This window comes from Hibiscus syriacus, unplaced genomic scaffold, assembly GCF_006381635.1.
Source record: "Hibiscus syriacus cultivar Baekdansim isolate YM2019G1 unplaced genomic scaffold, ASM638163v2 tig00110332_pilon, whole genome shotgun sequence".
NCBI classification, from domain to species: domain Eukaryota; kingdom Viridiplantae; phylum Streptophyta; class Magnoliopsida; order Malvales; family Malvaceae; genus Hibiscus; species Hibiscus syriacus.
Window position 1 is genome coordinate 7,800,819 of NW_024062688.1, and position 144,179 is coordinate 7,944,997.

General features: G+C 34.8%; 7 protein-coding genes, 1 long non-coding RNA gene and 6 pseudogenes across 12 annotated transcripts in view; 7 read left to right on the plus strand and 7 right to left on the minus strand.

The window, feature by feature from the left end:
* LOC120119669 overlaps positions 1 to 980 on the minus strand; it is a 1,356-nt gene extending 376 nt beyond the window's left edge. Inside the window, exons 1-2 of the long non-coding RNA XR_005515855.1 lie at positions 940 to 980; positions 255 to 310 (exon numbers count right to left, since the gene is read on the minus strand). This is a non-coding gene — a long non-coding RNA (uncharacterized LOC120119669). The remainder of the gene's footprint in view (positions 1 to 254; positions 311 to 939) is intronic.
* A 1,850-nt stretch (positions 981 to 2,830) lies between these two features.
* On the minus strand, positions 2,831 to 6,020 carry LOC120119899 (endoglucanase 24-like). The gene is given in 6 exon segments (XM_039139692.1): positions 2,831 to 3,127; positions 3,129 to 3,601; positions 3,871 to 4,032; positions 4,257 to 4,556; positions 5,352 to 5,716; positions 5,719 to 6,020. Coding segments are annotated over 6 exon segments (1,467 nt in total). The 5' UTR covers positions 5,753 to 6,020; the 3' UTR covers positions 2,831 to 2,994.
* A 2,624-nt stretch (positions 6,021 to 8,644) lies between these two features.
* Positions 8,645 to 14,576, minus strand: LOC120120072 (annotated as a pseudogene).
* Positions 14,577 to 18,078: 3,502 nt separating this feature from the next.
* On the plus strand, positions 18,079 to 25,164 carry LOC120119670 (protein CHROMATIN REMODELING 35-like). 5 transcript variants are annotated; one of them, XM_039139474.1, is made up of 7 exons: positions 18,079 to 18,199; positions 18,337 to 18,402; positions 18,697 to 19,235; positions 20,308 to 20,520; positions 22,250 to 22,405; positions 22,990 to 24,743; positions 24,824 to 25,164. In XM_039139474.1, exons 2-7 carry the CDS (start codon positions 18,354 to 18,356, stop codon positions 24,825 to 24,827), a joined length of 2,715 nt encoding a protein of 904 aa, XP_038995405.1. In that variant the 5' UTR covers positions 18,079 to 18,199; positions 18,337 to 18,353; the 3' UTR covers positions 24,828 to 25,164. The 5 variants fall into 5 exon arrangements, with proteins under 5 accessions (XP_038995405.1, XP_038995408.1, XP_038995407.1 ...); XM_039139477.1 differs by having other exon boundaries at positions 18,712 to 19,235; XM_039139475.1 differs by having other exon boundaries at positions 18,091 to 18,154.
* A 1,420-nt stretch (positions 25,165 to 26,584) lies between these two features.
* On the plus strand, positions 26,585 to 27,799 carry LOC120120073 (protein HYPER-SENSITIVITY-RELATED 4-like). The gene has a single exon (XM_039139819.1). It carries the CDS (start codon positions 26,600 to 26,602, stop codon positions 27,797 to 27,799), a length of 1,200 nt encoding a protein of 399 aa, XP_038995750.1. The 5' UTR covers positions 26,585 to 26,599.
* Positions 27,800 to 52,933: 25,134 nt separating this feature from the next.
* LOC120119969 lies at positions 52,934 to 55,644 on the plus strand (annotated as a pseudogene).
* An 870-nt stretch (positions 55,645 to 56,514) lies between these two features.
* LOC120120074 lies at positions 56,515 to 61,132 on the plus strand (annotated as a pseudogene).
* A 6,611-nt stretch (positions 61,133 to 67,743) lies between these two features.
* Positions 67,744 to 69,177, minus strand: LOC120120075 (ribosomal RNA large subunit methyltransferase F-like). Its single transcript, XM_039139820.1, has 5 exons — positions 69,108 to 69,177; positions 68,844 to 68,917; positions 68,557 to 68,761; positions 68,033 to 68,311; positions 67,744 to 67,946 (listed from the first exon to the last, which is right to left on the minus strand). The coding sequence occupies exons 1-4, from the start codon at positions 69,175 to 69,177 to the stop codon at positions 68,244 to 68,246; spliced, it is 417 nt and encodes a 138-aa protein (XP_038995751.1). The 3' UTR covers positions 67,744 to 67,946; positions 68,033 to 68,243.
* Positions 69,178 to 70,013: 836 nt separating this feature from the next.
* LOC120119936 lies at positions 70,014 to 70,519 on the plus strand (annotated as a pseudogene).
* A 12,356-nt stretch (positions 70,520 to 82,875) lies between these two features.
* LOC120119307 lies at positions 82,876 to 86,825 on the plus strand (annotated as a pseudogene).
* A 23,908-nt stretch (positions 86,826 to 110,733) lies between these two features.
* On the minus strand, positions 110,734 to 114,285 carry LOC120119671 (annotated as a pseudogene).
* Positions 114,286 to 122,086: 7,801 nt separating this feature from the next.
* Positions 122,087 to 123,064, plus strand: LOC120120076. The gene is made up of 3 exons (XM_039139821.1): positions 122,087 to 122,204; positions 122,450 to 122,545; positions 122,793 to 123,064. Exons 1-3 carry the CDS (start codon positions 122,087 to 122,089, stop codon positions 123,062 to 123,064), a joined length of 486 nt encoding a protein of 161 aa, XP_038995752.1.
* Positions 123,065 to 125,253: 2,189 nt separating this feature from the next.
* LOC120119843 (translocase of chloroplast 120, chloroplastic-like) lies at positions 125,254 to 129,669 on the minus strand. The gene is given in 4 exon segments (XM_039139643.1): positions 125,254 to 126,678; positions 126,681 to 128,711; positions 128,714 to 129,086; positions 129,617 to 129,669. Coding segments are annotated over 4 exon segments (3,750 nt in total). The 5' UTR covers positions 129,653 to 129,669; the 3' UTR covers positions 125,254 to 125,368.
* Positions 129,670 to 135,747: 6,078 nt separating this feature from the next.
* On the minus strand, positions 135,748 to 138,724 carry LOC120119844 (translocon-associated protein subunit alpha-like). The gene is made up of 8 exons (XM_039139644.1): positions 138,626 to 138,724; positions 137,924 to 138,082; positions 137,787 to 137,837; positions 137,542 to 137,630; positions 136,938 to 137,015; positions 136,633 to 136,836; positions 136,145 to 136,216; positions 135,748 to 135,961 (listed from the first exon to the last, which is right to left on the minus strand). The coding sequence occupies exons 1-8, from the start codon at positions 138,705 to 138,707 to the stop codon at positions 135,923 to 135,925; spliced, it is 774 nt and encodes a 257-aa protein (XP_038995575.1). The 5' UTR covers positions 138,708 to 138,724; the 3' UTR covers positions 135,748 to 135,922.
* Positions 138,725 to 144,179: the final 5,455 nt, after the last annotated feature.

Genomic DNA, 144,179 nt, shown 5'->3' on the forward strand with positions numbered 1-144,179 from the left:
CAAATGGGCTGAAAAAAAGTAACATGAAATGTGAGAGGAGCAAATCTCAAATTGTATAAATACTATGAAACATATATTGAAAGAAACATATAAAGATAGAGTGCATGTCTACTCGAAAAGCAAGAAAGAGATAACTTACTGATGAATATTTCAGGGGGGAAAAGGCATAGAGTACAAAAAGAATCGCAAATAAGGAAACATGTGAAATGAAAGAAATAGCATATGGTTAGTTTAGAAGGGAGTTGAACAATTACCCCAGATGGCGGGACTGGGTTTCGAGTAAACTTGGAACCACCAGGAGCCCAGGGAACTACAAACGGAGAAAGATGTTAGCTTCAAACAGAATAATAGGTTGAAAACCAAAAAGTGCGCACATTATAAGGAAATCACAACCGATCGATCATGTGTCATAGCAAGAGCAAGACTTTACTAGTAATAACCAACTATTGGTGACCATTGACCAAGTGGATGCAACTAAGCAAAGAGAGGCAAAGTGACATAACATTAGTTTGGTAGCATTTCTCTTCACCTTGCTTAGCTCTCTGAAACTTGTTTCTCACAGTCAATGAAAGTTCACTAGTAATAATCAAGGTATAGTTTATCTGAGAAGAATCAAAACCCTAACTAAGAGTTAATAGGTTATCGGAAAGAAATAATCCCGTTTTCAAAATTGAGCTATATCCCTCTCAAATGTTTCACAAGAAAGTTCAAAAGAACATTATCCTGAACATATACAAATTCCTTCCACACAACAAGTACTGAGATGACATAAACATTCAATCTCCAGTCCATTAACTCTCCCCTTCTCCAATACGAGGGTCTCTTTGAGATAAGACATCGAATCAGCAAAAAGAGACAAAAATATTTCCATACCCCATTGATTGAAACTAAAGTCCCTTATAATACCAACAACATTGAACACACTACTGTAGTATTTACCAATATAAGGATCAGGATGCCTCCACTTTTTCCTATATTTTCATAATTATTATTGATAATCTAATCCAAATCAATAATTATAAAAACAATTCTTTCAGTCCAACTCATTCTATATAAAATCTGATTTAAATTAATCCACCAATAAAGTATAGATGATTATATTAGAAAACTAAAAAATGAAGATAAATGAAAACAGGCAAAAGCATTTTGTAAACCAGGTGGGCTACCATTGCCAACATATCACATTATAATTGAGAAGAGAAGATTAGGTTAGATGGTCACAGGTATTTCGAGCTCACAATCACATGTAATGGACATGAGCCCACCCCCATTAGTGCAAACCACCAAAAAGAGAGATAATGGCGAGGAAAATACGGATCTACGGATGCTTGTTTGCGATGTGATTGTGAAATTATTTAATATGGCAGGTGAGTATTGGACAGAAAAAATATAAGGGGTTGATGATGGGATAATTAATTTCGATGTGATTATGGTATTGGTAGGTGACACATAAAATCAATGTCCCAACTGCTAGGAAATTGGGGGGGGGGGGAAAGGAAGATTATTGGTTTGTTTTAATAATAATAATTAATCCTAGAATTGTATAGCGAGGCGTCAATCGATTAGGTTGATCTACATCTACATCTACGCAACCGGATCTCCTAATCACCTATGTGATGGATATAAAAAAATACATAACTCTCATAATTAACAAAGCAAAATCTATAAAAGTACATGATAAAATAAACAAATTTGTGAGGTATGCAAGCATACTATACAGTGGTATATATTATATCATCTTCGTAAAAACGACTTAATTTTATTTTTAACTCAATGTTAAGAATAAAAGATTTTTATACTTTTAGAAAAAGTAATGTGATTTCTAAATTTATTTTATAGTCAATGTCCCCATTAAAATGAGAGAGAAAATTTAATATGATCATTTGACCAACTTAAATCATCATTGATCATTATGATGTTGGTGTAACGAGTTTGGGTGTTAATTTGACAGACTTAGATGTTGACATGATGATTTACAATATTGATATGATAGTTTAATGTGGATGATGAAGTGGTAGAGGGGCTTAACCGAATCTTTTAGAAAGATGATGGTTTAGTTAATTCTTTTTAGAAAATTCTAGGACTTCTTTACTTTTTAAGAGAAAAAAATAAATAATAAGAAATTATTGAAAGTTTTAGAATACTTTAAATATAAAAAAATATTAAAATATTAAAAAAAGTAAATATAAAAATTTAAAATTAAAATATTTTTTTTTAAAAACACTCAAAACACTATTGAAGATTTCACAAAAATACAAAAACAAAAAAGCAAAACAAGCTATAAAAATGATAAATTATTAGAAAATAAAAATTCAAAAATATTTACAAATTATTACAAAAAAACACTTTTATTGAAAAATCTTTTCTAGTGTCTCGTGACCCTTAAATCTACTGCTATTTTTTTTTGTACAATTGAATCTACTGCTATTATCGAACATATTTTCAGTTAAAAATATAATTATATTTTTTATATTTTAAATTCTTTGAAAACTTTATATATCCATTTAGGCAAGCACAATGACAATATAATATCAAATGTTTATACTTTTTAATATTCTTGATGACCTCAAAAAATAACAACAATTCTTTTATCACTTGAATTATTTATTCATGCAAATATATCATTTACCTTAAGCATCATACAATAATATTATCAATCTACCGTATACAAATTAAAACATACTTACAAGCATGAATTCAATATAAACTAGATAAAATGAAACGATTGTTGAGTGCATTGAGTTATACACTTTAAAATTAATATATAAAAAACCTTTTATAAAATAATAATTTAAAATTCTTTAAGCATTGGATTTACCCTCTATCTTTCTAAAAGAATCACAAGGAGATGTGATTCAATATTTAACACAAAGATCATGAACCAATTTAGCCTCTTCCCTCTTTTGCCTCACTCAAGATGGGAGACACCATTTTCTATCTTTTTTTCTTTAAAAAATGATGGAATATGGTACAAAATCTAGTCGGATTTGGTGGTTAACTAGGATTGGGATTGGCTGCAAAATAAGCCAGCACACCAACAAATGGTGCATTGATGTAAGTAGTCGGCTCTGATTGCCTAAAATCACCTCTATCATCTCCATAAACATCATCTTCTCCAGGCCCTCCCTATAGCCCCAACCAAAACATTCGGGTTAGGATCCGTCGAGTTAAAATAACTAGAACCTTCCTTGCAGCCAATGAACTCAGGGTGATCTTTTACCGACGGTAACGATGAGCTACGGTGATGAATCCGTTGCGGGAAATAGTTGCTATAACCTACCATGTACGATAATCCCATTGGATTTTCACCTAAAATGTAATCAACCTGCTTCTTTGCCTGCATGCGAAGCGTAACCGGAGAGACAAATTCATTCCCACAGTTGACGGTTTGGGAGGTCCGATCCAGGTATTTAGCATAAACGAGGAGGATGAATGAGATTGTGGTTGCGTGTTGTAAGTTGCTGCCTCCCGGCTTGTAGATGAGGCCACCAGGGGTGTACTCGATATGGGATGAAGACGAATCAGGGATTAATGTGCACATGAAGCTATCGGCTGAGGCTTTATATGACTCAAGAGTGTACATGTTTCCCTCTAGCACTTCCTGAAAACAGGGAAACCCAAAGTGAATGCCAAAACAACAACTAATTCAATGCAATCAGGGACAAATACATGATTTTATATCAGGAATACAAACTTAAAATATTTTATCAAAGAATTAGGGAATGCTGAATTTCATCAACAAAAAATATATAGAAAATTTAGACAATATGAGGATTTAAATTTTTTAAAGATATGATCGTACTCCAACACTCTTCTCGATCCACCCCAAGTATAATGAGGAAAAGGGAAAGAAATGTAACGAGACATCACCTTGGAGACTAGAACGTTTAGTCCAGCATGCTTGTTGTCCCAACCGAATTCATTAATATTGTCACCAGCACCCAGGGTTTTGCCATTGTTTTCCAAGTAACTAAGGTATGAGTTGTCTTGGGAAGCCTTTCTTAACCATGCTGCTCCCCACAGCAATTCATCCTGACCCAATTAATAATGAAACCCATCAAACCTATTTAAATATATTTATTTATAAATTTATTGAATGATCTAAATAATAAAAAATAATTATTTAAAAAAATACAAGTTTAAATAATTATATAGGTCATGTATGTATTATTAATAAATAATTATTTTAAATAAATATTACTTTATAAATACTCTAGATTATATATATATATATAAATCATTTGTTTTTAACTTACTTGATATCCGCTAAAGTCACAGTAAAAAGGGCAGGCGCCATCCCTAATGTTAGAATTGTCACTATAAGCACCTCTGAAATTGTCGGCAAAATGGAAAGCCTGAACAGCATTCCGTAACAACGTATCCGCATATCCCGGGTCTACTGATCTAAACGCCATGGATGAAGCCGCAAGAGCGGCCGCCGTCTCACCAGCCACATCCGAAGCAGGGTTCGGTGCATCCACGGCGTAAACGGTCCTGGCGGTGTCCATATCCTCCGGTCTTTCCCAACAGCTATGGTCTATGTTTGGATCCCCAACCTATACACAGTTACATAAAATTAACCTTGTTTGAAAATGAACCAATTGCAAGAGACATTACATAATCATTATCCATACAAACGGAACATAGATGGGGACCAACAGCTTGACCCATGCAATTCAATGTCTTGAAAAGCAATAAAATATTGATTAAAGAAAAAGACATTATCTGCTCTCCCACTTTAACTTTTGTCTTTTTTCCTATTCCAGCTTTACATGATCACCCCAAAGCATCAAATAATAAACAAGAAGCTCTAATTTCTTTAATTTTAGTTACCAAGTGGGAAATTTGGCTTGCATTAGTTCAACCGAAAACGCCAAAAAGGTCCAAGTTCCCCTCTCCCACGGAAATCAAAGCGGACAGCAAATAAGGATTTAAATTAACGTTGTTGTCATATTTTTTATTACGTTTATCACGATTATGATAACGGCGGTCATTATGGATGTTTGTGTGTAATGACAATTTCAAACGATATTTTTATCTTTATGATTATATAAAAGTCATTGTTTTAATAGTAAACTGTTATTTAAATTTCCAATAATAAGGGTAGAATGTATAATTTATATTAGGGTATAAATTTACTAAATTAAATCAGAAATTTAAACAAATACAAAAATTACATCATTAAAAAATTATAAAAAAAATATCAATTTTGTAATTTTAAGAATACAATCCCATCCCAACGCCTTACACCCTGTCCATCTGGGAGGCAACCACCGTCACTACTCACTAGTAATGAAATAGCAGTGAAAAAGGAAAGAAAAGTAGACAATAAATTTAGTAGCAGTTAATACCTGGACGAAAATCCTGTTAGGCTGAGACACGGTTTTGAGTAAATAATCAGTGGCCCAACGAATCGCCACAAGCGCATTTCCCAGCTCATTCGACGGCATTAAATCTCCGAACTCGATCACACACCACGCCAGCATCGTCGTGGTAAACGCCATCGGAAACCCGAACTTAACGTTGTCACCGGCGTCGTAGTATCCGCCGGTCAAGTCCGTGTTGTACATCCACCCATCACTCAGTCCCGAATTACCCCTCCATCCTACACGTTGGTTTTCCGGCAAAAACCCCGACCGTTGCCCCTCGAAAAAGAGAATCGATTTCGACAATGCGTCGGAGTAGTTAAGGTAACTGGATTGAACCAAAGGGAGAGAAAGAAGATAATAATGAGAAGAGACGAAGGTCTCATGGCTTTGGCTCTTGTTCTTCCCTTTTAGTGGGAAATGTTAGTATTAGTAGGGAACGATTCACGAGGGAGAGTGAGGGGGAAAAGGTAAAGAAACGCCGACACTGATTTTTGGGGGTTTTGTCAGTGAACTTCACATGCCTTTCACAGAACGTGAGGACTTCACCAATTTTATTGTAAACTTAAATGGCCGAAAAGAGAATCAACGAATGGCTCTTTTGGAAATTGCAATAAAAGAAGAAGGTGAAACTGGGACAAGGATTTTGGTATTTCTTCTACTCTCAGCTTGAAGGATGTTTGCAATACTCGACGGTTTATTCTTTAAATGGGACAATTTTAACGCCTTGTTTGGAGACTCTTAAGACTATTGCAACGTGGCAAAGTGGGAGTCGCTATAGTTTTATTAGTAAAATAATAATGGATATATTGATAAAAATTATTGATAATATTTGTACAAATTATCATTTTGTTCTTTATTTTAAAATATTTAAATTTTAATGTTTTAAATTTTAGTTAAAATATACTTTATTAGATAAATAATTAGTTGATGTGATATTTTTATATATTCAATTGTCAACGTAACATATTTTATGTCACTCAAAAGTGATAATGTAATGTGTATCACATTATAAAAAATTATAACATAACATATGTTACATTAATAATTGAACACATATAAAAATATCATATCGGACATATGCATTGACTTAGTCAACTAAGAATTTGAAATGTTGGAAGCTAAAACACTCATTAAAATGTAATTTTTGTTATATCTCAATTAACGTTCTATTCAGGGATTAAAATGCGGTCTCGGTAGCGTTTACCGCGATTGCATCCATAGAGGGCGCTACTGCAAGTATATCGAAAGATAACACTATTATTATTTTGCAAAAGCTATTACGATAACAGACCGTTATTTAAAACTCTGATCATGATATTTCGGTTTTGTCTTTTTCATTCATAGAATCCTTCCATTTTTTTTTTCTGAGGGAGCAAAAGCTGCTTACAAAAGAGTAAACAGTGCGCTATGAAAACAACCAAGCAATCAATGGTGGCTCTTCTTCATAATCATCTTGATGGATGGCCATTCGTTGTGGATATGTGAGTTTTGTTTGAAGTAGTTGAGTTTTTGTACAATATGTCGAATTTTAGATGAGAATTAATCTTAGGGTAATTATTACGATCTTTACAACATAGTCACAATCTCAGGGTAATTATTACGATCTTTACAACCAATATCATACTCACGTCAGCTGCAGTACATCCCCCTCCTATACTATAATATTTACTCTACACAGAGTACTCTAAACAGAGTAGCATCCGGATAGACGGAAGGATTTGGCCAGACAGCTGTACCTCTAAAATTTATAATTTTTTATAATTTAAAATTTTTGTATTTTCTATTATAATCTATTATCATTTTTAAATTTTATAAATTCGTCCTACACAAGAATCGTGCATATGTCTTTTGAGCAACACCTTTCTACCTAAAGGAGCAACATGCTTAAAATCAAAACTTAGAGGTTCTCATAACTAAAAGAAACTACTAAAAAGTTTACAAGAGGAGTTTCAACAACGACAACAGCTTCACCAACAATAACAGGAGCTCTTGATAATTAAACGGAGATCCTGAAACCTTAGATGTGCTGGTATTTTCATTTCTGAATGACTTGGCAACAAAGCGAAGAAGTGATGTTCATCCTTGGCCACATCCATTCGCAACTTGAAGAGCTATCTTGACGTCCATGCCGATAGGACAGCACATAAAAACCAATGTCGGTTACCAGCAACCTAATGAGTTGATTAGAGTGATTACGCGTCGTTTTTGTCAAGCTCCATTTGAAGTTAAGGACCTGATGATGAATGGGTCATTTTTGCATACATAATAGGTTGGACTATGAACATTTGAAATATACCACAAATGAATTGTTGTGAGAGCCAAACAAGTATGCAAAACAAAAGTAGTCCGTGCGTTGAGTTTATTATTACTATATTTAATAAACAATTTATATTTAATTTGTATTCATTATATAAATCTTAACTATTTATTTTTAATATATTTTGCTCTTATTTTATATAATAAATGAAATTTGATATTTACATTTTTAAATTGAATATAAATGAAGTTAATGTTAAAATTTAGGGTAAGATTAAAGATGTTAATTGAACGAGTCATGCAGTAGAGGGATCATCCTACACTCATTCTCGCTAAAAAAAATTCATTTTATTCTTATATTGTGATCAATTACAAGTATAAAATTTAAAATTATTCTAACTTCGTGATCTATAAGATTAAACATCATGGGGTATTTATGTGAGTCTCGAGACTATCTCTTAATTTCTTGCGATCTACTTCGCAAATATATTATTGATATCAGTTAATAAATACAAACTATTTTTATGAAGAAAATATGATATATCTGCTTTTTGAACTTCCTATTTGTGCCTATTCCAATTGTTACAATTTAAAAGAAATAGTAAACCATCACAACTCTTTAATTAGTAAATTAAAATATAATTTTAACATGAATTTTAAAAGATTAAATTAAAATCTTTATAAACCGAATTACAAACAATGAAACATCTCAAATATATCATAATATCTTTAATCCAAGATAATGTAAAATTTTCAAAAATCATTCATACATAAACATAATACTATCAATATTATATTATTTTTAAATGTATTTATATATATGAGCTGATGGAGATTAAGAGGAATATTGGCATTTATTTTATAACCTATAATGAATTAATTTCTGTTTCTATCCTACTCCACCCATCTGTAAACCTATACTTCATGTCTAGTGAAGTAAAATAAAACGAATCTTCACTATAAGAGTGTAATTGTATACTTATCATTTTTGAAAGAAATTGTTAAATTTAATTGATATATTAAGAGAAGGGAAAAATAGAGTCATTTTCTTTGAAAAGTACTAGAATTTTAAAAAACCTATTACACCTTTTCTTCATGGTGAGAGATTCCCAATCATCAGATATTATAAGATCCTCATCTTCAACATCAAGCTTTTCGACTTGATTGTGATTTCTGCTTTCATCAGAAGATCGGGAATGGTGCTTGGGAAACCTCAGACGGTTTTCTTTTCCAGTAACATTTTCAGTCAGCTCAGAGGTTTCCTGATTTCAACATCCTTCTCACCCTCCAGAATCCCTCGTTGGCAACATTGGATGTACTTTCAGCATTTCCAATAGGGTTATTACTGTCCTTATCAGCAGGAGCTTCAACCCATCCAGAGAGAAGCATTCCATCAGGTCCTTCTCCTCATCAAATTCCTCGCTGTGAGCATGAGTAAATTTTTTAAATCGGTCTTCATATTCGAGGATAAATGCCCCAAACTCAGGAAAAAATTAATGCAAAGAGAGAATACAAACATCAGCCGCAAGCCAGCCATTCTGCAGCTACAGAAAATAAAATTAGGAAAATAAAGGAAGTCTATATCAAAAACTCATAATAATTTATACTTAGACGTCTAGCTAATCAAATAGTTAGACTGAAACACATTTCAGTTTAGCTAAATGAACGTGCCAAACATTTTTCACGTTTTGACCGTATGACACAAATGGCAGGAGCAAAGATGTAACAGTTATGCACAAGTTACCAAAAAAGGACCACAAGAAAAAATGATAAATTAATTTGACGAAACCAGTCCAACATTCATCATATTCTTAAAGAGCCTCTACAGAAATAATAAAAAGGATTTTTAATATTTACATGACGGTTAGAAACTAGACACAACCTATGCTTGATATTGATACTGCATTTGAACTCTTGTTGTAGTTCTTCTACAGTAAGCATAGTCCCACTTAACTGGAGAAGGCAGCTCAGATAAGGCCTGTTAAGCGAAAAAATTCACAATTATCACATTATCTGATGTGCTAAAGTGTAAAAGAATAACTCCTGTGGCTCCCAGACTTGAATCCAAGAATAATTAATGCAAAAAGGGAAAATATCATATTAGAGGATGTTTTTCTTTAAAAGCAAGAAAAGGGAGAAGATTTTACTTTCCCAAGGTTTGCAGCATAAATTGCCACCATATCCTCTTCAAGATCTTCACCAACTTCATAAAGAATACTTGCCCCTAGCATAATTAGTGGGAAATTCAAGCCAAGTTTGGCTTTAACAATCTTTTCAACAACATCCCTCAACTTAGTGCGACGTGTCTTAACTTCAAGCAATAGCTGTGTCTGTTTACAAGGTATTAAACGTGAGCAAGTGTGAGTTGTGTGAGTTGAAACATATAAAAAGAAATTCCATTCGGACATGCATTTTAGATATACCTCCGAACAAACATAGCAAAACTTGTTAGGTTCATTTCTACGGGCATTAGAAGCAACTTTCTTGAAGGATGTTCCAAACAATAAGTCATCCTACATAGGTATCCAACTCAGATTAGAACCACATAAAAAGAAAGCAATTTGCATTATGAAGCATGGGAAGAGAACAATAAATCCTAGCAATTACAATGATTGCTATAGATTACATCAAACTGAAATAAACATAAAGGAAGCATGGGAAGAGAACTATAATTCCTATATCCTAGCAATAACAATGACTGATATGGATTACATCAAACTAAAATGAACATAAAAACTAGTGCTTGATACTTGAGAAGAAACTGAACTACATGGTTATTAGTTACTTTGTATTTAAATATCTAAAATACTAAAAAATGGAGAATAAAGAAACTAAACCTGTAATTGTTGCTATCTTTTTTAAAAACTTTAATTGCTTCAATCACGATCAACCCAACTATGATAGCATATGTTGTTGCCACAGCATGCACAATATTACCAGCAATTCCTTTTGCTTCAAAAAGACTATGCAAATGGATCCCAGAAGAAGAGGCCCTAATATTCGCAGCAGCAGTAACAAATTCCACAGCCAATGATCATCTTTATCAAAAGTCAGATTTCCAATTTCCTGTCAAATTGTTAAATAAACTAGTATATCTTGGTCAGATGAAACGATCAATCAACTTTTTAAAAAGCAATGAATCAACACTGACCTTTCCTCTCTTCAAGAAAAATAATCTCAATGACTTGTGGAAAACTCTTGAATTTTCTGCAAGGCTCCATACATCCTGAGGATTCTTCAAGCCCAGAGATGCCATGGCAGATACATCATCAGTTGCACTACCTTTTTCAGTGCTTCCATTCTCTTTAGTTAGTTTCTCAGGCAATACGTCCTTATTATATAGGCCTTGGTTTGTTACGGTTTTTCCAAGTTTCTTCATTAGACAGAGCCACTTCTATGTTATGACCAAATACATGATCATATATTCTTCTTCCATATCGATCAATATCTTCATCTATTCTACATTCAAATACATCTTCAGACTGTTCCAATGAGTTTGTAGCATCACTAGAGTGCACATTCAAATCGTTTTCTTGATTCTTGCCCCAAACAACTTTGCAAAAAGCAGGTCCTTCGCCCACACGATACAATGAACAAACTACAATTCAAACAATATGATTAAGACTTCTGACATAGAAGTTCCTTGGAAACGACTAGATGTAAATAATAATTGTAGTGACTACTGGTTAACTCTGATAGAAATAAATGAACTACCACCCTAACCCCAGCCAAAAGAAAATTTCTCAATAATTAATGATTACCTTTGAGGGAGTGTTTGTAATTGTACAGACCGGATAAGTCTTTGGAGCAGGTTTTGGCTGACACTCATAGCACTCTGTTTTTCCCTTCAAATGTACAGTAACCTGCACCAGTATAGTTATACAATACGGTGATATGGTCGTCATTCATCACCACAAGCACAGACAAATTAATAACATAAAAGCAATGCTGAAGCCAAGTAAAAAGAAAAAGAAACAAGGTCAAGGAATAAGAACAGAAAATAATCTTATAGTGTGTATGTGAGAAAGTGCTAAATAAAAGAAAACACAATACTCATTTTTTTCAAGTAAAATAACCAACAAATTTGGTAGCCAAACATAGGTGAGACTTCAGAACCTAGAGCAATAATAAGATCATGTTACAAAACAAATAAAGGGAAAGGGAAATAATCAAGCAAACAGACACTTTGACGTCTTTTGTAAAATTAAATTGCTAAGTACACTTTCTTACACTGTCAAATTTGAATTATACAAGGAAAACAGTCATGTTTTTACACCAAATGAAGAAGATAAAAACAACTTTTCAAGCATATTTTAGAGCTGCATAAATGCATAGATAATATTAGTATAGGACTCATTTCATATAATATTTCATAAAGCCCTCAATAGAACTTAATAAGAAATAAACTCTGTCCAAACAGAAACTTAGGATGCTACTACTTGTATATAGGATAAATAGGTCACTAGCTCTAGAAGTGAGTTTCACCAATAAGTTTTTATTTGCATAAAATAGCAGTACTTCAGATTATCAGTTATATAGCATGAAAAATAAAAACACTCTGACTGGAATTGTACTTGCACAAACTAAGAAAAAATTGATGAAAAATAAATATGAGTAACCTAGAAATGTTATATATATACATGAAAAAAAACTAAATTACCTGTCCCGGGAACCCTGTGGTCCCGCTTTCAACTAAGGGAACATCAGCCGCCAAGCAAAGACGGTTTATATGGCGCTTTTTATCTAAGTTGTCCAGCCCATTCAGAACAACATTAAACTCTTTAAAGAAATCAACATTGAAACGAGACTCCTTAACATTTGCATGATATGGTGTAATGTTTATGTTGGGCCTGAATCTCAAGACTGCCTCTCGAGCACCTGATAGAAACATGATGAAATACAAATCATCAACTTATATAACTAACCCTGCAAGCAAACAGGAAAATGCTTGTGAATGTACTTGCCTTGGCTTTGGACTACCCAACATGGGATTGTCGTGTTGGGAAATAAACGAGTAATTTCCCTATAATCAGATTAGTGAGAATGTGAAATAAAAGCGGAAAAATAATACCCGAAATTGATAACGGAGTTCAGCCAATTATGCCTACATCTCCGGACTGCTGCAGATCTTTTACCAAAGAGAGAAAATTTATAGGTGTTTACAAAACACTCACAACTCACAAGAAAACTCTCTAAACTCTTTAGTAATGGGAGAAAAAAAATGATTTGAGATGATTTTAAAGCTAAATGGGTTATGGTATTTATAGTTGAAGCTTAAGAACTAATCTTATAAATACCCTAAATTCTAGTGACTAATTACAAAATTTACCCTTCTCACTTTCAAATATAACTGCACCGAAAATTGACAATTTATGTGCATTAATTTGCACTTTCAGCCCTTTCTATGACTTGTCCAGCCTCTTTTTATGACTTTTAACAATCTCTCACTTGAAGATTGATTTTAATATGTCTTCACACCTCGATCAATGTAGCAATATTCTAGTTTTGTTATTCTTGCATGCCAACTGAAGCTGAACACAACTTCAGTTTGTCTGTAGTCACCGCCCTGTAAACCCACTTATTATCGGGCAGTTTCTCCGTGGTTGCCTTGTCCCTCAATGTCTTGGCTTCCTTCGACTCTTGTCTACTAGTCTTTGAAGGATTGTTCCTCACTTGAACATCCTCAGCAAGCCCCTACTTCGACCCTTCTCTTAAGATGGTTTCTGAAGCCATGTTCTCTACACGAACATGCTCGACAAACTCCTTGGACACAGACAACTCTTCTTGCACTTGGCTTATACTTGCCTTGGCAGAAATGAACCTTATTGAGCCAACTCTCAACGCCTATTCGATCCTGGGGTCGTCCTCTTCTCTGGACAACTCGATCTTGGGCTCATCCATCATCTTGGATGACTCGGCTCCCCTTGGGTAATTTGGCAACACTTCTGGCACCTTAAGTCAGCGCCCCCTCGTTTGCTTGACTCTTACCCTCGGCTTAGCATCTTTGACACTCGAACTTGTGCCAAGACTGCACACATCTTCCCCATACTCACCATCTGGTTCATCATTGAGTGGACTTTCTCTGCCACTCGAGGAACAACATTCATCATCTTTTGACTTGCCTTCATCATGGATTCGCTTGCCACTACCCTCGGCTTTCGGCTTTGTTTTGGAAGTCTTGTTTTTCTTTACTCCAAATTCTTTGATAGACTCAGCGGTTGTCAAGGCTTTAGATAACTCATTGACTTCTCTTCGCTCGAACACTCTCTTTTCCCATGGCTTCAATCCGAACATGAAGGTGAAGAATCCATATTCTTCAGTCAAACTTGGGACTTTGAGCATGAGTTTTATGAATCGACTCACATATTCTTAAGTGTCCATTTATGCATGAGACGCCTCAACTTGGACCACGCCTCCATCCTGGCATACTGTGAGCAGACTTGCTCACTTTGCACCTCGGCTTGACAGCTTTATCTCTTGTTATCGCATTGGGTCCTTTCTTGTGCTCGACTACTTTGACAACTGCAGTCTCTTCACGTTTTCTTTTGGGTTCGGCTACTTCAACATCAACATCCTTGCCTCGTCTCGATCCTTGCTTGGCCACATTGATCCCCTTCAATCAGACCAAGTCTTTTTCCTGGATTGGTAGCTTTAACACTTGTAACCGCGCCAATTTCTGCTACTTCTCCTTCCCCTCATCTTCATGATAGTTGTAGGCGACGCTTCACGGGACATCCTCTAATCAAATGAGGACCATCACAGAAGTATCACTTAAGCTTTTCCTTGCTCATTTCTTCTTCACCCGGACTTAGCCTTGTCATTCTTTCCCGATGGCATTCCTTGGCTACGATCAGGCGATGACTCTCCTTGTCCATTCGAAGAGCTTTCTCTATCATCTCCATGCTGCACCTTTTCTTGGTCTCCACCATTGTTGCCACTGTCTCTTGGCATGGGCTTGGACGACACATCGCTACTTGGCTTGTCACCTGCAAGCTCAGTCAGCTTTCCAGCTACAGCTATGGCCTCTGAAAGTCTCTAAGCATCACTTTGCTCTCCCCCGAGCATCGCCCCTGGTCTAAGTCCTTCAAAGAAGATGTTGAGCGCATCCAATTCACTTATTGTTCCCTTGCATATGAGCAGCTCCCTCTTGAGCTCATCAACTTCTTTTCTCAAAGCCATCGCTCCCACTCGAATCTGGCTTCTTTGAATCGTTTCTGACAAATTCTTGCGAACCATCGTGTATTAGAACACCTCCGTCGACAAATTTGTATCACCGACCAAATTTTACTATTCACAAAATTCACTATTCATATGAATAGTAACCTCGCAAAAAAATTGACAAAATTCACAACCAAAATCTCTGATACTAGTTGTTGGAAAATAAACGAGTAATTTCCCTATAACCGGATTAGTGAGAATGTGAAATACAAGCGGAAAAATATTATCCGAAATTGATAATGGAGTTCAGCGAATTATGCCTACGTCTCCGGACTGCTGCAGATCTTTTACCAAAGAGAGAAAATTTATAGGTGTTTACAAAACACTCATAACTCACACGAAAACTCTCTAAACTCTTTAGTAATGGGAGAAAGAAAATGATTTGGGATGATTTTGAAGTTAAATGAGTTAGGGTATTTATAGTTGAAGCTTAAGAACTAATCTTATAAATACCCTAAAGTCTAGTGACTAATTGCAAAATTTACCCTTCTCACTTTCAAATATAACTGCACCGAAAATTAACAATTTATGTGCATTAATTTGCACTTTCGGTGCAACCCCTTTCTATGACTTGTGCAGCCCCTTTTTATGACTTTTAACGAAACAAAAACTGTCTATTCAGGTTGCTGACTTCTATAGTGTCCATGTCAATCTACAAGCAAATGTTTAAATGCATGAATAAATAATTTCCAAAAAATAAAAATCAGTTCAAACCCACACCACCTTGACCTCAAAACAAATGAAACAAACAATTTTACATTCATCAAATCAATAACTTACTATAAGCACTTTACACCATCTTAAAACTATGCATCCAACTTTTGCATCTTTGCAAACAATCCCATTGCTAGACAACCCTATATAATCACATATTCACACCACAGTAAAAATCAAGCATTAGCATAACTACCAATCAGGGGTGGATGAACTAAGCTCCCATATTGGCCAAGTGCGTCCCCATTATTTTGGAAAAATGGTTAAATTTAGCTTAATGTATTAAGGGAAAAAAATTTGCATACCCATTATTTTTAAAAAAAGAAAATTAAAATTTTGGACTTCATTCTTAAATTTATAGATCCCACGGCTACCAATCAAGTCAAACTAAGGGCAACACCAATACACCATACTCCAGCATTCATATTTACCATCACTATGAGCTTCTCTATTTCCAGCAATTCAGACATTATGCTTTCCCAAAGTTAAGACCTCCATGCTACCATAATTCCCAGTCCTATAACACGAAACAAAGCATCATAAGTTCCACCTTGTGTGCCACTACCACCACTACAAATCAATATTCCATTGTTAAACTAACTGTGCCAATTCCTTCTATAAATACCAAATATACCAAAGACTAAAGAAAAATTCGGACCATGAAAATCAAAGAATCCCTCGTTAACTTTACCAGAAACTAATGTATGCAACAAAAAAACTATATAATCACCTCAAGTCATTTTACTATAATATTTTACAACATATTTTAAAAGCTTTTAAAACTTAGAAATATATATATATCGAATACTTTTGAGGATTAATATATCTTTAAATGTTTGAAAATAATTTTAAAGTTTTTAAACATATGAATAATATTATGTGAAGAATATTTTAAGAAGGTTATAACATCTATTCAAGTTCCAGGATTAAGAGAACTTCATTGAATATCGAATCACGATTATGTTAAAAGTTTTTAATTTTATTTAAGTTTCTACCAATTTTCTTAAAATTCAATTTAGTCCCTTTTTAATGATTTTTAATTAATCAATCGATCTCATAATTAATATCAAATCTCGTCTCCATTGAAAATTTCACAATTAGGAGTAGAGATTATAAAACTCAAAGTTTACTGATTCAAGAGAAATGATTATCAAGTTTACATTTAGAAATTTGGATTCTTTAAATTAAATTAAGATATGATCAATGATTTAAACTGCGATTATAACTATTTTTCTTATAGAATTATGCTTACTACACTCGTGGACATAATAAATATTATTACAATTATTATGAATATTCCGATCTAAAATATATTTCTTTTATCTTATTTTATTTTTTATTGAAAGAATTATTTTACTTTTAAATTTTATCTTCATAGAATAATAACAAAAATAATAACTCACTATTGTTGCAATTGGTTGTTACTCAATGAATTATGGTCGCGATATGTTGTTATTAATGTAATTCTATTTCATATTACTATTTTTTACAATACTAATTGCGAACAATATTATTATCATTATATAACAACCGTTATTTTATTATTTAATCTTTATTTAAATTCTAAAATACATCTTCCGCAACACTGAATGTGGAAAAGAATATTGTATAAAATAAACTTAATATAAAAATAAGTATCCAAACTATACATTTTTCTCATGTGCCAAATTGTTTTTATCAGTTTAGGTGGCTAACGTTTTTAGTATTATTATTTAGCTGCATTGATCGTAACAAACGTTAAAATAGTGTTATTATAAGAAAAATATTATTTAAAAAACCTCAAAAATTATTAATATTTTAAAAAGTCAAAATATTTCTAAAATCTCAAAATCTTTAATCTCAAAATCTTTTAATCTCAAAGCATCCACCACACCAGTTAACTGTCCACCACCACTATCGTCTTCACTGATTGTGTTCCCACACGTCATCAACTAGCTATTCATTTCTGACTGTCAATCGTAACTTCAAAATCCATAAAATACAAATCTCAAAATCTAAACCCTAAATTCTAACTCTATACATCTTAATATGCATGTGAATAGTGAAAAGATGATTAGCAGGTGATTTGGCGGTCATAGTTGGTGATGGTGGATGATAAGTGAATTGGGAGTTTTGAAATATTTTATAAACGTAGAAAAAAGTTTGAGGTCTTTTTGAAAATTAATGAATTTATTTTTTGAAATTTAAAGAAGAAACAATCAAGTCATCTGTCAAATAATATTAAAAATATTAGATAATTAATCAAAAGAAAATTTAGACATTTATTTAAATGAGGAAAAAGATATAATTTATACTTTTATTTACCGGGAAAAGTTTAATACCCGCGGCCTCACTATACGCTGCATTCGTATTGGTCAATGTCACAATGTTCTGGTCCAACAAAACAATATCTAATTAGACCACGCCATTTGTACACACTCACACCTCAAAATATCCGAGCGTGATATACACAAGCATTCCCGAATTGTTTTTCTCGTTGTACAACCCAAAAAGTCCTCAAAAATCAAAAGTAAAGACGAGGCTTTACTCTGCTACTCTTACACATTCAAACTCGCTCAGCTGTTCGATCGAAGAAAGAAAAAGATTGTAACGGAGAGGTAGTGTGATTTTTTTATCTCTTCAATTGGAGCAGGGAAGAAAATGTGAGTTTTTTAGTTTCATTATTCTCTATTTTGGCCTATTTTAGGGTTCGAAACTTCCATTTTATAGTTTCAATTACTGTTCATGTTGTCATTATAATTCCTCTTATTTTCCCTCTTTTCTTTTCCCCCCTAATTAGCTGCACCATTTGATTGAATGGAGCCTCCCCTGCCGGTTTTGCCAACAAATTACGGAATCTCAAACGGTAATTACATTTTCATTTTTAATTGCCAAGGTTTGCCTTACATTTTAAGCTTTTGGTATACAGTCTGCTTTTTTCCGTTTAAATTTTGATTTTTTCCCAATCTTTTAATCTGTTTGCAGGGAATATTAACTTGCCTTTTGATTTTGTTATTTATTTTATTTGTGATTGTATGAGCGGATACAATATAAATTTCAGAAAAAATGTATTAATATTGATTTCTTTGATTTTTCTTGGATTTTGTTTTAGGTTTTCCCTTGTCATAATGTTATTTTCCTTCTTTATGATTGTTTACAGAATTCTGTTCTACAGGTTGTAAACGGACAAAATTATCTAGTGATTCAAAAGATTATGACAGCACCTTCTCTGCTGCAAGTTTTCAAGATGATGATGAAAAGAAGAAACTTAAGGGCTCAGCAAATGTTATTGATTATAGCGACCCATTTGCATATGCTAAAATGCTTGAAACTTTTAATTCTGGTGGTAAATATGGAAGTGTTACGAAAGATTTCGAAGCTCTTATTACTAGAAATACACAATTGGTAAGCAAGCTACTTGATTTGCATCCTTCTCTTTCAAGTTTGGTCGCAAATGTGGAAAAAACTCCAAGGAAAGAGGCTTCAAAGCTGCCAAGCCGACAACTTTCGCATTTGTCACGGAATAATTTTATCGATTTGGAGGATGACTCTGTTGGAAATGACACCACAACATCATCGTCACCGGTAGTGATTCTGGATTCAGATGATGAAGTCAATAGAAATCCAAGGCCTCTACATCCCGTTCAGGAAATTGTATTGAGGAAGCCATCCGGGAATTTAATATATAAGGAGATAATGGTATGTTCTTCTGCATATTTAGATTTTGAGTAGTGTGTCTGAGAATGAAGGTAGAGTATAAAAGTCAACGCGAGGATAAAGAGCATGAGCATTGAACTTTGTCCCACATTAATTGTATAAGATAATTTTAGAAAAAAAATTGGTTCCACATTTTCATTGATCAAAATCATGTAAACAATAATCTCACAGTTCCGTTATGTATGATTTCCTACTCTTATAATTTATTTTCACTTGCATTTAATCGGAAAAAAAAGGAAGAAGACTGCATTAAGATATTCATACTTTCATAGTAGCTATAGGCTCTGAAGTTTCTCTCCAGGCCTTTTTAACTTTTAAATAAGAGTTTTAATCATTTCAACATCCATGGAGTCTTGCAACTATTGCTACCATATAAAAAAATAAGATGATATTTTGTATTTGCAATGTATTTGTGAGAAAGATTAAGTTGCTTAAGTCTTTTCAACTCATGACAGCAATGGAACTTTCTTCCTATTCCTCATCACAAACAGCATGGTTGAGATGAAGCAAAATGAATAAAGTTTAAGAACTTGTTTCTATTGTTTTTTGCATCACTTGTTCAGGATGCTATAAGGGCAAATGGATTATGCAGGGGGAACTTTTTAGTTTTGTTGTTGATTTAGATGCAGTAGATGCTATGTCATGGTGAGAAACTAAATCAATTCCATTTAAATCCAATTCGTGAATAAAAAAAGTATGAATATAATGAAACAATGAAGCTGTAGAACCTCAATTGACCCTGTACAAACTATATTTTTTCAAAGAAAATTGATCTGCTACTAAGTGATGCATGATTATGTTTTTATACACATTCAACTTTCCCTTAAACTTTTTTTTCTGGTTTCATGTCAATCCAGTCTGAGGCATGATAACTGTAATTGTCACATTAATGGTTTGTTATGGGAATTTAGAATCTTTAATTATTACAATCTCTCTTTATGTGTATTTAAGTGAATTTTGTGTACGATGGTACGCTTCTAGCTCTAAATTGTATGTTTACTTTTCTTAATATATATTTTTTAATCCAATGATTGGTGTTACTGATGTATTTCAGGTTGGAGAGCCTAAATTGTTTCAGGTTGGGGAGTCTATGGGAACCCGACCTTACAGGAAAGAAAAGATTAGCCTAACCAGTGAAATTGATGTCAAGAAGGATAAAGGTGTTTATGTTGGTGTTGAAGATGATGTTGATACTCAAACTGAGAATGAAGATGATGGTTTGGGAGACATTTGGCAGGAGATGTCAATGGCATTAGAGTTCTCAAAGGTATTTTACTATGCTTTAAAATGTAGCTGGTGGATATTCTTTGTCTTCATTATTATTTATTTACTTTCTTTTTGAAAAAGCAGCTCAAGTGCCTTTTTCAGAAGTAGATTGCGTCTAGATGTTGCCAAGTCCTTTTTTCCTTCTCTGTTTGCTCTCTATTGAGTTAACAATTGTGCAAACTTCGGATCTTGCTGTTTTTTTTAAAGCTATAGAGACAACTAAGTGCTCTTTTTTTTTCATTTTTTTGAGAAAACTGTTGTTACTTTGGTCTCATTATGACCATATTGGGACCATTTAGGTTGAGCAAGGTGCGGTAGAAAAAAAAATGCCGAGCAAAACATGTAAGATTGAAGATTTTAGAAGTAGATAATTTTGCTCGGTAAAATTAGTTCATTATTTAATTTAACTCACGATTGACATTGTTTATTAGCACAAATAGACATTAAAAACTGTTTGTTTTTCATATTTTTCCTTCAAATTATTTCCCTTTTTAAGTTACACATGTTCTGAGTCTAACATCTTGTTCTCGTTCTTTGTGGTGTAAATGTCATTACTATTCTGGTTGTGGCAATAGGAAACAACTCCTTCGGCTGCTTCTATTATTTTTTGTCAGATTTTGAATTTTTTACATTCTTCTCATTGCCATGGAAGGATGTGAAAAATATTGTTTTATACACTGTTCTGATTCTAAATATCTTGTTCTCTGTGGTGTAAAATAATCACTCTTTCTGGTTGTAGCAATAAGAAACAACTCCTGTTGCTTCCATTATTTTGGGTCATATTTTTTGAATCGACCACATGCTTCTCACCATCACTGAAGAATAAGGAAAATCTTGTTTTATATACTGTAATCCAGGGATTTAAATTGTGGTTGTGGCCGTGTTTTTGGTCGCCTTGAGTTTACCGTGGTTGCAACATAACGAATGCTATTTCGGTCACTACGGGTATCGCGGTTGTGAATTTTTTTGAATTCTCACAACTTATTGTAAAACATAATGTTATAATTATAAAATGTCACTTTTAATGATTTTTAGAGTGCTTTCTAACACTTATGAACTTTATTAATATGAGAACACAACTTTTACAATCATTAATTATTCTTATATTTATTTACGAATTTTCTAAGAATATTATATTAACTAATAAAAAAAGTAAAAAAATAGGAAATATTAAACATTCATCATATTTAATAAGTTTGAGAGTTTTTATAGATAAAATAATTAAAATTAATACATGAGAGAGGTCTTCAATATTTCTCGACAGTTTTGAAGATGAAGATATCAAACCATTATATGCTGCAAAAGGAAAAAAGGAATAGATAAATGTATAGATTCTCATTAATTATTCCTATTTTCTACCACTTATTCTCACTCTCATTCAGCTTCCGTATAGAGTTTAACATGCTTCAATTCTCAATTATCTTTCTTTTTTTTTAATTTCACCGTAACGGAACAATAACGGGACTAGTGGCCTGTTATTGCCGCAATTGGTTGTTACCCGATAAATTGTGTCCGTGATCTACTGCTATTGGTGTGATTCCGCTTCACACAGCTATTTTCAGCAGTAGCGGTTTCGGACGGTGCCACTAACGCCATAGAGCAATCGCTATTCCGCTACCCGACAACTATTTAAATCCCTGCTGTGATCAATTAAATTGTTATAATTATTGAACTGTTGGCAACTATTATCCCCTAGAAAGAATGTGCTATATTTATGATGCTTTTGGCAGGATGCATTTGAGGACCCTTCCTGTGAACGCATGTCAGAAGATGATGAAGACTGCGATCATTCTTTTGTCTTGAAGGATGATCTTGGTTATGTGTGTAGAATTTGTGGGGTTATCGAGAGAGGAATTGAGACTATAATTGACATCCAATATAACAAGGTAAGTGAAGCTTATCCTATTGAGCATTATGATCGTCCTACATTATGTTACAAATTAGGTTTTTAAATATCTGTGATTTCATTCTAGATTTTATATTCTGTCGAAATTGAAGTGGATTTTAATGTAGTTTGCACCAGTATTAAACGTGAGGGATCTTTGAAGCTTTTCCAAAAATGAATGGCTTGCTTATAGATTTCTTTGGCTGAGATAATGTATTTTAGTATCAAAGCCAGTCTGTTGCAGGGATCTTTACCCACGGTACACTTGGTAGACCTGCTAATATAAGGTCAATTTGTGTCTAATAGATGCGGTGGATAATAAGGTTAAACTCTGGTATTTTGATTCTGCTGTCTCATGTGGAGGTGCCTTGTGTTGCCTCGTCTAATTTTGTTTTATCAGTTGAAATTCAAATTTGGATCAATTTCTTGGTGTTAAGATAGTGTTGTTATATGTATTAAAGAACACAAGCTCTAGGCTTTTCTCCACTTTATATTCAGGTTTGGTTAAATCCAACTAGTAGGACTTATCAGCTAGTCCCTGCCTGAAAACTTCGTTTTCTGAAGTTTTCCCCTTTACCTATGCAGGCCAAAAAGAGTACACATAATTATTCATTAGATGCACGAAATGGCAAAAATAGAGAGTCAATTGAAACAGGAGTTAAATTTTCTGAAGATGATTTAGCAGTAACTGACATAACTGCTCATCCAAGGCATATGAAGCAAATGAAACCTCATCAAGTAGAAGGCTTTAGTTTTCTTCTGAGCAATTTGGTGGCAGATAACCCTGGGGGCTGCATCCTGGCGCATGCTCCTGGATCTGGAAAAACATTCATGATAATAAGCTTCATGCAAAGTTTCCTAGCCAAATACCCACATGCTAAACCGCTAGTTGTGCTTCCAAAGGGCATCTTGGCTACATGGAAAAAAGAGTTTGAGACATGGCAAGTAGAGGATATTCCACTGCTCGATTTTTATACTGTGAAAGCAGATAATAGATATCAGCAATTGGAAGTTTTGAAGAAGTGGGTTGAATGCAAGAGTATCCTTTTTCTGGGATACAAGCAGTTCTCTACCATAATTTGTGAAGGTGGAACCAACCAAACTTCTAAATCTTGCCAAGAGATACTGCTCAGAGCACCTTCAATTTTAATTTTGGATGAAGGCCACACACCAAGGAATGAGAACACTGATGTGTTGCAATCCCTTGCAAAAGTGCAAACAGCTCGAAAAGTGGTACTTTCAGGGACTCTTTATCAAAATCACGTCAAAGAGGTATTTAACATATTGAACCTTGTTCGACCAAAGTTTCTTAGGTTGGATACTTCAAAATCAGTAATTAAGCGGATAATGAGCAAGGTGCATATAGCTGGAGTGAAGAAGCAGTTAAAAGGTGGAGCTGATGCAGCTTTTTATGACTTGGTGGAGCACACACTGCAGAAAGATGAAAATTTTGAGAGGAAAGTCTCCGTCATCCATGATCTACGTGAGATGACCAGCAAAGTCCTTCATTATTATAAAGGTGATTTCTTGGATGAGCTTCCTGGACTAGTGGATTTCACTATTGTGCTCAGTCTTAGTCCTAGACAGAAGGATGAAGTCCATAAGTTAACTAGGTCTGAAAAAAGGAGGTTCAAGATTTCATCTGTTGGCAGTGCTGTTTATCTTCATCCAAAACTAAATTCTTTCTCTGAGAATTCTGAGATGACAGACGATAAGATGGATGACTTGTTAGACAAAGTAGATGTCAAAGAGGGAGTCAAAGCAAAATTTTTTCTGAACATGTTAAATTTATGTGAATCAGCTGGTGAGAAACTCCTTGTTTTCAGTCAGTATCTCATTCCCTTGAAATTTTTAGAGAGATTGTCTGTGAAAATGAAGGGTTGGCAACCAGGAATTCAGGTTTTCTCAATCACGGGTGAATCGAGTTCTGATCACCGGGAGTGGTCTATGGATCGCTTCAACAATTCTCCTGATGCAAAAGTTTTCTTTGGATCTATTAAGGCATGTGGAGAGGGAATTTCTTTGGTTGGGGCATCCCGAATTATCATCTTGGATGTCCATCTTAATCCGTCTGTGACCCGCCAAGCAATAGGTCGTGCATTTCGCCCTGGCCAAAAGAAGAAAGTGTATGCGTATAGATTGATTGCGGGGGATTCCCCTGAAGAGGAGGATCATAGTACTTGTTTCAAGAAGGAATTAATTGCAAAAATGTGGTTTGAGTGGAACAAGTATTGTGGCAACCGAGATTTTGATATGGAAACTGTTGATTTGAATGAGTGCAATGATCTCTTTTTGGAAAGTCAGTTGTTAAGGGAAGATATCAGGGATCTCTACAGAAGGTGAGTCTGTTTATCCAACAACATTCTCATTTATTTTATCAAGTTCTTGCATTCCAACTTCTATTTTCCCTATATTTCAGGTAGATGTTGGGACCATGGGCGGAGGCTGCTATGGGAACTAGAAGAGTATTGGGCTGTTTCTTTGTTGTGCACATGTAATTTCTCACTTCTTTTTGTAGTCATTCTGATATGTTTCCTGGTTTGTTGTAAACTTTTGAAAGCAATGTAGTAGCTGGTGGTTGTCAATTGCTTGCTATAAAAATGACCTTTTTGACTGTTGGTGGTGACTTTCCCCTTCCTTGGATCTGTAATGTAGGGAGAAATCAAGTAGACGCTTACTATTTAGTACATAGTAGGTGAAGTTTGTCTGCTGGGGTTGGAATGGGTTTAAGCTGCAAGTCTTCCTGAATCTGCTCTTACACACATTTGATGTAGGCATGTGCATGTTTCTTCAAATTTTAACTAGATGACATATGTAAATTCTACATTGAAAATTATGTGTTTAATTCCACAGAATCTTATAAGGTGTAAAATTTATGGATGAAAATTTCGAGTTTTGGGTTGGATTGTGTTTGACATTTTTCATGCAACAAGTCACTCAATTATTAGTCAAATTACAAATGGGTTATTTTCTTTCTAAAAATTATAATTTAGTCATTTAATTAAAATATTGTTATAAACAGATCATTTGATCATTAAATATTAGATATAATAGTTTAGTGGTCTAGTATAATAATGATAATTTTAGCACTCGAAGTTTTTTCATTCTGTCAATTCATGCTTAATTCAAAATTTAGTCTTCTTCTCCAAAATTTCTTGGCCTTTAACGTTCATCATCATCCCTACTTGAGTACCCTTGTTAACACTAGAGTACTTCTTTCGAAATCATTAATTAATCTAATGAAAAATTTATAAATACAATGATATTTATAGTTAATTTTTTTAATGTTATATCTTTTATTAGCATAAGTACTAATTTGATAATAAAAGAGGTTAAATTCATTGAATTATAATCTAATTAATAGAGTATACAAGTTTTTAGGACTAAAGTTATTATATCAACGCATATAACTATTCTGTCTAATTTGTATGGCTCGATAATATAATAATATTTTAATTGAATAATTAAATTGTATTTTTTTTAAAAAAAAATATGACCTATTTATAACATAATAACTAAATGAGCACGAACAAGTAACTTCAATAGTTAAGGGTTGATTGTTGTACTTAGAGATTACGGATTCGAGCATGTCATCTATTTGATAGTGTTCATTGTTATATGATTGAGTCTATCTCGAACCTATATTACCTTGTAGCTAGTAAAAATAATAATAATAATAATAATCGAATGACTTGGAATGTAGTTATAACTTCTTTTAAACTTGCCAACTGACTTAACGTTTTCAACAAGATAAAGAACAGTGTTTCTTGATCGTGCCTTGCAACATATGAAAAGAAAAAAACGAAGTTTGTCTTCCTTTCCACTTTAAATTTCAGCAACTCCTCCATCATCTTCATTCTATTCTAGTGTAAAAGAAATGGATACAAAGAGAAAACCCAGCGTTGTTTCCAATGCCCATGATAACCAAGTCTCCTCTGCCAAGTCCGTCTTCTCGGCTTCCGCATCAGTTGCCGCCACCGCCATATTGGCTCGATCAATTGCCCAAGAATTCATCCCTTCAGAGCTCCGAGACTACATATTCTTCCAAATCAAGAACCTCCTCCTCTCTTTCAGTCCATACACCACCTTAGTCATCGAAGAATTCGACGGCCTCAACGATAACTTCCTTTACAAGGCAGCACAACTCTATCTCGAGCCCACAATCCCTCCCGAAACCAAGAGGATCAGACTAACCATGCCAAAGAAGCAAGGCAAGATTTCATTTTCGCTCGAAAACAGCGAACAAATCATCGACGACTTCAATGGGATTCGAGTGAAATGGAAGTTTGTGTCCAAAAACTTCCCTTCCAAAAACATCCCACCCCATGATCCCTACAACCCTCCGTTGCTCACCTGCGAGACTCGGTGCTTCAAGCTAAGCTTCCACAAGAAACACAAAGAAACGATCTTGAACAGCTACATGCAGCACATAATGGCCAAATCGAAAGAATTGAAGGAGAAAAAGAAGACCCTGAGGTTATTTACGTTGAAATCCGATAGGGTTTATGGGAGGAGAGGGGATATGTGGCAGTCACTGAATCTTGATCACCCATCCACTTTTCAGACCCTGGCAATGGATTCTGATCTGAAGAAGAAGTTGATAGAGGATTTGGACAGATTCATGAGAAGAAAAGAGTACTACAAGAGTGTAGGCAAGGCTTGGAAAAGAGGGTATTTGTTGTTTGGTCCACCTGGTACAGGCAAGTCCAGCTTGGTCGCTGCCATGGCCAATTATCTCAACTTTGATATATATGACTTGGAGTTGTCTGAAATCAGAGACAACTCTGAGCTGAGAAAGTTGCTGATTTCAACCGGGAATAAATCAATACTCGTTGTGGAAGATCTTGACTGTTCATTGGATTTGCATAGGCTTCCTCAATCCAGGCCTGTGTTGCCTCATCGACCTAATCACTCATCTCATATGACACTGTCGGGATTGCTCAACTTCGTCGACGGTTTATGGTCGAGCTGTGGGGATGAAAGGATCATCGTGTTCACAACGAACCACAAGGAGCGGCTCGACCCGGCTCTGCTACGCCCCGGTCGAATCGATGTGCAGATCCACATGTCCTATATAACTCCATGTGGGTTCAGAATGTTGGCTTACAACTACCTCGGGATAACAGAGCACCCACAGTTCATGGAGATCGAGGAATTGCTGAAGAATAAGAAGGTGACGCCCGCAGAAGTGGGTGAGACGTTGATGAAAGAGGAGGATATTGAAGAAGCGTTACAGGGTCTGATTCAGTTTCTTGAAACCAAGATAAGCGATGGCCGAGAATATACAGCAGGTGATGTGCAACCGGAACAAGTGCAAGCAGTAGATGAAGAAGAAGAAGAGCTGATGATAGAAACGGCGGGAACCTTGGTCGACATGATTCATTTAAGTTGCTGAGGAAAGGCAACTGTGGAACAGTGAAGACTAATAAAGAAAGATGTGCAAACACTGGTTTGCATGATGGAATTTGGTTTAGTATGATAGCTTAGCTTGTTAATCTGCAAAAAAAAAAAAAAACAACTTTGGGTTTATTTGTTTCATACTTCTGAGCACATGTGAATGTTTTGTTTTAGGTTTCCAAATATCGATCATTACGAAAAAAGGACAGATTATCACACACACAAGAATAGGATGCATAAATATAAAGCTGATTTGAAAAAAAAACCTTACCGAAATCAACAGTTTATTCAACTACATAATAAATAACAAGGTTGTTCATCAATTGGGTACTCTGCTCTTCTGGTAGTTAAAATTATTGTTCGTCCTCAATATCAAATACTCTCTATTTGAGTATTCCTAAAAATCGAATAGTCACATTTTATAAATAGTCGTTTCATATTTATATTGTTATTCTTCAGAAGGTTAACTACGTAATGTTTTATTTTATTATTGATTTTAAAATATTTTCGTTTTTATTTAACTAAAATATGGTCACCGCGAGTTAACCATCGCTTACAATTAACACATTAGGTGATGTGACAGATAAATATTTCAATATAATCACGTTTAGTCATATTCTCTCAATTTAGTCATATTTTAATAAATTAAATAAATTTAATCATCCAATCGAATGATTTCTCGTGTCATCGGTACCATGTTTCGTGTCATGTGTCACGATTCAGTTTGAGGACTAACTTTATTTTAATTTGTTTTAATTTACTATATCTATTTTCTACCAATCAAAATATGACATGTGTCACATTGTCGTTGAAAGAAAACAAATCAAATCAAATTGAGGCCAAAGGATTCAAATGTGGGTCATTTAGAAACCAAACATGTATCCAATCATTAAGTCAAGACCAACACTTAGTCTAAAATAGACACCATGATGTAGATATTTTATAAATTAGTGTATAAATACTTAAATTAAATTCATAATATTATATATATTTTAACATTACTAAATATATTTTATTATTAACTTAATATAAAAATATTTTATTTATTTTAAAAATATATTTTATGTTAAAATGTTTTTAAGTTAAGATAAGAATAAAAATATATTTAATAATTTAAAATAATAATATAATATATTAATAAATTTAAATAAATATATATTCTGGAAAGTTAGAATAATAATAATATAATTTTAAAAGTTTATATGAGAACAAAATATATATTTTAAATAAAAATAAAATATTTTTAAATTAAGTTAATAAAAAAATATTTAATAATTTAATATAAAAATATTTTAAAAGTTAATATATAAAAATATATGAATTTAAAATTAAGTATTTATATACTAAGATACAAATATATATATATATCATGTTGTCTATATTAGGTCAAGCATTGATTTTGGCTCAATGGTTAGGTATATGCTTAGTTTTCCAAGAGACTTAAGTTTGAATTCTTTTAGGGTCTGTTTGTTTAGCTGTAATTGGTTTTCCAGAAAATGAATTACTGGAATTTGAATTACTGGAATTTGAATTACTGGAAAATGAATTACTGGAATTTGAATTCTGGAAAATGAATTACATTTCTGTAAAATGAATTACATTTCTGGATAATGAATTACATTTCTGGAAAACATCTGGAAAACGTTTTATGATGTTTGGAAGATGTTATTTAAACATTTTTTCGGTATATTTTAGTGAAATAAATTTTATAAATTATATTAATTATTTATTAAAGTAATAGTACTATATTATATTTTAAAAATATTAATTAGTATATTTTAATATCTTTACTAAAATATTATTGAAATATATAAATAATATTATTCATTATTAAATATAAAAAAAATTATTATATATTATTAAAATAAAAATATAATATCTTATATTATTATAATATAATTGGTTATTTTATATAATATTAAAAATATAATATTATATTATTATAAATATTAATAAATATATTTTAAATATTTTAATAATTAATATTTTGATGAAAATGATATTAAAATATTTTATTAATATTAAATTCATAAAATAAAATTATTTTGAGTATTTTTGCTTTGAAGTGAAAAGTTCGGAAAATGACTTACGGAAAATGAATCCGTAAGTCATTTTACAGAAAACACAAAGGAAATTCTGTTACTAGGAAAATGAATTACATTCCGGAAAACGAATTACGTGAAACAAACACGGGAAAACGTTTTCCGGAAAACGAATTACGTGGAACAAACACGGGAAAACATTTTCCGGAAAACGAATTACGTGAAACAAACACGGGAATTCGGGGAAAACCAATTCCGTAATTCCAATTACGGGAAACAAACAGTTAGTTCTAATTTGCTTTGTTGTGTTTTCTTTCAACAAGAGGGTGACACGTGTCATTCTCTAATTGGTGGAAAATAAATATATTAAATTAAAATAAAGTTAGTCCTGACACGTGGCACTAGTCACATGTGATTTATTTTAATTTATTAAAAGTATGACTAAATTTTGAGAATTTATACATAATTGGGACTGAATGTGTGATTGTACCAAAATATTTAACTGTCACGTTACCTAATATGTTAACTGTTACTGACGGTTAACATTTGGTGACCACATCTCAATTAAATATAAATAAAATTGATCATATTTTAATTAAATAAAAACAAAAGTGAACATATATTATATTTTTTTCGAAATTAGGAAAAGTTCACAGAACACAAACATAAGTGATCAATACGTAGTTAACCCATTTTCAAATTATATTATTCTTAAAAATATTCACATAAAAAATGGTACATAATCCAAACATATAATTTAAAAATTTAAGTTATTTACACAAACCAAACTATCTTAGTAGTTATATGGATGGTGGTTGTTATACCTAGAGGTAGAGGTGTGTAAAAAAATATGATTCGATCGATTTGATCTGTTGATATGTTAATCCAATCCATCTTTTTATTTTTGGATGATTCAAATTGAATATCCAAAAAAAATCATATAATCATATTGGATACAAATAGAGTAAATTTTAATTTTAGATTATCCGAAAATCTAATAAAAAAGTGGGCCTTTAAAAATTTTACCTAGACCCAAACAACCAGGCCACTGCTAGTCTGAAATGCCCAATTCCACGAACTAAGATAAAAAAAAAGTGGGCCTTTAAAATTATGTTTTTTTTTTCAATTTTAGATTATTTTTTAAAATAATTTTAATTTTATTACCCAATGCTGCTATATAAAAAATCTCATCATTTGGTTTTCAGACTCAAACATATTTTGATAAATATTTATTGGAGAGTATAGAATATATTGTTTAAAGTTATAAAATATTAATTATTTATTTTAAATTATTTAATTTTTAAATTATTTATTTTTTAAATTATTTATTTTTAAGCCTATAAACGAGATATTAAATATTTATTTTAAAACCATTTCGATATATTTTTTATAAATATATAATGGATGTATAAAATATATTGTATAAAATTATAAATATTAAATTTATAATTAACTTTTTATTAAATTAAAGTTTATATTCTTATATCCAGAAATTTAGATATCCGGTTTTTTTGGATCAGATACGGATCACAATTTTAGTGATCGAAAATTTTTGGATATCCGAAATTTTAGATTGGATAATATTTGTATCCGAAAATGTACACCCCTACTTAGAGGTTTTTGTTCGAGCGCTATCAACTGCAAGATATTTAAATAAAAAATGATTAAGAGTCTTTGAAACATGTAATCGTCCTATATTAAAAAAAAAAAGAAATTCTGATTATTTAATCCAAAGGTAAAACTTAAAAGTTCAAAAAACAAAAATACTCCATGGTATCTCCATCAGATTTATAAGAAAAAAATGAATATTTATTTATTTTGTTTCTTTTATCTTTACAAAGACTAAGGGTCAGTTTGATAGAAATTTTGAAAAGTGATTATTAAAAGTACAGTATAAAATATTTTTTAAAAGTGTTATTTAAAAGTCCAATTTAAAAATTAACTATTTATGATTGTTGTTAAAAAATAAGTTTAAAAAGATAAAATGTTCATTATAGACATTATATTGTAAATTTAAAATTTAAATTATATTTACACTTATTAATACAATTGTATATAAAATATATCAACTTAAACTATAATAAAAATATGAAAAATAGTTTAAGATAACCCATTAACAATATTTTTATAAATTAAATATTTTATTAAAAAATATTATCAATACTTTTTAACATGTGAATATACAAATATACGAAATAATAATTTAAATATTTGTTTTGACAAAAAGAATATTACAAAAAATTACATTAGTGCTTGCAAATTAAAGTGAATTTTAATATAAAAACTATTAATTTTATTTAATTTTAAGTAATTAAAATAAATTATTAAGTGTTGAGTTAATCAATCGACGAAATCGGCCAAGAGGGGGGGTGAATTGGCAATTAAAAATTTCATGGAAGCTTTTGCAGAAAATTGAAAGTAATTGCACAGCGATTTACAGTTGTTCGACTTTCTCAAACAAAGTCTACGTCCACTACCTTAGCTATCCACACTAAGGATTTTCCAACAAATTCACTAATTTGTTCTTTCTTTTGAGGCCAAAGAGATAACCTTACAAATCCCTCAAGAGTATACCCCAACTCTTGAGAACACTCTTTTTCCCAAAGAGAAGATTACAAATTTGCAAACTTACAAGAAAACCTCACAAGGTAAGATGTTTGCACAATTCTAGAACAAGAAAAGAACACTTAAAGATAATTACAAATGAGCACAAATGGTGTTCTTGAAATCAAAATGAATATTGAAAGGAAAATTGGCTTGATTTGCACAAACTTGGTGTTTGATGCTTTCTCTCTTGTTTCTCTATGATTTCTTGTTGATCAAGGGCTTCATAACTTGTTTAAATACACCTTGAATCACTTCTGAACGTTGGGAATGATTAGTGAAGATCATATAGCCGTTTTAGTGTGAAAACAATTAATAAAACAGTTTGGAGCGTGGGGGGAATCGGTACCCCCTATGGGGAATCGGTTCCCTAAGTGTAAAATTCAAATATTTCGACCGTTGAACAGGGGGAATCGGTACCCCCTATGGGGGAATCGGTTTCCTCCGAGCATTCTGGAAATCTCAGAGCCAAACCATTCAGGGGGAATCGGTTCCCTCTGAGCAATCTGGAATTTTTTACTTTGAAATGGTTCGAAATACTTTGAAAGATTATTTTGAAATTGTTTTAAGATTAAAACTTAATTTTACACTTAAGTAAGGATTAAAAATGATTTTTGAAATATTTGGAGTAATGTTTTGATATTCGAATAATTATATCGAATATACTTAGAAAATCATTTTGGAAAATCTTAAAATTCATTTAACTTAATTTGTTATATCGAAATATCAAAAAGTTTTCAACAATCTCCCCCTTTTTGATATAACAAAACATTTTAGTAATTTTAAGATTTTGAATTCAAGTTTTGAAATTACTCCCCCTTACTTTAACACTTCTCTCATTTATCATTTTAAAAACACACTTAAAACACACTTCTCCCCCTTTTTGTTAAATAAAAAAGATTCAAATAAACGTGAAAAATAGTAAGCCAATTGATTAGGTATATGTATGCATAAGCTGCTAAGATCACAATCAAGAGAACCGTTAGCCATTAGTTCCATAATCAATATTCATAAACAATGTGATATGGTAAAATTGGTCATATTTGCTAATAATGATGTAAATGATGCAATAATGAATAAATCACACCAAACATATAAGTTCACACCATCCATAAATTCAAACATTCCAAAATATTCAAAATGTTAAAACAATAAGTTTGGAAAACAAAGTAAAACATTTAATCATATATCCGGATCAGGAGGAGGAAAACGAGCTCGCATAGCGGCCATTTCGTTAGTGAGGTCATTAATACGTGCGTTGGTTGCTTCATTATTTGCACGCATTTCCCGAAGAATTTCTAATTGTTGAGCTCCCATTGTGGATAAATGGGACTCTATAGAATTAAAGCGCGAATCCATGGTCGCATATCGGTAATCAAATGTCTCCATAAAAGATTGAAAATATGGAGGCATTTGAGTCGATTGTTGTGCTTGCTCTTCGGGCTGCTCCTCGGCCTGCTCAGGTTCATCTTCAGGTTCATCGATGTCTCGCATTAGTTGCTCAAGCTCGAGATCTTCGTCAGCTTCGGGTGGAGCTTGTGAAGAACTAGCTCCCGGAGTAGTTGCAGAAGATCGAACCCATTCCCTGGTTTCCTTATCCTTAATCCATCCCGCTCTCGTTAAGGAAAGAAGGTTAATTTGTTTCTTAAGAGGAAAAACGGCATCTAGACCGACTCTAAGCCCAGCTTTGGAAAACAGATTACTCAAAATACAACCGTAAACAAGAGATGAACAAAGTTTTTTATTAGGAACAAGATTTACGGTTTCAACAATTTCAGCAAAAATAATCCGAGGTAGGTTGATTTTAATATTGTTTTCGAAATAATGTAACCACCAAAGATCTAAGGCTCTAAGAGTAGAATAACGACCTCCAGATGGTCGAAACCACCAAGAAATCATTAGATGAAGAAAACATTCATGAAGGTCTAGGACACTTGCACTATCCCTTCTTTTATAACGAGAACCTAAAACCTGTTTTTCATTTGAAATCCCTTCATTATCTAATCCGAATGTATTGGCTATGTAAGCCGAGTCAATATATAAGAATTGTCCTAGAAGGTAGGAACGAATTCCTATGGTTTCGGTTTCAGTTTGGTCTTTAACAGAAACGGCATTAGAATAGAAAATATGAACAAGTTGATGGTAAACGATGGGTTCAAGGTCAAAGAGTTTATGAAATTTCCACTCTTGTAAAAGAGGAAGATATTTAAAATTGATAGCTAACATAGCTTGACGAGAAGGAATACGTTCTTCCCGGATTTTGTAAGAGTCGAAATATTGATAATACCAAAAACGATGATTTCTAGGACCAGGATGATTGAAACACGAATTTTGGATAGTCAAATTAGGATCAATAGGATTAGGATTAGAAATTGGAATAGGTGGAGGATTTGGAGGTGGATTTGGTTGTCGGTGTGAATGACTAGATGAAGACTAGCACGTTAGGATTAGACATGGTGAAGGAAATCGGAATAGATTGGATAACCTGCAATTTTAAAAACAAATGTATGCAATTCAATTAATCCCAAAACTCAATTGAGTCCTCAATATTTCAAGGTTCTCTAAATCAATCCTAATGGGCAAAGTTTTTGAAAAACTTTTGAAAAAAATATGGTTTTGAGAAACAATATATGTATAGTTTTCATAACAACAACATAATTTAATCAAAACACAATGATTTGAAAAACAACATTTTTTTAATTTCGAAAATTTAAAATTTTTGGAAAATTTTTGTGTTTTTGATGAAATTAGTTGTAACATCTAGTTTCTAATCACTAAACAATCAATGCCCGATCACTATTTCAACCTAGAACTAATTAAAACTAATCCTATGTTCAAAATCAATGAAATAGAGAGTTTAGAAAAATTTACCTTGAAAGATGAAGATTGAGGGGATTTAGATGTTGTTTGTACGATTTTAATGATGATTGCAAGTTAGGAGATGATATTTGAAGTGATTTCCGATTAAAATCAACGATTTGAGGCAAGAATGGAGATTTGAGTGTTTGAGGGAGAAAAACGGCGGAATAGGTTTTGGGGTTTTGGGGTTTTGGGTGTTCTTGCCCGATTTTAACAGAACCCCAGTGGGGTATCGATTCCCCTGTGGGGGGAATCGGTTCCCCTTCAAAGGGGGAATCGGTTCCCTCATGGGGGGATCGATTCCCTCTGCACCAAAATGCTAAAATCCGACTTTTAAGCACATAAAATGCTAAATTAATCTTCTCTAGTGGTATATGCAACTCATATATTGAAAAATAATTATGTTCAAACAATTAAATTAATATTTAATCGATATTTGAACATAAAATTAATTTTTCATCAAGAATCATAAACTCCCCCTAACTAATAGCAATGAATGCAATCAAAAATTACTATTATGAGCATTTTTCAGTATTTATTAAAAGTGTTGAATTATTTTAAACACTAAGTGAAGATAGGTAAGTTAAACCTAATTCTCTCCTAAGTGTCCAAAACCTTTCCTTATCTAAGGGTTTTGTAAAAATATCCGCTAATTGATGCAAAGTATCAACATATTCTAGAACTACATATTCCTTAGTGACATGGTCTCTAATGAAGTGATGTCTTATTTCAATGTGCTTAGTTCTAGAGTGTTGGATGGGATTTTTAGTGAGACAAATAGCACTAGTATTGTCACACTTGATAGGAATGGTACCTACTTCAATTCCATAATCAAAAAGTTTGTTGAGTTAATCGATCGACGGAATCGGCCAAGAGGGGGGTGAATTGGCAATTAAAAATTTCGTGGAAGCTTTTGCAGAAAAATTGAAAGTAATTGCACAGCGATTTACAGTGGTTCGACTTTCTCAAACAAAGTCTACGTCCACTACCTTAGCTATCCACACTAAGGATTTTCCAACAAATTCACTAATTTGTTCTTTCTTTTGAGGCCAAAGAGATAACCTTACAAAATCCCTCAAGAGTATACCCCAACTCTTGAGAACACTCTTTTTCCCAAAGAGAAGATTACAAATTTGCAAACTTACAAGAAAACCTCACAAGGTAAGATGTTTGCACAATTCTAAAACAAGAAAAGAACACTCAAAGATAATTACAAATGAGCACAAATGGTGTTCTTGAAAGCAAATTGAATATTGAAAGGAAAATTGGCTTGATTTGCACAAACTTGGTGTTTGATGCTTTCTCTCTTGTTTCTCTATGATTTCTTGTTGATCAAGGGCTTCAGAACTTGTTTAAATACACCTTGAATCACTTCTGAACGTTGGGGATAATTAATGAAGATAATATAGCCGTTTTAGTGTGAAAACAATTAATAAAATAGCTTGGAGCGTGGGGGAATCGGTTCCCCCTCATAGGGAATCGGTTCCCTAAGTGTAAAATTCAAATATTTCGACCGTTGAACAGGGGGAATCGGTACCCCCTATGGGGGAATCGGTTCCCTCCGAGCATTCTGGAAATCTCAGAGGCAAACCGTTCAGGGGGGAATCGGTACCCCCTTGGGGGGGAATCGGTTCCCTCTGAGCAATCTGGAATTTTTGGCTTTGAAATGGTTCGAAATACTTTGAAAGATTATTTTGAAATTGTTTTAAGATTAAAACTTAATTTTACACTTAAGTAAGGATTAAAAATGATTTTTGAAATATTTTGAGTAATGTTTTGATATTCGAATAATTATATCGAATATACTTAGAAAATCATTTTGGAAAATCTTAAAATTCATTTAACTTAATTTGTTATATCGAAATATCAAAATGTTTTCAACAATCTCCCCCTTTTTGATATAACAAAACATTTTAGTAATTTTAAGATTTTGAAATCAAGTTTTGAAATTACTCCCCCTTACTTTAACACTTCTCCCATTTATCATTTTAAAAACGCACTTAAAACTTAAAACACACTTCTCCCCCTTTTTGTTAAATCAAAAAGATTCAAATAAACGTGAAGAATATTAAGCCAATTGATTAGGTATATGTATGCATAAGCTGCTAAGATCACAATTAAGAGAAACGTTAGCCATTAGTTCCGTAATCAATATTCATAAATAATGTGATATGGCAAAATTGGTTATATTGCTAATAATGATGTAAATGATGCAATAACGAATAAAACACACCAAACATATAAGTTCACACCATCAATAAATCCAAAATCCAATAATCCACAAAATCAAACAATTCAAAAATGTTGAAACAATATTCATTTTGTTCAAAGTTTTTTTAAGCTAAACACAAAATCAAGCATCCGGTTCTGTAGGAGGAAAACGGGCTCGCATAGCAGCCATTTCGTGAGTGAGTTCATTAATACGAGCGTTGGTTGCTTCATTATTTGCACGCATTTCCCGAAGAATTTCTAATTGTTGAGCTCCCATTGTGGATAAATGGGACTCTATAGAAATAAAGCGCGAATCCATGGTCGCATATCGATAATCAAATATCTCCATAAAAGATTGAAAATATGGAGGCATTTGAGTCGATTGTTGTGCTTGCTCTTCGGGCTGCTCCTCGGCCTGCTCAGGTTCAGATTCAGCTTCATCGATGTCTCGTATTAGTTGCTCAAGCTCGAGATATTCGTCAGCTTCGTGTGGAGCTCGTGAAGAACTAGCTCCCGGAGTAATTGCAGAAGATCGAACCCATTCCCCGGTTTCCTTATCCTTAATCCATCCCACTCTCGTTAAGGAAAGAAGGTTAATTTGTTTCTTAAGAGGAAAAGCGGCATCTAGACCAACTCGAAGCTCGGCTTTAGAAAAGAGACTACTAAGGATACAACCGTAAACTAGTGAAGAACAGAGTTTCTTATTTGGCACTAGGTTAACGGTTTCAACGATCTCAGCAAAGATAATCTCGGAAAGGTTTATTTTTATGTTGTGTTCAAAACAATGCAACCACCAAAGGTCTAAAGCTCTAAGAGTAGAATAACGACCCCCGAATGGTCGAAACCACCAAGTGATCATGAGATGAAGAAAACGCTCATGAAGATCTAGAACACTTGCACTATCATTCCGTTTATATCGTGAGCCTAAAACTTGTTTTTCGTTTGATAAACCTTCATTATCCAAGCCTAAGGCATTGGCTATGTAATCCGGATCAAGATGGAAATATTGACCTAGGAGGTAGGAACGTACTCCTATGGTTTTGGTTTTGTCACGATTTTTGATACAAACGGCATTACAGTAGAAGATACGAACAAGTTGATGATAGACAATGGGTTCAAGTTCGAAAAGTTTATCAAATTTCATTCGTGCAAGATAGGGAGATATTAAAGTTAATATCAACCATAGTTTGAAGAGATGGGATACGTTCTTCCCTAATCTTATACGAGTCAAAATATTGGTAAAACCAATAACGATAATCTTTAGGACCCGGTTGATTGAAACAAGAATTTTGGATAGTCAAGTTAGGATCAAGATTTGGAATAGGATTTTGAGGAATAGGAGGAGGATTTGGTTGACGACTAGAACGACTAGATGAAGACCTAGCACGTTTAGGATTGAACATGGTTTAGGAAATCGGAATAGAATTGATAACCTGCAATTTTAAAAACAAATGTATGCAATTCAATTAATCCCAAAACTCAATTGAGTCCTCAATATTTCAAGGTTCTCTAAATCAATCCTAATGGGCAAAGTTTTTGAAAAACTTTTGAAAAATATGGTTTTGAGAAACAATATATGTATGTTTTCATAACACAACATAATTTAATCAAAACACAATAATTTGAAAATTAACATTTTTTTATTCGAAAATTTAAAAAAATTGGAAAATTCTTGTGTTTTTGATGAAATTAGTTGTAACATTTAGTTTTTAATCACTAAACAATCAATGCCCGATCACTATTTTAACCTAGAACTAATTAAAACTAATCCTATGTTCAAAATCAATGTAATAGAGAGTTAGAAAAATTTACCTTGAAAGATGAAGATTGAGGGGATTTTGATGTTGTTTGCACGATTTAATGATTCCAACAGGTTTAGAAGATGATATTTGAAGCAAATTCCGATTAATATCGTTGATTTGAGGCAAAAATGGAGATTTGAGAGATTTAGAGGTAAAGAACGGCGGAAGAAGAAGAAAAGGAGGGTTTTGGTTTTGGGGGTGTTCTGCCCGATTTAACAGAATCCCAGGGGGTATCGATTCCCCTGTGGGGGGAATCGGTTCCCCTTCAAAGGGGGAATCGGTTCCCTCATGGGGGGATCGATTCCCTCTGCACCAAAATGCTAAAATCTGACTTTTAAGCACATAAAATGCTAAATTAATCTTTTCTAGTGGTATAGGCAACTCATATATTGAAAAATAATCATGTTCAAACAATTAATTAATCTTAAACATTATTTGAACATAAAATTAATTTTCACTAAGAATCATAAACTCCCCTAACTAATAGCAAGAATGCAATCAAAATTATTATAAGCATTTTCAGTATTTATTAAAAGTGCTATATTATTTTAAACACTAAGTGAAGATAGGTTAGTTAAACCTAATTCTCTTCTAAGTGTCCAAAACCTTTCCTTGTCTAAGGGTTTTGTAAAGATATCCGCTAATTGATGCAAAGTATCAACATATTCTAGAACTACATCTTCCTTAGTGACATGGTCTCTAATGAAGTGATGTCTTATTTCAATGTGCTTAGTTCTAGAGTGTTGGATGGGATTTTTAGTGAGACAAATAGCACTAGTATTGTCACACTTGATAGGAATGGTACCTACTTCAATTCCATAATCAAAAAGTTGTTGTTTCATCCATAAAACTTGTGCACACAACTACCGGCTGAAATGTATTCTGCTTCAGTGGTAGATAATGCCACACAATTTGTTTCTTTGAAACCAAGAAATCATCATATTTCCAAGGAATTGGCAAGTACCGGAGGTGCTTTTCCTATCTAATTTACATCCTCCATAATTCGCATCAGAAAAGGCATGCAAGCTAAAGCTAGAGTCTCTAGGATACCAAAGTCCTAAACTAGGAGTATCCCTAAGGTATCTAAAGATTCTCTTAACAACTAGTAAATGTGATTCTTTAGGACATGATTGAAACCTAGCACACAAGCAAACACTAAACATAATATACGGTCTACTTGCGGTTAGATAAAGCAAAGAGCTAATCATTGACCTATATAATTTAACATCTACACATTTACCTCCTTCATCTAAGTCAAGCTTTGTTGAAGAGCTCATTGGAGTGTTATGAGGTTTCCATTTCCAGTCCAAACTTCTTGAGCATATCTTTGACGTACTTAGCTTGATTAATGAAGATGCCATCTTTTCTTTGCTTGATTTGGAGTCCCAAGAAAAATGAGAGCTCCCCATCATGCTCATCTCAAACTCACTTTGCATTAGCTTAGAAAATTCTTGGCAAAGAACATCATTAGTAGAACCAAATATATATCATCAACGTAAATTTGAACTACTAATAAATCTTTACCTTTTCTCTTTAACAACAATGTAGTTTCAACCTTTCCTTTTAAAAAACCTTTTTCAATTAAAAAATTTGACAATCTTTCATACCAAGCTCTAGGAGCTTATTTAAAACCATAAAGAGCTTTTGTCAATTTAAAACATGATCCGGAAAATTTGAATCTTCAAAACCTGGAGGTTGTTCCACGTACACTTCTTCTTTTATAAAACCATTTAAAAATGCACTTTTAACATCCATTTGATATAATTTAAATTCATTGAAACATGCAAATGCTAATAACATTCTAATTGCTTCCATCCTAGCTACGGGAGCGTATGTTTCATCATAGTTTATGCCCTCTTCTTGAGTATAGCCTTGAGCAACAAGTCTAGCCTTGTTCCTCACTATATTACCACTTTCATCAAGTTTATTTCTAAAAACCCATCTAGTACCTACAGTAGATTTATTACTAGGCCTTTCAACTAATGTCCATACTTTACTTCTCTCAAATGATTTAATTCTTCTTGTATAGCCATAATCCAATGTTCATCTTTAATGCTTCTTTGATGTTCTTAGGCTCTATGCATGAAATAAATGCAACATAATTACAGATATTTCTAAGAGAAGATCGAGTAGTTACCCCTTTGATGGATCACCTATAATTTCACCATCCTTGACATAGTTATACTCTCTTGGAAAAGATACTTCCCTTTCTTCACTGGTTGAATTCTCGAGGGGATCATGAGTTTCCTCATCTTTTGTTTCTTCCTTTGATGATGATTCTCCAATGTCATGTCTAACGTCATTGCTTGTATAATACCTACATCATCATTAACAGAAGAATCCTTCCTCGGAAGGGGATTATCATCGAAACAACATGTATAGACTCTTCTACAACTAAAGTTCTTTTATTAAATACACGATAAGCTTTAGAATTTAAGGAATAACCCAGAAAAATTCCTCATCACTTTTAGCATCAAATTTGCCAAGGTTTTCTTTACCGTTGTTTAAAACAAACATTTACATCCAAAAGGATGAAATAACTAATGTTAGGCATTTTATTTTTGAGATTTCATATGGAGTTTTCTTTAAAATTGGCCTAATCATTACTCGATTTACAACATAACAAGCGTATTTGTGGCTTCCGCCCAAAAATATTTTGGCAAATTATTTTCACAAAGTATGGTTCTAGCTATTTCTTCTAAAGTTCGATTTTTCCTCTCAACAACTCCATTTTGTTGAGGGGTTCTAGGTGCTGAAAAATTATGGCTAATACCATTAGAATTACAAAACTCAATAAATCCAAGATTTTCAAATTCAGTTCCATGATCACTTCTAACACTAGTGATAGAGTAACCTTTTCATTTTGGATTATTTTTGAAAATGTGATGAAATTTTCTAATGCTTCATCTTTAGTACTTAAGAATAGAACCCAAGTGTATCTAGAATAGTCATCTACCAAGACAAATGCATATTGTTTTCCTCCCAAGCTAGTAGTTCTAGTTGGCCCAAAAAGATCTAAATGGATCAATTGTAATACTCTACTAGTTGATATATCATTAATAGATTTAAAAGAAACTTGTTTTGTTTTCCTTTAGCACAGCATCACAGATTTTATCATTATCAAGTTTAAGCTTAGGCAACCCTCTTACTAAGTCTCCTTGAATTAACCGTTGCAAAACACTCATACTAGCATGACCTAGCCTCCTATGCCATAACCAACTATCATGCTCATCCTTAGCAACTAGGCATAAATTAGTCATATCAATAGAATCTAAATGCACCATGTAAATGTTTCCTATTCTATGACCAACAAGCATAATCCGATTAGATGCAATGTCAATTACTTTACAACCATTAATTTCAAATAAAACATTGAATCCTTTATCGAATAATTGACTAATACTCAATAGATTATGCTTTAATCCATTCACATATAAAACATTCTTAATTTGTATGGAAGAGGTATTACCTATTGTACCAATACCTTCAATGTGACCTTTTGAATTGTCTCCAAAAGTCACTTCTCCTCCATTTTTGGCGTTAAGCTCAATGAACCATCTTTTGTCTCCGGTCATATGTCTTGAGCATCCACTATCAAGGTACCATGAATTTGAATTTGTTTCTCGTGCCTTGTAGCAATGCTCCTTTCCCTACAAACATAGATTAATTTTTGATTTTTGGTACCCAAATTCTTTTGGGTCCATATTCATTAGTTTCCAAAATCCTAGTCCCCTTAGGTATCCATTTGTGTAGGATATTTTTATCTTTAGTAGTAATGAGTTCTTAGGAACCCACATACTTCTAATGATTTTCCATTAGAGGTTCTTTGGGGACCCCTATGATTATAGTTTCTAAAACTTTTTCTAACAAAGTTGGATTTTGAATTTCCACCTTTTTCAAAATGTTTTGTTCCAACTTTATCAAAAGAAGTTTTAAGATCATCAATTTTCTTTTGATGATCATCATTGATCTTTGAAAGTAAATTTTGCAAATCTAAATTTTTCTTTTCAAACTCTTCTAGTTTGATTTGCAAATCTTTGAATTTACTTTCAAGATCGTTGTTGGTTTGGATATGAGTTTGTTTCATTTTTCAATTTTGAAACATTATTTTTATATTTAAAAACAATTTCTCATAATCCGAAGCCAACCCATTGTACTCCTCAAATAACTCATCATAAGATAAATCATCAAAATCGGATGAGTTAGAGGTTACCTTAGAATCTTCCCCGAATGCCATCAAGCACAAGTTTGCTACTTCTTATTCCTCTTCATCGGAACTTTCTTCATCGCTCCATGTAGCCACATGAGCCTTGTGCTTATTCTTTGATTGACCATCTTTCTTCAATTGTGGGCAATCATATTTGACATGCCCCGGCTTTTTGCATTCATAGCAAATGATTGAGTCCTTCTCTTTTGGTTCATTTTTGAGACCTTCGTTTCGTTTGAATTTTCTTCCTTGGTAAGGTCTCATCATTTTTCTGAACCGTTTGGCAAACAATGTCATTTTCTCGTCATCATCATCATTATTAGAATCACTCTCATCTTTGTGGATTTGAGAGCAACTCAATATTTTTCTTCTCCTCCTTTTCCTTTGGTGTCTCTTCAACTTTATCAAGGTCCACCTCATCTTCAAGCATCATCTCATGAGTGAGGAGTGAACCGATAAGTTCTTCAAGAGTTAAGGACGATAGGTCCTTAGACTCGATGATTGTCGTCTTCTTTGATTGCCATGATTTTGGGAGGGAGTAGACTAACTTCCTCACAAGCTTTTCATTTGAGATGATCTCTCCATATGATTTGAGACCATTGACAATCGTTGAAAATCTATTCGTCATAGCTTTGATGTCTTCATTTGGTTTCATCCTGAAATTTTCATAGCTATGCGTTAGAATACTAATTTTTGATTTCTTTACCTCATCTGTACCTTCATGTGTGACTTGAAGCTTGTCCCATATTTCTTTGGCGGTTGTACACGATGAAACTCTTCCGTATTATCTGGTCCAAGAGCACAAAAAATAATATGGATGGCTTTGGAGTTGAGCTGGAACATTCTTGTCTCTCCTTCACTCCACAACCTTGGATGAGTGAAAGGTTTGATGTATCCTTCTTCTACAGCATTCCATGATCCCATCTCACTTGCTTGAATGAAGTACATCATTCTATTCTTCCAATAGGCATAGTTAGCTCCATTGAAGAAAGGAGGCTTGTTGACGGGCATCGAATCGAGATCGGAGTCGAAATTTGAAGCGGAGGCCATTGATGACTTTAATAATCGATATAACTCTTCCCGAATCGACTCAAGAGGCGATTAAACCTTCAAATGAGTTAGGCTCTGATACCAATTGTTGAGTTAATCGATCGACGGAATCGGCCAAGAGGGGGGTGAATTGGCAATTAAAAATTTAGTGGAAGCTTTTGCAGAAAAATTGAAAGTAATTGCACAGCGATTACAGTGGTTCGACTTTCTCAAACAAAGTCTACGTCCACTACCTTAGCTATCCACTAAGGATTTTCCAACAAATTCACTAATTTGTTCTTTCTTTTGAGGCCAAAGAGATAACCTTACAAAATCCCTCAAGAGTATACCCCAACTCTTGAGAACACTCTTTTTCCCAAAGAGAAGATTACAAATTTGCAAACTTACAAGAAAACCTCACAAGGTAAGATGTTTGCACAATTCTAGAACAAGAAAAGAACTCTCAAAGATAATTACAAATGAGCACAAATGGTGTTCTTGAAAGCAAATTGAATATTGAAAGGAAAATTGGCTTGATTTGCACAAACTTGGTGTTTGATGCTTTCTCTCTTGTTTCTCTATGATTTCTTGTTGATCAAGGGCTTCAGAACTTGTTTAAATACACCTTGAATCACTTCTGAACGTTGGGGATAATTAATGAAGATAATATAGCCGTTTTAGTGTGAAAACAATTAATAAAATAGCTTGGAGCGTGGGGGGAATCGGTTCCCCCTCATAGGGAATCGGTTCCCTAAGTGTAAAATTAAAATATTTCGACCGTTGAACAGGAGGGGAATCGGTACCCCCTATGGGGGAATCGATTCCCTCCGAGCATTCTGGAAATCTCGGAGGCAAACCGTTCAGGGGGGATCGGTACCCCCTTGGGGGGAATCGGTTCCCTCTGAGCAATCTGGAATTTTTGGCTTTGAATGGTTCGAAATACTTTGAAATTTATTTTGAAATTGTTTAAGATTAAAAACTTAATTTTACACTTAAGTAAGGATTAAAAATGATTTTGAAATATTTGAGTAATGTTTTGATATTCGAATAATATATCGAATATACTTAGAAAATCATTTGGAAAATCTTAAAATTCATTAACTTAATTTGTTATATCGAAATATCAAAATGTTTTCAACAAAGTTGTTGTTTCATCCATAAAACTTGTGCACAACAACTACCGGCTGAAATGTATTCCGCTTCAAGGGTAGATAATGCAACACAATTTTGCTTCTTTGAAACAAGAAATCAACATATTTCCAAGGATTGACAAGTACCGGAGGTCTTTCCTATCTAATTTGCATCCTCCATAATCCGCATCAGAAAAGGCATGCAAGCTAAAGCTAGAGTCTCTAGATACCAAAGTCCGAAACTAGGAGTGTCCTTAAGTATACTAAAGATTCTCTTAACAGTTAGTAAATGTGATTCCTTAGGACATGATGAAATCTAGCACATAAGCAACACTAAAATATGTCCGGTCTACTTGCAGTTAGATAAAGCAAAGAGCAAATCATTGACCTATATAATTTAACATCTACACATTTACCTCCTCATCTAAGTCAAGCTTTGTTGAAGAGCATTGGAGTGTCATGAGGTTTCCCATTTTCCAGTCCAAACTTCTTGAGCATATCTTGACGTACTTAGCTTGATTAATGAAGATGCCATATTTTCTTTGCTTGATTTGGAGTCCCAAGAAAAATGAGAGCTCCCCCATCATGCTCATCTCGAACTCACTTTGCATTAGCTTAGAAAATTCTTGGCAAAGAACTTATTAGTAGAACCAAATATTATATCATCAACATAAATTTGAACTACTAATAATCTTTACCTTTTCTCTTTAAAAACAATGTAGTGTCAACCTTTCCTTTTGAAAAACCTTTTTCAATTAAAAAATTTGACAATCTTTCATACCAAGCTCTAGGAGCTTGTTTTAAACCATAAAGAGCTTTTGTCAATTTAAACATGATCCGAAAATTTGAATCTTCAAACCTGGAGGTGTTCCACGTACACTTCTTCCATTATAAAACCATTAAAAATGCACTTTTAACATCCATTTGATATAATTTAAATTCATTGAAACATGCAAATGCTAATAACATTCTAATTGCTTCCATCCTAGCTACGGGCGTATTTTCATCATAGTCTATGCCTTCTTCTTGAGTATAGCCTTAAGCAACAAGTCTAGCCTTGTTCCTCACTATATTACCACTTTCATCAAGTTTATTTCTAAAAACCCATCAGTACCTACAGTAGATTATACTAGACCTTTCAACTAATATCCATACTTACTTCTCTCAAATGATTTAATTCTTCTTGCATAGCCATAATCCAATGTTCATTTTTAATGCTTCTTTGATGTTCTTAGGCTCTATGCATGAAATAAATGCAACATAATTACAGATATTTCTAAGAGAGATCGAGTAGTTACCCCTTTTGATGGATCACCTATAATTTCACCATCCTTGACATAGTTGTACTCTCTTGGAAAAGATACTTCCCTTTCTTCAATGGTTGGATTCTCGAGGGGATCATGAGTTCTCATCTTTTGTTTCTTCCTTTGATGATGATTCTCCAACGTCATGTCTAACGTCATTTGCTTGTACAATACCTACATCATCATTAACAGAAGAATCCTTCCCCGGAAGGGGATTATCATTGAAAACAACATGCATAGACTCTTCTACAACTAAAGTTCTTTTATTAAATACACGATAAGCTTTAGAATTTAAGGAATACCCAGAAAAATTCCTTCATCACTTTTAGCATCAATTTGCCAAGGTTTCTTTACCGTTGTTTAAAACAAAACATTTACATCCAAAAGAATGAAAATAGCTAATGTTAGGCTTTTTATTTTTGAGAATTTCATATGGAGTTTCTTTAAAATTGGCCTAATCATTACTCGATTTACAACATAACAAGCGGTATTTGTGGCTTCCGCCCAAAAATATTTTGGCAATTATTTTCACAAAGCATGGTTCTAGCCATTTCTTCTAAAGTTTGATTTTTCCTCTCAACAACTCCATTTTGTTGAGGTTCTAGTGCTGAAAAATTATGGCTAATACCATTAGAATTACAAAATCAATAAATCCAAGATTTTCAAATTCAGTTCCATGATCACTCTAACACTAGTTATAGAGTAACCTTTTTCATTTTGGATTATTTTGAAAATGTGATGAAATGTTCTAATGCTTCATCATTAGTACTTAAGAATAGAACCCAAGTGTATCTAGAATAGTCATCTACCAAGACAAATGCATATTGTTTTCCTCCCAAGCTAGTAGTTCTAGTTGGCCCAAAAAGATCTAAATGGATCAGTTGTAATACTCTACTAGTTGATACATCATTATAGATTTAAAAGAAACTCGTTTTTATTTTCCTTTAGCACAAGCATCACAAATTTTATCATTATCAAATTTAAGCTTAGGCAACCCTCTTACTAAGTCTCCTTGAATTAACCGTTGCAAAACACTCATACTAGCATGTCCTAGTCTCCTATGCCATAACCAACTATCATGCTCATCCTTAGCAACTAGGCATAAATTAGTCATATCAATAGAATCTAAATGCACCATGTAAATGTTCCCTATTCTATGACCAACAAGCATAATCCGATTAGATGCAATGTCAATGACTTTACAACCATTAATTTCAAATAAGACATTGAATCCTTTATCGCATAATTAACTAATACTCAATAGATTATGCTTTAATCCATTCACATATAAATCATTCTTAATTTGTATGGAAGAGGTATTACCTATTGTACCAATACCTTCAATGTGACCTTTTGAATTATCTCCAAAAGTCACTTCTCCTCCATTTTTGGCGTTAAGCTCAATGAACCGGCTTTTGTCTCCGGTCATATGTCTTGAGCATCCACTATCAAGGTACCATGAATTTGAATTTATTTTTCGTGCCTTGTAGCAATGCTCATTTCCCTACAAATATAGATTAATTTTTGATTTTTGGTACCCAAATTCTTTTGGGTCCATATTCATTAGTTTCCAAAATCCTAGTCCCCTTAGGTATCCATTTATGTAGGATATTTTTATCTTTAGTAGTAATGAGTTCTTTAAGAACCCACATACTTCTAACGATTTTTCCATTAGAGGTTATTTGGGGACCTCTATGATTGTAGTTTCTAAAACTTTTTCTAACAAAGTTGGATTTTGAATTTTCACCTTTTTCAAAATGTTTTGTTCCAACTTTATCAAAAGAAGTTTTAAGATCATCAATTTTCTTTTGATGATCATCATTGATCTTTGAAAGTAAATTTTGCAAATCTAAATTTTTCTTTTCAAACTCTTCTAGTTTGATTTGCAAGTCTTTGATTTTACTTTCAAAATCGTTGTTGGTTTTGGATATGAGTTTGTTTTCATTTTTCAATTTTGAAACATCATTTTTATTTTAAAAATAATTTCTCATAATCCGAAGCCAACCCATTGTATTCCTCAAATAACTCATCATAAGATAAATCATCAAAATCGGATGAATTAGAGGTTACCTTAGAATCTTCCCCAAATGCCATCAAGCACAAGTTAGCTACTTCTTGTTCCTCTTCATCAGAACTTTCTTCATCGCTCCATGTAGCCACATGAGCCTTGTGCTTATTCTTTGATTGACCTTTTTTCTTCAATTGTGGGCAATCATATTTAACATGCCCTGGCTTTTTGCATTCGTAGCAAATGATTGGGTCCTTCTCTTTTGGTTCATTTTTGAGGCCTTCGTTTCGTTTGAATTTTCTTCCTTGGTACGATCTCATCATTTTTCTGAACCGTTTGGAAAATAATGCCATTTCCTCGTCATCATCATCATTATTAGAATCACTCTCATCTTTTGTGGATTTGAGAGCAACTCCAATGTTTTTCTTCTTCTCCTTCTCCTTTGTGTCTCTTCAACTTTATCAAGGTCCACCTCATCTTCAAGCATCATCACATGAGTGAGGAGTGAACCGATAAGTTCTTCAAGAGTTAAGGACGATAGGTCCTTAGACTCGATGATTGCCATGATTTTGGGAGGGAGTAGACTAACTTCCTCACAAGCTTTTCATTTGAGATGATCTCTCCATACGATTTAAGACCATTGACAATCGTTGAAAATCTATCCGTCATAGCTTTGATGTCTTCATTTGGTTTCATCCTGAAATTTTCATAGCTATGCGTTAGAATACTAATTTTTGATTTCTTTACCTCATCTGTACCTTCATGTGTGACTTGAAGCTTGTCCCATATTTCTTTGGCGGTTGTACACGATGAAACTCTTCCGTATTCATCTGGTCCAAGAGCACAAAAAATAATATGGATGGCTTTGGAGTTGAGCTGGAATATTCTTGTCTCTCCTTCACTCCACAACCTTGGATGAGTGATAGGCTTGATGTATCCTTCTTCTACGGCATTCCATGCTCCCATGTCACTTGCTTGAATGAAGTACCTTATTCTATTCTTCCAATAGGCGTAATTAGCTCCATTGAAGAAAGGAGGCTTGTTGACGGGCATCGAATCAAGACCGGAGTCGTAATTTGAAGTGGAGGCCATTGATGACTTGGTAATCGATATAACTCTTCTCGAATCGACTCAAGAGGCGATTAAACCTTCAAATGAGTGAGGCTCTGATACCAATTGTTGAGTTAATCGATTGACGGAATCGGCCAAGAGGGGGTGAATTGGCAATTAAAAAATTCGTGGAAGCTTTTGCAGAAAATTGAAAGTAATTGCACAGCGATTTACAGTGGTTCGACTTTCTCAAACAAAGTCTACGTCCACTACCTTAGCTATCCACACTAAGGATTTTCCAATAAATTCACTAATTTGTTCTTTTTTGAGGCCAAAGAGATAACCTTACAAATCCCTCAAGAGTATACCCAACTCTTGAGAACACTCTTTTTCCCAAAGAGAAGATTACAAATTTGCAAACTTACAAGAAAACCTCACAAGGTAAGATGTTTGCACAATTCTAGAACAAGAAAAAACACTCAAAGATAATTACAAATGAGCACAAATGGTGTTCTTGAAAGCAAAATGAATATTGAAAGGAAAATTGGCTTGATTTGCACAAACTTGGTGTTTGATGCTTTCTCTCTTGTTTCTCTATGATTTCTTGTTGATCAAGGGCTTCAGAACTTGTTTAAATACACCTTGAATCACTTCTGAACGTTGGGGATGATTAGTGAAGATCATATAGTCGTTTTAGTGTGAAAATAATTAATAAAATAGTTTAGAGCGTGGGGGAATCGGTACCCCCTATGGGGGATCGGTTCCCTAAGTGTAAAATTCAAATATTTCGACCGTTGAACAGGGGGAATCGATACCCCCTATGGGGGAATCGGTTCCCTCTGAGTATTCTGGAAATCTCGGAGCCAAACCATTCAGGGGGAATCGGTACCCCCTTGGGGGGGAATCGGTTCCCTCTGAGCAATCTGGAATTTTTGACTTTGAAATAGTTCGAAATACTTTGAAAGATTATTTTGAAATTGTTTTAAGATTAAAACTTAATTTTACACTTAAGTAAGGATTAAAAATGATTTTTGAAATATTTGGAGTAATGTTTTGATATTCGAATAATTATATCGAATATACTTAGAAAATCATTTTGGAAAATCTTAAAATTCATTTAACTTAAGTTGTTATATCGAAATATCAAAAAGTTTTCAACATTAAGTAATACATTATTTTTTAAGGATGTTAATATTAAATTATTAAAATAAAATGTAAATATATAATTGAGTGGAGCTCATGGATTAGTAAGGGTAAAATTATAATTTATTCTCAAACGTAAAATTGAAAATAAAAAAGCTACATATCTTTTGCGGTTGGTTTGAAACCACTGTTTCCACCGCAATTTTATTTTTATTTTTTACTCATTTGATATTGATTTTACGATTAAAATAAACTTTTAGCTAAAAGTGCGTTCAGAAAGCCACACCAATCAGGACCTAAGTTTTACAGAGTTTTTTAAAATTAACTTTTAAAAGTGCAGTAGAAAAAAATTCTAAAAGTAATGTTTAAAAGTGTAGTTTAAAATTTAATGTTTGAGATTATTATTAAAAATTAAGTCTAAAAAGATAAAAATATATATTATAGACATTATGTTGTAAATTAAAAATATAGAAATTAAATTATATTTACACTTATCAATACTATGATATATAAAATATATCAACTTAAACTATAATAAAAATATAAAAAATATTTTAAGATAACTCATTAATAATATTTTTATAAATGAAATATTTTATGAAAAAAATATATTATCAATATTTTTTAACATTTGGATATAAAATTATTCAAAATAATAATTTAAATATTTGGTTTGACAAAAAGAATAATAAAAAATATATTAGTGTTTTCAAATTAAAGTGAATTTTAATATATAAACTATGAATTTTATTTACTTTTAATAAATTAAAATAAATTATTAAGTAATAAATTATTTTTTAAGAATATTAATACTAAGTTATTAAAATATAAATATATAATTGAGTCGAGCATGTGCATTTGTAAGGGTAAAATTATAATTTGTTTTCAAACGTAAAATTGAAAATGAAAAAGATCAAAATTCTAACTTTTGAGGAAAATGATCACGTGCGGCAGCCTTAATATACGACTAAAAAAAGACGCTACTGATTTTGTTATTATTTAAATAATAAAATCGGTAAAAAATTACCGGAAACATTATTATTTCTATCGTTTTTGTTATTATTGGGCATTTTACCGGTTTTATTAACAAATCCGGTAAAGTGCTATCGGTTTTGTTATTTTTTTCTACTAATTTTGTTATTGTTGGGTACTTTACCGAAAATGTTAAAAAACATTGATGTTTTAGGTAGAAATAATAATGTTTTAGGTAAATTTTTACCGGTTTTGTTATTTAAATAATAACAAAACCTGTAACACATTTTTTTAGTTATATATTAAGAATGTCGTATTGTAGAACTTCCTAACTTTTGATGTTGGTTTGAGATCATTGTTTCCATTTTTTTTTACATGTTTGACATTAATTTTATAATCAAAATGAGCTTTTAACTAAATGTGCGTTTAGAAAATACGATACCTAAATTAATCTTAATAGAAGAATTCCTTGAAAATCTCGATTAAAGCATTTTTTTAGTATAACCACCGGTATCCAATTTATTAATCGATTAATTCATATCTAATATTACAAAAATAAAGACAATTCTTTTAACCAAATTTACTCTATTCACACTCTAACCTCACTTAAAGGAAAGCACGACCAAAGAAGTGCATGAATGGTATAGATTTAAGTATAACTACTTTCTAAAAAGTAATTTTGAAATACAAAATTTTCCATGAAAATAGTGTGATAAATTTTAGTATATTAAGCGAAACACGGAGGAAACAACTATAACTGTAACAGCCGCTTCTGTCGGAAAAAAAAACCAATTGATTTACGTATTTAATTGAAAAAGAAAATCAAAATATATCTGCCAATTTCCAATCCATATTAGATCTGCTCGTTTCTCGCTCCCAATTCCGAGAAACGATTTCCCAAGAGTTCAAAGCTTCACAACGGAGAGTCTTTTCAGGTCAGCCATTTTCCTACTTCAATTTTCTTTTCATCATTTGAAGCCTTTTTAACGCTTTGTATTGATTTTTTAAGGATCTCGCATATTTGTTTTTTTCCTTTTCAAGCATTCGATCATGTTAATATTTGATTCTTTCATTTATCAACGATTTTATGATTGTAAATCTAGGGTTCTGGTAATTCGGGATCTGTGTTTTTCAAAGCTTGGTTCTTTTTTAACAAACACTTAGTTCTTGTTTGGTCGCTGAGAAAGCTGAGGGAAGGTTTTGGGTTGATTTATTCTTTTTCTTTTTTTCTTCGCTTTAAGATTCCGTGCATGTGATTTTTATGAAAAATTATTGGTAATCTACATAATTTTAGGGTTTGCTTTGCATTGCATTAAATTATCGATAATAACCTGCTTTTTTTCTTTGTATTTTGATGCACATGATCATACATGGTGAGTTCTGATGATTTATTGCTAGTAGTGCTCCAATTAATTGAGTTCTTAATAAAGTATGGAGATTATGGGTATTTAATTGTATGCATTTGGGAATTCAATAGAACTATGTGTTTAATTGATTGGATTCTGCTCTTATGATCTATGATTTGAAGCTAATATTGGATGGAGCAAATTGGGGGTGACGCCACATCCGTCTCATCACCAGTGCCTCAATGGGGGCATGATGCTTGGAGGTTCTATCAGTATTATCTGGATAAGACCACTCCTCATACAGCATATCGGTGGATTGGAACCCTTGTTATAGCCGCTATCTACTGTTTGCGGGTCTATTATGTTCAAGGGTTTTACATAGTTTCGTATGGCCTTGGGATCTACTTGCTGAATTTGCTTATTGGGTTTTTGTCTCCTCTGGTTGATCCTGAAGTTGATGTTTCGGATGGACCCTCTACTACCAACAAAAGGTTCAGATGAATTCAAGCCCTTTATTCGTAGGCTACCTGAGTTTAAGTTCTGGTAATTGAAAATTTATCCGCTTATCATTTCTAGACACTTTATATGTTTCAGAAACAATTTATTGGTGGTGCTAGTTTGCTTTTGTTTGTGTAATTTGGTTTATTAAGGGAACAATCTATAAAGTTTCATTTACCTATTTAGGCCAAGTCAAAATCACCGTCTTATTTTTGTGATAGATGAGCACATGCCCTTTATCATTTACCATGTGTGGCCTATTGGTAGCCTTTTATACCTTTTCATAATTTATGGAACTTGTAGAGCATCTGTGACAGATTTGAGAGATTAATTTAAAGATGGCTTACTTTTCTGTGGGCATGAATATAGTAGCTTGTATTCAATCTAAATTAAGGTCTTAGTTTTTTTTTTTAAGTCTCATCACATAGTTAAAAGAAATTATTAGAAAGATTTGCTATGAGCCTTCTTTTCTCTTAACTTAGTGCAATGCAAGATAGTGTAAACATTTATTGGACATGAACTTATTTCTAAGGTTCAGACTTTTTTGTTCTACTTAGTTTCTCTATAGCGTACTTGCTTTTCTAGCTAGCGAATGACAATTCTAGCATGACTATCTATAACATTATTGTATTATGTGCACAAACAATAACCAGTAGCGGTGGTGTCATGCTTGAAGTTTCTGATTCTGGAATCGCAAGCGAATATGCTTGAAAACGTTTTCTATTATCTGTCAAATTGATTAGCTCAATCACTCAATCTCATGCATATCACTGTTCCTTTAGAATGTAGAATCTCTTTTTTATTTATTTATCAGTTTCGGAAAGTATTTGTACATCTAGAATACACATATGATGCTATTGAGTGGCGTTTGTTATCATGCTTGAGATCTATATAAATTTGTGCTTAATGAACAGGTTTTAAGTGTTGATAATACTCTTTCTGTTTTATGATTCTCGTAGGTACTCCATGACCAAGGCTTTCTGCATAGCATTTGTCATGACTTTCTTTTCGGTATTTGATGTTCCGGTCTTTTGGCCTATATTGCTTTGCTACTGGATTGTTCTCTTCGTCCTTACAATGAGGCGTCAGATTGCACACATGATCAAATACAAGTACATTCCATTCAGCTTTGGAAAGCAGGTCAGATTCAAAAGAGAGAATATCTACTCTTATAATTGCAATCATGTCAGCAAGCGCCTTTTGCTTTTACTTCTAATTTCTGATGACAACTGATAAGTCTCCAATATATGTCTGCTTGAAAGCTAACAATCTTTTCTATTTGGACAGAAATACACCGGTAAGAAAACTTCCGCAAGTAGCAATGGCCCCCGTGGGGATTGAAGCACAGTAACTGATTTTCACCTCTGGTGTATATGCATTTCTGTTATGGATCTTTAGTATGCAGTCAATACGAGTACAAGTTAAGTTGTCCCCTCATTACGAAACTTAAGTTTTTATACTCATTTGTGATGAAGAATTTAATCAAATTTTTTTGCACAAGTATTGTTTCCCTCCAATGTTAGATCTTACTAGCAGCTGATTATTAGTGTCGAAAGACCATATTTCTTATCAGGAGCCTTCATTGGCATATTGTAGGCGTATTTTGGGGGTGTACTCTATGGTTAATTGTAATGACTACATTTTCTAAAGGTTGTTTCTGTTATTATTTTTTAGAATTTGCTGTAATGTTGTATTGATTCAATGTGCAATTGTAATGAACGATCGATATTCATTCACGATAATATGTCTCCATCAATGGCGGATCTAAGAATATTTTTAAGGTATACATATATTAAATCACAATTTTTGTTTATAGGTGAGAATAAATAAAATCTCAGAGAACACAATCTGCGAAAGAAATTCGAATTTGAGAATAGATATCACTCTGAACCGTACTAGCATTCGTCATTAGTCTACATTACACGTTATTTTCAAATTACAAAGGCAAAATCCTTCACGGAACAAATGAAATTATAGGACAGACTGAAATTTTACCTTGACATTTCCAGCTTCTTTAATGGCAGCGATGATCTACTCTTGATCAACGGTTGATATCACCACGCCTACCTGTTTTATCGCCTTCATGATTGTAAAGATCTCCTGCACGGTTTTTCTATAAAAAAAACATTTCATTTTTAACGAAATGATATGAAATCGACTGGAAAAAGAAACGAACCGTTAGGTAGTTGAAGGAAATGGACAACCAAGGTTATGAAATTGTGGATGATGTTGTGTTTGAGGGGTTTTGCACTCGCTTCCACTACGTACTTGCTAAAAATCTTGGTTTTACCATTGTCACAAAGGTAGGGTGAATCCAACAAATGTCTGATTAACCAACGGCGTTATCAGATTGATTGTTATGTACCGGTGGAAGAACACCTGTCAAACATGATGTTTATAAAATAAATATCAAGTCTGTTAGTACTAGTGTATAACAATACATGATATGATGAATCGGTGACATATAAAATGTATGTTGTTGAAAAAATTTCTTTCCAAGTCTATACAATGAGAGAAGAATACACATTTGGGAACAAAGCCAAAGCCTTAAAATTTGGTGATCAAAATCAACCACCAAAACCTCCATTGCCAATCAATGCAAGCCCAAGTCTTCATGACACATTGTCAAGGGCTTCACAGGCACAGCTGACAAGAAACCAAGCTTCAAACCATCACTAAGAGCCTCCTTTATCGAACACTGACTAAAACAACTCACCTCTGCATTCCCATTTAAAAGGTCTTTCATTACTGATTTATCTTGCTCCGTTCATGCAACCCAAGCCCACCCTCAAGTCTACCAAACTCTCCGGAGACAGTCCACCGATTCTTGCGATTTGTTCATCGAATTAGACCATGTTAGGACCCTTCTCCAGGAATCTAAACTATAAAGAAAGGGAGCTTAAGCTGCAAGCTGAGCTTACAGAGAGGAAGACAAATGCTGAAGTTTTAGATCTTGAAAGGCGGCTTGAAACAAGGAACATCCAAGTGGATAATCTTTCTCACATAGTTGGGTTGTTGGAGTCTGAGAAGACCAGCTTATGTGACCAACTGGCAACTTTGACTTCCCTTTTGGAAATTTCCAAGGAACCACAATCAAATAAGGATCTTGAAATGGAAGCAGTGGAGTTGAGGAGGTTGAACAAGGATCTACAGATGCAAAAGAGGAATCTTGCTTGCAAGCTTTCTTCTTTGGAATCCCAGTTAGCTTCTCTTGCCAAAGCTTACGAGGTAGTTTCATTGACCTTTCTTTTTTTTTCTTTTGAGGAAAGTTTCCTTAACTTTTTAACTCCTCAGTATGGTTGGTGAATCAAGAAGATGATTGATGTCTTTTTGCATTAACTAACTGATTTTTGTACCTTGGTTTAATCAGAGTGATGTTGTTGCGAAAGCTAAAGCGGAGGCAACAATGTTAATACATACCAATGAAAACTTGAGTAAACAAGTAGAAGGTCTACAAATGAGCCACTTGAATGAAGTTGAGGAGCTTGCATATTTGAGGTGGGTTAATTCGTGTTTGCGAGACGAACTATGAAATTCATGCTCAACAATGAATTCTGATAAGGCATTAAGTCCAGTTCAAAGCAAGGTGGAATATGTTGACTCGCGGAATTCGGTAAGCAGAACACAGTAGTGCAAGTGTAAATAGATTAAATTTACTTAAAAGGATGAAGCAATGGGCTATTACTAGCTGGGAATTTTCAAGTGCAGAGTATGCAGCTAATGTTCTGGACAAGGAGTGGCCTGGAAGAACACTCTCTAAGTGGATCAAAATTTTACATACAAGAGTTGATTCCAAATAAGAGAAGGCAATCTGATGGTTTTATGCGTACCAAAGAAATGGAGGAGTATGAACCTGTAAGTTCTCAAAAGCCTGCTGCTGCTTCAGCTTCCTTTGATTTCGAGAAAAGGGCTTTGAGAATTCGTAATCCTCCTCCAGTCCTAGGACTTCCTGCTTCATTCCAGGTGGAACAAAATAGGAAAGCTGTACACAAATTCCACCTCCACCTCCAAAGTTTTCAGTGAGAAACAGCAGTGGTGTCGTGAAATGAGCTCCACAAGTAGAGTTTTATCATTCGCTCATGAAAAGGGATTCTAGAAAGTATTCTACAAATGGAGGATTATGTGATGTGCCTGATGTTGCAAATGTTTCGTAGCAGCATAATTGGAGAAATTGAGAATAGATCATCACATTTTCTGGCTGTAAGTGTTTTCCTAGTTCAGTCAAATTGAGGTTGGATTTTGTTTATATAGATGATTTCATTTTCAGCTCCCAAGTTGTAGTCTGGTACTTGTAAATTACAGGGTTTTGAGTTTATGCTTTAGTTACTCAAAATTCTTACAAACATCTTATCAGTACAAAAATCAACCTTGGTTCTAGCCATTGTTGGTTCATTCTTTATGCAGATAAAGACGAATGCTGAGACACAAGGAGAATTTGTGAATTTGATGATAAGTAAATAATGATGTTTATCGGAACATCGAAGATGTTGTAGCATTTGTGAAGTGGCTTGATGATGAACTTTTCTATATGGTTGGTTGCTAATTATTAAAGTTCTTGTCATCTTCTTTAAATTATTTATATCTAACACCTATGTCCGATACATACATGGCCAATCATCATACCGGGAGACATGCATGACAATTACACTCAGCTTGAGTAGCATAAATGCATAGGGGATATGATTTTGCTAGCTTTCCAAGTGTTGTTAATGATTCTAGATATGCATAAAACGATATACCGCGTGGGTCATCATTGAAATGCTGGAAAGATATATCTATGTATTAAAGTGAACTGGAATGCATGCATGAGAATTACGCTCAGTTTTGAAGCACCTTGCTTTGCCGGAGAAAAAAGTCGACACATTACACGAAGCAGCATTCAGATACCGAGATCTCAAGAAATTAGTATGTGTTATACTACAAGGATGACTCCATAAAGCCTTGTGATATTGCCTTAAAGAAAATGGTTGCCCTGTCAGAGAAGTAAGAGTGCCGACTCTCTTCGGACTTTTTTTCTTGTGAAAAAAAACAAATTATTCAAGTAGAAAAAGTTATTTTGAATTAAATTCTCAGGATCAGGAGGGAACGAACTGTTTATAGCCTCATACGCACACGAGAGTCGTTGATGCTCAACAGCAGTGCAGGGATTATAAGCAAGGTTCTTGGGATCATATACGCTTCTATATGTAAGCATCATCTTAAGTAATGCCCAAGGATAGGATAAGGATAGGATAGAAGGGTTAGACTCGTTTGGTGTGGCTTTCTAAATGCACTTTTAGTTAAGAAGTTTGTTTTGATCGTAAAATCAATATTAAACGGGTGAAAAGTAGAAAAAAATTACGGTGGTTTTAAACCAACAACAAAAGTTAGGATTTCTAGCCTTTTCATTTTTAACTTTGCCTTTGGAAGCAAATTATAATTTTACTCCTATTAATGCATGAGTTCCACTCAACTACGTATATACATTTTATTTTAATAAATTCACCTTAATTTGTTAGCACTAATGTTTTTTTTATAATATTCTTTTTTTCAAAACAAATATTTAAATTATTATTTTGTAATAATTTTATATCCACATGTTAATAAGTATTGATAATATATTTTTTCTTAATAAAAATTCATATATAAAAATATTAATAAATTATCTTAAAATATTTTTTCATATTTATTTATAGTTTAAGTTGATATATTATATATCATAATATTTATATATCATAGTATAATAAGTGTAAATATAATTTAAATTCTATAATTTTAATTTACAACATAATGTATATAATTTAAAAGTTATTTTCTATCGTACTTTTAAAAAGAACATTAGACAAAGGAAACACTGGAAAAGGATCCTTCAATGGACTATATGATCCTTCAAGGAGTCAGATTTGCTTTCAGAATACATCAGGTTCGTTGTACATTGGTAAAGTTTGTAATATGTTATTAACTTTGATTTGTTGTACATACACTCTAGGGTTGGCCATGTTACAGTTTGCCGAAGATTCGACTCCGAAACGTTGATGAAACCTAGAAGGTTGTTGGAAAGGGAGATTTTTGTTTTGTTTTCCTTGGCCTTTTTTTTATGAAACACTAATCAAATCTCTTAATCTCCGAAAGCATGTTCCTTTAGTGTCTTTCCTTTAATGTCTGGGAAAGCATTACCTTATCTGAACTTGTTGGGCATTCTTTCCAGCTATTCAGAGGTTTTTTTTGGCTCAATACCCCCAAGCGGGTTAATTATTTAGGATATTGGGCCAACATGGACTTCATTTTAGAAACCACGACATTCTCTACAGTGAACACCGAACTCATCACTTCGAGGTGAAGAGTTTCTGAAAATATTATTTTTAAATTGTCCCCGTGACGTGGGCCCTACGTGGACCATTATTTTATTATCATTAAAATGACTCATCACCTCGGTATAATGAGTCCGTTTAAAATTTAAATTACAAAAATAAAATAAATTATAAATTAAAAAAATTAGAACTTGTCACGTTGAGGTGACAAGTTCCTTCAAATTCAAAAAAGTAGCGTTGGTCAACGATTATATGGGCAACGGTCATGGCCAACTAACTTGAAATTCGTCACTCTAGTGACGAGTTCGGCCGGATAAAATTTAATAAAATAAAATGTATTTACAAAGAAAATTTATTTATATTTCCTAAGTTCTTGATGATGTCGCGGAGTGGTCGAATGATAATAATGCGGGGCTCGTCGAGTGCGCCGAAGTCATAGGCTTTGATCGCTGTCGTCGTCGTTGTCTTGCCGAGGAGGTGTACTTAACACACTTTGTGATCCACCTTCAAAATGCAGTGATTGATTTATGACATTTGAAGTCATCATTGTCATAACTGCTTGGACTTGGTTTCTACTTTGTTGATCATATAGGATATGGTCCCACTCACCTGCAACCGCATATTTTGTCGAAGATGGTTGAGTGTATAGCGATTCATCCCATGAACCTTCAACACAATTCGATCGAGTCTCGGCTGAAGTATGGAATGGAGGATAGAAACCGAAACTAGCCTGAGACGCATAATAGTACTCTTCAACTGCAGATGCTGAAGCGGAAGAAGATGATGATGTTGCTTTCTTCTTGGACTTGGACTTCGACTTGGCGTATGTGGCTTGATAATGTTCCCATTATCCCCTCTCTTCTGATGTCGTGAGATATGGTTTCCCATTTGCTTCGTAATTTCGGAGATAGGGAGAATAGTCAAAATCTAGGTCCAGTGGTGTAATGTCGAGACACGGGGGGAGCAATTGTTCACGTTGATTCAATGAGTTGATGTATATAGCGTGTTTCACCGGCCAATTTCGGTATGTTTCTCACGTGTATCAATTCTATGGATTGCGTTCATATCAACCATATGCGTATGAATCGGATGATGCGGCGTAAACTGTCGCATCACTCTATCAACAGTGTGTCACTCGATAATCAAATAATGTAATAACGACGACACAACACAGCATAAGTGGGACCCCACAAAAATCCCCTTAACAATAATTGGTTGATCCCTCGTCAACATACAAAAGCCAAAAGAACTTTAAATTATATAAAATTAAATTAGTATAAAAACAAGATTCAAAAAAAAAATTGTATGCCATATCGTAGATTGACCAGTGATGTCGGTCCTCATCATATATCTCGTGCAGTGGAACCCCCAATCTCGGATATTTTATGACGCCATCTAAAATTTTTAAAAATAAAAATATTATAAACAAATAAAAAATAATTAAATTTATGAAATTAAAAAAATATAAAAATAATTGTCTTGCATCCATAGAAAACTCGATAGGGAATGTTGTAATTGTGTCATAAACGGAATCGATACTAAGCCCACGACTTTAGTAGTATCAGACAGCTGTCGACATCGACTTTTTGACTCGGCTAGACAATTTCAGCCTTACAAAGCTCCCGGTACAAAAAGGCCAAAATCGTCGAGCCCCAACTGGTATTACGGACATACAACGAAGTCTCCAAATATCGCAGATATTGATTGAGCACCAAATTGCGGATTTATTTGGTAATAATACTCCTCTGATCAATTGGAGAAGATATGCTTGAGACGCAAAATAACCTCCTCCTCAGTAGACTCGTCCGTCACTTGGAATTCCGATTCCAACCATGTTATTATACCCAAAAGTCGTCGATGATGTCAGATGGTGGTCATTCCCCAAAACTTGGTAACCAACGATGTGTTGTACATGTTCTGACTCCCACAGAGGCTTCATTCACAGGAACACTGAGTTGGTAAGCGACGTCTTTCAAAGTAATCGTCACTTCATCACTCAAGAAGTGAAAGTGTGATTCTCGGGCCACCAACGTTTGACCAGAGCCTCAACCAACACCAGGTATAGCTTGAAGCCACACAAAAATATGGCCGAAAATCATCGCTACAGATATATCACTGTCCTAATGCTACTCTCTGTATGTCATCCCGTGCTTACAAATATTCCATTCATCATCCGTGGCTTACGATCGACGAAATATTGACGTTGTCTAGACACACATATTCTAGGGTTGTCATTTTTTAAGATTTTGACAAAATGTATTTTTTTAATTTTTTTAGATTTAGTGTTTAGTGAGAAACCAAAACCCTAAACCCATATTTATATTATTATCCAACGGTTATAAACGGCTAGTGGGAAAAACATAGACTGAACTCATACCTTGAGGTGACGAGTTCCAAGTTATCGTTGCTCATATAACATCCTAAACCAATACGACACACCAGTCGACCGATCAAAATGCACACGGAACCACCGGAGTGGCTAACCAAAATTTTTTCTTTTAAAATGACCATTTGTAACCCACTCATGCCAAATAAATCAACTACAATTTAAATAAAAAGTTTATTGGGAGCTCCCAAAATAATGTTTAAATCATACAACCCATAGTATAAAGATGAGTTACGACTCATATAAAAATATAGAAATCGGGGTTTACAAATATACATGCCCTCTAAAGATGAACTTGAGACGTACTCTGCACTAGTTGGGTCTGGATCACTATTGTCAAAAAGTCCTCGGACTGCTCCTCGACTAGCCTGCTAAGGGAACAAACTCCAAACGCTAAGCTAACTAACCCAGTGCCACACTAACAACTAAGTCATACTAAAAGTGTTCATGACATACTCAAGCTAGTTGCTTGAAAATTGCTTAGTGAGTATTATCGAATACTCCACTCTCTCTATGGTAGACATCATGGTGCGGCTGAGGGTTTGCATCGATGCTCATACACCCCTCTAGTCTACCCTGGATATGGCTCTCGAATTCTCTGTACCGAAACCATACCCATAAACTAACCCACCCTTTCTAAAGAATGTTAAGCCTCGGAAAACATAGTAGTCAGAAGAACCCGGTTCTACCTAAGGATATTCAGACTGAATCTATACTTTCATAATGCTAGAATTTTCTTAAGGAACTCGGGTGTGTTGGTTGTTTCTCGAGTATATCCAACTATTTTTGTTATCCTAATAAATCTTGTTTCTAAGTGTCAATAATCATTATCTCACTTGTAGTCTATTGATGATAAAAAAGTGTGGGGTACCCTCGTCTAATTCCATTAAAAACTGACATTTTTTCTCAAAACAGACTGAAAGTATCGATACTAACCCAAGAGTATCGATACTACTACAAAAGTTTCGATACTTTATATAAGTACTGATACTTTTAAACATTCTGTTTTGCCTAGTTTCGAAACTATGGCCCAAAGTTTTGTCTTGAAAGAGTATCAATACTTTTACCCATAAAATCACGAATTTCCCAAAACGAAGAACTAGTATCGATATTATCCCAATAGTATCGATACTTTACCTACATAAATCATATAACACATACTAAGATGCTATAATTCAATCCCAAAGACCTTAGTAAGGTCCCAAACATGATTAAAGTTTATTTGATCAACAAGGGTCATAATAGAGGCATTAAACACATTTATAACTCTAAAACAAGAATTTCACCATGAAAATGCTTATTATGCTCAACTCAACCATTTAAACTATTTTGAACTTCTAATGACTCACTAAGAGTATGAAGAGTTGTAAATGTGTTACCTTGCTTCTTGGATGGCTAGAACTTTCTTAACTCGCTCAAGATTCAACTTTTATTTTTTTAGCTCTTGAGCTTTCTCCTATCTCCTTCACTAACAAAATGAGAAAATGGATTACCAATCTATCTAGGGGTTGAATAACATCTAAAACTCCCTATAACTCAAAACTTAGCTAGAATCCATAGATTTCCACAAAACTCTCAAGACCATTTTTGGTTCTATGGATAAAACTAGTGAAAGGGAGCTCAAAATGAAGCTAGAAGGATGAGGTTTAATAATCTACCTTGGATGGATCCAACTAGGATTGAATTTCTTTGAGATTCTTATTTAAGAAGATAACAGAAGAGAAAGATGAGAGATAGGAAGAGTGTTTGGTGAGTCGTGTAAGAGGGTTGTTCACGGTGAAAACATAATATAAGGAGGGGTTTTCAGCTTCTAAAATAGCTATGGGTAAACTACACTTTTAGTCCCTTTACTTTTATTATCATGAATACTCATCTCCCTTCATTAATTCTCTTGGGCCCTAACTCAAGCCCACTAACAACAACTTAGTCCAACTAATATAATAAGTTCCAATGGCTCAACTTTGGAATCGTGTTAATCCGAACTACTAACCCGGGATTTAGGACTTTACACATATAGCCGTTGACCAACGATTACTTTTTTGAATTTGAAGGAACTCGTCACCTTGACGTGACGAGTTCCACTTAATTTTTTTAATTTATACTTTTATTTTATTTTTGTAATTAAAAAATTTTTAAATGGACTCGTCACGCCGAGGTGACGAGTCATTTTAATGATAATAAAATAATGGCCCACTTGGGGCTCACTTCACGGAGACAATTAAAAATAATATCTTCATGAACTCGTCTCCTCGAGGTGACGAGTTCAGTGTTCGTTGTAGAGAATGTCGTAATTTCTAAAATAATGTTTGCCTAATACCCTAAATAATTAACCCGCTTGGGGTATTGGGCCAAAAAAAACCTTATTCAGATAGGGGATGGGTTTGGTATGAACTTTGAACATATGCTCAAACATGATTGGAAGGTCCTAGCTATGTCATGCATTCAATAGAAAAGGAAAGCTGCAGAGACGACAAAAGGAGGGGCTTTCCTATGTTGCACTGAAAAAAAAGGACGACAGATAAGAATACCATATTATTCTCTTTGCCAGAACTTCCAGATTGGAGAAGCATTGGGGACAGACTTTGCGTTCATTTTGTTGGCGGAAATGATCCAATCCATTCGGGGGTATCAGGGAACCAAAAATGAAGTCTTTCAACTTGATCATAGATAGAATCAATGCTAATAGACAAGATAGAATCATTCTTTTTTTTCCTCTGATCGAAAGAAAAAAGGGTTCTCGGATGTCTAAACAGATGGGCGTAGGGCAGTCTCCATTGAAACAGAAATGCTGTGACCTTCATGAAAATATTGGGAAACATTTCCTGGTTGTGACGAATTGGATGGCTAACTTCGGTCCGAAGAGACTTCACAAAGACCAGATTGTATGGCCTGGAAAACATGATTTAGAGAGTGAGAACACAGGGACAGCACGTCAGATGGCCCCTGTTGTATGTGTTAAACCAGAGACCAGCCAAATTCATGGATATGTTAGGATGTTCATTAGTAGGTGTTTTGCTGATGGTTGTGCTATCAGTTGCAGGTATCCTCTACAGATTTATTGGTAAGGATTTTGTCGATGGTCAACCTCACGCCAGGGTCCAAGGCAAGTGTTGATGAAATTTTCAACTTCTATTCATCTTTGGTAGACAAATTTCTGACATTTTCTCTTGTAACTAATTTCTACAGCATGGAATTGGATACTTTGTAGTACAAATGTAAATGGCATGCATTTTGCATATTTGTATTCTTATTGGATTAGCTAGTTCTGATACTTACAGCTTTAGTTTTTCTGCAATGCTGAGATCCCTTTTGAGCTGTAATGGCCAATAGACCTTTACTTTTCAAAAGATGAGAGAGAAAACATACATTTTTTAAGTCAAAATGTTATAAGATATATATATAATTTAAAGTTTTCAAGTATGTATAATGCTGCCTCAGTTTAAGTACTACATTGCCTTTAAAAGGCCAGGCAAGTTTCGACTTTCGATCCCTTCTAAAGATAGGATATTGACAGTTTTATGGGAGGATCTGATATGGTTCCTAAACTCTAAGTGCTACATTGTGAATAGGAACCCTAAACTCTAATTGGTTCCAGCCTTCTCTCTGCAAAATTTATGTCTGAGGGAAGCCTCCAGCTGTTGGATTATTGAGGAAAACAATCCTGCAAAAGAATAGACAAATCATGGTCCACATTAATTGTATTGACGAGTTGTCTAAAATTGAAGATTGAAGAAGACATTATGAAAAAGAACTTATCATGGGCCAATACACATAAATGAGACTGAAAACAAAATACTACATAAAAGGGCCAATATTTGAGTACGGAGGTGGATCCTCTAAACTTCCATGTAAGGTCCTAGAAGCATATACCAGAAAAGAAATTGACCCAGAATTTCACATTCTATTTCTTGCCACTTCACTGAATCAGGCATAAGGAGTTGACCTTGGCCAGAAAAGTCACCTGTTCTGGTAAAGACAAACAGGATTTAACAACTTCCCTTTCTCAGTGTTTGGGCAACAGATTAAGGAAGTACTAGCAAGTTATCGGCCACATGTCCATTAATACATAGAATAAGGAAAATTTTGATGGTAAAGAAGCCTTTAAACTGCAAGAGTAAGAATAGTGAGTTCCGTAAAGATATGGGGAACAGTGAGAGAAAACCTGAGAGAGAGCTATCTATGCTGTAATGATCCTTTCACAAGTAATGTGCCTGGGATTTGCTGAAATACCTGTAAACGAAATGGAAATCATGTATAGAGTCGAGACCGCACACATTAAATTTAAGAAACAAGAAGGTGACCAAACCGAAACACGAAAAAGACAGGTTTGAGGGTGCATCTTCTACATTGCTGCAACTAGAAACTTCATCAAGAAGTTTTAGTCATTGTTAGGAGCATTGCAGTGTTCAGATGATGCAGTAATCTGTTAAAATGAAATTGTGCTGCATGTAAGCACAAAGAAAAATTTCATACACATCAAAGCACACTATGATAAATGGAAAGTAATATTTCATCAACCGTAAAAGAAGTGGTATTCAGTTTACAAGATGCTCCACCAGCTGGAAAAAGGACTCAACTGATTGAAGTATATGTATTGCACTAAACTGGCGTTGAATACCTAGGAAGAAGAGAAGGCGATAGAGAGAGGTCATAAAACAAAGAAAAAGAAAAATGTAACATGTGATACAAACATATACAAACCTACAGATTTAAATTAAATCTCCATACAAGCAACTGGACATGCATAACAGTTAAAATTTAACTTTGTGCACGAAAAAATTGAAAATTAATTTGTACCTTGGATTGATTCCAATATGACTGGCACAGGTGTTTCTTTTTAAATGTCTTTCAAAATTCTAATACTGAACCTCACAGCCATTAGGATATGCCATTTTAGTTGTATTTTTAAATTTTAAGCTGCAACAAGAACTAACTTAAAAACAGGGCAGAGAGTCGATGTAGATAATTCATCTAAGGCCAACATTAGGTAATACCTCCAATAACTACTGAATGAGAGAAATTTGAGAATTATTAAGACAAAACTAAAGAAAATAACCAAACCTCAAGCATGAAAGAGAGAATATTCTTTTCAGTCACATGAGGTGTAATTATCTTCTTCGCAGGAGGCACATAGGACCAAGCAAGTCCCCATCGACATGTTTTTCCTTGGACAAACTCAGTTGTTTTACTATAGTAACTCGACTCTCGAAGCTTTGACGTTAGGAATTTGAGATTCACTTTCCTCCACCATTGAAGTATACCACCTAAGCACAAAATTAGAACCTAAATATTTAGTATCATGTGAAAGGAACTAAGTTAAAAGAGATGGAGATCTGCGTTAGAATGATACCAGAAAGACTGCTTCACACAACACTATCTTCAATAATTCGTGTAATGAAAGCCTTCTCTCCACCATGGCAGACCATCTCCTCATACGTTCCACCACAGGAAGTTTTCGGATTCAATCCTGCTTCCTCAATGCTTTCAAAAAAGGGGGATTACACATGCAGAAGTCAAAGGTCTCGCCATCCCTTACGACATCAACAAGTATAGCAGGTCCATCAAACTATTATCTTCGCTTGATGATATATCAAGAGTAGAAGACGGCAAACCTTCTCCATCCTCAGAATCGCTAGATTTGCCATTATTTAACCCCTCAGGAGTAAGGGTGTTTCGAGAACATTTAACTTTTAATCTCAACTAATTCTGAAATATTGGGATTGTTTTTAACATTTCTCTGTCCAATCTAGAGCTACATCAGTCACATGCAATCAAGTTTACCAGTGTCTAAAATTAAAACCCATAATTCAAGTGAGACAACAGGATTATAAACATCTAATTAAGAAAAGTATGAAGAAAACATATAAATTTTACCTGATGCAACAAAATTCCAACCCAGAAGCGATGCACCAAGAAGAGGGTAGATACAGTTGGCTCCAGTTCCAATATCAAATCCTCTCACAACATCTCCTTTGCTGTTAGCTCTGGGAATAATGTCGGAAGAAAGGAGGTCTCTATCCAATGGATGTAATTGGATCGATTGGGCACCGTAGGGCAGAGCTGCCCATCGGGGATCCACCTGTTAAAACCCAAATCAATTTTAAGAAACAGTAGCAAAACAGTAGAAGCAGCATAGAGATCAGAGAAGCTTAGGAGAATACCAATGGAGGGCCATGGTCATGAGGAGGAGGACGGGGTGAGTTAGCGGGGTGGCTTGAAGTCGGTCCAGTCGATCCTGGGCGGCGTCGCGGTTGTAGATGACGAAGGGTTTAAAGGAAGGGTATAAAGAGGCTAAAAGAGCGAAATCGGGAGGAGTATTGTTTTTTGGGTGGATCGTGGGTTTCTTCCTTTCTTCTCCTCTTCTTGGATGGCATTTTGTTCAATCCAAACCAAAACAAATAAATTGATGGCCAATTAACACATACCTTTTCCTTTTACACCCGCAGAAATTATCAAGACTAATTCTAAAATATAATCTCTTCTTTCTGTTATCATTAATGAATTGACACCGGTGAAATCATCGAGTCAAGCAAATGAGGAAGTGACCGTTTGCAGCGATGGGTTAGCCAGGCTAAACCCAATGGAGACCAATAGCTCATGCCATTATCTCCACAACCCACGGGATAACTGGGTTTTTTGACCCCATTATTTCAAATAACACAGTAAAACTCAATTTCATTTATTTAAAAATTAATATATATTCTAATTATTTTTAATCATTTTATATTGACAGTTTAATCTTCTGCTGCTGTAATCATTGACACTTAAATTATTAATCTTTAAGAATAATAATAATTTTCTTAACTACTTAAGTAAATTAGTTCGTATATTTTTTTTCTTTTATTTATAAAAGAAAACAATCTCTAATAATTTTATATTTTGTCTATTACATATTTAATCACTAGGGGTGCATAGAATTTGTCCCGAAGGATCATTATATCTCGAAAGATTCCTATGTTCCGAAAGATCATTATGTCCTGAAGAATCATTCCTTAAGAACCATATATATATTCCAATAGATCAAATAAATGTACCGAAATATCACATGTATATTTAAAAGGATTACATATATATCCCGAAGACTTCGAATCATGACATGTCAACTATACCCCTAACTCTCATAACACATAACATGAACATTACTATTTATGTTATCACACATTCACATATTCTTATCACATAGACATATAATTTTAATTGTTCTTATCACATAACTCATGTAACACATATTCTTTCTCATATGTTTATGTAGGTCATATCATATTCTCATATATCAAATATATCTTGTCACATCACTTATATTTTGTGATCTATTCACATAACTTGTATTTCTTGGTTTTCGGTAGTGGGGTTTTGGTAGGGATTTTTTAGATCTGGGCTTCGCCGGAAAACATGGGTGAGAGTAAGATGACAGGGAAGGTGAAGTGGTTCAGTGACCAGAAGGGCTTTGGGTTCATAACCCCAGACGAAGGCTGAGACGATTTGTTCGTTCACCTCTTCTATCCTTTCCGAGGGTTTCCGCAGCCTTGCTGATGGCGAAGAGGTCGAGTTCGTCATCGACTCTAATGAAGGTCGCCCCAAGGCCGTTGATGTACTGGCCCCAACGGTGATCCTGTTCGCGGAACCTCTAGATCCGAACGTGGAGGAGTTCGTGGCGGCGGCGGATACGGTTGGAGGAAGAAGAGGTGGGTATGGTGGTGGTGGTTTGGTGTTTCAAGTGTGGGAGTCGGACATTTAGCAAGGGACTGTGACGGGCGGAGATGGTGGTGGTTTGGCTTGTTACAGCTGTGGAGGTTGTGGGCACTTCGCTAGAGACTGCACAAACAATGGTCGCTAAGGGGTTGAATGGCTTTCACATTTCATTCATGGTCGTCTTGGTTATTATAATTTGTTTGGCCTTTTGATTTGTTTCTTTTTGCATGTGCTTATGAACCAAGCATTACTCCTATATTTGTTTGGCTTCTGCTTCCGGTTTATATTAGGCTCCTGGTTGTAATGGGCACTTTTGCAGTGAGAAAGAACATTATGTTGAAAGTTAAAACCTCTAGTCCATATATGTCTGCTTCATGTGTGTTTTCTCATTGTAGTACAGCTCCTCACTTTACTGTATAATCTGTGTGATATGATTATTCGTGAGAGTAGGTTCCACGAAAGTAATTCCAATGACTCATATTTTTTCTAAAATTTTAATTCTCAATTCTAAAATCTCAAACTCTAAAATCCCTATCTAACCCTAAATTCTAAATCATAACCTTAGAACTAGATCTTAACTTGTAAATCCTAAACTCTTATCTTAAAAACTTGAATCTTAACTTCATAAACCCTAATCCTAAAAAGAAAAAAAGTTTATAAACTACCCTATATGGGTTATAAACTTGGGGTAATTACACGTCATACATAACTATTAGTTTTTATTCATTTTAGTACTTAACTTTCAATTTTTCAAAATCATACCTAAAATTTTATTTTTGTTCATTTTGATACTGTTGTAAAAAACTTATTTATTTTTGGTACCTCATTCAAATTTAACGTAAATTTTAAAAAGATTGTAAGTTTAGGTACTAAAAGGATCAAAATTGATAGTTTAAGTACTAACGTATTAGGTTTTTAAGGACCGGATACTAAAATGAAAAGAAACTAAAAGTTAGGAATGATTTTGAAAAAATGAAGTTTAGGTACTAAAATAGAATAAAACCAATAGTTTAAGTACTAAATACTTTATCCTAATTTGAATTAAATATAAGTCATTTATTATTTATTAATTTAATAGTTATAAAATTAAAACTTATTAATTTACTAGGATAAGTAAATCATATATATATATTATATATATTATATTATATATATATATATATATATATATACACAAAAGTAAAAAAAATTTTTAACTATTTCTTTTTGCTTTTATGTCTTTAATTATTATTATAGTTATATATTTTTTGGGCTAATGAAATATGATATTTCACATAAAATTAGATATTCATTTTGACTAAAAAAATTTAGAATTTAAAAGAAAAAAAGAAGTATAGTTTACATATTATTTGACCATATATAGTTCATGTATTTAAAGTGGTTATATATAATAGTTTAAATATTATTTTGATTAAAAATAATTTAAGGACTTAAAGTAAAAAACCTATAGTTTAAGGATTTTTTATAGTTTAAGATAGGGTAGGGTGCTTATCGAACGAGTCGATCGTAAGTTGGGTATTGTTTGACTTATGCTCGTTAAAAAAATTTATTGTTCGACTCGTGCTTCTTAATAAAATGTTGTTCGGATAGTTGCTAGTTAAACTCACCGAATCTTTAACTTATTTTTTAACTATAGGTAAATAATACGATATAGAGTTTAATATAAACATAAATGAAAATTTAACCCAAAATTTATCAAAAAGAATGTATGAAGCAATTTCAAAAAACTCCAATACAAAACAATACATTAAAATCATAATATGATTTGATTTGGGTGTACTAAAATATTAATTAATAGTTTAATATTTGTTGTTATTAGAAATTAATAGATTAGTAATTTATTTTTTTTATATTATCTATTATTGAATTAGTAACTTTTTGAATGAAATAATTTTTTTAAGATAACTACTCAAAAATTGTATAAAAAAATTAACGAGTTTCTTGCTAACTTATCGAGTCGAGTTGGACTTTGTTCAACTTGACACGTTAAAATCTTGAGCCAAGCTTGAGTTTGAATCGAGTCAACCCGAGTCGAGTTTTTACTGAATTTTGATCGAATCGAGTTCGAGCTGCTCAACCCATTAAATACCCCTAATTAGGGATAAATATTCGGTCGAGTCGAGTAAAAAATTGAATTATTTGAGTTTACCATTCTATTTTATTACTTAAATTTTATTTAAATTTCTTTTCGAGTGTTCGTTTCTATTTAATTTTACGTTTATAATATTATTTAAGTTTAATTTAAAATATTTTCTATAATTATATATGATATAAATATATATTTCTTCATATTTTTTATAGAGAAAATCGCCTCAGTGACCAAAAAAAAGTTATAATATACGATTTTAACCAACTTTTTTGGATTTGCCAAATGACAAAATCGCAACGCGAAATAAAAATCGCAACGCGATCCCCAGAATCACAAATCGTTTCCAAAATCGCAACGCGATCTTGAAAATCGCAATGCGATAGTACAAATTCGCATTGCGATTTTCCAAAATCGCAACGCGAATATGAAAATCGCAACGCGAACACATAAATCGCAACGCGTATCCGTAAATCGCAACGTGTATCCTATCGCAACGCGTATCCGTAAATCGCATGCGTATCCGTATATCGCAACGCGTATCCTAAATCGCAACGATAATCCGTAAATCGCAACGAGAATCCGTAAATCGCAACGATAATCCGTAAATCGCAACGAGAATCTGTAATCGCAACGATAATCCGTAATCGCAACGAGAATCTGTAAATCACAACACTGAAATTTTGGGTATATAACACTGAAATCATAAACTAAATCCCTAAATCGCAACTCATTCCATCTCCATCTATCACTCTCTCCGGCGACCGTTCCTATATCCAACGACATCCTTCCCAATCCGGCAACAGGTTTTAGTTTCGCAGCTCGTCTGTTTAGTAAATTATTTACAACCATGAAATCATCTAATGTTGATCATGGGTAGATTTGTGTTTTGGAGGTCATGGGATAATGTTCATGGTGTTTTACAATATATGCCTTTACCCATGAATCTTCAACTAAAATTGTCTTTACAAAAGTTAACTTATGAAACTATAATGCTACTGTTTCAAATAAATTGAATTTAGAGCCCCTAAGTGGATTTAGGCTATCTTATCAGAGAAATGGTAAAGTTTATTTGTTAACCGACAATGAAGATGTTGAACGATTCATTGCTTACATTAGTGTTTCACAAGATGATGTTACATTGTATGTTGTTGAACCTAGAAGTAGTATTGTTGGGTCAGTAGCGGGTAGTAATCAACTAAGTTTTTCTCAAAACCCACAACCTTTCTCTAATCCAAATCTCAATCAACTTTCAGCACCAAATTCCGGTTTTCGTATTGACCAGTTAGACGATGATGAGCCAACAGAAAAAATTGTGAGTACTAGTCAGTATTCGAAATTTGGTCTTGGTCAATATCCGGACTTTGATATTGGTCAATACAGGATTTTGATGATGTTTCAGAAGAAGAAACAGACCCTGCGTGTAATGATTTTGATATTGGTCAATACCCGAATTTTGATGATGAAACAGCCGTTGCCGAAGAATGTATTGTTGATGATAATGAGGAGGAAGTTACGACTGTGAATGAACATGTTGAACATCCATTCTGTAATTCATATAATCCTGAAGAAGAAAAAGAAGAAGAAAAATCCCCGAAGAAAAGAAAATGCCACGGGCGTATAACTGGAATATGCCAGAATTACTTCAGATACCGGAAGAAGAGTTGGTAAAGAAAGCAGTTGATTGTTACACAAAAGTTATTCGTATCAAGAAAGATGATTGTTTTGATACAAAGGAAGACTTGAAGATAGCTTTGTATACGAAATGTGTGGAAGATGGCTATCAACTAAAAGTTAACAAATCAAGCAAAGATCGTTTCGAAACAAGGTGTATGATTGACAAAAACTGTATGTGGCGAATGATTGCAAAGAGAATAAAAGATTGCGAAATGTTTCAAGTTAGGACTTTTATTGATAAACATACATGTTCAAGAACCCAAGTTTTTCCTCACCATAGACAGGCAAACAAAAAGGTGTTGGGTGGTTTTCTGGCTGAGTTAATGTTTTTGAATGGCAGGGTATATCGGGACATGAAATTATGACTGACATGAATGCTCGGTTCAAGATTAGTATATCATATTCTCAAGCTTGGAGAGCCAAATGTTATGCCTTGGAATTGTTGAGGGGGTCGCCAGAAGCATCGTTTGCCCAACTGCCGGCTTATTGTCACAATTTAAAGCTGAAAATCCTGGGTCGGTAACTCATATCAAAACAGATAGAGATTGACGCTTTGAGTTGCTGTTTATCGCCATTGGTGCTACGGTTAGTAAATCAATATAATTTGTTGACTCATTTTTGTTAGTTACATGCATTTCACATTTAAATGATTATATTTCTTGTGTATATTTTTTGTAGATTCATTCGTTTATTACTTGCATGCGCCCAGTTATTATAGTTGACGGAGCACATTTGAAAGGTCGATACCTTGGAGTAAACTTATTAGCAGTAGCCATGGATGCTAACATGGGATATTGCCAATAGCTTACGGGGTTGGCAAATCTGAAACCTCTGATTCATGGACATGGTTTATGGGGCATCTTAGGGATTGCATAGGTCCTATTAGCAATCTGACAATCATATCCGATAGGGCAAACTCAATTGACAACGCTGTTAGAAGGTGTTTCCCAGATGCTTTTCATGGACTTTGTGGTGTTCATTTGTATAGAAATCTAAATCAAGGTCTGCTGGTATAAAAAGCACAAATGGACATACTGGAAGGCTGTAAAAGCTTATCGGGAAGTGGATTTCAATAAGCATATAAATTGTTAAGACGTGTTTTGCCTCAGTGTGCTCAAACACTAGAAGATGTCGGGTTTGAAAGATGGTCAAGAGTACATCAACTTGGAGCAAGATATGGTTTCATGACGTCTAATAGTGCAGAATCAATCAACGCTCTAAGTCGTCATTCCCGGAAATTACCCATTACTATGTAATGGAGTTTTTTCGAGCATCTATTCAACAGTGGTACTACAAGAAAAGAAACCATGCAGGTATTATTTCTTTGAATTCGTACTTATCATATTTATATATTTACTAAGTATTGTTTATTTAAATTTACAGGAACATTGGAACATCGTGTTACACCATGGACTGAAAAAAAGATAACGAAACGTGTGTGAAGTCAACGTCATGGAGAGTTGAACCATGTTCAAACACTTTGTTTCAAGTACTGGATAATAACTTAAATGGGCTAGTCGATCTAAATGCAAAGACGTGTAGTTGTATGAAATGGCAAACATCTGGTTATCCGTGTGGCCATGTTATAAAAGTTGCTCTTCATTTAAACCAAGATGATTCAAGCGCATACGCTATGGATTGCTACACTACAGAAGTTTATCGACAGACTTATGCCGAGATTGTCTACCCTATTCCACATCCTTCTGAGTGGGACATACCAGATGACTTACAAACAGTTTTGCCACCAGCCATGGACAGAAGGCTACCTGGCCGACCAAAAAGTCACGATCGTATACCGTCTAAGGTGAAGAGAAGAAGAGATCGACATGTAGTCGGTGCAAGGAAAGTGGTCATACAAGGTTGACATGTGATCACCAGTGCCATCAAATCATCTTTTCCTCTACCAAAATATGGATCCTCATCAAAATCACAATTGGCTTCACCTTTTGGGACTGTTAACTTAGGTGATTTTTAAATGCAAACGTTGTATTATGTGGATTTTATGTGTGAACTTTTAACATTTTCAGTTGAATTAATGACTCAGGCCAACCATTTTGACTTAACCAACTCTTGTTATTCAGTTGTTATCACTATTAGGCATGCATTTGACTATCGCAACACGGAAATTACAATCGCAACGAGAGAATCGCAATGCGAAATGAAAATCCCAACATGAAAATCGCAATGCGGAAATGAAATCGCAATGCGAAATGAAAATCGCAATGCGAAATGAAAATCGCAACGAGAGAATCGCAATGCGAAATGAAAATCGCAATGCGAATGAAAATCGCAACGAGAGAATCGCAATGCGAAATTAAAATCGCATTGCGATTCTCCCGTTGCGATTTTCATTTCCGCATTGCGATTTTCATTTCGCATTGCGATTCTCTCGTTGCGATTTTCATTTCGCATTGCGATTTTCATTTCGCATTGCGATAGTCAATTTTGCCTTCAACATAATGCAGATTGAAATCAACAAAATCAACCATTACATTTCAATCAATTAAACAAGCACAAATAAGAATTATATTCGCATCAATTACACAAATCAACTTTTACAAATCATCTTTTACAAATCAATTAAACAATCAAAAATAAGCAATAATTCTTATTTCCGATCATCTACTATTGAATCAACTTTTACAAATCAATTAAACAATCAAAAAACAATCAATTAAACTATTGAATCAACTTTTGCAGCCATACATCATTTTCACGCAGTTCACTTCTGAGATTAACCTGCAGAAACCAAACATTTGCTCAAACAACACTTTCTACACATCTAAAACCTACAAACAGCAAATTATTGAATTCTAGGTACTTAACCAAACATTTTCAAACCAAAAGTATATAAACTTACCAATTGTTTATGGACATTTTTATAACGCGGATGCAGGTAGGCAGCGTCTCGTATATATCGATTTAGCCATATAATGCCGAAACCACAAGCCTACTGCAGCTCTATCTCTATCGGTGGGAGGTAGATACTTGATGCTTCCCGTCGTCAAACGCTCCAACGCCAAGCATACGAGAGGACCACAATCTCCTCTGGCTCCGCTCGTTTGTTGTGGCGCGGTCTCGTCTCTAATACTGTAATATTGAGCTTCTTTGGCTTCTTGTTTCCAGAACGAGTCCAATAATTGATCGCATCCAAGAATTTAGCCAAATGAGAGCTCCATCCCTTAATAACATCTCTTAAATCAGCCAATGATATGTAATTTATCATGCTGTCATACACTATTGTCTTAAGGGATGGGAGCTGAAGCTCGAAGAGAATCCAATGTTTACGTTCCAAAACAGGGATAAACACCTGCAATCATAAGTAATAATTCATTTATTTGCGCACTTATTTCATAAAACCTTTAAACTCAATCTAAAATAATACTACCTTATCGACCTCCCACCATGCAGGATAAAGTTTAGCTTGTCCATTGCCCAAATCAAATGATTCATCTCGTGCATTCTTCAAGTGAACGGCGTGAAAAGACGTCGGCATAATTGTATATCGTATATTTTTATTTTTCTTAAGTTTTCTTATTATTAAAAGACGTGTCACCCACGCATCGATATGCTGTTTTACAAAAAAAGACATATATTAGTGACTTACATAAATTTAAAAAAAAAAATTAATCAAATTGAAATATAAGAAAAATATAAGACTTACCCCCCCATCGAAATAGCCATTGTCTTCGCCCCTAATAATACGCCCCACAAGACCGATCAAGCAACAAATAGATATCATCGGTGAGCTTGCATATGTCAGTGAAACACCCCTGGCTCTGCTCATGTAGATAAAAATCAACAGCGGTCTTAGCCCAAAGGGTGTTATCCAGAATTGTGTCCGTAGTTGATCCCTCTCCTCTTCAGATACCGGTATGGTACGGCCGGTAACTCATACGAGAGCCAACTTGAATCCATCATGTCCGGCACGTCAGAGGGTTTCTCAAGAAGCCTACATATGACGCCATGTGAATCGGGCTCTTGAATGGTGGGAGGGACCTCTTCAATGATGACAGTGGCCTCTTGAACGGTGGGAGGGGACTCTCGAGGAATGATAGGGGGGCCTCTTCAACGATAGGAGTGGACTCTTGAGGGATGACAGGCGAGTCGGGCTTCTTCTTGCGGTGTCTTCGCACTATTGGGGTGTACGGAGACTTAATAGCACGTGCACGCTGTCTGATGCGTGAACTCCGTCGTGCAAGCATAACCCAACGTAAAGCATCCACTCTATCGGGCCGCTAAATAATTAAATACAAAATCAGTAAATAAACAGACATGATATTTAAACAGTGAAACAAAGACAATATGTTTCAAACTTGCATTGTATTCACCCAAGTCATTATTCTATCATAGTTCACAAAATGCATCAGATAACAAAGAAAAATATGTTTCAAACTAATACCCTGAAGTTAGTATTTGTCTTTGTTTTGTCTATTGGTTGAAGTAATGCAATCCATTCAGTTTCAATTTGCAGAAGAAGAAATAGTTTACTTTCGCAACACGAAACTTAAAATCGCAACGCGAAACCAAAATCGCAACGCGAATGAAAATCGCAACGACAGAATCGCAATGCGAAATGAAAATCGCAACGAAAGAATCGCAACGCGAAATGAAAATCGCAATGCGATTTTGGTTTCGCGTTGCGATCTTGTCGTTGCGATTTTGGTTTCGCGTTGCGATTCTGTCGTTGCGATTTTCATTTCGCGTTGCGATTTTGGTTTCGCGTTGCGATTTTAAGTTTCGTGTTGCGAAAGTAAACTATTTCTTCTTCTGCAAATTGAAACTTGAATGGATTGCATTACTTCAACCAAAAGACAAAACAAAGACAAATACTATTTCACAGTGTTAAAGAATACACAGTTTAGCAGAATTGGCAGCAACCGAACAAATTCACTTTCAACCAAAAGACAAAACAAAGACAAATACTATTTCACAGTGTTAAAGAATACACAGTTTAGCAGAATTGGCAGCAACCGAACAAATTTACTTTCAACCAAAAGACAAAACAAAGACAAATACTATTTCACAGTGTTAAAGAATACACAGTTTAGCAGAATTGGCAGCAACCGAACAAATTTACTTTCAACCAAAAGACAAAACAAGACAAATACTATTTCACAGTGTTAAAGAATACACAGTTTAGCAGAATTGGCAGCAACCGAACAAATTTACTTTCAACCAAAAGACAAAACAAAGACAAATACTATTTCACAGTGTTAAAGAATACACAGTTTAGCATAATTGGCAGCAACCGAACAAATTTACTTTCAACCAAAAGACAAACAAAGACAAATACTATTTCACAGTGTTAAAGAATACACAGTTTAGCAGAATTGGCAGCAACCGAATAAATTTACTAAGCAATCTAAGTGAAATGGCTAATCTAAGTGAAATTACGAGTAAATTTATCATTAAGTTAAATATGGAAAATCTTAAACTTACCTCGTTGCGTAGAGTATGAACCTCATTCTGCAACGATACTATCATCTCACGTAAGCGGCAACCTCACCACGTAAAGTTGACACCTCCACACGCCATGCACCATCGTTATCGCGTAGAGTACCGATCTCCTCACGCAAGGCATTGACCTCATCACGTAACTCCCTTGACTCATCCCGTTGAGGTGGAGGTGGAGAACAGGGAGATAGGAGTCGTGGCATCTTTGTCGGTCGCCTATCATGAGGTGATGGTGGAGAAGAGGCTCGATGATGTGACGGGATAGGTGATGGCTCTCGTTCTAGAGGTGTATAGTCGGTCGATCGGGTGATGGCTCTAGGTGAGGTGATGGCTCTCGAATTGGAGGAAGTGGATGCTGCTCATCATCCGTGCCATCAAAAAAACTCTGACTAGCTTGCCACCAATCAGTGGCAAGCTCTTCCTCCGTGGGTGTCAGTCTTTGTAATGGAATGTTGGCCTCCTAAAATATAAAAACTCAAACAAAGTTAAACGTCTACTATTAATAACTTGTTTATATATTATATGAAAGTATTTGTGTTAACTTACATTATTTATTGTCGCATATGGTATTAAGTCTTCCCAATCCAACAGAGTTTTCCTCTTCCAGGAAATAGCCCTGGAATATCATTTGACGTTTTTATTGCATATGTACGCATGCTGGGGAAAGCCTCGAATATCCAAATCTACAAACAATATAATACAAAATTAGTAATTGTTAAATAATTAATTATAATTTTAGAAACATTATATAGAAATTCTTACCTTAAAGGCCCAAACAAAGCCTAACAAAGTGTATTTGGACCCATCGCCCCGCAAACTTTTGCGGTCATCAAAGGCAGACGACAACTTAGTCCAGGTAGCTTTCCATATATACGAACCCCACGGAAACAGATTCCATGCATTCAGGTCCTCTACCAATATTATTAGCTCCCGATGAATAGGTTGTCTGGCCTCTCTGCCTAAAAGCCGGCATACACAGTAGTAGAAGGCATACTCGGACAACATCGACGTCATCCATCCGAGTGAAACCAGCTTTCTTATTAAACAATTTCTTCAGGTCGTCGACATGTAGGTTCGGCTTCTCCATTGACTCATCTGGAAAAACCCGGGATAACCATGATGGGCGGCGATATGACGAGTGTACCGGCCTACATCATCGTGTCCGAATCGTAGACCAGTGATTAAGCAGAACTCCTTCCGCCCAAAACAAGTATACGCTGGTGGAAAATGAAACCATATCTCTTCCTCACCACGTTGTATACTGTCGGTAGATTTGATGTCATGGTCTGAAGCCACAAATGGGTCAAATTAGCATCTCCACCCGGATGCTGTACTCTCAGCCATGGCCCGAAGCAGGTTTCCTCAAACAATTGTCTTTGAGCAGGTGAAAGCTTCGAAGCAATTGTAGTGGCCAGGCTGACTTTATTTCTCAAGGTCAATTGAGCCGAAAAAATTTCTACAAAAACAATAAACATACCAAGTTAGATATACCAAAAACTACACTGTGAAGATATACCAAAAACAATAAACATAAAAAGTAGTAGTTTATTCTTGAAACTAAAATTTGCAACACTGTTTTGTCTTTTGGTTGAAATGAAAATCGCAACGAGAATCGCAACGCGAAATGAAAACCGCAACTAGAGAATCGCACGCGAAATGAAAATCGCAACGAGAGAATCGCAACGCGAAATGAAAATCGCAATGCGATTTTGGTTTCGCGTTGCAATTCTCTAGTTGCGATTTTCATTTCGCGTTGCGATTCTCTCGTTGCGATTTTCATTTCTCTCGTTGCGACAGTCATTCTCTCGTTGCGATTTTCATTTATCTCGTTGCGACTCTTCTGCAAATTGAAACTTGAATGGATTGCATTACTTCAACCAAAAGACAGAACAAAGACAAAGACAAATACTAACTTGAAAATCGCAACGAGAGAATAGCAACGCGAAATGAAAATCGCAACGACAGAATCGTAACGCGAAATGAAATCTAAGTGAAATGGTTAATCTATTATTGAAATGACCAGTAAACTTATCATCAGTTTCAATATGAAAAACCTACAATAATGCAAACATTTCAAAATAAAAATAATTAAAAAAACTAACCCTCGGAGGTTGATTTTCCATTTCTGAATATTGTGAGGGATTTCTGACCGTGAATGGTTGTGAGAGATTTCGCCGGAGATGGGGACGGAAATCTTCGGAGATGGGGACGGATTTCTTCGCCGTAGAGTGAGAGATGGAGATGGGACTGAGTTGTGATTTTAGGTTTTAGGTTATGAGTTGCGATTACGGGATTTTGTCTTAATATTGGTTTTTGTAATTTGAAAATAAAATACGCGTAGCGATTATAATGGCGCTTTAAATATCGCGTTGCGATTTACGGATACGCGTTGCGATTTTATGTATTATCGTTGCGATTTACGGATACGCGTTGCGATATACGGATACACGTTGCGATTTACGGATACGCGTTGCGATTTATGTGTTCGCGTTGTGATTTTCATATTCGCGTTGCGATTTTGGAAAATCGCAATGCGAATTTGTACTATCGCATTGCGATTTTCAAGAATCGCGTTGCGATTTTGGAAACTGATTTGCGATTCTGGGGATCGCGTTGCGATTTTTATTTCGTGTTGCGATTTTTATTTCGCGTTGCGATTTTGTTGGTCATTTTGGCAAATCCAAAAAAAGTTGGTTAAAATCGTATATTATAACTTTTTTTTGGTCACTGAGGCGATTTTCTCTTTTTTATATGTCATATACATATATCTCACAAAGTTAATGACTCAACCCAAACTTAAAAAGTCAATTCGCTAATTATTAAAAGTTTGAATTATTCAAATTTTATTTTATAATTAGACTCAAATTTAATTTATTAAATTATGAATCGAGTAAAAATTTATAACTTGGTCAATAAAAAAATTGATTTCTTGGAGTCTAGTTTTGGTGACCCCGAATTGAAGGGGGTTTGGTTTGGTTTCAACTTTCAGACAAAAAAAGAGAAAGGGCAATTGGTGAAGAAAGCACGTGAATAATGTTAGAGATTAATGTTATAAAAAGGACATTTGAATGGAACAATTCAATTGGTTTAAAGTTAACCAAGTTCAGAAAAAGAAACGTGCTTGATGCTCGCTCAACAAGACTCGGACATCCAAAGGTTAAAAATAACAATAACATGTCTTAACAGTAACGCGAATCCGCAGCCTCACATTCGTCCATGCCTTTCTCATTTGTCACTTGTTTTTTTAGTTACCTCCATCTGTTTCTCTGAGTTGGAAAAAAAGAAAGAAAGAAAATTGAAGTTGTGAAAATATACAAGTAAAATGGCGGAAGTAGTGGAACCAAATCGTATACTTCTGTTAACCCTTTTGTCGACCTTGCTGGTTACTTCCGGCATCGCTCATAACACGGACGGTGGCAATGCCGAAGGGGTTGACGATATGGCCGGAAGTAACGTGCCGAAGGAGGTTACCTATGATGGAAGGTCTTTGAAGATTAATGGCAAAAGGGCTCTTCTCTTTTCAGGCTCCTTTCATTACCCTCGCAGAACAACAGATGTATGCATCTGTTACTTTTGATTTGATTTGATTTGATGCAGTCAGTATTAATTTGTTGTTGTTGTTCAGATTTGGTTCAGGTCTGGCCCGATCTCCTCCGGAAATCGAAAGAGGGAGGCCTGAACACGATCGAGACTTATACTTTCTGGAATGGTCATGAGCCGGTTCAGGGGCAGTACGACTTTGAAGGACGATTTGACTTGGTTAAGTTCATGCAGTTGGTTCGTCAACATAAAATGTATGCAGTCCTTAGAGTTGGCCCCTTCATCCAGGCTGAGTGGAACCATGGGTAAACACTCCTATTTGTTATTAAATCATTGAATCTTATATCAGCTTTAATTTCATTTTCTCAACATTCAGAGGATTGCCATATTGGTTAAGAGAAGTCCCTAACATTGTGTTTTGTTCTGATAACGAACCGTTCAAGGTAATCTGTCTTCTTCTCCAACCAATCTAGGATGAACATTGTATATAGGGTTTCACTCGATTAATGGTTTACTCTTTTGCAGTACCACATGAAAAGGTTTGTTATGATGATCGTCGACAAACTGAAGCAAGCCAAGTTGTTTGCTCCACAAGGAGGCCCTATTATCTTATCACAGATTGAGAATGAATATAAAACTATTCAATTAGCATACAGAGAACGTGGAGACAGTTATATTCGGTGGGCAGCAAAGATGGCCCTTAGCTTGGATGTCAAAGTCCCATGGATCATGTGCAAGCAAACTGATGCACCGGATCCGATCGTAAGTTAATAGACATAAGTTACTGTTTTTGATTGCTCAAAAGATGCTGAACATCAGTTTGTATCGAAAATACTGTTACGTTCATTGTTTTTCAGATCAATACGTGCAACGGAAGGCACTGTGGAGATACTTTCACGGGTCCAAATGGTGAATGGTCCCAACAAGCCTACACTGTGGACTGAGAACTGTACTGCACAATAAGTATTTGATTATTGACCATGTTCACTCTCCCTTTACGTAGGCTGATGCCGTGGCCCTGTTTTTGATGTGGAATTTTAACGATTCAGGTTTAGAGTATTCGGAGATCCACCGTCTCAAAGATCAGCGGAGGATTTGGCATATTCGGTTGCTCGGATCTTCTCGAAAGTGGAACTATGGTCAACTACTAAATGGTTGGAAAGATACTAGACTATGATGTCTGAGTTCAGTTCTTTCAAAATGGCACTCGTTTCAGGCATAGCTCACTGGTGTTTTTTTTGTTTCAAGTACCATGGTGGCACGAATTACGCCAGAACAGCCGCTTCGTTTCTTACAACTCGTTACTATGATGAAGCCCCTCTGGATGAGTTTGGTAGGACTAGGAATAATTCTTAACGGATGATCCTTATATATGATCCTCTATACAGCTACCTTTTACATGTTGTGAATATCGCAGGTCTAATAAAGGAACCGAAGTGGGGTCACCTCAAGGACGTTCATCAGGCTCCAAGGTTGTGCAGGAGGGCTCTATTTTCCGGTTCCCATGTTTTCCAAAAGATGGGTACGGACAATGAGGTAATCATCTTTATAGACCGATAATTCGATATGGATTAAAATGAGTTAAGCTATTGTGCAATGCAGGCTGATGTCTGGGAGCAACACGGAACTGGAATCTGTGCAGCTTTCTTGTCCAACAATAACACCAAGAAGCCACAAATTCTCAATTTCAGGGGTCGGGATTACGACCTTCCGCCTCGCTCCATTACCATCCTCCCCGACTGCAAGACCGAGGTCTACAACAATAAAATGGTGAACTAATTTCCTGATACATCCACTTCTAGTAACACCACAAGTTGTCACCTTTTTCACCCTAGTAAATGTAAATAACTTAATCTTGATTGACAAGCATAGATCACATCACAGCATAACTCAAGAAATTTTGTGAGATCAACAAATGCAAACTAGAACTTTGACTGGGAGATGTACAAAGAAGTCCTTCCTACTGAACGAGGAGCTGTGAATCCGGAGCCAAGGGAGCTTTTTGAGTTGACAAAAGATCAAACTGACTACGCCTGGTAGTCAACTACGTAAGTTCGTAAAAACTTAAAAACACCTAAACAAAATTTACTTCATCTTAATTTGTCAGAGATGGAATGAAATTCTTGATGCAGAATCGAAATGAATCTACGTGACTTACCGATGAAGAAAGGTGTCTTCCCAATTTTTAGGGTTGCAAGTTTTGGCCATGGACTCCATGCCTATATAAATGGCAAATACATAGGTAACTGCAGCTTTCATGGTTAAATTACATGTCACTCAAACTCAGGTGTGAGTGGAGAAATATGTAACATGTATCAAATCTCGGTGTCGATGTTAGGTACTGCTCATGGTAGCAAAGTTGAGAAGGACTTTGTTTTCCAGATACCTGTAAATTTCAAGGAAGGGCCCAACCATATTGCTCTCTTGGGGTATTTAGTAGGACTTCCGGTAAGGCTCGCAACAACTTAAACAAACTTTTGGGGATGGATTGAAATTTACAACAGCTACTGATTATCAATCTCGTTTACTAATCAAGGATAGCGGAGCCAACATGCATAGACGATACGCTGGACCTCGTTCCATCACTATCCTAGGTTTGAACACCGGAACACTTGACATAACATTAAATGGTTGGAGCTATCAGGTATCAGTCAATCAACTTTTAGACTTGGTACGGTAACTTTCTAACCAAGTTAAACTGCAGATAGTCTCTAACAATTTTCAGGTTGGACTTGATGGAGAAAAGAAGAAAATATACACAGAAAAAGGGTCAGAGAAGGTACAATGGACTAAGGCCGATGTATCGGAAGGCCTAACATGGTTCAGGGTAATTCCAGGGGAACTCTTTACGTCTTGAAAACACACAGTATGTTGTGCCCAGAAAAACTGAAACTTAGTTTTGAATAGGGATATTTCGATGCACCAGAAGGGGACAATCAACTTGCTGTAGAGATGACTGGTATGTCCAAAGGCATGGTTTGGATCAATGGCCAAAACATTGGGAGATTTTGGATGTCTTACGTCTCCCCTCTTAAGCAGCCGACTCAATCCGGGTATGCAACAACTGAAAACAAATGTTTGATCAAAATCTGAAAAGATTTGTAACTCATTTCTGCAAAAACCTAATTGATCAGGTACCTAATTCCAAGATCATACCTTCAACCAGAAAAGAATCTCATTGTTATACTGGAAGAAGAGAAGGGTGATCCTTAAGACGTCGAGATACTTCTTGCCCATAGAGATACAATCTGCAGTTTTATAACCGAATATCATCTACCGTCTGTGAGGTTATTCGAGACCAAAGCAGGCCAACTTCGAGCCTTTCAGATTGATTTGAATCCAAGGGTTGAACTTACATGTCCCAACCAGAAACTTATCGTCAACGTCGAATTCGCCAGCTTCGGTGATCCTTTCGGTTCTTGTGGGAACTACATCCTCGGAAATTGCACGTCTCCGGTGTCGAAGCAAGTTGCTGAAAAGGTAATATGTATACCACATCTGCTGTACAGGATTTCTCTGTTTATGTTGGTCACACTGGGAATGTTTCTGTGGGGTTCTTTTTGAACAGTTTTGCTTGCGAAAACCAAGATGCAAGATCCCATTGCACAATGAGGAATTCAAGAAAAATGATGCGTGTCCCGAAAGGAAGAAGGCTTTGGCTGTCCAAGTGAAATGCTCTTCTGAATCCTAGTCGTGGAGCTTTATTTTATTATGCTTCACACAACTTCTTGAGCTAAGCTTAATTCTTTCTTCTTTTCTTGGGGGATCAATTAAGCTCAAATTTTTTTCACTATACAGAGACGATGAATATTTGATTGGACAGTTCAAAATTACTGTTTCACCTTGTCTACGTATTTCGTAAGCTTGAAATCGGATGATATTTAAATTTGTAAAAGAAAACAAAAAGTTACTACATTGTTTAAATTTAGGTAACTCTAATTGTATAAATATAAATTCATTATAGTATTCCTCCCAATAAAAAAGTGATTTAAACTAACCTTAATACGTTAGTGTTGCAGCCTCACTTTTGTAAAACAGAAGTGTGAACACCCACTAATTTCACTAATGAAAATAGTATTTAAAATTCACTAATTGGTGCATGGCAAAGGCACTCACAGAGTATCCCAAAAAGGAACAAAATCTGTACACTCAATACTCTGCCAAACTTCTTCTTCCTTCATGCACTACTACGGTCAACAACTCATTTCACTAATCAATTAAGTATAGAACGAATTTATAATTCAAACTAGAGATTAATGGGACTAAAGCTAAGAATTTAGAACATAAAAATACAATGGAAATGGTCTAAAGAAGCTTCTTCAAAGCTTGAAACCTCCAGAGCCTTCAATTAACTTCACACCATCTTTTGGAGAAGATTGTAAGCTTTTCTTGAAGCTCATGGAGTGTAGATGATGATTCTTATCTCCTTCAACAACGGATGGTTTCCTAGAATGAAAAAGATGTTAACTTGATGCTTAATCACAGGGTTTTTGGATGAGAAAGATGTTACCTTGAAGGAGAAAGGATGATATCACGAAAATCTGTTTTTTGTGCCCCTTTCTCCACAAGTACAAACAACCAAAATGAAGAGTACAGGCAACATGTGAAATTTGAACTCAATTGACCATCGGCAATGGCGAAGAACGACGTTCAGTTGACAAATATAATCGGCGACGAGTGACAGCGATCCGTCGAAGCTCTAAAGAGAAGTCATGGCTTCTCTCTATATAATTTCGGTGAGAAGAGTGCAAAATGAATAAGAACCAATTTTTTTATTTTTATACCAGCTCGGCGGATCGGGTTTAACCCGATGTAGATTCTCACTATTTTAAGACTTTGGGGGTAAATTCTTTTTACGATCCATTTGATTTTGACATTTAATTCAATTTAATCCCTCTTTTACATTTTTATTATTTAGGTCATTTAAGTTCTGTTTGGTCAATTAGTCCAGTATTACAGTTTTATTTATTTATTTTCATTTTTTTGAAGTAAGTTGGTGCATTTATGATTTATTCACTTTAGTCTTTATATCTTATATTATATATGAATTATTTTCCATATTAATACATTTTATTATTTATTATACTTATAGGCATTTTTATTTATGATTAATAAGCAAAATTAATTCTTAGGGATCATTAATTCATAATTTTTCCTTACTAAGACATCAACATAATCAACCAGATTTTAAAAATACTTTGTGAGATACTAATCTTTATTCGCACGCAACCGATTCCCTAATCAACTTTCTAGGTTAGTAGACTATAATTTATTATTTTAATTTTATTAAAATTACAAACTTTTAAGTAATTCAATCACATTGTCATGATCCAGGAGGCAAGATTGGAGACTGATGAGAAGAAACGGGGAAACAAATTACAGGCTGATGAGGAGAAAGGGGGGAACACGGGGAAATTGGAGATTATGTTTGGGAAATTAGATAAGGAGTACAATGATGGGGCTAAGATGTTACCTGATGAGAAGAGGGTCGTGCGTGGACTGCTGAAGCAAGAGACCAAGTGCTTATTGGACCAGGAGATGACGAGCCCAATTACCTACAGCCAACAAAAGACAACAGAAACGGTTAAGGGAATATAAGTTGTTAGAGAAATGATACAGCTGGCAATCTGTTAGTAAATAATTCCTATAAAAATTCAGTTGTAATGAGATGGAAATTATGAATGAAATTATGATGAATTCTGTTTTCTTTACTTTATTTTCTCTATCTTCTTAAATTTTTTCTTATTTTGTGAGTGTTTCATCACAATTGGTATTTAGAGCAAGGTCATTTTGATCCAAAAATACTAAAAAAAAATTTCAAGCTAGGTAAGGCACGGAAATTACAGTAGATGGCACACAATGATCAGCCGCCGGTCATTCCTGCTGATCCAGCAGAGTCTTCTGAGGTGGAGCCAGTTCCAACTTGGTGGCTTAATCAACAGAGTAATTGGGAGCAGCGGATGCAACTACTGGAGGCCACAACAACTGACACGAAGAACATGCTTCAGCAACTTTTAGGGTTAATGCAGAAGGCTGGGACTGAATCTGGGCAATCTACTTGTCGAAACGATTTTTTTTTAGGTGTGAGAAAAGGGTGAGATTTTAAAAACCACATTAATTTTTAATTATCTCTTTTAATTTAAAAACAAATGCGATTTAAAAGACCTCTCGTTTCGAAAATTTTTGGATTTCCTTTATGATAAAAAAAACGGTTCAAAGAGTCGCCACCAATCTTTGATTAGGGTGTGATTGGGCACCCAAAAATGCTTCGTCATTTTAAATAAAAATTAATTTTAATTAAAACAACAAATTGAGGTCTGCGTTACCAAAATCTGAGTTCGGGAGTCGGTTACGTGTGGGGAAGGATTAGCACCCCCACAACGCCCTAAATCGGTACCTAATCGATTAATTAACGTTTTTGCAATGAACTTTACAAATTCGAATTTAATTTGATTTTTGATCCCATAAAATAAAATGTAAATTTAAAACATTCAAAAACACTAAAATAAATTAAATTAAAATTACCAAGTCATTTTAGAAAGATAAAGAATGTTCGATTATTTACAAATATCGAGACCAGATCTTAAAGATATAACAACCTTTTCTCGATATATTTAAATAAACGAACATTTCTTTTTCTCTCGATCCCAAATTTTAGTGTGATGGATCAATTTTTAGGTTTCACTCTCGGGATACACTTTTAATTTAAAATTGTCGAAAGTGGATCTCTAATCAGTTAAGACAACCCACTTAAAACAATTTTAAATTAAAAGGGTATTACCCTTAAATCAATTATGTAACGATGTCGAATTGTACACATGAGGCTAACGTGCAAATCATACAAAAGGATGTCATGCAAAAACTAATCATATAATGGCACACATTCGAATAACTATCTTAGTCTAAAGTAAAATATGTACATTCACTAAAATAACATCAATTGCTATATATAAAAAACCTATTGTCAATAACAACAATCTCGTCTTCAATACTGACATGGGAATTAAAATAACAGAAAACTAAAACTAAGCATACAAAATAGAAATTAAACACTAAACTCAACAAGCATACTAAGTAACTAAATTGTCATATATAAAAATTACAAGCTAGATGCGAAGACAAACAAACAAAAGAAGAGTAACACACTGGGTACTAAATTAGAATATGCATAAACAAAGAGAACAGAATTAGGAAAACACAAAAGACTCGTTACAGGACTAAAATAAAAGAGCACAAAACAACAGGCCACAAATATCAACAACACAAAATATGACTTAACTAACGAAATGGCTAAAATGCAACAAACATAAAGGTTAAGAGCCAAATTCAAAATGTACACAACACCAGGACGCCTGCGTGATTAACCCTCTCTTAGGCGCAGGTCCTAAACGGTGCCGTTTAGGAGACTGAATATATTAGGAACCTTAGGCTTAGTTTTAACCTAATTTTCATTCTAAACTCAGCCTCACTTTAATAAACTCTCAGCCGTTCTCCCCTTCTTCTTCCTCACTCTCTCGACAGAACTCTCTCCCTCTCATGGAGTCACTCATCTCACACAAGACCAAAGCTCCATTAATCCGACGAAAACCCAACCCAGCAAGGTAAGGAACTAACCCTTTTATTTCTGTTTTTTTACATATTTAAAACCCAATAGATGAGAACTAACCTAAATAAGTAATGGACAAAGATTCAAGTAAATCACAGAAATTTCGCCCAACTACAACAACAGTACGAATAACATTAATACCGACGGCGTTCTAACAAAACAAGGTAAATCCCTCTTATAATTATTTTGAAAATAAAAAGAGCATGTTGTGAAATAGATGAAAAAGAGGGTAAAGAATAACCTTCTTGATTGGTTTTTTTTTATTACCAAAAACAAATAGAAAGCTTTCCTTGCTTTGTTTACAATTTCTCAGTTATGTCCTGTAAAGCACGAATGGAGACCTCTTTTCTGCTTCTGTTTTCTCAGTTCAATGTTGATGTCTCTCGGCTCTCCTTTTTTCGTCTCCCTTTTTTGGTTTTTTCGTTGGTTTCTTTCTTTAATGGTCTCCTTTTCTTTCTTTTTCATTGTGTTTTGTCCTGTAAAGCACGAATGGAGACCAGTAGTTACTAAAAAAAACTGACCTCCCTCTTTCTTTTTTAGTGGTTAAATGTCCCACGTTTTTGGTAGTTATTTCCCCACTATCTCTCTTTTTTTTCTGGTTTCTAATTTCCCGGACAAATTAAGCATCTACAGCTGCCCCTCTTTGTTCATTGTCGTGTAACGAGAATAGAGCAAAGATCAAAAGATGATTGAATTTGTCTGGTCCTGAGAATGTTACGTCAGGATAAATGAGACTTGAAACATCTTCAAATGACGAGCCTGCTCCCTATTCCTTCAGGAAGTATAAGACTCGAACAATCTTCATAAAACGTGTCTGCTCTCTATTCATTCAGAGAGTATAAGACTTGAACAATCTTTAATAAACGGGTCCGCTCTCTATTCCTTCAGAGAGTATAGAACTCGAAAAATCTTCAATAAACAGGTCCGCTCCCTATTCTTTCAGGGAGTATAGGACTCAATCTTCAACGAACTAGTCCGCTCCCTATTCATTCAGAGAGTATAGGACTCAATCTTCAACGAACTTGTCCGCTCCCTATTCATTCAGAGAGTATAGGACTCAATCTTCAACGAATTTGTCCGCTCCCTATTCATTCAGAGAGTATAGGACTCAATCTTCAACGAACTTGTCCGCTCCCTATTCATTCAGAGAGTATAGGACTCAATCTTCAACGAACTTGTCTGCTCCCTATTCATTCAGAGAGTATAGGACTCAATCTTCAACGAACTTGTCCGCTCCCTATTCCTTCAGAGAGTATAGGACTCAATCTTCAACGAACTTGTCCGCTCCCTATTCCTTCAGAGAGTATAGGACTCAATCTTCAACGAACTTGTCCGCTCCCTATTCCTTCAGAGAGTATAGGACTCAATCTTCAACGAACTTGTCCGCTCCCTATTCCTTCAGAGAGTATAGGACTCAATCTTCAACGAACTTGTCCGCTCCCTATTCATTCAGAGAGTATAGGACTCAATCTTCAACGAACTTGTCCGCTCCCTATTCATTCAGAGAGTATAGGACTCAATCTTCAACGAACTTGTCCGCTCCCTATTCATTCAGAGAGTATAGGACTCAATCTTCAACAAACGAATTTGCTTCACTACTCTTTCGTGAAGGCTTATAGATGATTTGCTTCAAAGATCAAACCTGAAAATCAAACATTATTCATCATGAATGTATATTTGAAAAATATTATACTAAAAAATTTAGAAGTTGAGAAATTTTTTGAAAATCCATCTCCATCGTTAAAACTTGTCTGGAGCCATTGGATATTTGAATCTGCTTTGACTCAATTTTCGTATAAACATCATTCTTGTCAAAATCTCAAGACCAGTTATCTTCATCTCGATGCTTTCATATCTTCAATCTTCAACTATCCCTGGGAAACCTGTAGATATTTAAGCCATCATGCGATTATGAATGCTGCCATGATCCTACTCATGCCTAAAATGTATGCAATTATGCAATTCAATGCGTTTTCTTCTTTGAAGGGACTCTATCTCCTTTTGATTTCGATGGAACTCGGCTTCATCTTGGGCACAGAACGTTTGACCAGTTCACCCCAATTAACAATCTCAATTCCATATCTCTCGGCTTAACATGACCTTGACTCCTTTCTTTCTTGAAACCCGCCAGTATCCATGACCAACTTCTTGATTAATGGTAACCTCATTGGGTCATCTTTTAATGGCTGAGATTTTCTTTGAATTTGAGGATTTTAGTTTCCCATGGCCACACAAGCTTACATGTTTAAACTATTGTCAACTTCAGAATACCTGCATTTTCCAAAACCTTTTGCACAATAATACAAAATGATCTCATGTACTTCAAGTTAAGCCATATGTTTTAACCTTTCAAAATAAGATGTTTGCAAAAGGGAAATTATCAAGAAAAGACATCTCTTTATTTGTATAAATACAGAGAATTTTAGGCAACTAAATGGCAAACTTTTAACTGGAAACAGTAAAAGAACAAAAGAGTAGGCGTCTTCAAATATCAATAATGCAAATGCTTTTAAACTGGCACGCCGTTAGAATGTCTCGAGTGTAGCTTCTGTCAAAAGGATCTCCAAAATTGTGATGCTTACGAGTATGAAGCTACTTCTAAACTCCCAAATCTCTATCATTGGATGCCCTAAACCAGTATTGAATCTCATATGCATTCAATTTCTCTTCTGGTTGTTTTCATCGAGACTCATTAATCTTTAGTCTCATCCTTGATCACCAACTGTCATTGTTACTATCCATATTAGGAGCTCTTTCCACTTCCAAAATTGATTCAGAACCTCCACCATGCGCGAATTCTGAATTTCAAATTCAACTCAAGTCGCCTTTTGCGGGTTTTCAACTTGAGACCTCATTTGGTTCCAAGACGCCCTTTTCGGGTTTTCATCTTGAACCCTCCTTTTATTTATCTTTTTTCATTTTTCTCTTTTCCTTCCTTTTTCCATTTTTTCTCTTCTTTTTTCTTTTCGTTTTTTCCATCATTTTTTCTTTTTTCTCATTTTTTCTTCTTTTCTCTTTTATTTCTTCTTCAAGCAAAATATCTCTTAACAGCATCGGAATTCACTGGATATGGTAATTCTGATCCGTCCATTTCAGTTAGGACTAAAGCTCCCCCAGAAAAGGCCTTCTTGACAACATAAGGTCCTTCCCAATTGGGCATCATATTTGAATGCTCGCTCATCTTAAATGCCGCTGCCAGTGTGGCAAGGCATCTGCCATTTGATTTTCTTCTCTGGGGAGGTAATTGAAAGTTACTTCTTCAAATTCTTCAACAAGCTCCATAACCAATTTACGGTATTCTACAAGCTTGGAATCTTTTGTCTCCCATTCTCCTCTGAGCTGGTATATTACCAAAGCTGAATCTCCATACACCTTGAGCATTTTTACTTTGCGTTCAACAGCAGCTCTAAGTCCCAGAACACAAGCTTCATACTCAGCCATATTGTTAGTACAATCAAAATTAAGCCGACTGGTAAAAGGATAATGCTCTCCCTCTGGTGAGACCAAAATTGCCCCGATTCCATGTCCCAAGGCATTTGAAGCACCATCAAAGTTCAACTTCCAATATTTGCTAGTGGATGCCACTGCTTCTTCTACCGAAATAGCCATTAAATCTTCATCTGGGAAATCAAAGCTCAACGACTCATATTCTTCCGAAGCTCTGCTTGCAATGAATTCCGCTATAGCACTTCCTTTAATTGCCGTCTGGTTTACATACTGGATGTCAAATTCGGACAATAAGATCTGCCAACGAGCTAATCTTCCAGATAATGCAGGCACACCCATTAGATATTTCAAGGGATCAAGCTTGGATATAAGCCAAGTAGTATGATACAACATATATTGCCTAAGCCTTCGGGTAGCCCATACTAAAGCGCAACACAACTTTTCAATGGGTGAGTATCTTGTCTCACATTCAGTGAACTTCTTGCTGAGATAATAGATAGCCCTTTCTTTCTTCTCAGTTTGGTCACGTTGCCCCAGCACACACCCCATTGAATTTTCATAAACTGACAAATAAAGAATCAAGGGTTTGCCTGAGATGGGTGGCGCTAAAATTGGAGTGCTCGACAAATATCTCTTCACTGCTTCAAAAGCTCTTTGACAATCCTCACTCCATTCTCCTGAGTTATTCTTGCGAAGAAGGCGGAATATGGGATCACACTTTTCTGTCAGCTGTGAAATAAACCGAGCTATATAATTTAATCTCCCCAAAAATCCTCTGACTTCTTTTTGTGTTCGTGGGGCTGGCAAGTCTTGAATAGCCTTTACTTTATCTGGGTCTATTTCAATTCCTTTTTGGCTTACTACGAAACCCAACAACTTTCCAGATGTCACCCCAAAAGTACATTTATTTGGATTGAGTTTTAACTGGCATCTTCTTAGTCTTTTAAAAAGCTTTCTCAAATTCACAATATGTTCTTCCTCTGTCTTGGCTTTGACAATCATATCATCGACATAAACTTCTATCTCTTTATGCATCATGTCGTGAAATAACGTCACCATGGCCCTTTGATATGTTGCTCCTGCATTCTTCAGTCCAAACGGCATTACTTTATAACAAAATGTTCCCCACATGGTAACGAATGTTGTTTTTTCCATATCCTCAGGGTTCATCTTAATTTGATTATAGCCAGAGAAACCATCCATAAAAGAGAACAAAGAATTTCCAGCAGTATTATCCACTAGAGTGTCTATATGTGGCAAAGGAAAATTATCTTTTGGACTAGCTCGGTTGAGATCCCTGTAGTCAACACACATTCGAACTTTCCCATCCTTCTTCGGTACTGGGACAATATTAGCTACCCATTCAGGATATTTAGCCACTTTAAGAAACCCGGCATCAAATTGTTTCTTCACTTCCTCTTTAATCTTAAGCAGCATCTCAGGTCTCATTCTTCTCAGTTTTTGCTGTACCGGTTTACATTCAGGTTTTATTGGCAATTTGTGAACAACCAGTTCTGTATCTAAACCCGGCATATCTTCGTATGACCAAGCAAACACATTCTTGTATTCTTGAAGCAATTTTATCAAATCTTGTCGACCTCCAACTGACAGAGTGGTACCAATCTTTATTTCTCTCTTATCCTCATCTGTCCCCAAATTCAAAATCTCAGTAGACTCTTTATGAGGCAGAATCTGCTTATCTTCATTCTCCACCATTTTCAGCAATTCAGAAGGTAATTCACATCCCTCATCATCATCACAATCTTCGATCTCCCCTTGACATATAGGCTTTTCGAAATCAATCTCCGGGTCAGAGTCATTAGCATTCATATTATTGATATCTGAGCTCCTGAAAAAATAATGAAAGAGAAGATATATATACATATATACATATGGGAGGATCTTTTCCCATATAAATAAATAGAAAGAAATAAATACATACATATATACAACAAAGAATGAATGAATGAATGAAATGAATGGGAAAATGTTTGCCATTTGGAACTAACAGAATGCATCTTTTATTGAAAGCAAGAAAAAACAAACAGCTTAACCCTTTACATAAAATCACCTATTGCCCCAGGGTATGAACAACAGGGAGAAAGTTCCAGTGCATTACTCTGTAAAAGATTTGTAAACTACAGGCAGTTCTTCCGCGGTCCAATTGTTCAACACAAAGCCCGGTGGTGCAGGATAAATGCTCATAGCTCTCATTTCCTCGGATTCATCATCAGTTATAACGTGAATGCCTAAATCTCCCAAGGCATCCTCAACCATCACCTCAGTGTTCCTTGAATTCCCTTGAAACATATGCCCTCCAGACATGAAAATGCTACTCAACGGCGGGAAGGTCATGGGTTCCCAGCTAAGGTCTTCACCAGCCAATTTGGCCTTTCTGATTTCTTGGACCTTCTTAATTCCCCTCATCTTATCTCTTGAAGTTGGCTGATATCCCAAACCAAATCGATCTTTTTTAGTAATAGGGCATATGGGATTCACCGGTCCTTGCAACTGTCGGCCTAAACCCTTTCCAACTTTTGCTCCTCTTCCAAGAGTCAATTTAAGCCCCATCTTGGTACAATTTGACAATCGAGGCTTTGGTATCTTCTTGCCTTCGGCCACAAACGTAGCATTGACAAACTCCAACGATCTGAAAGAACACTCGATGGCTTGCTCATCAACTTCAATATACGGAGCAGTAGTAGAAACAGAAGCAATAATGTCCTCTTCAGCATGAATACATACCAACCTTCCATCAATCACAAATTTCAGCCTCTGGTGTAATGTGGACGGAACTGCACCGGCCTGATGAATCCAAGGCCTTCCCAACAAACAATTGTACGTAGGCATAATGTACATTACGAGAAATTCTACTTCATAAGTTGCTGGACCAATATTCAGAGGAACATCAATCTTACCCAACACTTCTCTTTTAGTCCCATCGAAAGCTCGAACCACACTTTGACAGGTTCTCATAAGTGTACTATCTAATGGAAGCTTCTTTAGGGTCACTAAAGGCATCACATTCAAAGCTGAACCATTATCAACCAAAACCCGGGACAACACATGCCCTTTACATTTAACTGTAATGTGCAAAGCCTTCTGACTACCCATCATCCCAGAAGGGATTTCATCCTCAGAAAAAGATAAAAAATTATCAGCTTGTACATTGGAAACTAACCGATCCAACTTTTCAATGGGCAACTCTTTCGGAACAAAAGTCTGGTTCAAAACCTTTAACAGAGCATTCCTATGGGCCTCTGAACTCAAAAGTAATGATAAAACAGAAATACGGGCAGGCAACTTGTGTAACTGTTCCACAACACTGTATTCACTGTGTTTCAGAAACTTCAAAAATTCTACCGCTTCATTCTCGGTTACTGGTTCATTGATAACAGACTTATCTTCTTCTATCTGCACATCAACCTTTTTCCCCTTATCAACTACAACCTTCTTCTCAGACTCTTTAGGTGGATTAAGAGAATAACACCTACCGCTTCTAGTAAAGCGTCCCACCTCATCTACTTCATCGTTCTCCTTTGTTACATCTCCCATCTGGCAATCATATCTCCAAGGCACTTGTTTATTATCCCGATATGGGAATGGAGATGGAGGTGTAATAACCACTTTCGGGGCTACCTTCTCAACAACTCGATTTTTGGGAGTAATAATTAGGGGACAACTGGCATTGTATACCCCTTTAGACGATCCTTCTGAAGCGCAAACTTCCGCTTCCTCTTCTTCAGCAATCTCTCTAAAGAACTCAATTTCTTTACTGTCCATCATGTCTTGTACCAAAGATAGGAAATCAGGACATTGCTGAATACTGTGTCCTTCACTGTTATGATACAGACATACCTCTCCACTATTAAACTGTTCACCCATCAAACTGGGCTTCAACAATCCTACCTTGACCATCTGGCACCACACCCAACTCATGGGTGATACCACTTCACTAACATTCTTTACAATTCTCTTTCCTTTCTCTTCAGTAATTGCGTTAACTCCTGCCCCTGCATGGCTTGGCAACGGATTCTGAGCTATATTTGGCTGCTCACTGTCACCAAAGTTGATGACATTCCTCGTTCTCAAAGCTTGGACAACCTTCTTAAAAGCAGTACAATTCTCAATGGAATGCCCAGGGTTCCCTGCATGGTACTCACACTGAGCACTAGCATCATACCATTTGGGAAAAGGAGGTTGCATTGGCGTCACGTGATACGGCAAAACCACATGCCGATCATACAAAATCTGAAACAATTCCTTATAAGTCATCGGAATTGGATCAAATTGAGGCCTCTCTCTCCTCTGGTCCATTGCCCCTTGTCTATTATCATTTTGTGTTGATGACCCTGCTCCTTGAGGACGGGAAACAGTAATGTTATTAGAATCGTACTGCCTCACATTACTGACTTCGTTTTCCTTTTTCCTCGTTGGTGGTCTCTTACTAAACTCTCCTCCCTCGAGCTTCCCACTCTTAACAGCCATTTCAATCATTTCTCCTGCCGTAACTACATCAGCAAAACTTCGATAAGGATTACCGATAAGATGCGAGAAAAAAGGAGCCTTTAAGGTGTTGACAAAAAGCATATTTGTTTCCTCCTCTTCCAATGGCGGGTGGACTTGCACTGCTACATCTCTCCATCTTTGAGCATATTGTCTAAAACTCTCGTTAGACTTCTTTTCCATTCCTTGCAACATCATCCTGTTTGGCCTAACATCTTTTACATGTTTGTATTGCTCAAGAAAGGACTTAGCCAAGTCTTTCCACGATTTAATATTAGCTTTACTCAGCTGGTTATACCACCGGATTGCCGAGCCAGTTAAGCTTTCCTGAAAGCAGTGTATCAACAATTGATCGTCCCCTATATATCCGGTCATCTTCCTACAAAACATTGTGATATGTGCAGAGGGGCACCTGGTACCATCAAACTTTTCAAAGTCAGGAACCTTAAACTTTGGAGGCAAGACCAGATCGGGAACTAGACTTAACTCCTTGGCGTCAAATCCATAGACACTGGTATCTTCCTTCATGGCTCTGACCTCTCTTTCTAACTGCTTCCATTTCTCTTCCAGCAGATTGTTTTGATCCTTCTTGGCTTCTTCATCAAGGTCCGGAACTTGATGATATTGATGTTCTTCCTGATACGAACTAGATCCAGGCTGTACGTTAACAGAAGCACCGACTGGATTAATGTGCACCTTCCCGACATGAACAGGGGTCACTTGAACATTCTGAGATTGTTCTGGGGTTAACCCTGGATGATGAAGTGGGTCTTCAGTTACACCTTCTGGTATAGGGCTTTTCCCATGTTCTGGATTTCTTCCTTCCAACATACTCGCAAACTTGGCAAACATCTCCTTTTGGGCATTCATCATATCTTCTTGCATTTTCTTGATATTATCTTGTAACTCCGACTGAGCCTTCTCAATTTGGGCAAGTTTGTCTTCCATAACTTTCTTCCTGGTTCTGTAGATATACTTGGGATTTTCCAGTATTACTCTGTCACAGAGTCATTTTGTTATCGCTGATATTTATTAATGAATATGAGATATATGATTATGAATGAATAAAATGCGATGCAAAAATTAAATGCATTAAAAAATGCATATGCAAAATGCAGGGTGTTGATCCTGGAACGACTCCTTAGAACAACTCTTTATATTAGAACGACGTTCAAGTACAAAGTTGAAACATATCACAAATAAATCTGCACCATCTCTCCTATTTCTTGTACGTGTGCTAGCAACTCCACGATCTTCTGGTTTTCTTCAGCCTCGGGATCCAGTTCTTCAGTCACATCAGCAGCTTCCTCAGATAGAATGACCAAATATTGAGCTATTCCCCGCGCGTGGTTTAGGTAACAAGCAATAAAATCCTCTATTTGCTTAACTCTCGCCTGAGCTCTCTCCCACCGAAAACGCCACTGTATATCTCCCTCATAAAGAACTATCGATAGCTCACTTGCTTGCCTCTGAAAATCTTGAACCATGGCTTCAAGCTCACTCACTTGTTTTTTCAGACTTTCAACATCTCCCTGGCTCGAGCTACCTTCCTTGTTTCGGTATCGTTGTAATGCAGTCTCTAAACTTGAAATTTCCTCCTTCAACTTCTCATTCTGGGCTTGACTCTTTTGTAACCGCTGCTCTAAAGAATCCTTTTCTTTCGATAAAATTTTCACTTGGTGCCTGCTTTGTTTGAGCTCTTCTTGACTCTCTCCGGCTACTCTTTTGAGGCTCGCCACCTCTTGCCTCAATTCGACAGACTTACTCGAGCTAGAACCTACTTGAGCTTTTACCATTCGCTGATAAGTTGACCGAAGATCGTCAAAGTCTAGCCGAAGTTGCTTCTCTACTTTTTCAATTCGATCTGCTCTACTCTTCTGAATGTCAATCTCCAATCCTTTTTGATACACTTCATCTTCTAGCTTCTGCAAAGTCATTCTCCATTGTCTTCGTTCTGCTTCGAAATCGCGCTTGGCTAAATCTAATGGAGATGGCACCACTCTCAACTGTTCCTCCACTGGCTAATATTTTCAGGATTCACCATCGGGATATTGTCATTTACTCGACCGCTTCTCCACTGCTCGTACTCTTGAGATAACTCGAGATCATAAGTGAACAGATTCACACGACGAGTTTGCTTCCAAGCCTCAGCAACCCTTTAACTTTAACCTTATACTGATCTCCTTTGAATGCAAAATCCGATCCTACCAAGTCCCACGTGGCTGGGATGAACTGTCTCGATCCATACTGTCTGGAAACTAGTAGCGGTGCATACCCAACAGAACCCCATATACCTGACAAAGGAACCCAATCTCGCTCTCCACATCGGTAAAGTATATCCGAAGAGGTATTCCACGAAGCTCGCCACAAAATATCTCCATCTCTGATATCCTTGAAGATGACCATCCATTTTTCTTCAGTAAAACCCCCAGGCCACTCTTTAGCAAGAAAATCCTTCAAAGGTGAGAAACCGTCTAGAAATACTCGTCCTGGTGCTCTTTCAACATGTTTGAAATGACTCAGAATCCACACTAGCAGCAAAGGCGCACATCCTATAAAGCGTCCTTCTCCCTCGCGCCTACAAGAACTCAAAGACCGAAACGTCTCAGCTAGAATAGCTGGAACAGGATCCACGTGCTTGTCTAATCTTTCAAACAGGTCAACAACTGATACGTCTACATATCCTAATACTTTTGGAAAAATAACGAGCCCATAAATTCCTAAAGCAAACAAGTCGAACTTCTTTCTCTTATCAGGATGATGAGCAATTATTTCTTTCAGAGCAGCCCAAGAAATGCACTCGCTGTCTCCTTTCTTCTTAATGTTTCTGACTACCCAATCTTCACTCATTCCGGTCATCAATAGCAATTTCTTCTTAAATGAAGGAGTGACTGGCAGCTTGGTATATATTCTATCCATTTGGGACCTCGGGCAACGAACCAAAGCTTGATACTCCTCTATTGTTGGTGTCAAGTCCACCCTACCAAATGTGAAACAGCTATAAGCCGGATTCCAGAACTGCGCCAATGCTCTAAACAGATTTCGGTCAATAGGAACATCCAGAAGACAAGGAATATCGCCGTACAACTGATAAAATATCTCCTTATCGGCTGTTTCCCATCTTCCCCATATCTCTCTTAGCTCACTCAGATCATTCTGACGTACGTTGATGTGAGTGTAACCAAATAACTCTGACACATATCCAGGCATCACGCTGTCTCCATTGGTCAGCTGGGACTGTTCCGACCACCTCAGAACATCTGCATTGTCCTCAACCTCTTTCTGAACCGTTCGTTCCATATTACTGGCCTTCTATATGGACATCGACCCCAAATCAACACCATGTAATGGACAATGCAATGCAAAACAGAAAAGAAACAAGGCAAAAACAACAAAAGATCGGTTAGTAAACATAAAGCAATTAATTCAGGATAATAATTTGTTCAAAAATCCTACTACATGCTGGCTACCCAATCATGCTTTATCAGATCCTACCCAACATGATATCTACCCCCATGCTTTGTTATCCACAAAAAGAAATCCTAACCGCATGATATCTAATTCGCATGCTTATTCAAAAATAAACCTAACCGCATGATACCTAGTTCGCATGCATTTATTCGAAAAAACGAAAATAAATGACTCAAAAAAAAGCTTTTCCTTGTGTACTCTCCTCACGGGATTCTTAAGGTTCGGGTTTAGTTCTACCTAAGTTCAGGCTCTATGTTCACTATATGCTGGGTTAGGTTCTAAAGTAATAGGTTCTCGAATTGTCCTTGTCGGTGCCCCCTTGGGCTGCCGAACCCTCAATCCTGGCCCATCACAGGCTTTAGGGGATCGAGTTCAATTTCGAGGGAACACACCTCCTTATGTCCATGCGGAGGTGATTACCATCACGAGGACCATAAGGCGTGAGCTCCAGGAGCGATCCACTATCCCATGCGGAGGTGAAAACCACACGAGGGCATAGTCTCTCACTCCTACTTAAATAGGACGGAGCGGGGTTTTAGCTCATGTTATGATAATGCAGCTGTGCAGTGTGTGAGGAAAAGCGAAAAACAATCAATAAAAACACTCAAAATCAATTCCTAAAACAATAATTATTCTGAAATCATTAACAAACAGATTAGTACAACTATTTAATTGTCAATCAAATTAAATTAAAGAAATCAAAATACAAACGAAACTTATTTAAAAACCAAACAAGGGATCAAAAACCAAATTAAAACGAATTTGTAATTTTCAATTGCAAAGACAATTAATTAATCGACTATCGGCTTGACTCTCTAAAAAAGGTCCCCAGCAGAGTCGCCAAGCTGTCGAAACGATTTTTTCTTAGGTGTGAGAAAAGGGTGAGATTTTAAAAACCACATTAATTTTTAATTATCTCTTTTAATTTAAAAACAAATGCGATTTAAAAGACCTCTCGTTTCGAAAATTTTTGGATTTCCTTTATGATAAAAAAAACGGTTCAAAGAGTCGCCACCAATCTTTGATTAGGGTGTGATTGGGCACCCAAAAATGCTTCGTCATTTTAAATAAAAATTAATTTTAATTAAAACAACAAATTGAGGTCTGCGTTACCAAAATCTGAGTTCGGGAGTCGGTTACGTGTGGGGAAGGATTAGCACCCCCACAACGCCCTAAATCGGTACCTAATCGATTAATTAACGTTTTTGCAATGAACTTTACAAATTCGAATTTAATTTGATTTTTGATCCCATAAAATAAAATGTAAATTTAAAACATTCAAAAACACTAAAATAAATTAAATTAAAATTACCAAGTCATTTTAGAAAGATAAAGAATGTTCGATTATTTACAAATATCGAGACCAGATCTTAAAGATATAACAACCTTTTCTCGATATATTTAAATAAACGAACATTTCTTTTTCTCTCGATCCCAAATTTTAGTGTGATGGATCAATTTTTAGGTTTCACTCTCGGGATACACTTTTAATTTAAAATTGTCGAAAGTGGATCTCTAATCAGTTAAGACAACCCACTTAAAACAATTTTAAATTAAAAGGGTATTACCCTTAAATCAATTATGTAACGATGTCGAATTGTACACATGAGGCTAACGTGCAAATCATACAAAAGGATGTCATGCAAAAACTAATCATATAATGGCACACATTCGAATAACTATCTTAGTCTAAAGTAAAATATGTACATTCACTAAAATAACATCAATTGCTATATATAAAAAACCTATTGTCAATAACAACAATCTCGTCTTCAATACTGACATGGGAATTAAAATAACAGAAAACTAAAACTAAGCATACAAAATAGAAATTAAACACTAAACTCAACAAGCTAAGTAACTAAATTGTCATATATAAAAATTACAAGCTAGATGCGAAGACAAACAAACAAAAGAAGAGTAACACACTGGGTACTAAATTAGAATATGCATAAACAAAGAGAACAGAATTAGGAAAACACAAAAGACTCGTTACAGGACTAAAATAAAAGAGCACAAAACAACAGGCCACAAATATCAACAACACAAAATATGACTTAACTAACGAAATGGCTAAAATGCAACAAACATAAAGGTTAAGAGCCAAATTCAAAATGTACACAACACCAGAACGCCTGCGTGATTAACCCTCTCTTAGGCGCAGGTCCTAAACGGTGCCGTTTAGGAGACTGAATATATTAGGAACCTTAGGCTTAGTTTTAACCTAATTTTCATTCTAAACTCAGCCTCACTTTAATAAACTCTCAGCCGTTCTCCCTTCTTCTTCCTCACTCTCTCGACAGAACTCTCTCCCTCTCATGGAGTCACTCATCTCACACAAGACCGAAGCTCCATTAATCCGACGAAAACCCAACCCAGCAAGGTAAGGAACTAACCCTTTTATTTCTGTTTTTTTACATATTTAAAACCCAATAGATGAGAACTAACCTAAATAAGTAATGGACAAAGATTCAAGTAAATCACAGAAATTTCGCCCAACTACAACAACAGTACGAATAACATTAATACCGACGGCGTTCTAACAAAACAAGGTAAATCCCTCTTATAATTATTTTGAAAATAAAAAGAGCATGTTGTGAAATAGATGAAAAAGAGGGTAAAGAATAACCTTCTTGATTGGTTTTTTTTTATTACCAAAAACAAATAGAAAGCTTTCCTTGCTTTGTTTACAATTTCTCAGTTATGTCCTGTAAAGCACGAATGGAGACCTCTTTTCTGCTTCTGTTTTCTCAGTTCAATGTTGATGTCTCTCGGCTCTCCTTTTTCGTCTCCCTTTTTGGTTTTTTCGTTGGTTTCTTTCTTTAATGGTCTCCTTTTCTTTCTTTTTCATTGTGTTTTGTCCTGTAAAGCACGAATGGAGACCAGTAGTTACTAAAAAAAACTGACCTCCCTCTTTCTTTTTTAGTGGTTAAATGCCCCACGTTTCTGGTAGTTATTTCCCCACTATCTCTTTTTTTTTCTGGTTTCTAATTTCCCGGACAAATTAAGCATCTACACTACTCCTGCAGAACGACCACAAGCACCACCAACTCAGACCAAGGATACAACTAAAATGCCATTACAAGTTACAGTCCTTGATGCTAAGGAGAAATACTCATTTCAACCAGGACAACCGGGAATCCTAGCATCCAAGCCTACCTTGCCACAGGATGTTTTTAAGATGAAAACAACAGCAAATACAATGGAGTCAGGGGAACAATCTGTCAGTAAGGTTCATCCATTTATGGAAAAACATTCCAGCAATAACAACACTGGCATGTTTCTTCCGAAACCAAAAATAGAGCTCCAGTTCTTTGATGGTACTAATCCTAGGAGTTGGATAAGGAAATGTGAGAAATATTTTTCTATCTTTGTTGTTCCTGAATTACAGAAGTTAGAAATAGCTGCCATGTACTTTATTGGTAAGGCTGAAGTATGGTTTGATGGGTATATTATGAAGAAAAGTCGAGTTACTTGGGATGAGTTTGTTACTGATATGTGTCATCGATTTGCTAATAAAGGATATATTGATGTTATTGATGAATTTCATAAATTGACTCAACTGTCCTCTGTGGAGGAGTATGAAGCTCAGTTTGAGGAACTTCAACCTTACCTTCTACAAATTAATCCTGAACTAGGAGAGGAGTATTTTGTTTCCAGTTTTTTGAGTGGTCTTAAAGAGAAATTGAAGCATAAGGTGAAGGTTTTAGAACCCAAGACTGTAGCTGAAGCTGCTAGGAAAGCAAAACTCTAAGAGCTATCAGCAGAAGTGGAAAGTAAAAAATTCAGAAGTATTTCCAGACCACTGCTGCCAGGGAATTCTACCAGTTCTAGGAATTCTAATCCTTCACTAAGTTCACCTTTGAAAAACAATTCAGCGCCTACTACAAACATACAGCAGCTACTGGATTATAGAAGGGCCAATAATTTATGCTATAAATGTGGTGACAAGTTTACTCCAGGACATCATTACAAATTGAAGCAATTGAATTCTATGGAAGAGGTTGAAGAGCAAGAGGAGGCTGAAGAATTACAAGCAACTCAAACTAATATTGATAAAGTACCATTAGAAGAAAAAGATCCTGAGATTTCTATGAATGCAATTACTGGCAATTCAGGAAGTAGTACCTTGAGGATTCAAGGATTCATAAAAGGGAAACCACCCAGTATATTAATTGATAGTGGCAACACCCACATTTTTGTCACTAATAGGTGGGCTAAAGAAGGGCTGGAAGTGGAGGAAACTAATCCCTTAGTTATCACAGTAGCTAATGGTGATAAACTTTATAGTACAGCAAAGAGTAAACAACTGAGTTGGGAGATGCAAGATTTTCTTTTTGCATATGATTTTAGGGTTTTACCCCTTGGATGCAGTGATATGGTGCTAGGAGTTGATTGGATGAAGAAATATAGTCCAGTATTAATGGATTTTAACAACATGACTCTTAGCTTTAAAATGGGTGACCAAGAGATTGTCTTGCGGGGAGGATTGCACACTACTGCAATGAGGATAATTTCATGCAACAAAATGCAGAAATTGATGATTAAGAATCCTGAAGCAGTTGGGGAGATTTATATGCTAAATGCAGATGTTGGTTATAATGAAATTCCTCCTACAATTCAAGCAGTAATTGTTTATTATAGAGATGTATTTGAGGAGCCTACTGGAATGCCTCCAATAAGGAAACATGATCATTCTATTATTTTAAAATCAAGAATTGAAGCAGTTAATATCAGACCTTACAGAATGTCTTATCATAAAAAATCAGAGGTTGAGAAATAGGTGACTGAATATTGGCAGCATCAATATTCAAACTAGCAAAAGTCCTTTTGCTTCACCTTGTTTGTTAGTAAAAAAGAAAGATGGTAGTTGGAGAATGTGCATTGATTATAGACAGTTAAATACTTTAACTGTTAAGAACAAATTTCCTATACATGTGGTGGATGATCTTTTGGATGAACTAGCTGGAGCTAAAAAAATTTCTAAATTAGATTTAAGATCTGGATACTGGCAGATTCGGATCAGGCCAGAAGACATTCCAAAAATAGCCTTCAGGACACACCATGGTCATTTTGAATTCAAGGTAATGCCCTTTGGCTTAACTAATGCACCAGCTACTTTTCAAACTCTTATGAATGATTTATTTGGAGCTTATCTCAGGAAATTTGTCCTAGTATTCTTTGATGATATTTTAATCTACAGCCCTGATTTACATAGTCATGCACAACAGTTGAGAATTGTGTTGGAAATTCTAAGGCAGAATAAGCTTTTTGCTAAGAGAACTAAATGTTTCTTTGGCCAATCAGAGGTGGAGTACCTTGGTCATACTATTTCTTCACAGGGAGTAGCTACAGATTCTTCAAAAATTCAAGCTATTAAGGAAATGGTCCATTCCAAGGAATTTGAAATCTTTGAGGGGGTTTTTGGGCCTCACTGGCTACTACAGAAAATTTATTAAGGGTTATGGAGAAATCAGTAAACCCCTCACTACTATGATGAAAAAAGGATCAATTTTTTTAGACTGAGGAGGCTAGGGATGCATTTATCACACTTAAAGAGACTATGTGTAGGGCTCCTGTACTGGCTTTACCAGATTTTACAAAGCAATTTTGTTTAGAAACTAATGCCAGTTCTAAGGGTATAGGTGTAGTCTTGTCCCAAGAAGGCAGACCAATTGCTTACCTCAGTAAGGCTTTGGGACCAAAGCAAATTGATTTGTCTATCTATGAGAAGGAGTATCTAGCAATATTAATGGCTATTTCTAAATGGAGACATTATCTTGAAGGGAGTCCATTTATTATTAAAATAGATCATGAATCTTTGAAACATTTGTTAGAACAGAAGATTAGTATTGCTATTCAGAAGAAAGGTCTAACAAAATTGCTAGGACTAGATTACTCAACTCAGTTTCGAAGAGGCAAACATAACAGAGCTGTTGATGCTTTATCTAGACAGTTTGAAGACAAATCAGAATTAAATCAGTTATCTGCTACAATTATTATTCATGCTTGGGTACAAAAGGTGGAAAACAGTTATGAGCAGGATTCTTTGGCAAAGGATTTCATTCCTAAGTTGTTACTTGATAATAATTCTATAACATATTGGTCTTATGCTAAGGGTGTTTTGAGATACAAAGGTAAAGTTTATGTTGGTGAGACAGGTGGTCTAAGACAGTAGATTCTTTCTATACTTCATGATTCACCACAAGGTGGCCATTCTGGGATACATGCTACTTATTATAGGCTGAAGTTGTATTTTTATTGGAAAGGAATGAAGGTACTGGTTAAACAGTATGTGCAGCAATGTGATGTTTGTCAGAGAATAAAAAATGAACATGTTTTATAGCTTGGATTATTACAGCCTTTACCTATTCCACAGCATGCTTGGGAGTTTATTACTATGGACTTTATTGAAGGGTTGCCTACTTCTAATAGATTCAATTCTATTTTGGTGATAATTGATAAATTCACCAAATATGGGCATTTTTTACCCTGATTCATCCTTTTACAGCTTCTGAAGTTGCTAAAATCTACTTGGACTAGGTTTACAAACTTCATGGTCAGCCTAAAGTTGCTCTTTCTGATAGAGATAGAATTTTTACTAGTGCTTTTTGGAAGGAATTATTAAAGTTATTGGGCACTACAACATTGTTTACTACTGCCTATCATCCTCAAACGAATGGTCAAACTGAGAGGCTTAACCAATGTCTTGAACAGTACTTAAGGGGATTGTGTTTTCTAAAACCAAGTTCCTGGGCTAAGTGGTTATCCCACGCAGAATGGTGGTATAACACTAGTTTTCATACAACATTGGGTACAACACCTTTTCATGCCCTATATGGCTATACACCTCCAACAATGACTTGGTCAAGCGAGACAAGGGTGGCTGATGTACAACAGTTTATGCAGGAGAGGGATAATATCAATAGTATCCTTTTGGAACAACTCACTAAAGCACAACATCGCATGAAATATTATGCTGATAGAAACCGCAGTGACAGGGAATTTAAGGAAGGGGAGGAAGTTTACCTTAAACTTCAGCCTTACAAGCAGACTTCCTTAGCTCTACGAAAAAATTTGAAACTGTCTGCTCGATACTATGGTCCCTACAAGATACAGAACGAATTGGTTTAGTAGCATACCAATTAGAATTGCCAGTTCATTCTAAACTTCATCCGGTATTTCATATCAGCCTTTTGAAAAGAAAAATTGGGGATAGAAGTGTTGCTTCACGAGACCCACCTGAACTCACTACTGATGGACAGCTTCGAGTTTATCCTGCAATTGTTTTGGATAAACGAGTTATTAAAAGAAACAATAAGGCAGTGACTCAATTGTTGATTCAGTGGTCGAATTTAGGGATTGAGAATGATACCTGGGAGGATTTTACAGTGCTACGATCCCAATTTCCTGATTTTGATCCTTGGGGACAAGCATCCATTGCAGCTAGGGGTATTGTCATGATCCAGGAGGCAAGACTGGAGACTGATGAGAAGAAACGGGGAAACAAATTACAGGCTGATGAGGAGAAAGGGGGAAACACAGAGAAATTAGGTATTATGTTTGGGAAATTAGATAAGGAGTACAATGATGAGGCTGAGATGTTACCTGATGAGAAGAGGGCCGTGCGTGGACTGCTGAAGCAAGAGACCAAGTGCTTATTAGACCAGGAGATGACGAGCCCAATTACCTACAGCCAACAAAAGACAACAGAAACGGTTAAGGGAATATAAGTTGTTAGAGAAATGATACAGCTGGCAATCTGTTAGTAAATAATTCCTATAAAAATTCAGTTGTAATGAGATGGAAATTATGAATGAAATGATGATGAATTCTATTTTCTTTACTCTATTTTCTCTATCTTCTTAAATCCTTTCTTATTTTGTGAGCGTTTCATCACATCACATCTTAATAAAGATTTATCGAACCACATATTAATATTCATTCAAAGCAAACCCTTAAAAAGAGGATTAATCAACTTTTTTTCAAGACGTTTCAACTATGATGAAGGCAATAGATTAAGCTAACGAAATGTAGTCCAACATTAATACACTTAAATCCAATTCACGCCTTAGCTCAAGTTTATTTCAGCTCATGCTGAACTCTACCATATAAAATAAAATTCATTTTTTCCCCAAACCGAACCAACCTAACTTTCAAATGCATATATATTGTTAAAGCATCCAATCATAATCAAATGGTGTCTAGCTTGAAATTGTGTAATCTCAAACTTGTTTAAGCCACTTGATCGTTTCTTCTGCCTCCAAAACATATTATTTGCAGTGAGTAAATAAATATAATACCATGAATCTTTATACTCATACATGCATATATCCGAATATAAGTCAGTCGTTGAAGAACCGCTCCAACATTCATGCATAATACTACCATTGACCATTCTATAACCACAAAAAGGAAATTGAAACATCCATTATATCCCCACTTTTACTCGTACAAATATGGAAATATATGACACTGCAATTCCACATGTGAATCCCATGCCAATGGCACACCTATAGTAAACAAACACTGCAATTCATTGTATATTTTGATCGCTTGGCAGATCATGAAGTTTTAGTTCCATAATTGACACCATGAAAAAGAAAAGATTGAAACATTCTCCCGCAGGTTACATAGTTCATAACAAAAGATAAAAGATTGGACTGTTCTCTATTGACTTTCCTAAATACATGTTTATAACAATCAAAAACGGATTGGATTGGTCTCGGTTGACTCGGACTCTGCTGCATATAAGAGCATATGAATAATTAAAGCATGCCCAAGCAACAATACTTCCAACACAAAAGAGGACAACTGGCAATGGCTAGTTCATGATGGATCAGACCTAAGGAAGATACCTTTCAAGCTTCCGTAGCTTTAGGGGAATTTTCGGGTGTCTTCGGAACAGTTGTGTTGTTACCCTTGTGTGCCATTACAGAAACACGGAACTCTTCGACTATAGAAGCATCCTTGAACTTCAATGCGAATGTGGACAGCCCCTCTTTCTCTTCACTGGTACTACTGTTCATGCAGGCAAACGTGATACCTCTTTTATCCATATTTGTCAACTTCATATCCGGATAAAGACTTGCATTTAGAATCAATCTATAATTTCCTCTAGCTCTCATGAGCAACCTGGCTCTTTCAGCCCCAGTTGTTGAGACATTCACCTTAAGTTCTCCCTTCCCACGCTCTTTCCAACCTCCATCTATAAATTCAAAAAGCACAGAATCAGCAGAGAATACAACTTTCTCATTCTCTTCTCCTGTCTCAACCAGAACCTCCTGCATGGCAGTAAAACCGCTTCCCTCACTCTTACGGACAATTGAAGTCCCTGATGTGTTGAAGAGGGAAGAGTTCCCATTCGTTGAAAGACCAAAGCTAAAAGAAGCTGTACCACCATCCTTTGTAATAGATCCAAAGGAAAACGAAGAAGTAGAAAATCCAGTGCCAGCAAGTCCTGTGAAAGCATTCTGGCCACTAGAAAGCTGTTGGAATGAATTCAATGATGCACCTTCTGCAGCTGAATCTGCATTTCACTATTATCTTTGTTATCAGTATTTGCAGTCTTGTCATCTTTCTTATCTTCATCCTTGGTCTCCTCACCACTTCCAGTCGGTTTTTCATCATTGGCCTCCTTTTGAGTTTCTTCTTTTACAACATCGTTGCTCTTATCCTCAGCACTTTCCTTATCAGAAACAGCACCAGAAACTTGCTCGTCTTTCTTACTTTCCAACTGCTTAATATTCTCACTTGCAAGCTCAGGCTCTGTTCATCGGATTTTTTTTCCGACTGATGATTATTTCCATCTCCATTCTTCTCAGATTTGTTAATGTCATTTGCCCCATCTTCAGAAACTTCTTTCTCACGGGCAATTGGTGCATCAGCTGTAAACTGAGTGGTGGTTGCACCGGATTCATGGACTGCACTAGGTGCAGCAGGAGCAACAGTTTGTCCATAAGGGGTGACTAAGCAAATCCCAGAAAATGGATTGTGTGTGGCAGTTGAAGAGGTTTGCTTTCTGCGAACTTTGACTATTCGCCTGTTTGCCAACACTTCTTCATTAGCCCTCTTAAACGTTCCAGTCTCTTGTTCAGAAGAATTTTTGTCATCATCGTGCCCAGGGTTATCCCGAGAAATTTCTCTTCCAGAAGCCCTCTTCTTTGAAGGTGGAAGGGCATTTTCTGCATCACCCATTCCAGCAAGAAGCCAATAAACTGAAACTCAAGGACCCTTTTTGTTCAAACTAGGATATCTGAAGATCATCAGAAATGACATGTCCAATGAAATTATCAGGAAAAAAAATTATAGTTTCTCACCATACCATAAAAATGAACAGTGAGAAATTTGTAGAAACGGTTGCAAGAACATAAAGCATAAGTTCACCTAAAATTATGTGACAGCTACATATATTTACCAACAAACAGACAATGTATGCCCAGATTTCAATAAAAAGCTCATTAAAACATATCGACAGAACATACTCCATCACCCAATCCGAAAATATAATACTAAGAAAAACATAAATTCAAAAGAAAATTAAATTTTCATGCAATAGCAATATCTGAAGAGCACAGAAAGGCAATAATCACCAATCAAATGGAGAGAATGTGTTCAACTAACAAAAAAAATTCTTCAAATTATAATGAGAAGATAAGCAATCTATGTAAAAAATGCATGAATCAACTAGTTGAGTCTGCATCAATCCACTGGATGTTCAGAGTAGCAAAAGTTCAAGTAAATAAGAATATACCCAAAGCATCCTAGTTGATCATATTAAAACACACAGAAACATCACTGTGCAGATACTATGAACAAAATAATGATTAGTAATACACCAATTGCATAACCTGTAAATGCCAAGCGGACTCATTAATTTCCAACTTTATAAACTTGGCAAAGATATTGCATGGTTTACTTATAAGACTGACTAATTACTGCAATAAAAATCAATGTCCTCTCTGCAGGGAAGAACACTCAAGCATAGATAAAGGTATAGCTAGTGCAATCTTTCTACACTTAAATCCAATGCTCAGGCAACTTGCCTTCTTAGAGCAGTTTGTTAATCATCAGTGACAACAAACAACTGTACAAGCTGATTTCAACATACATCAATCCCTCACTAAAGTTCCCACTGCATGGTAGCATACCATATTTAATTGGAGAAAACATTGTAACAGAAGTGAAATTGATACTAAATTAAGAAGACGGATGGGGAAAAGAGGAAAACCCTTCCCAAAAAAGAGACCATGATTTTTTAAGGAAAGAAACAGACTTTGTACTTAAAATCCATGATGATATCAAATTGCATTTACAGTTACCGGACAAAGGAAATTGTTAACACAGTAATCCCTTTCTTCAACTTACAGGCAAAGAAAACTAAAAACCATAGAGGAAAAATGAATGAAGCAATCATTGATCAATTTAATACCCAATGTCCACCACTAATGAAATATTCTATGCATTTTCCTTTTCCTTCTTCAGTTTAGAATTAAGAATTGCATTTTCCCTCAAACAACTTATATCTAAAAAAACCCAAAAATATATAAAACAAAATGGAAATGACAACAGGATAGAATCCTCATTATAATATAATCAAAGGGGCATGTAAAGCAAAAGAATCAAACAATGAAAATTGAAGTTTGAAATCAAAGTTTTCCAACCAACACTGGTATCAGAACATTTAAATACTTAACACGAAATCAAACAGAAAAAATAAGTAATTGCAGGTTCGATAACAAAACCTAGCAATTTGAAAATGGGAGGCAAAACCCTTTTCATTATCATACAACAAAAAAATGATCATAGGTATTTTCTTGCGTTTACACAAGCTAACAGAAGAGGAACCTGACGTTTGCCACGAAATAGATATTCAAGAATATCGCAAAAATGAAAAATAAAACAACGCATGCCTCATTTCTTGAAGAGACAAAATGAATAAAATAAAAAAATCACACAATAAAAACCAAAAATAAAAGGAAAAGAATTTTAAGATATAGATAGCAAAGAAGAGAGGATGGATTTGGGAACTTACAAAAGAGCAGAAGTAAAACCCTAGTGATGGAACGTTGGATATAGTCATATAGAAATGGCAGCGTCCTTCCCAGCCCGTGGGGTTTTATAATACCCATTTTCCTTTTCATTTATCCACAATTACTCTTATTAATAGTTTTATCATTATGCCTCTTTATCTCAATATTCCTTCCTTTCTTTTTCGGCTTCTAATTTGATAAAATCAGAGATAAATTGTGAATACCGAGGAAATCAGTGGTAGATCCAGAAATTTATAATTGGGGGGTCGTTCTGCGGTGCGGCGCCTAAAAAACGGCTAATATACGGCGTGACCGGTTAAACAAGTGACCGGTTAAAATTTAGACCGGTTATGTTATATTATTTAACCGGAAATATTATAAAGTACAATAACATACTAGGTAGCGCTTATATATGTAATAGGTAGCGCTTATTTACCTATTTTATAAGTAAACCAGTATATTTATACCGATAGCATTGCAAATTTACCTATTACATTATATTATATTGAAAGTGTCCATACTTTTTATAAAAAGGATCGATACTTTAACAGTGTTTCATGTTTTCCACCTACAATATTGATTTAATAATTTCATTTGCACAAAAAATTATTTGATTGTTTTGATATTTTATAAAATTTTAGAATTTTTAATTTAATAATAATATACCGTAACGTAAAAAATAAATCATTAGACGCCTATAATTACTAAATTAATATCTTAAAACTCACTCAAAGATAACCTTAAATTAATGTTTTCCACAGTGAAAAAAGTATGGACACTTTTATAAAAGGATAGACACTTTACAATAAACCATTACCTATTACATATATAAACGATACCTATTACATTATATAAGGGCTACCTATTACATCATATGTTTACCTATTATATTGAAAGTGTCCATACTTTTTATAAAAAGGATCGATACTTTTTTTAAAACTTATGTAATTTATGTTTCAATTTTTTTAACAGTGTTTCATGTTTTCCACCTACAATATTGATTTAATAATTTCATTTGCACAAAAAATTATTTGATTGTTTTGATATTTTATAAAATATTATTTAGAATTTTTAATTTAATAATAATATATACCGTAACGTAAAAAATAAATCATTAGACGCCTATAATTACTAAATTAATATCTTAAAACTCACTCAAAAGATAACCTTAAATTATGTTTTCCACAGTGAAAAAAGTATGGACACTTTTATAAAAAGGATAGACACTTTACAATATAACCATTACCTATTACATTATATAAACGATACCTATTACATTATATAAGGGCTACCTATTACATCATATGTTTACCTATTATATTGAAAGTGTCCATACTTTTTATAAAAGGATCGATACTTTTTTTAAAACTTATGTAATTTATGTTTCAATTTTTTTAACAGTGTTTCATGTTTTCCACCTACAATATTGATTTAATAATTTCATTTGCACAAAAATTATTTGATTGTTTTGATATTTTATAAAATATTTTTAGAATTTTTAATTTAATAATAATATATACCGTAAACGTAAAAAATAAATCATTAGACGCCTATAATTACTAAATTAATATCTTAAAACTCACTCAAAAGATAACCTTAAATTAATGTTTTCCACAGTGAAAAAAGTATGGACACTTTTATAAAAAGGATAGACACTTTACAATATAACCATTACCTATTACATTATATAAACGATACCTATTACATTATATAAGGGCTACCTATTACATCATATGTTTACCTATTATATTGAAAGTGTCCATACTTTTTATAAAAAGGATCGATACTTTTTTTAAAACTTATGTAATTTATGTTTCAATTTTTTTAACAGTGTTTCATGTTTTCCACCTACAATATTGATTTAATAATTTCATTTGCACAAAAAATTATTTGATTGTTTTGATATTTCATTTCCACCTAAAATATTGATTTAATAATTCTCTCATAAAACCGGTATAATTGTACCGGTTAGATTAAAAAATTACATATTACATTATACTTTTGGGTTCGATGATTTTGGGATCGACACTTTTTATATATGGATCGACACTTTATTGATTCACCTCGTAAAAATTCATTCTGGAAAAAAAATATCGACACAAACTATATTAGTGTCGACACATTATTTAGACTTATTCTCTCATAAAACCGGTATAATTGTACCGGTTAGATTGAAAAATTACATATTACATTATACTTTTGGGTTCGATGATTTTGGGATCGACACTTTTTATATATGGATCGACACTTTATGGGTGCACCTTGTTTTTAATTCATTCTGGGAAAAAAAAATCGACACAAACTATTAGTGTCGACACATTATTTAGACTTATTCTCTCATAAAACCGGTATAGTACCGGTTAGATTGAAAAATTACATATTACATTATACTTTTGGTTCGATGATTTTGGGATCGACACTTTTTTTATATGGATCGACACTTTATGGTGCACCTTGTTTTTAATTCATTCTGGGAAAAAAATATCGACACAAACTATATTAGTGTCGACACATTATTTAGACTTATTCTCTCATAACCCGGTATAATTGTACCGGTTAGATTGAAAAATTACATTATTACATTATACTTTTGGGTTCGATGATTTTGGGATCGACACTTTTTTATATATGGATCGACACTTTATGGGTGCACCTTGTTTTTAATTCATTCTGGGAAAAAAATATCGACACAAACTATATTAGTGTCGACACATTATTTAGACTTATTCTCTCATAAAACCGGTATAATTGTACCGGTTAGATTAAAAAATTACATATTACTTATACTTTTGGGTTCGATGATTTTGGGATCGACACTTTTTTATATATGGATCGACACTTTATTGATGCACCTTGTAAAAATTCATTCTGGAAAAAAAATATCGACACAAACTATATTAGTATCGACATGACCCTTAATGTGTATAAGAAACATGTACAACAACATACTGCTAACTTTTCTCATCTCATTCATAATTATATTCACATAAAAAAATATAAATCGTATACAAAATTATAAATCGTATACAAAATTATAAAATCTTATACAAATTAACTCGACATTTACATCATTGCATCCTTTTGTTATTCTTATGTAATATTGCGGCTTTTGTTATCTCCTGTCTTCGTTCATTTTGATTGTGGCTTACGAGATCATTTAATACTCGCGATCGATCATTTAATATTGCATCCTTGACTGTGTGATGTAAGGTTCCTTTTCAGCATCACTCATTGAATTCCATTTGGACCTCACATCTTTTTTCACCTAATATTAAACATAAACGTTTCTTAATCAATACATTAACACTAAATACTAATACTACTCAATGTCAATTTCATTTACATACCGAACCGCTCTGTGTGCCATCTCCCTTCATCCTTTTGCATTCGGCCATACTGTTAACATTTAAAATTTGTAATCAATTTAAAGTTTATCGATACTTTAATCCAATTACCATTTCAACAATAATAACAAAAAGACATTGATACTTACTAGAAGTACATATATCCACCCTTTGGTTGCTTTGAGTCTCGGCCTCAATTTCAAAGTCATCTGCTCCACCAACAATTTTCCAACCCATTGACTCCATTTTTCCTTCATATCAGTTTACGCAAATCAAATTATTTTGTTACATACACTTTTCAATATACAATATAGATAACTACTCTTGTGGTAAAACGGTTTTCTTCAAAAGAATTTGAATGGCCACACCAAAATGTGTCGGCACATTTATACAACCTATAATATCATTTTCTACCTATAATATTTAATAAAAGTATCGACATTTATCGTTTTCCTTGAATATCTATTTCTACCTGCAATCGGTCCAAATGCTTCCTTACTCCAAAACCCCAAACAACACATAAAAAAACCCTATCGCGATTACTGTAATAATAAAAAATTAGGGTTTCGACAACATACTTTTCGATTCGACTGCAGCAACAAACAAACAACTTCGCTTTAGAAACGCCTTCTGAAATGCAGCAACAATTACTCTTCGATTTCAAAAACTCGTCCGTTCTATCTATTTTCAGAGGATATTTAGCTTATATTTTCATCGGATATGTATTTATATTTAATCGATACAAATACAAAAGTGTCGATACTTTTATGTCAGGTGTCGATACTTTCGAAAGGATAATTACCTATTTCTTTGAAAGTGTCGATAATTTATTACACGTACTTACGAAAGTATCGACACTTTCAATATATCCGGTATCATTTTACCGTTTTTATCATTTTGATACCGGTTTATCATATTTTTACCTGTTATATCGTTGTGGATCGATATTTTTTTTTAAAGTATCGACACATTATAGGCGCTATAACTGCTTCTCTTTTAAATTCACAAAGTGTCGATCCTTATATAACGTATCGACACTTTTAATTTTACCGGTTTTATCATTTTGTTACCGGTTTTATCATAATTTTACCTGGTATATCGTTTTGGATCGATATATTTCTTAAAAGTATCGACACTTTTTAGGATTTAAAACTGCTTTTAAAGTTATGTAATTTATGTTTCAATTTATTTAATAGTGTTTTATGTTTTCCACCTACAATATTAATTTAATAATTTAATTTACACAAAATTTTATTTGATTGTTTTGATATTTTATAAAATATTATTTAGAATTTAAATTTAACATATTAACCAAATATAATAATAAATGTTTTCAACAGTGAAATAAGTATGGACACTTTTATAAAAATGATATATACTTTTTTGAAAGTTATGTAATTTATGTTTCAATTTTTTTAATAGTGTTTCATGTTTTCCACCTACAATATTATTTAATAATTTCATTTACACAAAAATTATTTGATTGTTTTGATATTTTATAAATATTATTTAGATTTTAAATTTAACAATATTAACTAAGATAATAATAAATATTTTCACAGTGAAATAAGTATGGACACTTTTATAAAAAGGATAGATAATTTACAATATAACAGGTAAAAATATGACAAAACCAGATTCATTATGACAAAACCGGTAAAATTTACTTGATATGTTAAAAGTATGGACACTTTTATAAAAAGGATAGATACTTACCGATAACCAAAGTTTACCGTTACCAAATTTTTTAATAGTTTTTCATATTTTCTACCTAAAACATTATTAGTTGTCAACATAATAGGTACCGCTAAACCGAATTTATTAAATACATTTTAATGTATCCGGTAATGCTGTATATTAGCCGTATATTAACCCGCCTTTCCTGAGACATTCCCATAATTGGGGGTTCAAAATTTTAATTTTATTTTCTTAAAAATAATGGGGTGTAAAAAATTTTATTTGTTCCATTTTTCTATAATATATTATACTAAATTTTATTTTTTTTCTTAAGTAATGGGAGGAAATATTGACATATATGAGAAAATTTTAAAAATGCTATAATAAATGATAAAATCGTTGATAGTTTTCATCAGTTTTGTTATAATAATAATTATTGATGTTTTAGGTTCAATCATTTTAAAATAAAGTTAAAAGATAATAAAATTATAAAAAAATACCATAAAGTAAATCATTTATATTCTTTTTTTATCTTGTTCGGTGACATTATCGGAGTCGGTGAAAATCATTGAAAATAGCTTTTGTCTGGACTGTAGGATCAAATTGAAATAACATTTAAATTAGTGACTAACTAAAAATGTTAAAATTTTAGAGTGTAATTATTTGTATCAAATTCTTATAAATAATAAAATATTTTTATAAAAAATTATAGTGACTAACTAAAAATGTTACAAATTTTAGAGTGTAATTTTAATACCAGATTTTTTAAGAAAGAGATGAAGCGATTCTCTCTTCAATTTTGTATGAAATTTATGTATAAATCTATACTATTAATATTAAACCTAGGGTGATATGACAATTCGTAGGTAATAAACCTAATCTATCATATAATAAATTTAGTGGTGATGAGATTGACAACAATCATGTTAAATGACTGTAACTATTTAAAGTACATGATACTTTAAATGATTTTACGTATTATGAAGACTTTGATAGATCAAAAATTAATAATGGGATTACAATTTATAGAAAAAGTATAACAAATAAATTTTCTTTTCTTCTCTGAATTTCATTTAAAAAATGATAAAATTAAAATTAATTATAATATTAAATTAAAAATTATCTAATATTTAACCAGATTAAAAAGTAAAATATTGAGAATTAACAAGATTAAGTTGTAAAGGATTGAAAATTTTAGACAAGAGACTGTAGGACAGTGCAAACACAAATTATGACGTAAGTTAGTAAATAAGGGTAAGTGCATAAGTAGAGATAGATTGAAGGGTTAATGGAATGATGATCGATTTTAAATTTTAAATTTTTATATAATTTAAATAAATTTATTTATATATTTTTTTAATAATTCTTCAAAATATAAAATTTTAAGATAAACTATACTAATGACTATTTAACTATAGCCTCTTTTTATTTTAACCATCATTTTTTAATTATTGTCAATCAAATCATCCAATTATTTAAATGCATTTTTGAATTCTTGTCAATCAGACCACCTAACCATTTAAACACGTTCAATCAGGCCATTAGTCGTTAACAATTAACAGAAGTGCTGATGGGGCAGTTAATAAAATTGGTATAATTTACATTTAGTCTTTATTACTTTAAATTGGTCATAATTTTAAATTAATTCAATATATTTAATCTTCTAATTATATGATGACACGTGTCATAATATCATTGGATGAATTTTATTAATTTAATTTTAAATATTTTTCTTTTAATTAAATGATGACACGTGACACCATCTAATGGAAAGAAAATATATTGAACAACACTGTACTTGGAGGGAGGAGGTGAATCAACATAGGTCTCCTTAGATGATAAGTAACAACCCTAACCTCTACTCCAAGATTAACTTTTGGTATAGTGCTTACATCAATTAATATTTATATTATAATATAATAAAGGTCAAGACAATGAAAATAGAAACAACATTAAAATAAATTGATTTGAACAAATTAATATTTTAAAATATATTGTTTGTATTCAACCTGACCCACCCAGAAAATATATTGTTTATATTTGACTCGCCCCAACTTGATTCGAAAAAATTAATATTTTAAAATAGTTAAAATAATATACTTATAATTATTTATTATTTTAAATGGTTAAAATAATATATTTTTACCTTAAAATCGATCCGATTTGAATATATAAAAAAGGTAAACTAGTAATTTATACCGGTTGGGGTCAGGTCGGTGATTACTTGCCTTAAATTCGGTCTCGCCCCGATTCGAATATATTAAAACTTTAAAATAGTTAAAATAATACATTTATAATCATTTATTATAAATTAAATAATAAAAATAAGATATTTTTCTTTTAAGTTTCACCCAATTTGAATATAGATATAAAAGAATAAACTAATAATTTATATCGGATTGGATCGAGTAGTTTTAGTGTTACTTTTATTTTCATTGTTATGTACTTCATTATATTATAAGATAAGTATTAGTTGATGTAAATATTATACCAATATTAATATTGGAGTAGTGGTTAAGGTTGTTGATTATTATCCCTAGAGACCTAAGTTTGAATCTCCCTCTCCCTCCAAGAACAATGATGTTTTAATTTATTTTTCTTCTATCGGATAATATCACATGTCACCATATGATTGGAGAAAACTTGCTTCTTATTTATAAAGAGCGATTTGTACACTCTCGTCTTACCGATGTGAAATTGAACAAAGTTGAAGTCGTGGATATTACAAATAAAGGGAGAAAAAAAAGGGTAGGAAGCAATAAAAGCGACACCGTTTCCCTGAAATTCCTAACAGAATTAACTAACATACTTTTTTTGACTTGTTTAGAGAGGGGAAAAAAAAGAAGAATAAACAAACAGAATCAGAGAGATGGAAATGAGCACAGAGAAAGAGGAAAGGAAGCGGAGAAATGCGGAGAAAGGGTTGAACCGGATGTCTCAGATCCGGTCTGCACGTCCACAAGATCATCATCCCACTCCATCTACCGGTATCCTCTTTTATCACCTTAATGGCTTTCTAGAAACATCTCATCTTTCATGATTTGCCTTTTGTAATTAGATTGATATTTGATTTGATTCTTAGTTTTATTTTCATATTTGTTCATTTCAAAGTTTTAGATTCATTATCTTAAAACACTTCATTTGCTGCATTGTTAAATTGTTAATCATTGACCAAGAAATCAAAGCAATGAGAAACCTTGCTTATAGGCTTAGTTAACATATCTTCTGACAGATGAAAAGAAAGAAAGCTTCGATGCTCGAGATCGTTTGGCATTCTTCACTGACGATGATCCGCCACCGGAAACCAATCAGTCTGGTCAAACAAGTGGTATGCGATATGTGCAATGCATAACTCTTTCATGATGAAATTGCTATCTTCTGTTTGATCAAATATTCACAATATAGCAGCATCAGTGTTTCATGACAAAGAATCATATATATATACCAACTAGTATAGATTTCTTCTTTCTCCGGATTATGAAGATAAATATGCATAATAGGAACCTGTAATTTATTTATGTTACGTGGAAGATGTATACAATCACACTTCCAATACTTTTATTTGATTTTTGCAGCTGCGCCTGTGGGACTGAGTGAAGCCTCTACTTCTAGTACTCTTAAACAAGGTAGCATGCAAGAAATATCAAGTGCCAACTCCCAAGATGATGAAAGCCAAGCTCAATTACCAAACCAGGGGACCAGTACCTACGCAATTTCTGCTCGTGCTGTAGGAGAAAAGGATAAATCGAAAATGGAGACAGCATCGATCCGAAAAGCTTCAACCAACTCCGAAACACTACCAAAACAAGCAGGGCTCAACCTAATTTATTCTCTTCAAAACTACTGAATTCCTGCATTATAGCTTCCGAAAGTGCACGCAGTTTTTGTGCACTGGTGATAGCATTTTGTGTAATTCTTTCTCGTATTAATTTCCCCTTGTTTGGACTTAGTATAGGCACACCCGATAGCAACGTAGCCTCGAAGCCTCTTTACATAATCCTACTGATCGATTTCGCCATTGTGCTCAGCCGGATGTTTCTCAGCAAGAAAGGAGTCTCCGGGGAGGCTGAGGAAGAGAAACCTGCAGCATCTCAAGAAAATAAAGAAAACTGGGATGCAACAGCTGTGCTTGTGGAGAGAGGGTTAGTGGCCTATCAGACAATCCGAGCACTTTTCACAGATTTCAGCATTTATGCAGTTGTGGTCATTTGTGGCACTTCTCTACTGTAACTTTTTTTTTTCTTGCTGGAAGATATATTTTATTCTTCTACAGTTTTAGCAAATGGTGCCGAGAAACAATTTTATTTGATGGAGTTCAATGTTTATTTGCAGCATTCAAACTCAAGTTCATGTTCTTTCTGCTATTATCTTTATCTGGCATTTGCCAATTCTCGTATGATACAGCATAGAATCAGAAGGCTTCTTTTCCACATAAAAAAAACAATAATTTAAGCTTTCAAAATGTTTCAGAAAATGAAAAGCTTCTAATGCTTACTGTGAAAATGTATAAGATATCCTCTTTCTGCTACATTCACTGATTTCACTTGTCCATAGTTCTAAGGCTTTTGTTTTCCATTAATTTTATTATATTTAAAATATCCTACTCTCAAGCCCATAACCAAATATATACATATCGATATGATTCATTAAGTGTTGTAGGTGGAATTGGTGAAAGACGTTATTTAAGTTGATTACAAGTTCTCAATCTTGCTAACAACTCTGGCTAGTAATTAATGATGGAGCCACTGCTCTGCTTGAGAATTTAAATTTCATTAAATGAAAATGAAGGGACCAAAGGGCAAGAATTGCTTCTGGAACTCCTATTTAATGCATGCTGCTTCAAGGCTTTACAATTAAAGGATGTACTTATTACTTTTAAAAGACGAAAGGCTAATTAAAGCGCAAAAAATCTCTGGAACCTAAATACAAAGCACAGAACGAAGGCATGCACTTTTCGTAGACAAGGTGCAGTAATATCCTAATATTCATTTTACCTCTCATGACTGTTATTTTTGTATATTTCACTGATTCACAGGTGTTATTTGATAACTAATAAATCTAATAATACTTAGCATCTAATGATTCAACAAATCGAATGCTCTGATCTTTCCTTGTAGGCTCTTCAAAAACCTATTCACACCACTGAACAGAAGAATGGGGAAGACATTTATCTCTAAGGTATCAAAAGCAGCGCCTCTTCAAAAAGCTATAAAAGTGCGCGTTTAAGTGGGCTTTTGGTCCCTCACATCACCTGCGTTGTTGGAGACAATTTTTTATATATTCATGTGCGCCCTACGCTTTAAGCGTGCCTATACATGCTTTTTAAAACTAAGCCTGATATAATGCTCCAGTCAGTGGGCATACATACACAACTAATGTAGTTGAGAGCTATGTTTCTCCAACTTTTTTCATAAAAGGATAATTATATATATATATATATATATATATATGATTATCTAAGGATCTTCCAAATATATAGGAAAACTGAATATACTGTGCTTTTACCTGATATCCCACTCTCTAATCCGAATAATATAAGCTTTAAGGTTTCTTCAAAAAAAAAATTATTCGAGTAAGAGTATGTTCAATTTCTTAACACAACTGAATTTGATACTCCAATCTGATTGCGGATAATACAAATTCAAAGTGTGCCACTATTCAACATGATCAAAACAGCAGTTGATTAACAGCTTTCAGTTCTAAACTCCCACCACTTATTTTGTTTTCAAAGCATTCCTGCAAGCTACAGAAATAAAATAGTGAAATGATCCCAATTTGCAATCTTGAATCTTGGCCATCATTCATATATAATTGTTTATTACATTGCCAGTAATGTCACTTGGATCAGATTTGGTAACCTGTGTAATCCTTTGTGCTACTTTCGCACATAAATCATTTGTTAGCAGTTGAGCCATAAGCAAGTGAGAAAAGAAGCACTTCTTGATTGAACATGGTTTCATGGGAACAAAAAATAACCTTCTTATGCAAAATATCTAAAACAAAGAAACTGCAATCACCATATAATCAGGGCAAAGATTAATAGAAAAACGATGGAAAAATTATCAGCACCTTACTTTCAGAGTTTCACTCACAGCCTTCAAAGACCCACATAGACCATTTTAGAAATGTCTTATCCATTGCATCCTAACTCTCAGTATTGTCCATATTGCATTTGATGGGGAAAATCAAATAGCTTTTTCAGTAATGGAAGGAGAGCAATCAAAGCAAGCTGTAGCTGCTCCGAGCTATTTAGTCGCAAACTGACTTGTCCTGCACCTTTGTTATTCAGATTGGCACGAGCTATTAGGTTTGTAGACCGTCCAATGGGTACTTGTGACTGTATATTGCATCCGATGGCAAGATCTCCATGCCAATCCATTATAGATAAACCAAGAGTAGACAAGGAGCGACCCAGAGGGTAATCTTTATCCCTCAATTGGGCTTCCAAACTGCCCCCATAAGCAAGATCACCACGACCAGTCATAGCACCCCCAGTCATGACTACCTGGAACTGCTTATTAGCAATCAATTTGTCTTCAACTTTCACTCCAGCCGACAATGCATCACCCAAGAGTGTAACCGAGATTCCTGCTGTAGCCTTATTCTTCTTGAGATTACTAAACCTGGTATCGCTGCGCAGTGTATAGGCTAAGTCCTTTCCAACAGTCTGCATATCAAAACCCACTGAAGTTGCTTTACCTTCCCCATGCTTTAAAGAACTGGTCAATTCCATTTGGACATTGGCATCCCTTTTGTCCTTGGTAATCTGGCCAGAAAATGAAATAGGAAATTTATCTTTAGCAACAAACAGTCTTTCCACATTAATACCTTCGTAACCCACATCATGATCCCAACCATGAGTATCTAGAACAGGCCTCACAAGCCATGGGTTGGAGGAATCAAGGGAACGATAGCGATGAGTAGGATTATCAGAATCAAAAGAAGTAGGCAACGCCAAATCTGGCATGGGAACCGGAACAGAAGAAGCACTACTAGTTTCTTCTTCTGCATTTTCACCATACTCACTTGGCAGATCCTTAGCTGCAGCAGCCATTTTCTTCATCATCTTTTGCCGCTTTTTCTCTTCCTTTAGTTGCTTTTTCATAAAAAGTTTTTCCCTATATTCCAACTCATCAAAATATGCCTTCTTTTGAGCTTTACTAAGCTTTGCTATTTGTGCTTTAGTCAATCTCTTGAAAGGTGGCAACTCATCATATTCCGGTTCTTCCTCGGAGTCTGACGATTCATCCAAATCATCATCCAATCCATCCTCATCACCATACTGCTCTTCAGGCAGCTTAACTTGTGGTCTTGATTGAAGAAGTGATGAAAGAAGGAAAGGCAAAGGAGGTGCTCTTGTTCGAGTAGCAAAAGGCTTTCTTGGAGGTGTATCTTGCAACTTCAAAAGTGCATTTGCTTCAGCCAGAATTTTGGATGCGAAGGAAAGCAACAACAAATGGGCTTCCAGACCTGACCATTAGGCAATACTCTCTGGCCTGCCCTATTTGTTCTACATGCAGAGTGATTCTCCACTAACGAAACAGGATTCATGAGCCGCATATCCCCAGCTGCCTGACGAATAGCCTGCTGGACAACATGAGAACGTTGAGTGACAAACATGTCATAACTAGAAGCAGTACCATTTGGACCATCAGGTGGAGCAGAAGCTGCGTGAGTCAAAACCACAATTGCATTAAACCATATAGATGGACCAAAGATCTCAGTGATGGTACGCAAGAGGGGCATATCACCAAAATCCCTGGTTTGCATGTCCAACCTATCAAGGTACAACACAATATCTGGAGGTGTTTTCTTGATGAAACTTTTAACAGTGCGAAGGATCTTCTCATTCTGACATTGGTCAGACCAGGAAGGAAGAAGGCCTGGTGTATCAATTACACGGACCTTAATACCATGGACTGTACCCACAACATCCTGAACCTTCTTTGTACTTGTCTGGAAAGCATCAGTACCAAACTTGGCTTCATCAAATATTGAATTGATGGTAGCACTTTTACCAACTCCTGTCTTCCCAAGCACCATAATTGTACAGGAGAAATCTAGGGGTTCATTTCCAGCTGCCTCAAGCTGTTCTGCCATAGCACTAGCACGGTCAAAGCTAAAGGCACCGACACGGCCCCCATTTCTCCCCCGGAGCTGCTCAGCTAATCCAAGTCTGTACAGAACCTGTGCCACAACAACATTATGGGGAGTTTGCCCAAGCCGATTTGCAAGACGCAAAAACTTAACCCTAATCAACTGAAGCTTTTCACGTGTCTCATCACTCTCCTCAGCCTCAACATTACCAGGATCTTCAATTTGCTGTGAATGTGCCCGAGAGACACTTCCATTTGCACGAGGCTGCTGCACCACCCTGGGTGCAGGCTCCAACAGCGGAGCAGCACGCCCAAGGCCAGCAGGATGAGAAGGGGTAGCAGGATTTGCACATATAACAGGTGTTGATGATGCTGGAGCTGGTAGAATTTCGTGTTCTCTAGTCACATAGGTGTTTGTCTTAGGCTCCTGATCTCTGTCTGCTTTCTTCTCAAACTCTTCGGTTTTTGCAGACAAAGAAGATCCTGGAGCATCTTGCACTTCCTGCTCTAGAGTCACTCTATAGCTTTGCTTATCTTGATGATCTTTCTCTGCTTTCTTTTCAGATTTTTCAGTTAAAAAGTGAATATCTTGAGCCACTTCATGAGGAAGCCGAGATTGAAAACCATCATGAAGCTCTGTTCCCGTATCGGTTTTACAAGCCTGAATCTGCTCATTCCTCTCACCTGTGGACTTTTCTGTAGAAGACAAGTTTCCAGATGCAGAATCAACTGTCCCTTCCACAGATTTACTTAGCTCAGACAGCGTATTTTTCAGTTCATCAATCTCATCATTATACTTTATGTCCCTTGCAACTGATGAATATTTTGCTTCACAAATCATGTTATCCTCCACCTCAGCAGCAAAAGTGTCACCTGCTTGTTCATTTTCATCTCCACCTTTTACTTCCCTACTCTTTGTTCCCTTATCTCCCATATCAACATTAGCTGACTTGTCATTCACAGTTTCAATGACTTTGTCATCTTCAAGCTTGAAACTCATGCCAGCTGAAGTATCAGCAGATTCCAGCACCTTTTTGTCATGATAATTAGTAGCCATTACATCCTCTCTTGACTCCTCACCCTTCTCCTCTTGATTCAAAACCTCCAAATTAGATTCTGATTTTACATCTTCCTCCACCCTATCACTTTCCAAAGTGTCCAACCTTTCATCAGACAATGTTCCCTCTACATGTGCCTTATCGGTATCACCTTTTACAGGCATCTCAGTTACAGTATCAGACTTCAGATTTCCTTTTTCCTCATCCCTCAAAAGAGCTGTTTCTCCAGTACCTCTGATTTCAGGTACTTCCAGGCCACCATTCAATTCATCAGTCATTGCTCCCATTTCACTCCATCCATCGTCAATCTTATCCAGCACCACACCGCCACCAACACTCTCCCGATCAACAGTTCCTTCTCTTTCTGCTCAACCACCAACTCTGTCACATCCGCCTGAGTTCCAACCTCACTTGGAATCACATTCTCCTGAGCTTTAACCTCAGCTGGAACTTCAATAGGCTCTTCAAAATTTCCTTTTGCATTACTGTCATCAAGCACTGATTTTTCAGCCAGTTCTTGCAAATTCTCCTGTGTTACAATTGGCTCCTCAAAACCCTCATCTTCTCGTCCCTTCATTTCACCGGAATCCCCAACAACCCCCACATCCACTTTCTTATTGGCAACCCTTTCTTCTGCAATTATATTGTCCCCCGTAACAGAACCATCAACCATTGCTACCCCGTTTTCCGTTTTCACGAATGTTGCTTCAAAAACCTAAACTCACCAAAAACCATAAAAGTGGAGCCCATTTAACCAGCATCTCAATAATCAACAAACAATCAATCATAAGAAAAACACTCACAAAACGAAAGTCCATCAATTCCTAAAACCCGAACAAAAAAAATGCAATATCCATCCACATGTCAACAAAAAATAAAATAGATCTTTCCATTTCTTTACGATCAAAATATCATCTTTCCAAAAACAAATCAGATCCCACGTTCATACTAAAGGTTCTTTATCACGTTTTCTTTGGGAAAAAAGATTGACAAAAAGCTGTAAATGCAAACCATAAACAGAAAGCAATAATAACAAAATAAAGGGTACCTACCTGGTGTTTCTTATTTTCGGAAGAAAGAAAAGGGGGTATGCGTTTAAGAAGTATACTGAGAGAGAGAGGGTCTTAGATTATATATGCTTTCATTTATTTCTTTTAAAAATCATCTGCAAATGCTTTGGCCTTAGGGTTAGCATAAGAAAGGATGTATATTACTATTAGAAAAAAGAAAAAGGATAAGATCTACCTGAACAACGGATGGAGATGGATGTTGGGTTGTCATCAAGCGGTGAGAGATGGTTAATTTGTATGATTGTGAAAAACGCCGAATCAGGGTGAAGGTGGATTCATTTACCCAAACAAAGGGTCAATTACATATTTCATCACTTAACTCTATTATTTCTCTTATTTTGATCACTAAAGTTCGAACAATTTTAATTTATTCATTAAATTTTTTATGTATATTTATTTTTAATCACTTAAGTGTTAAATCATAAATAGAAGGACAGCATGACAATCACGTGTTAACGTAGACTATTTTTTATTAACATGAAATACATGTATTATCCATACCATTTTCCTTTTCTTGATTTTATCTTTCTCCTCTAAATATAAAAGTTTATGATTTCATCCTCTTGTCATATTGATGTTGTAATTATCGTTCTTTGACGTCTTATATGATCATTCAAGATATCAATAAATTCGTCTCGTTGTCTCATACCACTCTATCAATTTAATTTTATTTAAATCATTTTAAAACTCATAAAACTCGATCTTAAACCTTAAGCTCGTAAAAAACCCAAAACCACTCTAATCTATAACATATACCATATGATTATAGAATCAATATATACAACTTACTTTCTTCTTCCTCCTTCCTCCTCACTAATAAAATTTGAAAGAAGATATTGCATCATTAAAAAAATAAAAAAAAGGGTAATTAGTGAGTAAATTTATTATAATTACTAGTGTTTAAATTTGTAATTTTTAAAAAAATATTTTTTTTTAATTATTGAAATAATTTGATTCCTGGAGTGGAGTGAAATTGAGTTATAGGTGGTGGATGTTGTGTATCCAATGCATTTGGAATTAGTTGGGGGCTGCTTTTGACCACATGTATTTGGACGGGTATTAGTAAGGCAATTATAGGGATCTATACCTCAATATCAAATCATGCCTAATTGAGTTTTTTTTTTAATCTGAATATTATCACTAAACAATTGTTTTTAAAATTGACATTCATTTTTAGTCTATTTTAAAATAATGTATTTCCTAACACTATAATAAAGGTGTGAAAAGTGTAATTTGAGAAAATATTTTTGATCCACGTAAAAAACACGATCGATAAAACATTTCTTTCAAAGAATTATATTAGAAAATAAGTAAAATGTTATAAACTTAAAATAATTTATTATAGATTTAAAGAAATTAAAATTGTTACAAACTTAAATAATCTTTAAATTAAAATGGTATAAACTTAAATGAACTTGTTATAGACTTGGGGAAATTAAAATTATTACAAAATTAAATGATTTTATTATAATTTGAGAAAAATTAAAGTGTTATAAACTTAAATGCAACTTAAATATTATAGTACAAATAAAAAAAATATAATATTGATAAATAAATAAAAATTATGTCATCAATGACTTTTTCGTTAACAGGGTTATTGAGTTCAGATTGTCTGTTTCTTATGGGATATCTCAATTGTTCTTCAAAATGATTGACATTGTCCGTATTTTTATCATTTTGATTAATATTATTTCTAACATTATCGATATCGACGTGTGTTCATTAGACGAGTTCATCTATCGATTTATTTCAGTTGTACCATGATGGATAACCTGTGAAGAATAACTAATATAGAGATATCTAATCAACAATTCCACCGTTAAATGTGAATTGCGAAAATATGGGAAACTTTATCGATGAAAATGGCGTTATTGGTTGGATTGACTAGATTGAATTTGGTGGTACTGGTGGATAAGCATCACCAATATAATGCGTATGAAGTAAATATCGGGTTTGATAGTAATGGTGTATAATAATATGCTATTAGAGTATATTGTAGTGATATTGGTGAATGCCTTTTCGAGTGATAATATAGTATGTTTATGAAACACGATAAATCACATCTACTATTTGATGAAGAACGACCCATATCTATTCATTGGTGTTGAGAAAACCATCTACCAATGCAACGTCACCCTTCTATGACTAATCATGGAAGAACGAATCCTTTCGACTTGTCATCAGCAACACCGCTAAAAAATATGATTCAAATCTTGTTGATTTAAAATAAAGATAAACCATTCATCACTTGGTTTTTTCGTTCTTATTTAGATCACTAGAGTTTAAATCATTTTAATTCATTATTAAACTTCAAATGACTCTTGTTTGGATCACTCTCGAATGACATGGATTATTTTAATATTATTTTTATTATTTTTTATCACATAAGATCAAAAAAATAAAATTTAAATCTAATATCACAAGTCATATTTCACTCCACCTTCAACAATTTTACCCTCATCACCCTCACCCAACAATCGACGGTCGTAATCACCCACTTGATGGTGTTTACTCACTAGTTTGTCGTCAGACAATTTTCATGTTTGACATCATTGGGAGAAACACAAAGAAAACAATAACAGAAGCCAAACAATTAAAAAAAAAAGGAGTTATGTTGTGAGACGCCTAAAATAAGGCTAATAAAAGGCGTGACCAGTAAAAAATGTTACAAGTTAAAAGCATGGCTGAGAATGTTATAACTTGAAATTGGAATACTTTTCAGACGGAGTAAAATAATAGGTTTTAGTATAATGTTATACAAGGTAAAAAATTAAGTTATAAACGGTAAATGTTATGAATTCAATTAACATAATTGGTTGCATCAAAAATGTTATCAGAGTTATAACTGACGGAGCCTTTTAATTTCCTACGATAAGAAAATAAGTTAAAAACTGAAAATGTTATGAACATATATAACAAATACGATTGCGCCCAATAATGTATTGTTTCAGTAAGGAAGGAGGTTGTAATATGGAATCTTAATCTTTTTAATAATAAAATGGGTTGTGCCTAAAATGTTATCAGAGTTTAAGCTGATGGAGCCTTTTAATTTCCTACGATAAGAAAATAAGTTAAAAACTGAAAAATATTATGAACATATATAATAAGTATGATCGCACCCAATAATGTATTGTTTCAGTAAAAAATGAGTTTGTAATATGAAATCTTAATATTTTAAATAATAAAACGCCTAAAATATTATCAGAGTTTAAGATGATAAGGTCTTTTAATTTCCCATGATAAGAAAATAAGTTTAAAACTCAAAATGTTATAAATATGTATAATAAATACGATTGCATACAATAATGTTATGATTCAATAAGAAATAGGTTGTGATTTGTAATGTTAATATTTTTATTAATAAAATAGGTTACGCCCAAGAATGTCATGGTTCATTAAGAAAGCAAGTTGCATTATGGAATCTTACTATTTTTAATAATAAAATGGGTTGCGCCTAAAATATTATCAAAGTTTAAGATGATTGAGCCTTGGAGTTTCCCGCGATAATAAAATAAGTTAAAAGCTTAAAATGTTATGAATATGTATAATAAATACAGTTGTGCCCAATAATGTCATGGTTCAATAAGAAATAGGTTTAGATTTTTAATGTTAATATTTTTATTAATAAAATAGGTTGTGCCCAAGAATGCTATGGTTCAGTAAGAAAGTATGTTGCAATCTGGAATCTTAATATTTTTAATAATAAAATGAGTTCCGCTTAAAATATTATCAGAGTTTAAGTTGATGGAGCCTTGAAGTTTCACATGATAAGAACATAAGTTAAAAGTTGAAAATGTTATGAATATGTATAATAAATACGGTTGTGCCCAATAATGTCATTGTTCAATAAAAAATAGGTTGTGATTTGTAATGTTAATATTTTTACTAATAAAATAAATTACATCCAAGAATGTCATGGTTCACTAAGAAAACATGTTGCAATCTGGAATCTTACTATTTTTAATATTAAAATGGGTTGCACCTAAAATATTATCAAAGTTTAAGCTGATGGAGCTTTGGAGTTTATCACGATAAGAAAATAAGTTAAAAGTTTCAAATGTTATAAATAAGTATAATAAATACGGTTGCGCCCAATAATGTCATGGTTCAATAAGAAATAGGGTTTATTTATTTAATGTTAATATTTTTATTAATAAAAAATATTCCGTCAAAAAATGTCATGGTTCAATAAGAAAGTATGTTGCAATATGGAATCTTAATATTTTTATTAACAATCTGGAATCTTAATATTTTTATTAATAAAATGGGTTACACCTAAAATATTATTATAGTTTAAGTTAATGGAGCCTTGAATTTTTCCACGATAATAAAATAAGTTAAAAGTTGGAAATCTTATGAATATATATAATAAAAACAGTTGCGCCCAAAAATGTCATAGTTCACTAAAAAATATGTTACAATATGTAATGTTAATATTTTAATTAATTAAATAAGTTACTCTCAAGAATGTTATGGCTCACTAAGAAAATAGATTGCAATCTGCAATGTAATGTTAATATTTTTTATAAAATATGTTGTACCCCATAATGTCAAAGTTTTGAATAGAAATTTTGGTTACGATATGTTATGTCAATATTTTTAATAATAAAATAGGTTTTGCCCAAAAAAATTGAAAATGTTTCAATTGAAAACGATATTTATGCATTAATGATTGATACTTTTAAAAATTAAAAATGATGATAAAAATATCAAAATTTAAAATTAAATCATTTCAAAAGCCTTCTTAATTCAATTAAATCATTTGAAAAGTCCCATCAATTAAAATTTGGAAACGTTGATAAAAATATAGATATTTTTAGGGACATGGTGGGTGAATCGTCACCTAGGATTTAGGGCCAATGGAAACAAAAACATAAAAGCATTTTTGACGTAATTAAAAAATGCAAGGTCCCAATAAAATATTGTTAATAAAAGGGTGCGAGGACTATTATAAATTTAGGTTTAGGTTTAAGGTTTGTAGAATTATCTCTTTCAAAACAATGGCAAAAATGTATGTTGCAATATTGTGGAATCAATCCCAAAGGAATTATTATCGAAATTCTTATGCATATAAAGTCTAATTATCATCAATTTCTTTAATATTCGGTTGACTTGTTATAGTTCTTGTTTTTTGGACCATGAAGCAACTTTATTTTGTTATAAATAAAGTTAACGCGTCATACTTCCATGACTTGAGTAACGAAGATCAACGATTGAGTGACCGTTTCGCTATAAATAAAAATGTTAGTGACTGAAATGTACTTTTTCAAACTTCAATGCTAAAAAAGAAATCAAAACTACACTTGGCCCTCTATGCCCAAAAAAGGTAAATTTCTATTAAATCACCCATTTATTATTTAATTTTTATTTTGATCACTCAACTATTGTTCATTTTAAATCACATTTAATGTTACATTTTAGTCTCTAAAAATTAGCAAAAAAAGTCAACATATCATTATAAGATGATGTTATGTCATGATTAAAAAATAATTAAAAAAACATTATTGTTATTTTTTTAACGATAGATGATCAAAAAATATATAAAAAATTTAGATACATTTTTTATTATGTTTATATTGACTCGTCCTATAATTTTTTTTTGGAATTCGTTATTGCCTCTAAAAGTACTAGTATTAAAAGTTTAGACTACAAATACAATGATTTTCTCATTGAAGAAACATCATAACAGTTTAGGTACGTAGCTAATTTAGTTAGTGCAACAATTTCGAGAACCTAAAAGTTGAAAATACATTTTTTTTATCACACGAGAAATTATACCTACAGCCTTAATATACGGTTAAGAAAATATGTTATTGGTTTTGAAAATATTATTATTTCTACCTAAAATATTAATGTTTTTTAACATTTCCGGTAAAGTACCTAATAATAACAAAACCAGTAAAAAAATACCAAAACCGATAACGCTTTACCAGATATGTTAACAAAACAGGTAAAACGCCCAATAATAACAAAACCGATAGAAATAATAATGTTTTCGGTAATTTTTTACCGGTTTTGTTAAAAAAATAATAACAAAAATAGTAACACCTTTTCTTAGCCGTATATTAAGGCTGTCGCACGTGAGACTTTCCCTATCACACACCTCAACCATGAGAATCGAAAAATAATGCATGAAAAAAATTGGTAAACGTTGATTGATTTTTCTAATTCTGTAAGATCCACATATGCAGCTAACCGTTTATGCATTTTTTTAACATATTTGACATTTACATAAAATTTATCACATTTAATAATTCAACTTATTTGGTATTCAAAATAACTCATTTTGAATTCCTTTTTGTATTCAAATTACTCAATTTCAGTATCCTCTTCAAAAGGGGGAAAAAAGAAAAAGAAAATTCTTTGACATGCTACAACAGCAAGTTATGCCTATTACTGGCCTAATTCTGAAACCACTTTAGAATTTCAGAATGACTTGGCAAGCGTTTCAGTTGCCTCACCTTAACAAGCACTCCCCAACCTACTTCGACTTCGAAGTCGACCGAGAGTAAGATGTTCCCTGAATTTTAAGATATTATCAGCAACATTATTAACCATGTCAATGAACTCATGAATCATGATATTGGATATTTAATAAACATATTCACGCAAATGAGGGTGAATGAAGTGAACAGGAAAGAAAAGCTAATTGCAATAGCAAAATCATCGAATTGTGACGGTGATGCCTACGCCAAGCCATTACCTGAAGCCACTCATCCAGTGAGGCATCAGTAGTCCTGGTTCCGACTTCCACCTTCGGAGCCTTCTTAGTTCTCTAGCAAAATAATGAAGGCAAACTTATTAGGCTACTTCACAAAAGAAACAAAAGGTCATAGAGATATTATCACTCTCACTCCTTGTATGTGCACATGCCACAATAATAGTAACATTACAAGTTGAAGCTTTCTTCAATGCAAGACAAAAATCACAAATGTTAACAGCCCCACTTTTTCCAGCACAAAAGCTCGTGGAAGACTTAAAATAGGTCGATGCTAGAACAACGTAAATGTTCCTCCATGTATCTATGGATGTTCTCTTTCTTAAGATATATCCAACACTATTTTATATAAGGGATTTACAAATAACTAGTTTCAAACATGCGTCATTTGCTTCTTGTGCATAGTATATTATCATACATAATAATTGAATAAATTAAATAAACAAAACTGCGAAGTGACACAACTAGAATACCTTGGAGACCCGCTTAAATTGACCATGAAGCCATAAACCAAGGAGAACGGCAAGGGAAATCCCAAGGGTAACAAGAAAAACGGACTCAAAACTTAGGAAACCACCAGCCTCAACAACTTCGATGGTACCATTATAGTAAGTACTTTGGTATGGGTGCTGGTCAATCTCATAGACAATTGTACCCACGAGATCAAAAGTTCCGGGCTGCATCAAAGTTCTAGACAATTAAGCTTAAGTGTAACACTGTCCTAACAAAAAGATAAACAAAAGTCTCTAAAGCATAAAACTCCGAAGTAATCATTTGCCTGTAAGTACTTGCTAACAGCAAATATGTAAGGGAATGTAGCTTGTGTCGAAGGGGGGACAGATGCTTTTTCAAAGACCTACATTTTTAAACAGACATTTCCAGTTACAGAATCCACAGAAGGCAGGTTAAATCCACAACATAGGCAGTAAACTACAAGATAATGAGGTGCATGATCAGCCTTCAATGCATAAGGCTCATATTATAGGCCATATGTTTGACAATGGGAGTTTATAACATTAAACCAATAAGCCTTTATCAACAAAATAACATGCGTGATCCAAAGCCTTTTAACTTTGTTAGCAACATTAGATAGCAGGTAAACATGAACCGATCTAGAAGGACTAACTGAAGGAATGCTTAATTTATCTATAAAATCAAAAGGAGATGATATTCAATTAAGCAAAGGTTTCAAGTTATGAAATAATAAAAATTAATAAAAATTCAGGAATATTTGTAACTCAATATATATGATTACCCATACTGTAAATATAAAGGCAATGATATTCTATTAAGTAAAAGATTTGAGTTATGAAATAATAAAAGTTAATCAAAATGAAGACTGAGCTGATTAATAAATCAGGAATATTTATAAATATGATTACCTGTGCGGTAAGATTTTGAACAAGCAAGCGATGATCATAAGGGAGATGAACACTAGCTTCAATTGCAATGACATTCACAGGTGACTCCCCTGCAATTTAAAGTAGGCTAAGAAAAAAAAAACAGCTGATGAAAAAGAGGTAAGCATTTAAGCATAGCCAACAGCAGATAGATAAATTAACCAATTTTAACTCATCATATTTCACTGGAAAACAAGCCAGTAATGTTGTGAAGACGAATTAATTACCAACATTTTCCATCCCAACAAGGAGTTCTGTCTCTTCTCCAGCTGGAACCACTGCCAAAGTGAAAATTTGTTACCAGTTAGAAATTAAATAAAAAAGCACAAGACTCTAAAAGAATACAACATCGAAAAGTTCTTACATTTGGCGCCACTTTTGGGGAAAAAACAGATAATTTCAACTCCAGGAGCTGGGTCAAATTTGCCATCACTAAAAGCCTGAATATCCTCACCAACAATCCCAAGATTACCTCCTTCAACATCTTCAATATCTGCCTCTGTTTCTGATTGACACCTAGCAACTACCACACCAAAAAAGAATCATGTTACCCCATAATTTAAAATCAACATTGAGAATATATTTATTGATAATGATGATCTTATAAGGAACAAAACTAATGCAGCAAACAAATTCAACATCAAGAAATAAATACTTCAATAATGTTACTGAAAAGGACTTCAAAGAATTAGACACCTCATTCGATTGTCTTTTGTTTTAGAAAATACGAAAAATACACAGCGATGCCATCGTTTTCCTCTGAAAAATAAAAGAAAATAAACCAGTTGAAATTTCACGTCCATGCAATCCAACCATGATTTAGAAAACAAAGAAATCATTTCAAATTCCCATTACCGAACACATATCAATCTCGCATTGATGTAATAAGAAATGCAAAAAAAAAGTACTAAAAGAAAACGAAACGAATTGCATCTAATGTCAATGGATCAAAAAATCGTAGCAAGACATTGAAGCAGAAATTCCAGCAAAAATAAATGAATAACCGTAAATAGCTATTTAATAATTCAGAGCAAACAAAAATAGATATGGAAAATAATTTACAAACCCTGGGGCAGAGGAGAGGCGAGGAGAAGTAACGCGAAGAAGAAAACCCATGAATTTTTCATTGTCATTTCTGAGAGTTTCATTTTTCATACAAGGAAAATGAAAAGCAGAAAAATAAAATTAAAATAAATAATCGGTAGTAAAAGCTGAAAATTACTTGTGTGAGGGCTGGGAATATTATGTTCTGAATTTGAAAATAACAATGAAAGTGAGTTTGAAAAAGAAAATTGTATTTAACTGAAGCTTCAAGGTTATATTATATTATATTATTTTTTTATGTTTAAAATAATTATAAAATATTATTTATTTAGAATATTTTTTTGGTTATAGATAATACACAATCACACATAGATTTTAATGTAACTGTTTGAACTTAAAATTTTAATTAAAAATAAAATTTCTTTTAATTATTTAAATTACTTGAAGAGTTCCCAATCCGACTATTAAACAAGCAACTTCTTATATATAATATTATATTTGATCTTAAAACCCGCTATAATATATAATCACAAACATTTAATACTACGGTTATGTACAACACAAAATTATCATATATATAATCTAAGTGTGTGTTTGATTCACGGAATATAAGATTATCAGTGGGAATGTAAGATTATCAGAGAATATGATTATTGAGAATGTTGTATTTTGTGTTTGGTTGGTTTAGCAGGAATGTAAGATTACTTTGTTTGGTTAAAGGAATAAAAGATTAGTAGAATGTATATTTGACCAAATTGTTCTTATTATATATTTGTTTTTCAACAAGTTAGAAAATATTTATATATTTTCTTTAAAAAAATTAAATTCATAAAATTTATATATATTTTTTTACAAAATTGACAATATAAAAAAGTTTAATGAAATGGTACAATTTTATTTTAATCTATGAATTTCATATAAAATTTTAATGAATTTAATGATATTTTTCGTAGAATTTTTATTTGGTTTTTATATTGCCCTTTATTTAATCTACGAAAAATTTTAATTTAATGATATATATTATTTTAATGAAATGAGATTATCAGAGATGAGATTCTCGGCCAACCAAACATGAGAATGTGGATATCAAGCACCTAAAAACCAACCAGAAAAGAAATCCACAACTTCCATTTATCTACATAAAGTATCATAACCATACCAGCCAGCTCTCACGAAAAAAATGACTGATATTGCACCAAAATTAATACTAGCACAATGAAAGCAGCCACGGTCCAAGGCCAGCTACCCTCCGAAGGAAGACGTGAGTGCGGCAACGTCGTTCCCCCGGCGATGAACCGAAAATAAATGTATTGCGAGCATCGATAGACTACAGCCAACAAGCCAAGAGTATGAGCAAAACCGGCGTGGCGAAGAGCACCCAACTCGGCTGCTGTTCAGCTGTTTCCAGAAGAGATTCATAGTTGAGGTACCAGGATATTCCGATAAATGTTGATGCTAGAGCCAGGATCAGCAGAACTGGATAAGGAAAGGGACTCAAAGAGAATGAATCGAAGATGGAGTCTCCTCTTCTTCAATAGGCCATGAGCGAAGATTGTGTGTTTTCTGGTACCTACGGATTCAAGATGGAAGATTTGTTTGAGGTTGTACCTGGGTATTTCTGATTGTAGGTTTCGTGTTGAAATTGGTCGATGTGGGGCCTAGAGGTGAAATCTATATGATTGGTAAGTTGTAACTATCAGTATCGATCAATCATGCTTTAAACGTAAATATATAGTCAGATCCGTGTGCAGTTATGTATATTGCATAATGTCACGGGTTAGAAACTTGGGTCCGAGATACTGGTACAAGTGTCCGACAAAGAGGTTCAAGACAGAGGATCGGGCTTGCTAAGACATTGGTGCAAGAGTCCGAAAGGGAATCTCAAGATAGTTATCGGGCTTGCCAAAGCCACCAGACTTGGCCCATCGCTTGGAGAATTCTATGGAGCCCGTTCACATTGGCCGTGCAGAAAAGGAAAGTGGCATCATATCTGAAGATGATCACAGAAGCTCAGTAAATATGGCAAGAGGCAACAAAATCAGGAAGATATTGTGGGAAAATCTTACCATATCCAGTGTGAACACCTATCCAATGAAAGAATCCTACTAATGGATGTAATTAGGAAGGATTTGGTTGTAATTCCTTGATTTAGGGGATTTGTCATTAATTGGGCAAATCATAGCCGTTGATGTAAAATGATCTAGGCCATTGATTGAGAGGGAGCTCAACTATAAATAGAGAGCTCTCCTCCTCATTTGTAATCACCCAATTCCATTCTTCTCTTTGTGAGAGAGTAATAAAGCTCTGAGGCATTTGCTCTATTCTTTCTGAGTTCTTAGTTTCTTTGTTCTTGTTGCCTATCTCGGTGGCCAGGAGTAGCCACCTTCGTGTTAGCACTTCCACACGATAGTCCGACCTTGTCGGCATTCTAAAGCTTCCGCAATCCGAAGCCTTGAGGGCTTGGTTCCAACCTTTGTGAGTTTGCACACTCACTTAGCTTGGGTAAGGCTTACTTAGTCGCCGAGAAGACCGAGGAGCGTCTAAAGCGTCTAAGGCCGCACGACCCGTCAGACCTTGACTCTGATATTCCGACGGTGTGAGGCGTCGAAGTTCTGGGGGCGTGACAAGTGGTATCAGAGCGTTTCGTTACGAATAGACAACGATCGTTTCGACCAAGTTTGGTGGAAGGTGCGAAACCGGGTAAGTTCTGTTTACTTACTCTTCGTTCAATTTAAATTGATAATTGAAATGGGGCACAAGAAAAGAGGAGTTTTCGCACGCAAAGGCAAGGAGTGCCATGGTGGGAAACGGGAAGAGAGTCCGTTGGGCTCAAGAGCATCGTCGGTGTCCAAGCATGAGGATGTTGTGATGAGTTCGCAAGGAATGCTCGAGGCAACGATAGCACACCAAGGGGAGCCGGTTCTCGAGGTAGAGAGGCTCAAGGGTGACGCCGAAGGCATGTCCGAGCGAGACACGTTCTCTCATGAAGACGAGGAGAGTCTTCACGAGGAACAAGAAGAACTGACGATCCACGAGAAATGGGCCTATTTGATGGAAGGTTTGGCTTTCCACACGCAAAGGTTCATCAAGTTGGAGGAGATCTCAACTTCGTGGGAACAAAGGGTCGGGAGACTTGAACAAGCCGAAGATGAGGCCAAGCAGACCCAAGGTGTTGTGGAATCCCGCCTTGATCGATTAGAGTCCATGGAGGGCAGATTCAAGGTCGAGACGCAACGAGTTCTTGACGAGTTGGAGATGGTTCGAGGGAGAAATGCCCAAGAAGCCGAGGTAGCGGCTTTGAGAAGCGAGGTGGATGAGCTCAAGAGGGAGCTACTCATATGCAAGGGAGCAATGAGTGAATGGGGTGCGCTCAAGACCTTCTTGGAAGGACTTAGACCAGGGGCAATGCTCGGGGGAAGAGCAAGGTGATGCCCAGAGACTTTCGGGAGCCATAGCTGTAGCCGGAACGCTAACTGAGCTTGCTGATGTTAAGCCAAGTAGCAATGTGTCGTCCAGGCCCATGCCCAGGGATAGTGGCAACAATGGGGGAGACCGAGAAATGGTGCAGCGGGGAGATGGTATAGAAAGCTCTTCGAGTGGCCAAGTTGAGCCATCGACTGTTCGCGGCCAAGGAAAGCCATCGGGTAAGAATGGCAAGGCCAAGTCCGGGGAAAAGAAAAAGGCGAGCAAGGAAAAACTGAAGTGCTACTTCTGTGATGGTCCTCACTTGATTAGAGGATGTCCCGAGAAGCGTCGCCTTACAACCATCATTAGGATGATGGGAGAAGGAGAGGAAGCCAGAGTTGGCGGAGGCACAAGTAAAAGTGCCAAGTCAAGGGAAAGACTTGGTCCGATTGATGGGATCAATGCGGCCAAGCAAGGATCAAAACGAGGCAAAGCTGTCAAAGATGAGGCGGTCAAGCCGAGAAGGAAGCCATATGCGATTGCGAATGATCGAGCAATCAAGTCAGGGGCAAGACTTGACGAGGCTACATGTTCCAAAGTAGCCGAATCAAGGGGCAAGCGTGGAGCGACTACAAGCTGTTAAGTAGTTCACCCAGGATTGAGATGTGCCGAGACTGCGAGTGTCAAAGCAGTCGAGCACAAGGAAAGACCCGGTGCGATAGCAAGCAATAAAACCGTCAAGCCGAGGGTACAAAGTGAGCAGGTTCACTCACAGCATGCCAGGATGGAGGCGTCCAAGCTGAGGCGCCTCAGGCATAAGGGGACACTTAAAGAGTATGTGAGCCGATTTCGAAGACTCGTACTCAAAGTCCCAAGTTTGACTGAAGAAGAGGGATTCTTCACCTTCATGTTCGGATTAAAGCCGTCGGCAAGGAAGACGTTGGAGCGAAGGGAAGTCAAGGAGCTGTCTAAAGCCTTGACAACCGCGGAGTCCATCAAAGAGTTTGGAGTCAAGAAGAACAAGACTTCTAAACCAAAGCCGAGAGCCGAAGGTAGCGGCAAGCGATCCCGCAATGAAGGCAAGTCGAAGGATGAGGAATGTTGTTCCTCGAGTGGTAGGGAAAGTCCACTCAATGATGAACCAGACGGTGGATCTGGTAATGATGTGTGCACTAGTTCAAGTGACACAGATGCTAAGCCGAGGGTAAGAGTCGAGCAAGCGAAGGGGCGCAAACTTGAGGTGCCAACAGTGTTGCAAGATTACCCAAGGGGAGCCGAGTCATCCAAGGTAATGGATGAGCCCAGGATCGAGTTATCCGGAGAAGAGGACATACCAAGGATCGAAGGGGCACTGAGGATTGGCTCAATACGGTTCATTTCTGCCAAAGCGAGTAGAGGCCAAGGGCAGACCAAGTTGTTCATGTCCAAGGAGTCGAAGCAAGGGCTTGCCGAGGATGTTCAAGAAAGGAACAATCCTTCAAAGACTCGTAGACAAGAGTCGAATGAGGCCAAGACGTTGAGGGACAAGGCAACCGTGGAGACACCACCCATTTCAAAGGTGGGAAGCGAGCTCCAACCTTCGTGTTAGAAGGGAGGAAGCAAGGAGGGGCATCAGACTTTGCCGTGAGAAAGTGTCGATGCATGATAGCGCAGAGAACTCCAATGACAAGGGTTCAATGCGGGGAGTGTCAGACTTCATGGAGTAAGAAGGGCTGACGCAAAAATTTGAGCAAATGCCAACTAAATCAGAGGGGAAGGTACATCTCAACACTATTCTTGTGTTCTTGTGAGCTTGATTTGCAACTTTAAGTGAGTGTAGGTCGGGCAAGACCTAACTCTTAACGCGGATGAAAAAAAAGTTTGGATGGGATCCAAGACTTTGCCGCAAGGGACAAGGAGGTCCAAGTTGAGGCAAATCAAGACTTGTAGGAAAGAGTTCCTACGGAAGAGATGCACTTGTGGGCGTGTTAGCCCATTTCATCACTTGGCGGCAAGAGCCGAAGCAAGCACAGCCATTATGGGAGGCTGAGTCCTTATGGGGGGGCATGAGCAAGCGAAGGCGTCGAAAGGCAACCAAGTTGATGTGAAGTATGGCGCGAGGGATCGTGAAGTTACATGCGGCAGAAGCCAAGGCAAGCAGTTCGTATGGGAGGACCGCAACAAGCCAAGGC

Coding starts and splice junctions, on each gene's coding strand:
- LOC120119670 (XM_039139474.1), top strand. CDS start 18,354: ATGGAGCCTCCCCTGCCGGTTTTGCCAACAAATTACGGAATCTCAAAC. Junction 20,521..22,249: donor TGGCATTAGAGTTCTCAAAG/GTATTTTACTAT, acceptor TGCTTTTGGCAG/GATGCATTTGAGGACCCTTC. Junction 22,406..22,989: donor TTGACATCCAATATAACAAG/GTAAGTGAAGCT, acceptor TTACCTATGCAG/GCCAAAAAGAGTACACATAA.
- LOC120120073 (XM_039139819.1), top strand. CDS start 26,600: ATGCCAAAGAAGCAAGGCAAGATTTCATTTTCGCTCGAAAACAGCGAA.
- LOC120120075 (XM_039139820.1), bottom strand. CDS start 69,177: ATGATAACAGAAAGAAGAGATTATATTTTAGAATTAGTCTTGATAATT. Junction 68,762..68,843: donor ATGACCATGGCCCTCCATTG/GTATTCTCCTAA, acceptor GGGTTTTAACAG/GTGGATCCCCGATGGGCAGC. Junction 68,312..68,556: donor TTGGAATTTTGTTGCATCAG/GTAAAATTTATA, acceptor CAAATCTAGCGA/TTCTGAGGATGGAGAAGGTT.
- LOC120120076 (XM_039139821.1), top strand. CDS start 122,087: ATGGAAATGAGCACAGAGAAAGAGGAAAGGAAGCGGAGAAATGCGGAG. Junction 122,205..122,449: donor TCATCCCACTCCATCTACCG/GTATCCTCTTTT, acceptor ATCTTCTGACAG/ATGAAAAGAAAGAAAGCTTC. Junction 122,546..122,792: donor TCAGTCTGGTCAAACAAGTG/GTATGCGATATG, acceptor TGATTTTTGCAG/CTGCGCCTGTGGGACTGAGT.
- LOC120119844 (XM_039139644.1), bottom strand. CDS start 138,707: ATGAAACTCTCAGAAATGACAATGAAAAATTCATGGGTTTTCTTCTTC. Junction 138,083..138,625: donor CGCCTCTCCTCTGCCCCAGG/GTTTGTAAATTA, acceptor TTGGTGTGGTAG/TTGCTAGGTGTCAATCAGAA. Junction 137,631..137,786: donor TGTTGGGATGGAAAATGTTG/GTAATTAATTCG, acceptor TTTAAATTGCAG/GGGAGTCACCTGTGAATGTC.